This window comes from Chelon labrosus (assembly GCF_963514085.1).
Source record: "Chelon labrosus genome assembly, chromosome: 20".
NCBI lineage: Eukaryota > Metazoa > Chordata > Actinopteri > Mugiliformes > Mugilidae > Chelon > Chelon labrosus.
Window position 1 is genome coordinate 18503857 of NC_140353.1, and position 143776 is coordinate 18647632.

General features: G+C 41.2%; 9 protein-coding genes across 11 annotated transcripts in view; 3 read left to right on the forward strand and 6 right to left on the reverse strand.

The window, feature by feature from the left end:
* Nucleotides 1–14251: 14251 nt before the first annotated feature.
* eif4eb (eukaryotic translation initiation factor 4eb) lies at nucleotides 14252–22832 on the reverse strand. Its single transcript, XM_084569611.1, has 7 exons — nucleotides 22694–22832; nucleotides 21343–21446; nucleotides 18893–18988; nucleotides 18686–18749; nucleotides 17877–17990; nucleotides 15198–15337; nucleotides 14252–15106 (listed from the first exon to the last, which is right to left on the reverse strand). Exons 1-7 carry the CDS (start codon nucleotides 22709–22711, stop codon nucleotides 14992–14994), a joined length of 651 nt encoding a protein of 216 aa, XP_084425737.1. The 5' UTR covers nucleotides 22712–22832; the 3' UTR covers nucleotides 14252–14991.
* On the forward strand, nucleotides 22733–37142 carry metap1 (methionyl aminopeptidase 1). The gene is made up of 11 exons (XM_084569605.1): nucleotides 22733–22966; nucleotides 24327–24378; nucleotides 25635–25744; nucleotides 25933–25993; nucleotides 30970–31061; nucleotides 31154–31237; nucleotides 32833–32971; nucleotides 33669–33800; nucleotides 34547–34690; nucleotides 34776–34841; nucleotides 35580–37142. Exons 1-11 carry the CDS (start codon nucleotides 22850–22852, stop codon nucleotides 35744–35746), a joined length of 1164 nt encoding a protein of 387 aa, XP_084425731.1. The 5' UTR covers nucleotides 22733–22849; the 3' UTR covers nucleotides 35747–37142.
* A 2050-nt stretch (nucleotides 37143–39192) lies between these two features.
* On the reverse strand, nucleotides 39193–53364 carry LOC311505822 (alcohol dehydrogenase class-3 chain L). Of its 3 annotated transcripts, XM_084569606.1 has the most exons (10): nucleotides 53267–53364; nucleotides 52483–52556; nucleotides 51823–51924; nucleotides 51546–51687; nucleotides 51257–51344; nucleotides 50701–50920; nucleotides 49921–50181; nucleotides 49139–49271; nucleotides 48897–49035; nucleotides 48529–48790 (listed from the first exon to the last, which is right to left on the reverse strand). In XM_084569606.1, the coding sequence occupies exons 2-10, from the start codon at nucleotides 52498–52500 to the stop codon at nucleotides 48757–48759; spliced, it is 1137 nt and encodes a 378-aa protein (XP_084425732.1). In that variant the 5' UTR covers nucleotides 52501–52556; nucleotides 53267–53364; the 3' UTR covers nucleotides 48529–48756. The 3 variants fall into 3 exon arrangements, with proteins under 3 accessions (XP_084425733.1, XP_084425734.1, XP_084425732.1); XM_084569607.1 differs by lacking the exons at nucleotides 48529–48790; nucleotides 48897–49035; nucleotides 49139–49271; ... (5 more) ...; nucleotides 52483–52556; nucleotides 53267–53364 and adding exons at nucleotides 39193–39293; nucleotides 39551–39689; nucleotides 40702–40837; ... (4 more) ...; nucleotides 44617–44718; nucleotides 45253–45296; XM_084569608.1 differs by lacking the exons at nucleotides 48529–48790; nucleotides 48897–49035; nucleotides 49139–49271; ... (5 more) ...; nucleotides 52483–52556; nucleotides 53267–53364 and adding exons at nucleotides 39611–39689; nucleotides 40507–40588; nucleotides 40702–40837; ... (4 more) ...; nucleotides 44617–44718; nucleotides 45253–45296.
* Nucleotides 53365–55588: 2224 nt separating this feature from the next.
* LOC311505824 (alcohol dehydrogenase 1-like) lies at nucleotides 55589–58142 on the reverse strand. Its single transcript, XM_084569610.1, has 8 exons — nucleotides 58025–58142; nucleotides 57396–57497; nucleotides 57061–57202; nucleotides 56854–56941; nucleotides 56504–56723; nucleotides 56144–56404; nucleotides 55882–56014; nucleotides 55589–55791 (listed from the first exon to the last, which is right to left on the reverse strand). Exons 1-8 carry the CDS (start codon nucleotides 58040–58042, stop codon nucleotides 55649–55651), a joined length of 1107 nt encoding a protein of 368 aa, XP_084425736.1. The 5' UTR covers nucleotides 58043–58142; the 3' UTR covers nucleotides 55589–55648.
* An 8491-nt stretch (nucleotides 58143–66633) lies between these two features.
* On the reverse strand, nucleotides 66634–71520 carry LOC311505826 (alcohol dehydrogenase 1-like). Its single transcript, XM_084569612.1, has 9 exons — nucleotides 71500–71520; nucleotides 70571–70672; nucleotides 69330–69471; nucleotides 69100–69187; nucleotides 67948–68167; nucleotides 67513–67773; nucleotides 67281–67413; nucleotides 67037–67175; nucleotides 66634–66929 (listed from the first exon to the last, which is right to left on the reverse strand). The coding sequence occupies exons 1-9, from the start codon at nucleotides 71515–71517 to the stop codon at nucleotides 66899–66901; spliced, it is 1134 nt and encodes a 377-aa protein (XP_084425738.1). The 5' UTR covers nucleotides 71518–71520; the 3' UTR covers nucleotides 66634–66898.
* A 1300-nt stretch (nucleotides 71521–72820) lies between these two features.
* LOC311505823 (alcohol dehydrogenase 1-like) lies at nucleotides 72821–77293 on the reverse strand. Its single transcript, XM_084569609.1, has 9 exons — nucleotides 77064–77293; nucleotides 76136–76237; nucleotides 75175–75316; nucleotides 74982–75069; nucleotides 74582–74801; nucleotides 74202–74462; nucleotides 73987–74119; nucleotides 73435–73573; nucleotides 72821–73332 (listed from the first exon to the last, which is right to left on the reverse strand). The coding sequence occupies exons 1-9, from the start codon at nucleotides 77079–77081 to the stop codon at nucleotides 73299–73301; spliced, it is 1137 nt and encodes a 378-aa protein (XP_084425735.1). The 5' UTR covers nucleotides 77082–77293; the 3' UTR covers nucleotides 72821–73298.
* Nucleotides 77294–78635: 1342 nt separating this feature from the next.
* LOC311505412 (serine palmitoyltransferase 2-like) lies at nucleotides 78636–104396 on the reverse strand. The gene is made up of 12 exons (XM_084568967.1): nucleotides 103992–104396; nucleotides 99040–99234; nucleotides 97830–97984; nucleotides 95271–95419; nucleotides 93408–93532; nucleotides 92652–92745; nucleotides 91354–91459; nucleotides 90436–90655; nucleotides 89520–89646; nucleotides 87674–87809; nucleotides 87101–87230; nucleotides 78636–83044 (listed from the first exon to the last, which is right to left on the reverse strand). Exons 1-12 carry the CDS (start codon nucleotides 104145–104147, stop codon nucleotides 82925–82927), a joined length of 1713 nt encoding a protein of 570 aa, XP_084425093.1. The 5' UTR covers nucleotides 104148–104396; the 3' UTR covers nucleotides 78636–82924.
* A 2103-nt stretch (nucleotides 104397–106499) lies between these two features.
* On the forward strand, nucleotides 106500–115703 carry LOC311505294 (semaphorin-4E-like; the record flags this gene model as incomplete). The annotated part of the gene is made up of 14 exons (XM_084568775.1): nucleotides 106500–106593; nucleotides 109603–109748; nucleotides 109932–109994; nucleotides 110114–110209; nucleotides 111299–111398; nucleotides 111499–111609; nucleotides 111717–111865; nucleotides 111967–112142; nucleotides 113328–113478; nucleotides 113577–113799; nucleotides 113984–114102; nucleotides 114193–114359; nucleotides 114451–114500; nucleotides 114656–115703. 14 exons carry the CDS (start codon nucleotides 106500–106502, stop codon nucleotides 115048–115050), a joined length of 2040 nt encoding a protein of 679 aa, XP_084424901.1. The 3' UTR covers nucleotides 115051–115703.
* A 26656-nt stretch (nucleotides 115704–142359) lies between these two features.
* LOC311505131 (zinc finger BED domain-containing protein 4-like) overlaps nucleotides 142360–143776 on the forward strand; it is a gene marked incomplete at its 5' end in the record, with an annotated part of 3303 nt that continues 1886 nt past the window's right edge. The window contains 2 exons of the mRNA XM_084568537.1: nucleotides 142360–142957; nucleotides 143640–143776. The exon at nucleotides 143640–143776 is cut by the window's right edge and continues 828 nt beyond it. Of these exons, the coding sequence (XP_084424663.1) occupies nucleotides 142360–142957; nucleotides 143640–143776 (735 nt within the window). The remainder of the gene's footprint in view (nucleotides 142958–143639) is intronic.

The window sequence follows — 143776 nt, forward strand, 5'->3', positions numbered from 1 at the left end:
AGCCGAAAAACTATTTGTTTTCGAACGCTTTGGCACTGATAGTTTCTTCCCCACAACCTTTCAATACACAAACCAATGAAATATATGCACAACATTGTTACATTTAATAATAAGACAAAGTTTTCTATAATTTACTGTGCCCCTTTTGAACATCATACTGTATATCTGTATTTTGATTAATGATGGCAGCATCTGTATGTGTCCATCGAAGCCTAAAAGTATATTCACTGCATTGGCGTTTTCAGAAATATCCCCTACAGTAAACATCTGATGGCCTATATGCTTTCATGAAACAGTTTTCCTTTGGCATGTCTGCCCTCAATTTAGACAGGCTTGACAAACAAATTCTTCATATCTTCTTTTCAGCCACGATAAGACTCTCTAGGTATGCCTACATCAGATGGTAAGTCTAGTAACTTGTTCAGTTCAACACTTGAACCCCACAGGATACATTTAAACAACTGTTTTATGTCTTGCTCCTCCACGTTTTGTCCTGACATGGATGGTTCCCAGAGGATGAATCCTGCTGACTGATAAGGTCATCTCAGGACTTTTCATCTAGCGTCCACATGAGGTTAATGTCTGTGGTGAAATATCTCGACAATTATTGGATGGATTTACGCAACATTTGGAAGAGATGTGAAATTTTATTTCACAGAGCAAAAGAAGCGAGAGCAACCCGAACACTCCCACACAGTTGGTGTGCATGCTGCCAGCTACATAAATGATAAATTCTACGCAGTCTGTATTTGTTGGTTTGCAATCTGCAGTCAGATCTGCAACAATTGTTAAAAAAAAAAATTGGCTTCATTCTTTGTCAACACAGAATTTTGTGCTGACATTGATGGTTCCCAGAGGATGAATCCTGCTGGCTATCAGGTCAGTTCCTGACCTTTTTATCTAGTGTCATCATGATGTTGACGTCTGTGGTGAAATATCTCCACAATTATTACATGGATTTCCATGGAGTTTGGAAGAGATGTGAAATTTTATTTTGTAGAGCAAAAGAGGAAGAAGTACCCCGAAACGCTCCCACCTAGCTGGTGTGCATGCTGCTAGCTAGCCTACTGCCAAAGTTTGTGCAATCGGTATTTGTTGTTTCTGGCAAACTGCAGTCAAAACTGAATTAATGTCAAGAAAATTGGCTATACTTTTTGTCAACACACAATTTTGTGCTGACATTGATGGTTCCCAGAGGATGAATCCTACTGAGTATTAGGTCATCTCCTGAGTTGAGGTTGACATCTGTGATGAAAGATCTCCACAGAGACAACGAGTTTTGTCTGCACCAAGTGTTCACTGGTTATTAGCAGATGCTAACATGCTGATACCCTAGAATAGACCGCACATGCAAATCATCAATATGTTCCCACTATTTTTATTAGCACGTTAGCAGACATCAGCATTTTACCTCAAGCATAGCAGCTTCGGTAACGCCTCACGGAATTGCTAGCACATCCGTAGTATTATTCATAGTCAGTGGTTATTCCTTTTGTCGTCACATAAATAATTCATGTTTTACTCCTGCGTCACGTGTGGCGGTTCCCACATGGGAAAACACTGCTGTACTGTATATGAAACATTAAACTTGTAAACATTGTATATACAATCCTATATCCAGATAACATGTATTTATGTCATTTTAAATATGTTGTGCATGAAATGCCAGAGTAAAGACTTAAATTTTGTATGTGGAACCCATGTATCATGCGTAGACTGCGTAGAATGTGTTGTATTTTTTAACAGTACAAAGCAATTATCAACAATAAATCATTTAAATCACAACAAATCCCAAACCCGAAAGCTGAAATAGTGTGCCATCCCAGACTTTGAAAATGTAAGGAATATTTTCTTAACCAAGGTCAAATAATGACAGAAGCATGGCTATAAATACAAGCAACTTGCATCTTGACATTTTGGATGATAAACAGGAGATATTATTTCATTGTTTTAATATCCCCAGTAATTAAAACATAGGGTACATGACATTTCAATTTTCTTTTTTTTTTTTCTAATCCGATGGAGAAGGTCAGATGAGGAGGCTGTAAACTTAATTTGAGAGTGACGGCCCCTTTCATAAACGGGGAGCACACACTGCCAGATCTGGAAGACAGTAATTATGCCTTGTGAAGTAAAAGTCACTTTTGCAATCATCTAATTTGTCGGAATTAATACCAATTTGTTTGCTGCTCCTGCTCTCCCCAGAAGACTCATTAATGAAAAGTTAGAAAGTTAGACCAGGAGAAAGAATCTCATGAGCCAAGAAGTGTGTGGCAAACGAAAAAAAAAAACAACAACAACAAAAAAAAAACAGCCAAGATCCAATGTCATATTGAAAATTTAGCTAGAACGGTGTGAGAGGCAGAACTTGAGCACAAATAATGTGTTACTGTGTTATGTACACCATTGATTTTCATTATTGACCACATCATGTGTTACATTTAATTATTATTGGTAGGTAGTAGACGTGGATTTTCAATATAAGCCTCTAAATGGTGCCAATTATCTCTGAACCTACTGAACTTTGACAGGAATGGGTTAAGACCTGATATGTGGCTAGCTCAGTTGGTCACCTAAAAGCCTATACTACTCCAAAGGCTGTCTTGCATGGCTGCCCACTACTCCAAGTGTACTCACTCATCAATTCCCTGTACGTGTAAATTTAGACATGGTCAGTAAAGCTCATTTGATTTGTTATACAGGAGGAATTAAGAAAAAAAGCTTTGTACCGTTTGCGCAAAGGCAGTAATTAACGTAAAAGGTGCTGGTCGTCCCAGAGCCTGGTGGCCATGAAGCTTTATGGTCACAAACATCTGGCTTCCATCATAAATGTCACCTGCACCTACAAAGACGGTTGTGCAGCAAGGCAGAAACAAACGAGACAGAAGGAGAGCCATTTGGTCTCCCCTCCGAGGCCTTGAAGGAAACAATCATGCCGTCTTGTCTTCATCATGCCAAAGGTGTTCTGTGGCCGAGTCAGCTCTGGGACGAAGGAGGTTGTACAACGCTGGTGTCATGATGGGCTACTGCCTAGAGTGCATGAGTTTCCTCTGGTACAATGTGGGGTCATGCTTGATCACACCGGTGTTGTGGGCAGGTCTTAGCACACAGGAACTTGTGGGCATTTTGCAACTGTCAACACAAATCACAAACCGCAGGTATCGAGGCATAAAGTGGGACAGTTATATAAACCTTACACCTTCCACAGATCCATCTGCCCTCCACTGAGGTAGCTGATGCCTGACCAGTCTCCCGGTGATCCACAGTGGGGTTGCACGAGGCCTTAGATGTTAGGTTGTATGACAGCAAACAGCAGCACCTCCAGCTAATGTACTCAGTTGATGCCACTGCTGCTGCTGCTGCTGACCAGGGGTTGAGTCAGCTTGTGTTTTTTCCACTGCTTAAAGGTCACACTATGAAGTAAATACACAACACAGAGATGGTTTGGGTCTTGATAGGACTTTTTCTGGTAAAAACGTAGTGAGAGCTGAATATCGTTCAGTCATATGTAATCGTTTAAATGGGTCTCGAATAAGAAGTTTGACATTTTAGTTTTGACATTTTGCAAAGACTATTTTTTCCTCTCTTTTACGTATCTTGTTAAAGGTGAGAGCATTGATCCCACTTTTATTTCCATACAGTGTATATGAAGCGGGTTGCAAGTAGACAAGAGATAAATCAGGCCAGACATTCACCACACCCCTCAAACTGTTGTTTTTAAATGATGGTTTTTGTAGGGATTAAAGGGTAATTTAGTGAGTTTCATCTGTACTGTGCCTTTAGAGGGCCTGTGTCCTAATGTTTGGTGTATTTATGCTAAAATAATCCAGCTGTCTCCTGTCTTTAGATCAGATTAGATTCATCTTTATTGTCATTGCGTATAGTACAGGTACTTACACAACGAAATGCCATTTGACATCTAACCTGAAGTGGAAATAGCTGAAGTGCAAAATTAACCTAATGATTGGGAACAAGCTATGACTATTGTATTTTGTATATTGTATTGTGTTTTTTACCACCAGGACCTTATTTCTGGCATAAAATATGATAGTTTACTCACCCATATAACTTTGGTGTCATTTGGAGTCGTTCGGACGATATTTAGATCTGCGTATAGCCATATAGTGAGAGTGACTGGGGCACCGAAATGCAGCCTCTAAATAACGCATTATCTGCCGTGAAACTCGTTCATTTCATCAATATTTTGTTTTGATACCCTAGTGCTATTCCCCGTTGAATCCAGAGTTACCTGTTATCTATTTGTGGATGTGCAGCGGTTTGTTGCTCTTTGGCCAGCTGTTCCTCTCTCTGCCTCCTCATCCTCCTTTCAACAAGCTCCTCATCCATATACTCTGGCTCAAAACGGTAAGGACGTCCATCATAAACAAAGTCATCGTCCACAACCTCAGAATCGGAAAAATATTCAACCATGTTACAAAAAAATAGCAGTAGCAAATTACAGGTAAACAAGCCGTGCGGGGTGCGCGCGGCACTCAGAGATAACATCATCCAGGTCAGAGGTGAGTGGGTCAATTTACAGACCCCAGATGATGATAACAGGTAACTCTGGACTCAACGGGGAATAGCACTAGCGTATCATAACAAAATATTGGTGAAATGAACAAGTTTCGCGGCAGATAATGCGTTATTTAGAGGCTGCGTTTCGGTGCCCCAGTCACTCCCACTATATGGATATATGCCTATGTAAATATCTGACAAACGACTCCAAATAACACCAGAGTTAAATGGGTGAGTAAACGATTTTTGGCATTTTATGCCAGAAATAAGGTCCAGGTTGTAAAAAACGGTAATGATACAGTATGATATACACTGAGGATGTACTAGGTACAGTACACAGCAGTGACATCAATCTACTTACCTACTGTAACTCCCAGCAAGAACATAAACAAACATATCTCCCATGTTCCCCTAATGGAACTCCAATATTTTTATAATTTAGAAAGAATAAGCGAAAGCTGTGTAAGTGGACGTAAAACAAAGTGCTATGCAAGTTTTTTAAATGCCTAGCCTGTAGGGAAATATGTAGATGCAGGAGGTTTGAAGGCAGAGAGTGATGCTTGTGGCCAGCACAGGAGGCAGGAATATTAACCACTTTATCACTGGTCAAGCGCTCTGTGACTTAACAGCAACAAAAAAAAAACAAAAAAAAAAACACTGCAGCCTCCCTTTCTCTTTTACTGTCTTTTACTGACTTGTGGGAAGCAAATTGGTCAGGAGGGAGCAGCACAAACCCAGCAACCTACCGCAATAACAAATAACAAGCGACTGGGTGTTCGACATGTGTAATGAAATCATTTTGCCACCAGTATCTAGTAAACACCAACACAGAGACAGTGATCAGAGGATGAGGATTCATATCACAGAGATGACAACAGGTGGAATATTAAGGGAGCATTAAGCTTAATGTCTTAATTCTGTTTCATATGGCAAACTTAAAGCTCTCAAATGTTTTGTCCGTTCTGCCAGTAGTTTTAATTATTACGCAACCGTTCATTTTATTCCAAATTAGGCTGAGAATACTGCAGTTGTGTAACTCTAGTTTAATTCCGTGCTTTATACTCCTGAGAGGAGCAATTAAACAAAAAAAACAAAGCAAATTTATTGATCGCATTCAATTCACGCAACAAGAGCCGTTCCAGAGTCCTGCACAGCATTGTTGTTTGGGAATTACCAAGAGATAACAGCCATGGAAAAAAAAAAGTGACAAGTGGCTCCGAGGTGGGCGTTGAATAGTTGGAGACCGCGTCAGTCGATGAAGCCAAGTGTACAAGTGACTGCAAAGTGCTCCAAGCCCTGAAAGCAGGCAGCAAAGCCAAACACAACTTGCTGCCACTCGAAGAGCCCATATCTATCTCACCAGACTCAATTTTCAAGTGCTGACACACTTTATATTCATGCATTGTTGCACCAATTGTGCAAATAAGGGCCTGTCCTTTGAAATGCATATCAGAGGATCCCTTATTTAATTTGAAGCCTACTGAGATAGTAGCTGTGCTTCTCATTCCACAGCAGCACCACCACATGTGTGTTTTTGCAGGAAATACACAAAAACCCAAACCTCTGCATACATTAATTAAATATCACGTGAAGAAAGCAGATGTAAGAGTTTATTACTATAATTATGTTTTCCCACGCACACACACATACAGCCCACAATTAATTAATCTTTCTACAGGTGGGATTGTCTCGTTTATTTCCTTTCCTGTCCATTTAATGAAGAAGATTAGCATACATCTGAGCACTGAAAAAGAAGTATTGTTACGTATGCATATGTCATTCATTTCCCATGTGAACCCTCTACTACATATTCAAACATTAACTACTATTTCTGTATAGGGTATATATGGAACTAGAATATACGTAACTCTTTCACAACCACCAAGTGATTTTATTGAGTAGTAAGTGAAATCATCTTTTAAAGCTGCACTTTCAAGTACTATTTAAATTGACAACATTACATCAAATCATTACGTAATGTTATGAGCCCACAGAGAATTATTATTATCTTTTCATTTTAGCATCTTTCAGCTCGTTTTGGTTTTATGGCCAACAGCTTTACTAGCTTTTACTGGAAGCCAGCCCGAACTTGCCCCACCCACTTTTTTTTTTTTTATTGTGGGGGAAAGTCGGTCTGCAGTTGCTCCACTGGTAGTTGAGTGTGCCCTGGCAAATCGTTTGGACAGGATTTATGTGGTAAAGCACAGAAGAGTAACAGCAGTCATTCGTGTCAATGAAGCAGTGTTGAGTTCAATTTGTTTACAGCAAATTTAAACTGATTGGTTGAAAATAATGAAGTCCCAATGGATATCCCAACTGGTTAAAAGGCTCCCATTCTGATTTGAAGAACTGAGCGTAGCTAGGCCGGGCTACAACTTAACTTTTGTTGCTTTACTCTTGCAGCGCTCATAGAACGTTCCAGATGCAGCAGGTGGATGTTTTCAGAAGAAAACAATGTAGAAAAACATACCTCCTGTTAATTAAGTAGCCCTAAACCACAGGCAAAAATTAGCAACTAGCCAGTGAACATAGTGGTGCAACGAGCAGATATTTCCAGTAGGAGACCAAAACAAAGCTCCCATCAAATAAATAAATCATCAAATAAATAATTCAGCTTTAAGTCTTAAGTTGGCATAGAACCTTGCCTCTCCTCGGCTCATTTGTTGTTAATGTTCAGTATGTGTATCATCACAGCAAATGAATGTACCCCATATAGTCAGATTAAAAAATAAGATTTCCACATGGTGTCCTTCTCTTGTGGCTGGAAATGGCAATTAATCAACCAACAGCAGGAAGAGGAGCAATTCTGCTGTTATGCCTGTGGGTGGGGCATAACAAAGTTATTAAATTAAACCCTTTAAACAGAAAAATACTCACCTCAGTGAATCGGGACAAATGAAATATGAGTTCTGAATCTCTTAGGCTCATTTGTCACACATGGATGATTCAGGGAGTGCACAGGGGGTTATTATTACCAACCAATTTAATACATAACTGCTAGTGCAAACCCCATGAAACTTCACAAAAGTCTAATTATCTCCAGTTTGTGCGAACCCTGCCAGTCGCGACCTCGCCTTTCTTTGAAAGTTAGACGAATGCTCAAATTAATGAGAAATTGTATCGATTGCATATTTTCAAGCTGTTTGGAACGTCTTGTTTTAGGAGAAATAATCTTTTAAGTTGGGGTTTCTTTCATTTTCTTTTCAAAGCAATGGTTTTCCACCCTGTGGTTACACAGCCCTGCCGGTTTTTATTCCCACCATTTACAGAGGGGCTAATGTACACCGGGTGAATGTAATTATCTGCACTTAACCTCCTGGTAAGATAGATAACCAGAAGCACTGTGCTGAGGACAGGACAGAGAAACCCTATATTAAAGAAATACATCACTGTGTTAATCAACATGATTCAAACCAAATGTCAGTTTTTCAATCAGCAAGGGACCAAAGAAAAGGGCAAAGTGGTTTGTAGCAATGATTAAATGAGAACAACTTAGAAAAAGAATTACAAAATGACCACATGGCAAAGGAAAGCTAAAGCTATCAGCCAGCTAGCTTAATTTAGCACAACGACTGGAAGTGTCGTCTGGTAAAAACACTGGTTGTACGCAAAGATAGCTAAAGCCTCCATGACTTCATACCCACTGGACTCCTGAAGAGGGGTTTTTGAAGCTCAATGCGGTGGCCCTGACAGCCGCCATCTTGACAGTGTCTGACTCTGCCTCCAACTCCAAGCTAATTCAGAAATGATCAAAGGGGGGAGTGCTGCCAGGTTCTTTAAAAATGGAGGAAAGCTAGTATATTCACCCTGCCTCTTCTTTGTGCTAATGTCATTTATTTTTATAATGTCTTACGGCTTGAACTTCATATTTAACTTTGACTTTTCAAGCAATTCTCCAGAGGAAAGTAAATAATCAACTATTCCAAAGCAAGCTAATAATCGTCAGTGCTTCAGAACTCATTTTTCACAGGTTTTCAGAGGTTTTCAGAGGTTCAGAGTGAATATTACAGTAGATTACAAAGCCGGTGAGTGTGACCAGAAACCTCAATCAATCTCAACAGCTGGAATTTAAGAGAAGTGCCTCGGTTCTATTTTGAGATGTGTCTTAAAGGCAATCAATGAAATGTTGAAATCAATTCTACACCGTGTTGGGAAGCAGCAACATGAAGCCAGCATGAGGATGGTATGCTGTTTCTTAAACAGGCGCAGGTTACAGGGATTATGGATGAATACTAAAAGCCTGACAATGCGTGCAGTGACTGCTTCACGCTGCGTGAGTTGTATTCTGTCTGTTCGTGTGACGGTGCGTCTGGGGTCCTTCTACATATTTCAAGTGTATGTGCGTGGGCTTTAAATGTAAATCTGTGAGCCCTCGATCACACAAAATAGGCCAACTACTTCTTTGATTATCTCCTTCACTCCTTCAAACAGGGTTAACAAGTCCTGCCATTGATCTTTACACTACAGGGAGAAAAGTGAGCCCTGGATAGGAGCCTGGGGAAATTGATCACCCATCTATAGAATGGTAAGCTGATAAAGCATTGAGCTTCACAAATGGCCATGGCTTAGATCCTTTAGCTGGAAGGGTTTTACACAACGTTATGCCCTAATTATAGCTGCCGGCAATGTACATTGTGTGTAGTGTGCGCTGTTTATAGTGTGACGTTAATTGTGTAATCTCACACCTAGTATTCTGTTTCTCTGCGCAACTATTCACCACGACTGAGGATCAGGCCGTGAGAGCTTTCACAGCCACAGCAAAACACCACAAAGTCCCTTTCTTTATGCGTTTGCTGATTCTTTGAAATTCCCTCTTCACCTCTGCACAAACACAATACGTCTCTCCGCTTGTGTTGCTGCCGAACTTAATTTCTTTTTTCCCCCTGAATCCTGGGCTGCCACCACCACAGCTCGAGAAGGGAAATGCCCAGACAGACAGCCAGCGGTGTAATCCGCACAACACAGAGCTCCTAAATCACTGCCTTTTAAGATGAAAGCCTGCAGGATGTAGACTTAAGGCTGTAAACAAATCCATCCCTGTACTGCCTACTTTGGCCTTACAAACTCCAGTTTAAACTTAGATGGGTTTGCAGCTCCCTCCAGTGTAAAGTGATGGACAGCAGTGAAATAATTACCTATTAAAACCTGCCCGAAGCCTCGGCGTCAACAGGAACACCCAGCGCGGCCTTAAAACAAGTCAGCCGGATAAATATTCCACAGCAAACATATTTGGCGCTTTACCTCTTTGTGCTGTTCCGCTAGATCCCGAAAAATAGAGTTACGGCTTTAGAATAAATTGCCTTTCTTTGCGGAGTCCGCTATGATTCCAGCCTTCATTTTGTATTTCCCCAGCTGGACTTGTGTCCTTCCGTGCGATTGATGTGACCCACCGTCTCACACCGGAGGGTTTGGGACTTTGATAAGTGCCTCTGATCGGAGAACAAGAAGGCCCCCGCGGCTGCTGGGGGCGACTGGAGACCGCCAAATCCGTGCTCAATTCAATTTGCCACATTGATTGTATTCATTGCTGCCAAGGTTAGTCTGTAACCCCATTTAATAAAGTGACCATGTCGGTGGCCTTGTGTTTACCCCGGTGCACAGGCAGGGACATTTGTATTTATTACCATTCCAAACTGAAAAATTAAAAGCATTATATTCATCTGCGCTGGTGCACAGTTCGGACTGCGTAATGTAGGAAAAAGTGGCATTTAATTCTCAAGACGAAACAGACTTTACAAACAGCGATGCCTCACTGCACTGATGATGCCTATACTTTATGGAAGAGTATTTTGTGCACTCCATTGGTATCCCAGCACGGATTATTAACACAGTTAGTTCTCAGCATAAAACTGCTCACTCCAAAAGCAAAAGTCATCGTCCACATAACTATCAACACAGCGTTTTACTTTAGTCAAGTATCTGTGGGATGGTCCACAGAGGCCCCTCCCCTCAACCCATAGGACCCACAGGCCCCCACTAACAACATTCTGTTGCCAGACACCACAGGACCACCCTCAGAGGGCCCATGTCCATTCTCAACACAATTTAAGACAGGTGGTCATAATGTTATGCTTGATCTGTGTATATTTTCCCACCAATCCCTGCTTAATAACCCAAAATTAAAAAGTGAAGTCATGTGTTTAAATTCAAAAATGAAATCCTTCAATTACTAAAGTAGATCATACCCTCTTGTGACTCTCCAAAATGTGTTCAGGTGCATCCTGTTTGCTATAATCCTTCTTAAGATGTTTCTAGGACCTTAATGGACCTGTGGCCCACTGTAGGGACTGAACATAGCTTACAAATACACAGTCCTGTATATATAAGGTTCTGCAATTCTCACACTGCATGTCAGGACAAAAAAACAACAACAACAAAAAAAAAAAAAAAAAAAAAAGCTATGACGTCCAGGCGACTCTCCGTAGACCTCAGTGATAAAACTGTGGTGAAGCATGTATTAGAGCAAGGGTATGAAACCATTTCTAAAGCTTTGAGTGTTCCCAGGAGCACGGTGACCTCAATATTTGTGAAATGGAAGATGCTTGAAACCGCCGGGGCTGTGACCGGAGTTGGCAGCGAGGGCCGAATTGAGCAATTAAACAAGATGGGCCTTGGTCAGGAAGGTCGCTCTTGTAAGGCTTCAGAAGTCCTCTGTTGGGAGAGCCTGCTGGAAAGACGACCATCTCAGCAGCTCTTCATCAGTAAGGAATTTATGACAGAGCAGTTTGCTTTCAGTAGAAGACACATAACAGCCTGCTTGGAGTTTTGAATTTGTCAAATTGCATTTCAAGGAACGTGATTCTCTGGTCTGATAAGATAAAAACTAAGCTCTCTGGGCAGAACTCAGGGCGCTTTATCTGCTGAATGGCAGGCGCTGTTCATCAAAGGCTAATACCAGACTTAAGAGTGGAGCAAGGTGGTGGCAGCATTGTGCTACAGGGGTGCCCCTCAGCAACAAAGAGACTGGTCATAAGTGAAGGATGAATGCAGCCGAACACAGAGGGATCCTCAAAGAAAACCTGCTCCACAGTTCAGCCGCCTGAGACGGGGCCAGCGGTTCACCTTTGAGCGCTGAGATGACTTTAAGCACACAGCCAACACAAAGCTGGAGCAGCTCCATGATGAAGTCTCTGACCGTCCTTGAGTGGTGTCTGAGAAAAGCGTCTCCCAGGAACAACGGACTAGATTGCCCAAATCCAGATGTACAAAAACGCTAGAGCTGTAATTACTGTCAAAGAGACTTCTAAAATATTTTTTTTTTTTTACTGTTTATATGTCACTGAGTGTAAATTGAGGGGAACTGAAATAATGTGTAATGCAGTAGTACCAGTAATAGGAGCAGTAAATCACAATAAAGTGCAAAAGGGAAAGGAAGTAAAAGCCACTTCTCACCAATCACACCGAAGAGAGAAATGCATTATGTTATGTCTCCATCTGAAAGGGTCAGTGGAAGAGAAAGGAGCAAGAGAAGCAGGTCACTACATAGATCTGAGACAGGAAAGAAAAACTCCATTGATGGAATAACTTGGTCATTCAGTATATTCAGGTAGTCAGCTGACCTCATTCTTTGGACACATAATGTTGCTGAACCTAGACCTGACCAACTGCAGCAACCCCAGATCATAGCACTGCCCCCACAGGCTTGTAAAGTAGGCACTAGGCATGATGGGTGCATCACTTCATCTGCCTCTCTTCTTACCCTGATGCCCCCATCACTCTGGAACAGGGTAAATCTGGACTCATCAGACCACATGACCTTCTTCCATTGCTCCAGAGTCCAATCTTTATGCTCCCTAGCAAATTGAAGCATTTTTTCCCGGTTAGCCTCATTGATTAGTGGTTTTCTTAAGGCTACACAGCTGTTCAGTCCCAATCCCTTGAGTTCCCTTCACATTGTACGTGTGGAAATGCTCTTACCATTCACTATTAAACATAGCCCTGAGTTCTACTGTCGCTTTTCGATCGCCAATCACGATCAATCAGGATTGTTTTCCGACCACATTTCTTCCTCAAAGACGATGGTTCCCCGTTATCTTTCCAGTTTTTAATAATGTGTTGGACGGTTCTCAACCCAATTTTAGTAGTTTCTACAATCTCCTTAGATGTTTTCTCTGCTTGATGCATGCCAATGATTTGACCCTTCTCAAACAGACTAACATCTTTTCCACGACCACAGGATGTGTCTTTCAACATGGTTGTTTAAGAAATGAGAAGCTACTCATTGCATCAGTTGGGGTTAAATAACTTGTTGCCAGCTGAAAGATAATCACCCATGTAGTAATTATCCAATAGGAGGCTTGTACCTATTTGCTTAATTAAATCCAGGTGGTAACTTTTTGGCTAGACAGTTTATCTTCAGTGTGGTATTAAAGGGCCACACCAAACTGGTGTGTTTGTCAGGAATGGTAATTTGCCTTTTTTTCTCCAGATTTTAAGGCTCATATAAGGAGTGTTGCTCTGCTGGAGTTGAAACCCAGTAAATGCCAGAGGTGTGTTGATCATGGACCATCACAGGATTTAATTTATTTGTCATGAAGATCTCTTAATTTTTCTAATGGCTTGTTGCAACGTTTTCAACCTCTTGAGACATATATTTCCATCCATGGAAACTCAAACTGACATCCACACCTATGGACAATTTAGGAGCACCAATTAACCCTGATCAGGAACATTATGACCACTGACCGCAGTAAATGACCCCCACCCCATAGCAATGACACTCCTTTATAACAGCAGCCATCCCCAGCAGGATGCAGCATGACACAGACACACACATAAAAAGAGTTTAGGAACAACTAAAAAACACATGAAAAACAGCACAAGGTGTTGACCTGGCCTCCAAATTCACGAGATCCTAAACTGGTCAAGAATCTGTGGGATGATCCACAGAGACCCCTCCCCTCAACCCATAGGACCCAAAGGCCCCCACTAACTACATTCTGTTGCCAGACACCACAGGACACCCTCAGAAGGCCCATGTCCATTCTCTGATGAGACACAACTGTTTTGGAGGCACAAGGGAGACCTACACAATATTAGGAAGGTGGTCATAATGTTATGCCTGATCTATGTATTTCCTATTTTGTACCAGAACAAATCTCACGTTTAGCCTACACAAAGAATTAATCAATTTTCCCCTTTCATTTCATTTCACTTTATAGTACACCAAGGTGAAGTAGGAAATGGAAGTATTATTTAGTTCCACTACTGAACCGAGTTGGTGTGTGAGAATTTGAAGCATTAAAACTTGGAAGTGGAAACAAATGACACACTTACATAGTAGCACCCACCTGTTTAGTCGCTTTTATAGCTGGGTTTCTTACGCCAGCTCCGAGAATGTGCTATAAACCTACAATTTTCTTACTACCGTGTTCCTGCACTGCATGTTTATCATGTAAGTGGGTGCTTGTGAAGGATCTTCCATGACAAATCAGCTGGCCTTTAAAGGTTACTACTACAACTTCAGCGGGGACTTACTGAAACATCCACGGTCACTTAATGCATCATCACATCAAGAGGAATCTAGCTGTGGATGCCTGCTGGCCTCAAGAATGCCGATCCTTGAGAGTGTAATGACATTTGTCGAAGCGAAGTGGCATTTTTAAAGCCGCCCTGGTGGCAACGAGCTGAGATGGGAAGCCACGTTGCCCAAAGTAACCTTTCCTTTTGAAATTCTTTTGAATACTGACATTTTAAGGGATCTCCCGATGATGGGGGTGATTTGCCACTTTCATTTCAATTTCAGTTTTCCTGAATGAGTGTTCCCAGCCTGCCAATAACAAGTATTTAAAAGTTAGTTACTTCAGTCAGCATCCTACAATACAGCACCACTGCAGGTCAAACAGCAAATTATTTATAACAAGGAATGCACCAATTACATTAAAAAAAAAAAAAAAAACTTGTTCCACAATTTAACAGTTAATAATTGCAAAACCAACGTTTTAATTATATCAACACTCAAACGAATATGAGTCAATACTTTAAAAAGGTTGATTACGTGCAACGGCTCAAGGCAAAACAGAAGCATAAAACAAAAGTCTAACAATCTATTAATATGCAGGCAAATTAATATAATAAATTAAAAGGGTTTAATGACATTAAGGATTACAGCAAACCAACAGTGCTGTAGAAAATGGGAAAGAAATATACATTGTTTTTGCATTTCAAAATTCCCTGCCATTAAAAAAAAAAAAAAAAAAATTAGAAAATCAACACAAAATTTCTTTAGTAGAGTATGATTGACTCTAAATCTTATCCTCTATTAATACCTCTTATTGTTAGTGTTTTGGAAGATTTGTGTGTTTTCTTTTCCTGTGGCTGTACGTCCTGGGCAGGTTATGGAAACATTTGGCATGTGGTCTTGAATTATTTCTTCCAGATTGCATTCCGCAGAGTCTTTGCAGCGAAGTAAACATATGCACCAACAACAAATAAGACAAGATAATGAAATAAAGAGGCACGTGGGGGCATTTCTCAGACGACAAATTTGTTCTTGGTGGTTGAACCGCTTTTGGTGGCCGTGTCTGCGTGAGACTGGTAGCCGATAGTCATCTTCATGGGAAGCCCCAAGCGCTCCTTGTAAACTCTCCTGTTGAGAGGAAAACAAGCGTGAGAGGATGTAGAGGCTGCCGTCACATGTTATGTCTAAGTGCTTAACGGTCCATGAAGGTCTGCCTTACCCTATGTGCGTTACAGCTTCCCGGTTCTCGTAGTCTGATGTCCAGACGGCTATTTTATCCCCTTTTGTGCGGATGTTGACCACGGCGCCGCAGACGTCGTCGCTGTAGTCGTCAAAGGCCTCTCCGACTAAGCACAGGAGCTGTAAGGGAAGAAAAGAAAAGCCACCGTCATGATGTGAAGGTTCACATCACTGTTTTGGCTGGAGATCCTCTACATCTTCACAAAAGAGGAAAGTCACCTTTCTATAAATTTCTATATAAATACAGTCCACTTGGTCAGTATAGTACATTTAATCCATTGCATAATGAGCAACATCTTTCAATATACAGGCAAATATAGTACATGTATTCAGTGTTGGTCTGGACTATGAACAAGACCTTCACTAACCCAGACCCAAGTCTGAATTTTATATAAGAAGGTACTGCCTGGATATCTGCCAGGACTTCAATATTTTATTCACAGATTCCTCATCCTTAAAGTTCATCACGTGAAATACCAATTTACTGGATGGTAGGGAATGTTCTTAGTAAAATTCAGTAAGCTGTGCAAAAGCTTAATTTATTTAGGCAGAAACAGGCTTCTCTTTTTATCAGTCACTATAAATAAATGTTGACTTGATCCAGGGAGATTCCGTCTTACTTAGAACTAAGGGAGATGATGCTATTCATTGAAGTTTACAAAGGGAAATGGAAGCCCAACACCCTGGCTGCTGTAAAACTCCCGAGACTCTCCTGACACCACAAAACAGTATTTTGTCATCGGCTGTGATGTCTCATGATGTGAACTGGGCATCCGCCTGTGAGATCCAAGCGGAGGCTGAAGAGAACGCCAGCAGCTCGAGAGAAACTGATTTAGTTGTCATATTCTTGAAGAGCTGTCTTTGGAGACGTCCAGCATACAACCACCGAGGACACTAGTGTAGAAAATGCAGCAGAGCTGATGAGGGTGATTTCTCAGTTTTCTTTATTACGCTTGCTAACACCAAACTCTTAACCTCGCTAGTTTACCACAGCAAGAACCCTAAACCCTTAAAAGGACCACTGTCTGTTTTCATGTATAAGTATTAACTTTTTTGGTAGCTTTTTCTTGTGGTTAAATATGCTGTACGTTGTTTTGTTGGGGGGGGGGAAGTAAAAGATTTTTTTCTTGTTGACCAACTGTAGCACTCAGCGCTGCCAAAACCACACCCTCCATGGGTGAAAAATGACACCAAAACTCTGCAGTTCCTAAAATGTCCACTCGAGGCTGGATCTAAATTTTATAGAGAATAAATAAACAAAATAAATAATTTATCTATAGGTAAATTCACCATTCTGTACAGCAGTGAAATTTTATGTAACTCACCTGGTTAAATTATTTTGTGTGTCCACTTTGAGTGACAGGTAGGCGGTACATCCAAGATGGCGACAGCCAGTGACACTGATACTGAGCTTCAAAACTGCTCTTAAGTAATCCTATTGGTGACGTCACAGAGGGTTTGTCCATCTTTATATACAGCTAAGAATGTTGCCACAGGTGGCAACAAGTAATAATGCAGCCTTTCATCATATCCAAAAGAGGAGGCAGTAATGGGTAAAACTCCTTGGCAGTGCTCCAGCCACCATGTTTTTCACTGCTTGTAGGTCTCTAATAGTAGCAGACTATGAGATTTCAGCAGTTTGTTGCAAGCCACACTGTGCAATATGATCTGATAATGTTGGGAGTATGAATGTAAGATGTACCTGGGCAATGATGTAAACAGCACGACAATATACAAGCATTAAATGCAGTAAACGCAGCTAAGAAAGGATCAAGGTTTTGCAGAATAGGGTTTGTGTGGATGGAAAATATTCCACAGAGGAGGAGGAGCGTGCTGACTTGGCTGTGGATATGGAAGAGAGGCCAATTTGGGATTAAAATTTTGCAGCCATATGATAAGGTGAGTTATTCAGCTACATAAATACATACATCTACAGATATGATCTTTTTTCCCCTGTCACACAAACAAATTTTATATTGTGACAGTCATCCTGACATGATCCAAAACGACAAAACACAGACCTAAGTTTTAAGCTATCGAGAAAAAAAGATATCGCCACGGTAAAGGTTAGTACCTTCAGCGTGGTCCAAAATTTCAGTGTATGCCCGCCTACCGTCCTCTGAGTTTATATTTGTAACAATTTACTATTTGTACATATACAGTTCAGAATCACTCTCTGTGAAAATGTGATGAAACAATTAGTATGACTGTCACTGAGAGAGGAAGCGACCTCCTTGTTCAGCAGCTACAGTATTGACAGTACAGTAAGTGCTGTTTACTCAGTGGCAAGTCTGTATCACTGACAGCGACCTTTAGAGCAGCAAGAAAGAACATCACCACAACACTGTGTGGACTGCTGGCTTAGCAGCAAGCAAGACAGTTTTCAACTGCTCTCATTTGACTGGGTTGTTATATATGAAATATACCTCAAAAACACTAAACCCATCAGATCTGTGGCTCAGTTCAGGTTTGAAATGTATGAGGGCATGTAATCAAGCATTTCTGCAGGAAAAAAAGTGGACTGATAGAGTGGTGTAACTAATCATGGCTGCCAGCGAGTAATAAATGTACTACCTTGGGGGCATGCTAAAGAAATGATTAATGGTGTCACAGGTTTGAGTAACAGGATGCAAAACACAGCAGCCGCAGCCAAACCTACAGTTTCCAGCCAGAAGCGGTCCAGGTCTAATCTCCTCTGCTGCTTGTTGAGTGTGATGAGCCAGCGCCCGCCACGCTTGTTCCTCTCATCTTCCCACATGGGTTCAATGCCATCCTGCAGTGATGATTCAAATTGTCAATACCCGTCCCAAATCACTCCATCCGAGCACCGCAAACAGCCTTTAAACTGGAGGTTTCAGTACAAATCTAACACTTAAACAGAAATAAAATACTAAAAAGGCAGCTAGAACTCAACAGTAGTTGTTCAATATTTAATTAACATCTTTTCTCAAGACCGTCCTATCTTTAAATATGCAGTGTTTTATAAAAGGCCATCATTTTCTCGTGCATAAAATTCTCTATTTAGCTTGTGGGAAATTTTATGACTTCTTTTTTCAATTATTATCATCATGTTTCTCAGAAATAGTATTAGTGCCCGCTAGTTTCCTGCTGCCACTCAAATTACAGAAGTACAACAAGATAAGATGAATAAAGTTTTTACGCTGATGAGCAACACACTGCTGTTTTCACTGCAGTGCTTGTCTCAGCAATCCAGGAGCTTTATTTGATTTGGCTGTCGTACAAATCTTTCTATTCAGTTTAATGGTATGCTGGGGATAAAATGATTTTAATCAGATGACAGTTGGTCTTTGCTTACCTTGCAAAATGTAATGCTTCAACAAATATATTAAATTTATTAATTCAGTTGACTAGCAAAACTAACTAAAACCTTATTCTAACTATACTAATACTTATCTGATCTCTTCACTCGCTGCATATATTTACAGAAGGTAAAGAAATCAAACATACCTTAAAAAGGGAGTAATCACAGCCTGACATGAGGTTGCTTGACAACTGGATATGGTTGTAGAGACTGAAATAAAGAGGGCGCAGCATTAAGACACACACCTGCTCTCACTTCTAACAGTATATCAAATAACATTATACAGTCATGACATTTTACTGCTTCAGACGCTGCACCAAAGTACAGAAAACCAGAGATTTATTGCTCCTTACGCCCAGAAATCTTCAACGGTGTCGAATTTAGAGATGAGTCGCAGGTTGGCCTGCCATGTTTTGCTCTTGTCATTCTTGAAAAACCACAGAGACCATCTGTTGGAAACAGAGAAAAAAAAAACACATTAGCATAAACATAACAAGCCCCTAATTATATACACAATGTATACAACCAAAGCCACTGAACTCCAGAGCAAATGGGGGCGTACGGGTGCACCTGGATGCTGCTGACGCAAACTGTAAATCACGCCGCCGCTGTCTTGGTCCAATTAATAGTGATGCTATGTCTTACTTGCTCAATGTTAAGCCTTCTTATAGTTCAGCAAGTGCCTGAAACTCTTAAGGCTGAAAAATAATAAAGGAAATTGTGACAGCTGAAACTACTATAGAGCAATTAAAGCAGCCACTCTGTCAGTGGGAGGTTTTAAATGAGTGGACAGTCCAAGTTAATGCCAAAAAAGGACAGTCGAATGATGCAAATTAAACTGCCTTTAGTTGAGCCAAATATACACAGCGGTCTGTCTGATAAGGAAATATCCTGTATAACATAACCTGTAGGCCACTGTTTATAACAAGGCATGTCGATTGTTCAGGTTAACTTGTTAAATATTTGAATGTTTGAATATAGAGTGCCTCTGATGGATACAGACAGAGTGATTTTTGTCTTCTAGTGCTTTCTGGGATTAGATTGGAAGGGACTTCCACGCCTACACCTTTTTTGTGGCAGAAAGTTTGTCTGGAACCCCTCAGCTGAGAACCGAGTACGCTCTGACAAAAATTTGACGGGCCAATCAAATGCCTTGGGCGGGCTTCATATGGTGATGGTCAGAAGAGTAATAACAACATAGTCACATGTGTCATCTGAGACTGTGAAGTTGCATTTCTTTACAACAAAATAAAACACACCCCATTATGGAAACCAAATGGCATGTTACTGGACTCGATTCCTACCAGAATGTAAGTCTGGCTAAGCCAGGTAATCCTGGGATAGTTTTGTGCACAATGACCATAAAAGTAAATATGTGAGTCAAGAAAATTTAATGAATGCTGCTCTACTGTATTTTGCATACCAGTGCACCTGAGCTAATAAAGAAAACTAATTGCATTTTGTCATCATCTACATCATCTGTTTTGGGGCACGTGACAATTAGAATTTTACTTCTCAGCAAACTGAGATGTAAGACACCACTAAAGCTTTTACGGTATGTCTTCTAATTACGCTGACTGGCGTTCTGTTGGGTTTGGCTTTTCAATTTGACCCTTTTGGACATAAATATCCTTGTGGAATTTAAATATACATAAGATATTCTGTCATGGCTTATTTGTATTCAGCACAGAAGGGAATTGGAAGCTATCCGAGTATGGACAGCGAGAAAAAAACACTGAACCACTCTGGACAGGTCACCAGAACATCACAGTCTGTCTGTGGGGAAAATAAAATGTATCCAGTCCAGGAGACTGCATCCATTTAGGATCTACTTTAACACAAGAAGAACACGAATACACATGGATACATGTCACCGTAATCAGGATCTATAGGCACAATTTAATATCATTATAACTCTGTATTTAAATGTGTCATACTACTAAATTAGTTGCACAGCATTAAAGAAATTATCTAAATCAATCCTATTTGATATAATTTTACTTGCTAAAAAAGCTTTTCCTAACTCGTTCCTCTGCTCGAGCTTCCTGACATGTTTTTTGTCGTGCAGACAATTCTGAAAATGGCTCAGCTTCCCCTTGTGAACACAGCGCCCATTGTCTTCAGTGAATGGTCAGTTCACATCTCTCTTTCACTTCTACATGAGCCGCTCCATTCAGCTGTGTGTAGGAAGAGCTGTTTTGGTTCTTGAACTGCGCTCCAGAGATCAAACACGAGCGTGATGCACGGGTCGCCAGTCTTTCCATTGAAGTCCGACGCATTTGTTCATCTTGACATTTATGCAGTCGCACACACACTCACATCTGGGAGCAGTCCGTCTCACTGACGATGACACCTGAATGCCAATTGATTTTGCTTTGCCTCCAAATTCCAGCATTTGTTAAATTGAAGGACGATGTCAAGCACGTTATAGCAAATCAAAGCATGTTAATATAGACAACTGTGACTTTAAAATAAATGTAGCTAGCGATTACAGATTAAAAACATCTGAAAACAGACAAAAACAGTTATACAAAAGCAAAAGAATCACAGGTTACAGAATTTTCAGTCTAAAATTATCCTTTAACCACTGAAACTAATTGCTGATTCAGCCACTTCCTGTGAGAAAACTATGTTTGTCAGCTTTCTCATAAAAGTAGTTTCCATTAGAGTGCGTTCTAAAGCACTGGCATTGATTATTTGACGCCACAGTGATCTTTGGACACACTACATAATTTTTCATGCACAAGTGTGCTCTGACACTTGATCAAACTTGCAGACTCAAAACACATCTGAATTTGCAAACCTGTTCTGAAGGGGGTGTTTGATGTAGGCCTCTGGGCTCACAATCTCCTGTCCAGTCTCCTCAGATCCTTCTTCATCAGGCTGGGGTGGACTCGCGTTGATTTCCTAAAGAAAAACACAAACAAAAAAAGATTGATACTTATAAGAGGGAAGAAGGCATTTTCCCGTTCTCAGTTTAAATGTACAGGATTTCTGGTGCCCTGTAACATCTGCATCACGACTAATGGCTGCAGTTTCCACTTGTTGAATAAGTTAGCCACAGCTGCTAACTTGGAATGGTGAAACAAGTCAGAATAAAACGCCCGCCTTACTTAACAACAACGTTTTATTCTCAAATGAGGTTAATGATATCCGTATAAGAAACTTACCGTTAGTGTAAAAATGAATTCCGTGAGGACGCGTCCATTAATGAAACCAGATATGTGAACATCTGGAACAAATTCCACCGGGATGTGAAGCAAGACTATGGCTAGCTAGCTCGAGCTAACACTACTCACCAGAGACAGCTGTGTTTAACTAAAGTTAAGAAATTCGTTGTTACGCGTTTCTGTGGCATTCTCAATATGTGTTTTGCATTGTTTGTTAATTTGTTTATTTAATGTACGGAATGAACACCACGTAAATTGACTTCACAGCTAACTGTTTATTTACATTTTTTCCGTGCTTAATATAAACTGTCACGATAACGCGACCTTAAGAAATTAAAACAAATATCTGGAGGCAGTCTTAAATTCGGCGTGTGTCTTATCGTGTGTCATTAATAGGAAAAAAATAAAATAGCCTCTGTAGCCGTTTCTTCTAAGTTATCGCTAACTTTAGCTACGAAAATATATATAGTGTTGTAGAGGTTAGCATCGGCGGTGTTGACCAGTTCTGACAGTTGACATTTTATCTACAAAACAAAGTCCTCCTTGAATATAATACATTATTCCACATGCCGATTTTTCCATAAACTTCCATGAACCCCACTTTTTCTTGAAAATTCGTTTCTCGACTGAACTTATTTACTTAAGAGCCAAGCCAACCCAAAGTGACCACTTTTGTAATGGAGGTTTGTGTAGTTCTCTACCCAAAAGTGAACAGCACGTCGAGTTGCACTAACGTCAGCCTTAAAGTTGGGAGAGCTCCCCACACACACACACACACAAGCATTCCTCCTTTACGCCTGGGTCGTGGCACACAAGACAAACTAGAAACTACCTAAAACAGCCCGTGTAGTTGTAACAATAGTAAATTATCAAGTAGGGGCCGACGTTAAAAGTTGTACATAAACTTTAAATATGACAACGCCCTGTAATTAACCCGGGAGGCCCCCCATATGTTTTGATATGTTCTTTAGAGAAAGTGCTCACCGGTTCGGCGGTCGCCATCTTAGTAAATCTCTGTTAGGAAAGTTTCCGTTGATTGGACCGAGCCGTGCAACGTGACGGCCCCTCTGCGGACATGCGCTGTGTGCCGCCGCTGGCTGGCTGCTTGTCGGCGACTCCACCCCTCCTGCAGACGAAGGCATGGCGAGCACCGAGGCTAGAAGGGAGTGTGAGACGGAGGGCTGCAGCAAGGACGCTAAACTTCAGTGCCCCACCTGTATCAAGCTCGGCATTCAAGGCTCTTATTTCTGCTCACAGGTACCCGCTGCTTTCTCGGCTTGTCCTGTTAGAATGCCGGCTGTAGCCTCTCACCTGGGCCCTCTGTCTTATCACGAGGCTGCTAACTAACTGTCAAGCTAGGTGGACATGTGTATATTGGGCGGTTGCTAAACCGCTAATATCGTATTTCTTAAACGTGGAGGAACGTCTTTTTGGTTGTGTAACGGTATACAGACTGCCGAGGATAAATAATGTAATTAGTGATTGGAATCGATGTTATCTCTGTAACAGCAGGCCGAGAGAAAACGTTTAGCTAGCTAATGAACTGTTGGTTGGTAAGCTAAAGTGATACAACTTCCCTGATCATAATAAAAGCTGATAATATGAAGTTATTTATCTGACAGGCTAGAATTGCATATAGCACAATGTTTATTGTGCAGAAACAGTTTATTATAATAATAGACTGCAGTGAAAGATATTTGAGATGTGAAGTGCTGCAGAGAGAGAGAGCACTTGGTGCCACGATGTTTGACCCTCATCCTGGTACTTTCTTTGCCACTAGACCAAACCCCATTCAAAAACGGGTCAGTTTAAAGTTCACCTGTTTAAAAGCTCCCTTATTAAACTACAGATGATCATCTAAGCAGGACTTGATTGAGGAGTGGGTCATCATTTAGTGCTGACATTGACTAATATACTTAGCTGGGCTGTAACTAGACATGTGACTCACATCTGTCAGTGTACATTGTGTTGATTACATTTGTGCATTCTGTCTTATTGCATTTTTTTTTTTCTTGCAGCACACACTCTATTAGAAAAGGTCTCTGCCAATGAACATTAAACTGCTGCACTCTCTGCAGAAGGACTCTGTCAAGAGTAGCTCTAATGCAACATAGTTTGAAGTCAAAGCTTTATTAATAGTCAGGTTGGGTGACAATTTCAGTTCTCCTGCAGTGCCATGGTATTTGACCCCGGTGGCCTTTGCTGTGGTTGCAGTTTTGACTGTCAAGCGTGCCCCAGCTCTCTGTATTTCTTTTCTCTCTCTTCAGTTAACTGTCCACCACATTAAGATTCACCACAAATGGTGGAGTGATTGTGTTGAGGATACATGCAGAGACGTATGTGGGAAAAGTCTCCACCACCAGGACACCTCTAACGTATAGATTATAGCTGAAACGGGCACTCAGTTGATCGTTTAGTTATTCAGTGGAAACCAAGTAGTTGTAAAAGTTTATTATTTGAAGGAATGTGAAGGTGCCAGATTTGGCTTTGGGAGTTAAAACAAATGATAAATCACGATTGCTGAGTAGACTAAACCATTCTAATTATGTGATTGTCTTGCATTTGTGAAGTGTATCATAGCAATTTGCACTGTTTTCATAATGATTTTCCTTTCCAGGAATGTTTCAAAGGAAGCTGGGTCTCTCACAAGCTGCTGCACAAAAAAGCAAGTAGGTGTCACAGATAACTGTGTATGACTAAACTGCATGGTATTTATCCATATGTGTTGTTATAAAAGTCAAGAGCAGAAATGCCCCTTTGGCTGTGAGCTGACACTTCGGTGCCAGATGCTTTAAAGACCCTGGACTAATCTCAGTGTCCACGCTCAAAGACTCTTTGAGGCATGTTTCTGCTGAGAGATTGATTAAATTTCATTCATGTAGCACCAGTAACGATCAAAACGGTAAGACGTTTCACAGAACCCAGACACAGAAACCTCCACGGCAAGCACTAAGGCAGTCGTGGCAAGACCAACTCCATGTTTATAGGAAGAAACATTGAGCAGAACTTGGCTCACATGGGGGGAGCCATCTGCTTAAGACAGGCTGGGAAGAAAGAAGAAACAAAAGGGGGAGTTGTAAGAGAGGAAATGCATCAGGATAAAGCATTTATACAGATACAAACAAGACAACATGGCACTAGGTGACACATGATACATGGAAGATTGATGATGGATAGAAAGGGGCAGCATTTGCAGGATTAATCTAGAAACACTTAAATGGTTAAACGGTGTGCCCATAAACCTACTGTTTTAAGAAGAGCACAGAGGCAGAGAGCTACCTCTGTGATGATAGCTGTTTATACTGCAGGTGAGTAGGCTCGGGTAATGTATGGATGTATGAACAGAGTGGAAAATTATGCGTGGCAAATCTAGTAGGAATGGATAGCTGTGAGCAGTGAAGGAAAAAAATAGAGGCCTTAGAGCTGTTAAATCATCAAGTTCACAAGGACTGACATTTTTAGCCATATTATGCGCACTTTCTATAAGTCTGCTGTTATGCAGACTTTGCCTGAAGCGTTGCGGCATTACACACAGGATACAGGATTACCAGGTGACGCATGGAAACATAATAAAGGTAAAGTCGGACTAATGCAAGCGTATTGTGTATTAGACGCAGAGCTCAACTCATCAACCACTTCTTTAAATTTCTGACACAAATCCATCAGTCTCTAAGCATCTGGAAGATGCTCAAATCAGACACTTGGTTCCTTGAGTACTTAGAGTAAAAATCATCGAATAAAGAAAATTTTTTGCCGTCGTCAAGGTAACGCGATATGTCACAAAGTGCTGTCCCATTCCTATTTATACCATTTTTAACTCTTGCAGCTTCTCATGCTCTTAAGGTGGTGTCATTGAAATCTGTAGGTGTTTAATGGTTGGGTCTTGAAGTGGAGACTGGTTTATGTTGTTCGTCTTCTTTCTCAGAGGAAGACAAGAACCAGAATGAACCTAAGAACTGTGTGGAGAAGGAAATCAACACAGATCCATGGCCGGGCTACCGCTACACAGGGAAACTACGCCCTCACTACCCACTGGTGAGCTTTTAACTATTTATGCGCATTTTTGCCAGGAATTATTCATCACACTGCTACTTGTTGGTACATCTTTTTTTCTTGAGTGGCATGAAGCTTTAATATTTTGTCTTTGTCCAGGTATGTTCTTATGTAAATGCTGATGTGTGTGAGTACTTTGAATGAATCTGTATTCCTTGTCCTTTGTGTAGACTCCCATGAGGCCTGTACCAGGTGACATCCAAAGACCTGACTATGCTGATCATCCCAGAGGTAATAGGATCTCTTTTTCATGGAAATGTATTCATACTAAATGTATTCAGTTCATTAGATGGCCTCATTGTCCACTGGAAACAGGCTCCTTTTCCCCCCAAAGCAGTCATTATTCTAGTTGGGTTGGACAGCCAAATTAATTTAAATTATTATTATTATTTTTTTTTTTTTTCAAGTTTAACATCCAATCTGTGACTTACTCATTTTAAGTATTTACTGCACCTTATTACTGCCTAATTTAACTGGCAAATGTGTCATAAGATCAGTCTGTCAGCCCAGCATTGAGCTTCAGAACTATCATCCCTTTACAATTGCTCCTGAAGGAGGCTTCTTTAATAAATTCTGATTGCTTTTTGTGTAAAAATCAAAATCAAACACAGCCCTACAATGTTCATACTGTGGTATGTAACAGGCTCCTGTGAGACTATAAACAGGTTTATTAAATAAGGTGATGTTTGTGTGGTAGAGGTGGAAAAGCTGAAAAGCGTTTTGTCACTTGGTGACCACATTTTCAACAAGTCTTTCCTGTGTGGTTTCATAGCCACGTATGTGGCAGATGTATTATCGATCAATCCAACATTAAATTGTGAAAACTTGTGCAGGTTGAGACATCCCAAACCAGATTATTAGATCACAGTTGGACACATGAGTGCCCATCACGATCTGTTGAAGGCCTTTCCCTGTGTGTTATAGATGTCTGGACAATGCATTCATCCATGCGTGTCTTTTCTATAATTTTTGCATGAATACACAGACAAGCTCATGTGACTGTTGGCTAAAGAATTCTACACAGTCTGAGCAGCACCCGGGATGTGCGGATCATGTTTTTTGCCCCCGATTAGGGCTGCACGATATCAGAAAAACTTAATATGCGATGACGATATGACTCGCGATATATAAGCAAATGTTGAAGTTTACAGTTTCAATGTGTTTCTATGTTAGGTTTGCTCTGAGTGGTCAATGAACACTGAACCACTTTTATTGGGGGGGAATTACCTCAAAGCCACAAATCTGACAAGGAAATACCACCATTGTGAAGCTTGACAGTGTTGTTCATTTGGAGATCTTGGATACTAGGAGTTTATAGTTTGGTCTAAATGTTGTACTGACACCTCTGACTTTCATAGACAAAAAGAATATCAGTAAGTAGATGAACTATTTCTTGCATTGACATAGTGTCATTAAATGACCCTGTTTTGATGGCGTTGCAGAATCTTGTAGAGTTAGTACCTTTATCATTTTATTAACTGTCTAATTATGACACTGCATTTTAGATGGACTCACTTTACTGAAGCCTGACCCAGGGAGGCTTGGAGGTTTTCTCATAAGGAGTGATGCTTTTAAAACTGATGAATGGACGCCTGTGGGACTGATTTGTCCCGATGTTAACTTTTTTGCACTGGCTAACATTAGCTTTTTTGAACTCATCATGTAGTTCCTCGTGGTTGTGTTGCAGGTGGCTGTGAAGATTAGTTGTGTTCCCTCTCGTAGTTGCCACAATAGTTCGGCATGACTTGCATAGTTCTTGCGTTTGTAACACGTCATCTCTGTATTGAGAATATTGCCAAATACCAGATGTGCTGTTCCTTTTAGCCACAAACTCACCTCCATCATCCGCGCTGTTTCCGCGTTTTTCTTGCTTCCTTCTGCCATTACGTTGCTCTTGAACGTCAAAGTTAATCTAATATACACCTATATTTGTGACAGTTTGGTTTTGGTTTACGGCAGTCGTAAAAGAAATGCAAAAGATTGGCTTACATGCTCCGATACCGATATTGCAATACTGATCATGACATGGCAAAACCGTAGGCAACACTGAAGACAAAATCAAATGAAGAAACCACTTGTGCAACTTGTGCTATAATCAGTCACAAGTCACTTTCACTAATTCTTTCCTAATTTTGCCAAAGTGAACAAATGTATGCTACGGTACAACTGTCATTCACAACCGGCAATGTGCTGTTGAGCTCATGCAGTTAAACATTATCGTATTGTTTGAGGAAGAGGCTGAAAGCTGCCTACAGCTACAGAATTAGATGCTAGAAAACTAGTATTACTATAGTGATTACTACACTACAAAACTATTCCTTAATGGGGCTTTTGTAAAATGGGTTTTTAAAGATTCGTATGCACAAATTGAACACAAGAGAATCATTCAATATCTTGTAGGCACATTTCTCCTAATGACATTTCTTTCAAAGCTGATATTTTAAGCCTAAAACTGGAATTGCTTTTGTCGCCTAGCCCGGTAATATTTCACCGTGATCGTGGTCTACCATTGGTGTTTGATTTATTGCGGGGTAAGGGAGACCTGCTGTCAGTTCTGCTGTCACGTCGTGATTTTTTATGGCCAGTCTGCTCCTTTAATGTAAATCATCTCACGTTGAGATAACTCCAACCTGCCTTATTTTACATCTATTTCTCTGGGCAAGTCATTCATTGTGCAACCATGGCAACCTCTACATCCTTGTCAACTAACTACATAGATCCATGCTCAGGTAGTCATGGTTACTGTCTCCTTTCTTTCTCCTGTGATGTGTATTCAGGGAGCGAAGCACAATTGTTGCAGGCTAGTATTTCCTAACAGATCTGTTATTCTATTCAAATCAGTAATCTTCTTCTTTTTAAATGATGAATAAAATGATAATTAATACTAATTAAATTAAATCCTTCTGAAGAAGAACACTGCGGACCATTTATCTTTTTCACTGTGGTTTTCTCGTCCTGTGTTTTTTTTTTTTTTTTTTTTTTTTCTTGAGCAGGTGTATCAAAGTGTAAGTAAGTGTGATTGATTGCTGTGCTCACATTGTAGGCTCCTGGGTCAAAAGGAGGGCTGTATTTGACTTGTACACAAATCTGTCTCATGTCCGTGTTGCTAGGCAACTGTTCATGTTCATCCAGCGATCTTCTCGCCGAGTTAATAAATTATAGATCAGCGAATTGTTGATGACGCCAATGCTTTGACCGACACATCACCGTTCAGTCCAGTAACAATGTTGAGATCTTGTTGAAGCTGTAGCTGAATTACAGATTGCCTCACTATCTGCCAAGCTGACTGACTGCGCTGAGACCTGTGCTTCTGTGGTTCTCTCTATAGCAGTCCTCCTCTGTTCTTCTGAGTCGACAGCGTGAGTGTCATTAGAGCCTGCCTCAGCTCAGGAGCTGAAGCTGTAGTTTAGTTTCTGCAGGAGCCCCTAGTTACCCGTAGCCCCGCATGACGCTTTTATGTTTGTTAGATCTTTTAGATTTAAGCTTGAAAAATGTCAAAACAGAAAGGTGGTGCGATGTTTAATGCGCACTCTCCGAGCACTGCCATTCGGACCCAATATGTCTGCTCTCCCATTAGTTCTGCCTTTATACGTTTTCTGTTACCTTTTATGTGTTTTAACCACATTCAAATTCTGATTATACACTCCAGCTTAACTGTTTACATGTGCGCTGAATAAAATTATCCGATAAGATAACTGCATTTGCAGGTGGTATAACAATAATCAGAGTAAAGTTAGTTTGGAACCGCTTTGCCAGGAAGTGATTATGCTTTTAAGCACAACTTTTAAGGACCAACAAAGGTTTACACCTCCCCTCTCAACAATAGAAAATTCTTTCTGATTTGACCAGATCACAGGCGGTTTAGATGTAACTGACCTGCACCTCCCCAGGAATGTAACTGTGCGCCGTGGCAACAGCTTGGTTATTGCGTATTTCCACTTTAGTATTTCCGGCGTCTTCTCCATCCCCACAATTTTCAAATTGATTGTTTGGTATCAATGCAGATGGAACACATCGAGGAGAGGTTAACTGAGGAGGTTCGGAGATGCAAATATTTGTAAGACTCATGTTCGGACAAATTTTGGCGAAAGTTTCAGTCGCCATAGTTGAAAGTGAAGCAGCCTAAAAGAGCCTTCAGGCTAGCTTGTTCCAACTTATTATTAGTAGAATACTAGTGTCAGTGTAGACGTAGCCAGTGTCAGAACGGTCTTACTTCAATTTTTAAGATACTGCTCGTATCATGTCCAGCAAATAAAGGAGTCTGTACATGCAGTCTATACGGGTGGAACTTATACACATTCTAAGGACAAGTTTGTGTTATTGGTATTGGAGGACTCTTTTCAAACTTGTTCACTGCTTGGAAATCCGCATAAAACTGGAGCTCAAAAGAGAATCCATATCTGTGATCATCAGAGCGCACGAGCTGTCACTGACACGCAGTGTGAGTCGTATAAAATTAAACATGATAAGGTTTCCACATTACAAGCAGAGCCGGGTGACGCTAACAAAACCAAACGGCACAGCATTCCTGACGTAACCCTTCAACATCAACAGTCCTTTAAACTTTCACCATTCCTCTGGTACGTTCGTGTCACACAAACAAAGAGAATATGTAAGTAGCAATTAAACTTTTATTGTGACTGCTCACACCAGGCTCTGACTCTAGCCCTGGCTTTGTGAGAGTAGACTTGGTTTCTTCAGTAGTGAGCAGGGTTTTTTTTTTTTCCTGAGCATTTCTTCAAAAGGTGTCTCTGGTGCTGATTCTTTAGGGAAACTAAATCATCTGTACTCATGGTGTGAACTTGAATTAACTGTGTACTGTTTGACCTGTTGAAGCTGCGAGGAGTCTGACTCTACAGAAGGTAAAATTAATAGCAACCTGATGATTACCCTGATTGAAAGCCTCCACACTGGTAACGGTTAGATTTCCACCAGTCACTGTGTTAACTGTCAAATTATAATGTGAGTGATGATGCCCTCTGCTTTCTAAATAACGAAGGATCTATTCAACTGTCGTTTTGTGATGGGAGGGGGAAAAAAACAAAACAAGATCGATTAAGAGAATGTAAATCCAGCTGCGAGCGTCAGAAAATTGATAGACTGACGGCAGCTGCTTCAGCGACGTCCTATTTGAAAGAGCTCATCAGCATCACAGCGTATTGACGCGCGAGTGATGCCAGTTGTCTGTCCTTGTTTCCTCCCCACAGGGATGTCTGAGTCCGAGCAGTTCTTGAAGGGGACGTCGCAGATTAAGATCCTTTGCCCTGAAGACATTGAAGCAATGAGAGTAGTGAGCAAGGTAACGGAGTTATCTGTCGCTGCTTTGAATTTATTTGTGTACCAAGTCTTCCTTTTACTGCAGTTTGATTTTGACTCTTGCTCTGTTTGCAGCTGGCACGAGAAGTCCTGGACATTGCAGCTGTGATGGTGAAGCCTGGTGTTACAACAGAAGAAATTGACCACGCTGTGCATCTGGTATACATATACATATATATATATATATATATATATATATATATATATATATATATATACTCATGACATGTTGTGTAGCCCACACTTAAACAGCATGCTTCAATGTAGTTCTAAGTACTTTTAGAATGTAAAAGCAACATCACAAATCCAGACGTCCAATAGGCATCTTACAGAAGTATAAGATGTGCATGCTCATAGTGTCCTTTAGAGGGGACTTTATTGTTTTTGGAGCTGTTCAATTTTTAGAATGAATAACAGTGACATTATTTTCAATGAGAGAAGAAAACGTTAAATTTACATTTTTATTGAAAAAACCTTATGAAACGATTAATTATTCAAAGCATAGTCATTTTAAGTGACCGGAGGGGACTTCTGAATGATTTGTCACATTTAGTTTGACACTGTCTTGGACACGGTGGTCTCTAGATGATGTATCCTCCAGATGTTGGTAATTCAATCTTGACATTGGGTTTTTGAGTCAAATGTCTCAGCCGCTTTTGGATGGATTCCCTTGAGAGTTTTTGGAGACATTAATGTCCCCCTTAGGATCAAATGTTTTAATCAAGATGATCTTTTTTTAAATCGGGTTGGGTGCCCTTTTGGCTCAAGGGCCATACTGGGATTTAAAATTTGACTGAGGGGTCAGGCCAGTAGCAGATTGGCCCGGCCATGTATTACATGCTATGTAACTTATATACTCACATGTAATTTATATTACATGCGAGTAAAGACGATAGACTCTAGATAGACTTTAGAAAAGGTCGTTAGCATAGACTGTAAATAAAAATGGACCGTGGAAGCAAAACAAATAGAGCGCCCCCTTGTGGCTGGCTGTAGTATAGTTCTTATCCTTCCTTCTCAGTGTAAGTGGGTGGGACTTGGGCCAAACTAAAACACTTAAATACATGTCAATTTTTTTTTTTCAAAGATAGTTTCTCTCATTTTAGGTAGTTAATATAATACTGATGCATCGATAAAGCAGCTCCAACTGTATCCTCAGGTGCTATTGTCAGTTTCGCCAATGCAAGGCCAAATGTATACGTTTATGGTTGTTAGTGTTTGGAGTTCGCCATCTAGTGGATGGTATTGGTATTGCACTAAAAATACATGAATGCATTTTCTAGGCCAATTTTATAAATGCTCAATGGATTAAACAGCCCAAGTCCCACAGAGTTTGAATTGTAAGTAAGGGCATGTTTCTATCCTGTAGTCTTGTTGTCTATTAGGTAACTGTTGTGGAAGTGACACTGCTAATCTTAAGTTGCGAAACAGATCCTGTGCAGTGAGCCATTAGTTTAAATTGAGCTACTTTTTTTTTTAAATATTCTGACTTGAACACAGATCCTTAATCATATTTGACTTGTCCAACATATAGACAGCACACAGTTCACCTTCTAGGACAGCTGTATACAGACTTAAATATGTGATAAAGAGCTCACACAGTTTCCCTGCTGATCTCTATATGTCTATAGGGCAACTACAGGAGGAAAAAAGCGTCAGCGTTCTTTATAATATGTCATACATTTTTCTTAAATGTATTCTGTTTCCTTATATGCTGTGCTGCTCTCTACATTCAACATGATTTGTCTGTTCAGGCTTGTACAGCGAGGAACTGCTACCCCTCCCCTCTCAACTACTATAACTTCCCCAAATCCTGCTGCACGTCTGTCAATGAAGTCATCTGCCATGGGATCCCGGACAGAAGACCACTGCAAGAAGGAGATATCCTCAACGGTGTGCTCATTACACTACACTGCTCCTCTGTTAGTCAGTGACACTTTTCACAAAACCTAACATTGACCTTTCCTTAAAATGAGACCCTTTTTATTTAAATACGCTCATATTTCCAATGTCAAACCAGGTCCTAGGAATAGCAAAGCTAAGTTTGGATTTTGGGAGATGTTTTATTAACCAGACAGGGGAAAAAAGGTTTGTCTTCCATGACAAATGGCAGTAGCAGCATCCTGAAATGGTCTCGGCAGGTGTTTGGCCAATTTTAGCCTCTTTATGAATATTTCTGCTAAGGCGACGTCTTCCATCCGCCACTCCCCTCAGAGCATCTGATGGAGTACTTGCCAACAACTCATCTCTCGCTGCGTGGCCCGACAAGACAAATTGTTTCATTAACCTTTACCAGTGGGACTTTGCCAGTCAGATTTTCAGCTATCCATATTTCTCCCTAAGTGGGAACGGTCCCAGTTTGCACACTTTCAATTTCATCAGCAATTTCTTCTTTTTTATGTTTTTTAAAGGACACCGTGTTTGTCCTTGTAAACGGGTACGTGTTTTCTGTAAAGCTGCTACCCATCATTATTAAATGCTTTAGGCAGGTTATTCACAACAGCGGCTCCTTTGTGTGAAACATAATAGAATCTGGTTTGTGGTGTAATACAATGTTTCTGACACATTCATCTTCCCACGCTTTTGGCAGTGGACATCACCGTCTATCACAACGGTTTCCATGGCGACCTCAACGAAACCTTCTATGTCGGAGAGGTGGATGAGGCAGCGAAGAAGCTGGTTCAGACTACATTTGAATGCCTTATGCAAGCCATCGACTCTGGTAGGTACTCTCTTTCACTCTTCTGACCGGCTAATGTTTTTCTTATTCATCTACAGTCATGTTGAGTACAGTGACATGTTGTTTTGGAATAAAAACTTCTAGTATTGATCAGTCTCCTGACGCATGCAGTATTTATTTAAAAAAAAAAAACGCTTTATGTGACGTTGACTAGACCCAATATTATCTCATAATACTGATAAAACTGCTCTCATGGTATACTTTGGATCATGAGTTACCAAGAATGTGCTGTACATAAAAAACACGTTAGAAGCATTGTTGCCATTACATAATTTATCCACCAGAGAGCACTTAGATGTGAGAGCAAACTGAAACTGACAGTTTATTTTTGACCAGGGAAATGTTGTACTGTCCTTCCTGAACTATTTTTTATTTTTTTTTTCAGCTATCAAAAGTCCTCACATTTGAATTTGCAATATTTTACCATTTACACTTACATGATGAACCTACTGATGTAGATCCATGTAATCCTTGATAGTTTGTTTTTGTAAAATATTCAAAAAATAAATAATAAGTAAATAAGTTACAAAGTAATTTAAAATCACCCACTGCTCAAGAAGACATCTGCAAATGTCCTTTAATCCAACTTACATTACATCCACACATATACCTTATGGAGCTTGAGATTTTTTTATGTAACATGATCCCATTTTATGGAACTCTCAAATATTGATATCGGCATTGAAATAAAATGGACTAAGCCCTCTGTTCTCCTCACCTGTCCTCAGTAAAGCCCGGCATTCGCTACAGAGAGCTAGGTAACATCATTCAGAAGCACGCTCAGGCCAACGGCTTCTCCGTGGTGCGAAGCTACTGTGGCCACGGCATCCACAGACTTTTCCACACCGCTCCCAATGTGCCACACTACGCCAGTGAGTAGTCTCAGAGCTCCGGAAATGATCAGTTTGTCAGTATTCCTTTGCAAACGCATGATTCCTGTACTCCTGAATTTTGCAGAAAACAAAGCAGTTGGAGTTATGAAGCCCGGCCATGTGTTCACCATTGAGCCCATGATATGTGAAGGTGAGTGTCAGTTTTGAATGAATAATGATTTTAGAGGTACATGAAACAAATACCAGTCAAGACATGGTAAAACAAGAACGGAATCCTATCTCAAACTTTTTTTAAACTAAGAAAAACATTTTCAGCTTTGTCCCAGTCATTCCCTGGATCTAGCTGTCATCATCTTGGCAGTGCTAGACTCTACCAAACTCCCAGCTAATTCAAAAATGGTTAAAGAGGTGGAACATGAGTGGAGCTGAGGCAGGCGAGTGACGCCTTGGGAGACTGTCAGGAACCTGAGATGTCTGCCTAGGTGTCTTAACAGAGGTTGCCACTTGGTATTTCTCACATTTCTCCATTGCGGTTAAAGCCATTTATCTCACTTGAAGAGACACTTTTAGTCTTTCTTTTTTCATCTTTATGTGACCAAGATAACTGACCGGAGATGTGTGGATTTCTTGGGAAAGTAGCAAAGTGATAAATACCTGTTTTATAGTAGGTTTGTAAAATGGCCAAAAACTTCACCTTCACACTCAAGCCCAGACTTATGTGACATGTTGGGGCTATTACCAGACTCATGGGGGGGGGGGGGGGTAAGTGGTCTGTGAGACATAGTCCTGCTCTATAACTGCTCATTATAGGCTTAAAAGTCTTTTATACCTCGCAGGTACCCATTGAGTCATTGAGGCTTTCTTTCCGTTTTTTGTGTTTAATTGATGCCTTCTAAGCCAAAGAGTATTCTGGTGTGCGATGTCTCAGGTGGCTGGCAAGACGAGACGTGGCCTGACGGCTGGACGGCGGTGACCAGAGACGGGAAGCGTTCGGCTCAGTTCGAACACACCCTGCTAGTGACGGAGACCGGCTGCGAGATCCTCACCCGCCGCCTGGAGGACAACGGACGCGCTCATTTCCTAAATCAAATGTAGGCTGGACCGGAAAACACCAAGGACTGGACTTATAAACACACACACTCACACTTCACAATCAAGAGGCACCACTCTTAGAGCTCAGTGTCACTGCAGCTCTCATGGTTATCTGAATTAAATTGGTTCCTCAAACTAAATGGGAGTACTTGAATGTGTCTTATATCAAATGTGGATTGCTTTATTAGTGAAAACTGTATCCTCTGGAGGAATTATAAAAAGTATTTATGAGATTTGGTTTTGCTTAATGGCCAGGCTTGACATCAGGCCTGTTTTAAACTCCGGGTCATGTCACCCAGAGTTGTCACTGGCTGGCTAGTTGTTGTCTTTAAAGTGTGGAGCTCAGGACAACTAGTACGCCATGCTTTGCTTCTTTTCTTTCAGCCTCTGCTCTCTTAACCACATGTCGTATTAATTTACCAGAGATGGACTGAAAAGAATCAGCAATATCAGAGAAGGGTTCCAGAAAACGAGGGTCTACAAGACTCCAGTGCTGATGGAACAGAGGAAGTGTTGTGTTAATATCCATTAAGCCCACAGCAGCTGGTTAGCCTGGCTTAGCCGAGCTTATAATAAAGGAACCCTATGAAAACGGCTGTCTTGGCTCCAGCCAAAGCTCCAATGTTTGTTTACACCTCTAAATCTCAAGTAATTAACATGTATTTCAGTTGTTAAATCTGAACAAACGCAAAGTAAAATACAAACCAGTAGTTATGTGTGTCAGGAAATGTTTATGCTACAGATTTGGGGTTATTTGGTGAGCTTTAGAGGCGTGATTAGCCAAGAAAGCTGTTTTCCCCTGTTTCATGCTAAGCTAAGCTAACATCTTCTGGCTGTAGATTTATATTTAGCAAGCAGGCGTATAAATAAAAGGCAAAAAAAAAATCCACAATAATTAGATTTCCTGATAATAATACTGTATCATTAAACTGCTGAGGCGTCCCGTACATTCACCAAAACCCCAATTGTTCTATCTTGAATGTGGCTATTATTAGTTCCAGTTGAAGACATCAGCAATAGTTGCTAGGAGAATAGTGACGTTGGGCCAGAGCGTCTGTGTGTGTATAACCAGAATGAGACAACACTGAGCTCCAAAAAAATAAAAAATTGCCGGACCTCCTTTGGTGTCTCATATTTCCAATAGAGCCCTGGTGTAGCAAATTGAGCCTTAACAGCCTTGTGAATCTAGGAATTAAAGTATGCTGGATACTGGAAGGTACGTAAACTGGTGTGTGTCGCCCCCTCCCCTCTGTTCAGCAGTCACCATTTACCTTGATGTGGAGATTCTCCTGATGCGAGCAGCATTTGTTATTTCTACGTATTCAGAGGACTAACGTGATCACAGTTTATCTGCCGTCTTTGTATTTCTTCTAATGGAGTAATAAAAGACTCTTCTGTAGCTCTGTGTGGTTGAGTTTGAATCTATTCACTGGTGATCCCAATCCCGAAAGTGGTCTTAATTCACTGGCCTTCTATGAATGGAAAAGGACTGTCTGGGTTCATAACAGCTCTAATGTCTTTTTAGACTCTGAGGAGGACGGGGATTGTCTAGACGCATTATGATATTACATTTTGAGACTTTATTTATTCCCAGGTTAGAGCAGTATATATCAGTTTAACACTAAACTTCATTAAGTTGTGATGGAAGTAAACAATTTCATTTAAGACTCCCTGTTTAGTACTGAAGGTCTAGAAAGCTGGGATGCTGCTGATAAAAGTACTGGGTGGTATTTTTTGTAACTTTATTTACAGTTGATGTAAAAGGTCTATATACCTCTGCTAAATCAGCAGGTTTTTGTGAAAATCATCATGGCTACATGCTACTACAAGACCCATGAGCCACAAAGGGTGGTGCTGGCAGGTGTATGATGAGGGCCACAATACCAAATCCAAGTCATTAGACACATTATAGAACATGACGAAGACAGTCATCGATAGCAGATGTCCTAGATGTGATGACTTTAGTTGCTTGGGAGTTACCCTGGGTTCCTTTCTGACCTCTTGGACTATTGCGTGTCATGCTTTTGTAGCGATCTTTGTTGGCAATAGTCATCTTAAATCTCCATTTGTTCACGGTCTCTCTGACTGTGGATTTGTGGATTCCAAACGCTTAAGAGGTGGTTTTGGAACCTTTTCCAGCCTGATGGGCAACAGCCACTCTTTTTCTGAGCTCCTCAGAATTGTCCTTTATCAGTGCCGTCATCCGCTTCCACAAACGTGTGTTGTGAAGAAAGGGATGTGACAAATCCCCTGATTTTCTTTTTTAAAAACGAAATGGTGTACTGAGCAACACCTGAGTCTCTTTACGCTGACTGGAAACACTTCTGAACAGATGGACTCTAATTTGGCCTTGAAATGACTTTGTAATACTAGAGGTGCAGCTAGCAGATATGTAATATTGGGTCATTTTCTTGAATTAGCAAATACACAAGCATAATATTTCTGTTTCATCTTGTTTGATTGGATTCTCTTTATCTACTTTCAGGACAAAACTGATATTTTCGGTAATTTTTATGCAGAAATGTATAAAATTCTGAGGGTCCCAAATACTTAATAAGCGGAACTGTTGTTAGGAGAATTTTCCATTGGTGAGTCAAACAGTGCCAACTGAAGCAAGTCACACTAGGGTAAAGTTGAAAAAAAGTCAAGACAAACAAATGCAAAAACATAGCATAGAAAAGTGTTGAAAGATTTACTAAATGAGTAAGAAGTAAAAAGAAATGTGAGATATAAAAAAGGTCATAATGAGAAAGTAAAGATGTGAGGTTGTATGGTCAAATCTGACGAGTATCAATTTGTGGACAGAGTGTAGCAAACTGAACTATACAATACTTGAAAGACATTACTCATTGGCAAAGGTATCACTACTGTCATCAATTACACCTGTACTTGACGAGTCAAATGAAAAGTGAAAACAGGCCTGTTGTAATTCAGAAGCATTTTGTGATGTTAATTAGTCCATACAGCTAAAAATCCCTGCAATCTTTTCAGGATTTTATTCCCTTGTTGTCCTCGTATCAGAATGCTTCAACCAGGCAGACATCAGATCAGTCTTCATCACCACGGAAAGACAGAGAAGGACATAACTTTGTTCTTAGGAGTTCCCGCTATGGATCTTTTCTCTGCACTAAAGATTAAAAACACACACACACAGACCCTAATCCTACAGGGGAAAAGTAAACTACTTTTTAGTTTACAGTCTAAACTAAATCTGCACTTTGACAACTCTTCAACACACTTTTTCACAGCTTCATCAGGCTTCCAGTGTTCCAAAAAAAAAAAAAAAGATTCACTCAGCAGTTGTGGTTGTACCACCGTATTATTAATTCAGACTAGATCAAAGAATATTTCTGAATAATCTCTGTTTGTTCGCATGTGTTGCTTCAAGAGGGGAAACACCGATCAAAGAGCTGTCTGAGTGTGCTTTGTTGAAATAAAACAGACATGGACAAAAGAAAGATTATTTATTAAATTGAGGTCTGTAAACAGGGAGGAAGCTCACGCTTTTTCTGTGCTCCCCCGCGTCTACAGCTGAAGGACGACGCGAATGCTGAAAGAGGAAAATGGGATGAGAAGGCAGGCATCAGATTGTTTTAAAGATTACAGCACGTTACCGACACCCTCAGCGAAGTGCAAATTGTTGCGTAAGTCCTGTCTTCAACGTTCGTCTTATCTAAGGTTTGTCCTCAACAGAGGGCAGCAGTGACGCATGCATTTTTTAACAGGCTAAAGCCACAGGGACGCGAGAGCACTACACACTTTTACATAACAAACAGCTTCAAAATTGGGAGTGAAATCCAGGCTTACCATTTCCCAGCATGCATGAGATCAAAACCATCGATGATCTTCTCAAAGGGCAGAGTGTGGGTCACGAATTCATCCACTTTTAGCTTCTTGTTCATATACTCCTCCACCAGTTTGGGAACGCTCTCGACGCTCTTGTATCCTGGGAAAAGCACATGTAAACTCTCTCGATGGAGGAAAGAAGTGGCTTGTGTTTCCAGTGGTCGAGCAAAATTTTGAAGAAAAACTGATGCAAGTGTTACCAAAGGACAAATATGCACAAGGGAATGAGAGCAGAACTGTTTGTCATACTACACCAGAGCCTGATCGTGTGTTTGTACGAGAAAAAAAACCTCAAGATATCCAGTTTACTGCACAACTGAGCATCCATAAAAGTGCAAACAGATGAATAATTGTATTAATCTGGTGCTGTTTTGCATCTCTTTGAAGTTGCTTTACATCTCTTGTGTTACTGGCTCTGTTGTTTTGCACTTGGTAGAATTTTCTTTTGTCTAGTTGTAGTTCTTTCATGTGTCTTTGTAGTAACTTTGAATCTTGGTTTGTTTCTCTTTTCCACGGTTGTGTCCATTTTTATAGATTTATGTCTCTTTGTTGCTTTATGTCTTTGTGGTTGTGTTTTGTCTCTTTGTGACTCGTTCTAGCTTCTTTGGTGCCTTCGTTGTCGTTTTCTTTCTCTTTGTAGCTAGGATGCTGGGATCTCGTTCATTGACTGTATGTGAAGCTCAAGACTCCTGGGCCTGTGGACCTCTGGTAGCCCTTGTCCATTTTTAATCCACATTTTAGCATAGAATTAAATGGACCTTGCAACAACACCGATGCCTATACACACAAAGAAGCAGGCATGCTACCACGTTCACCATTGCAGTTTAGTATGTTAGCATGCTAACATTGCTAATTTGTCTTAGTTGTTTAGCAGTTGTCATCCACTAAAGCAGCGGTACTGAACAAAAAAATTTGACCTGATGATGGCACATGTTATCATGACAGTTCAATTCCATGTCTTGCCACCCAGTAGCCGTTGAGAGTTGTGAGGAATTACACCTGTCAGTGATGATGCAGACTGATTAACTGGTGCCAGTGAAATACAGTACTTAGCCTACGGTGTCTGTTGTATGAGAAGGTAATCAATGTGGTAAAACAAATGACCACGTTACCTCCAAAGGCTGTGCCTTTCCAGGTGCGTCCAGTCACCAGTTGGAAGGGCCGGGTGGAGATCTCTTGTCCGGCTGCTGCCACCCCGATAATGACACTAGTGCCCCATCCTTTATGACAGGCCTCCAGGGCTGCTCTCTGCCATCAGGAGACAATATGAGGTCAGTGTCACCTCAACCTCATCCTAACAGCACCTGAGCACACTCTGGGTTATTGCTGAATTGTATTGTGTGTCTTTGCTATACCAAAGACTATCTTTCCAAATGTTTATTAAGTTTATTATCCACGAAAAATTATGCTTAATTTTGTTATTCAGCTTCTGCAGATGAAGCGCTGAGTGTGGGACTCACCATGATCGCTACATTGCCCACACATTCAAAGGAGTAGTCCACGCCTCCATCTGTCATGTCTATCAGGACCTCCTGGACTGGCTTGCTGTGGTCCTTTGGGTTCAGCACATCAGTGGCCCCAAACTCTCGAGCAGTTTTGAACTTGTCAGGGTTGAGATCGATTCCAATAATCCTGGTGGCCCCGGCTACTTTGCAGCCCATGATTGCTGCAAGACCAAGAGCCCCGAGGCCGAACACTGCACAAGTCGACCCTGCCTCCACCTGTGGGGTTGGGATCAGCGAAATGAAGTATAAAGGAGCGGTGAATAAGAATGATGCTCTAAGTTAATGTTACAGAGTAAATGAGCCAGCATATTATGAATGTACTTGTATTTTTAGCCTGCTTGTGTATTTCACCGTCATCTACTGAAAGTAACTGCCACCTCATGATAAATGACCGCATTAAATCCATACTTAAAATATCACAGCAGCTCTGTGTAGCCTGCATTTAGGAGCAACAGTGCTTTACGGTGACAAGTCTAAAACCCAACAATGTGCCATGAGGTTTCCACCGTCTTTGTTAAGAGTGTTGACATTATGATGAATATTTATTAATTAGCACTAAACACAGCTGACATGGATGTACATGTATTGGTTTTTCACAGTGGTGGGCCGTCAAGGCCAGCAAAGCCTTCTCTGCTGGACCAAACATCAAAACCACACACTTACATTTTAGTATTTTCCCATTAATCTTATTATTCTTATTTAAATTATTCCCAATAGCCTATTCTTTTCATTTCATGGCTTGTCTGTCTCTCAGCTGCGGTGCTTGTGGCAGTGTAACTTTACATTAGAGCTTTTATCCAATCATATGTCAGCCATCATGTGTTGCTGGAGTCAAAGAAATCTGCCTGGGCCTTCACAATTAAAACTGCACGCTTAGATGACATTGTAATGACGCTGTTGTTGTGGTCCTGGGTTTCCAGTGCTGGTGCTGTTTGTGCTCTTTCCCTGCTCTCTCTCTCTCTCTCTCTCTCCCTCATTAGGCTCACCTGGGCAGGCATCTGGTGGGAGCACATGACACAGCTGCGACCACTTTTTAATCAACACTCTTTAAAAGGCCGGCCGTGGCGTCCCTCCAGTGCCAGATAATTCCGCATGTCATGGTTTGTGCTAGTTCTCCGGTTTTCGCCTTGCGCCTTAAAGGATTAATCTTTTGCTAATATTGGACTTATCTCTTATGTTTTCTTCCCTACCTTCCAGTGCCTCCCAGGGAGAGCCAGAGTCCTGCCCCGGCAGCCGCCGCTTTGAGTTTTTCCGTCTGTTTCTCCTGGAGCTTCCAGCGTCTTCTGTTTGCCTTTTGCGTTTTTGTTTTTTGTTCTGGGATATACGTCCCAGCTGAGTTTTTGTGAATAAACTCAACTTCATTGACTTCAATACGCGGTGTTGCCTCCTGCTTTGGGGTCCAGCCACCAACCCCAGACCTTCATAGCTGCTCCTTTAACCAACCACATTTCAAGTTTGTATTCTTAGGCCTACTCTGTGGCCTACGGTAGCGTCAGTGTTTTCAGGTCCTCTGCTGATTGGAGGGTCAGAGAGACGCTCTGTTTAAGTCAAGCCGGCGGTTCATGTTCATCTCTTGCGAGCTACACAACTAAATCGTCCCCGTTAGCGTTTTGATAGCTAATTTTTGAACCTGCGAAAACCACTATTGTTAATCATATGTTGATACTACAAGAAAAGTCAGGATATATTCAAAATCGGTTAGAATATATCTGAGGATCATAGATGACTCATTTAGCTATCTGTACTAACAAGCATGGCTTAAAAAAAAATCTCCAACCTAAAGTGAAAAAGCTTACAGTCCTACACATACAAACTATATTGCACTGATAAAGGTTTGAACTTTTCCATGTGTGTAGAGAATATCTGACCTTTGCTGTGTTCACAGCTGCTCCATAACCAGTGGTGATGCCACAGCCCAGGAGACACACCTTGTCCAGAGGGGCCCTTGGGTTCACTTTGGCCAGGGAGATCTCAGCCACGACAGTGTACTCTGAGAATGTGCTGCAGCCCATGAAGTGGAAGAGGCTCTTGCCTTTGCACGAGAATCGAGACGTCCCGTCTGGCATCAAGCCTTTGCCCTGAGTGAGCCTGGAGAAAAGAAACAGAACCAGCCGCTCAGAGGTGCCGCACAAGGTGTGACAGATCTTCATGTTAGAGCCTGATCTGCACACGTGTATAGAGGTGCTTCAGTCCAGGGCATTTACCTGATCTTTTGACACAAGTTGGTTTTGGGATTCTTACAGAACTTGCACTCTCCACACTGAGGAACATACAAGGGGATGACAGTGTCCCCTAAAATACAAGCATACCGTTACATATTCGTCATAGCATTTGCAGTAATCTTAGAACTACTGTCATCACAAATGAGAAAACTGAGGCTGCAGTGGGAACGCACTGACCAAAACTGGACAGATCAAGAATGTAAGAAGAAGCATAACTTGTTGTGGAGAGTCTTTTGGCACTGCTGGTGGCATGCTCAGAATTTGGTGTCAGCTGCTTAAATTCAAGGAACTATGCAGCGTTTTGTCAACAGTCCAACCTGCTGCTTCTGGTGTAATGGTGCAGGAATCAGTCATAGTTTGGATGCCACAGTTTACTGCCTGTTAATGCTGCCTGCATTCCTCATTTTATGGACACAATTAATCATCTTCTGATAATGGACATGGATAATACACCATGGCGTCCATGGCCTCCCCAGTCAGCAGATTAGGAGACTGAACCAGGAAATTATGCAGTCATATTAAAAAGGACCAGAATGTTTCTAACATCTTGTGGAATCCATGGCAGTAATAATTGAGAGTTTTCTGAGAGCAAAGGGAGGCCCTATACCTATTAACAGTATGGTGTTCCCAATGAAATGCTTGCTGAGTATAGAGGAGAGGAGAACCTGGTTGAAATTTGGTGACTCCCTTTCCGACACTCTCCACAATGCCGGCTCCCTCGTGGCCCAGGACCACAGGGAAAACTCCCTCAGGGTCAGAGCCGCTCAGCGTGTAGGAGTCGGTGTGGCAGATTCCCGTGGCCACAATCTGAAATCAAGGGCTGTGAGCTTATCCGTCGGTCCATGCCAAATCTGTTTAAAACTGATGTGGAGCTTGTTGCAGACCTGTCTTGCTAAGGGGAACTCAAATATACAGCAGCAGTATGGGGAACTTTGTTATTGCTACATAGGTGGCGTGCGAAGTCCACTATGGTGTTGGACTGCACATACACTGAGGAATGAGGAGAGCTCACAATAGATAGCCACTCCTTCCATAGGAGTGGTCATTATAGGTTACCAGTTGTCAAGACTATATGCAGTACAGTATATGTATAGTAGTAACAGTGTTATGAAAATGAGTTGCAGCGTTGCTTTAACGCTTTAATTCAGTTCAGTATGTCCCTGGGATGACTGGGTAGGATGTACAGTGCTTCTACAGGGTCCACTCCCCAGCAACTCCACAGGATAAGCATTGTACATAACTGATTGAACAAATATGCCGACTCACTACAAACCCATCAAACCCTTTGTAAATGCGTTACCTTGAGGCGAACCTCCCCAGCTTTAGGTGGTGCCACCTCCACCTCCTCCATCACCAGAGGTTCCCCGGCGCCCCATGCTACTGCAGCTCTGCAGCGGATGACCTATAACACAGATTGAAAGAGCTTCATGTGTGGCCTGGTGTTGCTCAACACCGACAGCTCGCAGGGAATTTAACCCTCTCAGTGCTGCGGTGGAAGCAGGAGACGGGAACGCGAGAATGTGCAAATAATGGACGAAAGAAAATGACGTCTTGCTTGTTTTACAGCAGATGACTGCGGGCAAAGGAAAAAAAAATAAACACAGAAGCAAAGTTTTTTCTGCGGCGTTCTCGAGAAATGAATACAACAGAACTCTAACCTTCTGTGACATTTTGCAACAATAGGAAGCCTGAAAAAGAAGCATCTTCTAAGACAAAAATAAACCTATCAGCATATTTTTTTTTCTTGCCCATTATAGATTATTAAATGCAGTTCAGCAGAGAGACTGTTGAACTTATGTTGCACTGAAGAAAGAGCTCAAACCACCCCTCCATGTCCTTCCTGTTCTACTGTAAACATGCCTTGTACTTCATAAATACTTAAGTGAGCAGAAGAATGCTAATATAACTGCATATGACAAGAAGCCGGTGTTCTTACCTTCTCAGCAGTTGCCATGCTGTTTCGCACTCTCCCTCATGAGGTTAGGTATGGGTGTGTGTTATCAGTGTTTAAGCCAGTCACAAGGAGAGGGCGTTGCCTCCGGGGGCTGTGTCTGAGCGCTCGCTGATCTGTCCACTGAAGTACTCATTTTCTCCCCAAGGTTAAATAGAAGACATACAATCATCGGATAAAATTAGTGCAGCCAATCAAAATTGGACTTTTTTAACTGAACAAGCAAGCATTTGCCTGCAGATAAAGGTGGTGTACAATGCAGCAAGGACAGTTGGATTGTGAATTATTTATTCCACAAAAATATCAATGGATGGAATACTCTACTCTTCTGTGGGAAAAATGAACCACGGCCATGGCCTTCGAAAGTAGTATTTCAAAATTTAGCCGAATAAATTCTTGTAGACATTTTGCATCATTTCCATTTGGTCTTTTAAACAGTCTTCCATATAATAAATTCCTTCAGCTGCAAGATGCTTGAGGGTTTTCTTGGCTTTACAGCCTGTTTCAAAACACCCCACAACATTTCAGTGGGTTTTGTGTCTGGCCTATTTGACCAGACCATTTCACAACCCTCTAATTCTTCTTTTGGAGCAATTCCTTGGAGGACTTGCTAGTGTACTTAGCATCACTACCCTGTTCTACTTTAATTCTACTTTAGTTTAAGCTTTCAGACAGATGGCCTTACATCGCTGTAATGTATATTGTACATTACTTGAATCAGTGACTGCAAGCTGCCCTGTCGCTGAAGCAGTGAATTTACCCCACACCCCTCCTGAAAAGCTGTGTGCACCAGACTTGCCTGCTATTACTGTGGCCTGACAACTGTATACTTACATTTGCTCAGATTACATCATTCCAGAGAGCCTGGTTCTTGCAAGTGGAAGCAACGTGAGATAACACCACAGCCGTGAAAAGCAGCAACCCATTAACAGTGTGGCCAGTGCTGTGAAACTCAAAATAATAACTTCACTGGCATGAGTCTGCACACATTGGATAATTAGTAACTTTAAGTGTAAAATTAGAAACCAAAGCACAGTATATCAGTATTCAGTTCCTTAACTCTCACACTGACGTGGTCCCTGGCCATATAAACCATATAAAACTACTGCATTTGATTTGTTAACAAAGGCATCTGGGGGCAGCCTTGATTTGAAAGTGATTACAGTTTGAAGTCATTAGGAATTTGGTTACAGAGCTCAGCAGCATTACAAGCTGGTAAAAGCTGCTTCGTGGCTTCACAATATTTAGCTCAGAAAGTAGGCACTACTGACAGATTTCTCTCCAGTGACCTGAGAGCAGGTGGGTACTGCCAAGACATATTTGAAAATTATTTTGAGCCTGGCTCAATTTAATTCAGATTTACCAGAAGCCAGTGTATTTCAAGCCAAGTCAATTCATTTAGGACGTACACAACACAACAAGTACACAACAAATTTTGCCCAAATTCTGGCACAGCCAGGAAAGCCAGGGAAAAAAACGTATGTTTCCAATTGAGATCTGAACAAATGTCTGTGAGACTGATGACCTCAACGGATGAATTTGGTTTCCATGGTGTTTTATGTTTGTGGGTGATGACTCAACTTGTTCAGTTGTAACCCAAGTCACTGTAACCTGAGAAGATAACAGAAAGCTCTTCTGTTACCAGAAATCAATTTCTGTTCATCTCACACTGACTGGGATACACCTGCCTACTTTCACCATGTTGTGCATTTTTCTTTTTTAGTATACCCTGATCAGACGCAACACTGAAACCACTGAGAGGAGATGTAAATAACATTGACAAATTTGTGACAATGCAATGTTCTGCTAGGAATCTTTTGGACCCCCGCATTCATTCATGTGGATGTTTCTTAGACATGTATCACCCACCTAGACCAGACCAGGCACCCCCACCCCATAGCAATGACACCCCTTTACGGCAGCAGCCATCCCCAGCAGGATGAAGCCTGACACAGACACACACACAAAAACGGTTTAGGAACAGCTCAAAAAACATGAAGAACAGCACAAGGTGTTGACCTGGCCTCCAAATTCACTAGATCCAAAACTGAACCCTCTGAAGACCCATGTCCATTCTCTAATGAGCCACAATAGTTTTGGAGGCACAAGGGAGACCTACACAATATTAGGAAGGTGGTCATAATACCTGATCGATGTATATTCCTGTGTTTTTCTGAAGGTTATCAACTGCTCCTATGAACCTAGACCCATTCGTGTTGAAAGTACCTGTTACAGACATTGCCCATGTGCAAAGATAGCTCCCTTTTGTACAGGCACAATCACATTAACAAACAGAAAGATAAGACCCAGTCCTTGATGACTGAAGAGACGTTCAGACCATTTGTGATGAGAAGGTCCAGGATATGACCAAGCAGATGAGTTCTCCTCTGTACATGTTGTGTTAACGTTTGACAAGGCTCACCTGTTTACTGAAAACATGTGAGCCTCTGGCAAGTGGTATACTGCTGATGACAGAGAGGTAATGACGGAATGAACAGCAGGTTGTGCAGATGAGCGAGTAGGTCAGGTGTTGCAGGTGACAGGAACACAGACGTTACTGCAGGACAAGTCCGGGTGGCATTGCTGGAGATGAATTGTGCAGATTAACTGGATTTTCCATGTTTCAGGACAAAGACAAACTAAAATGTGAGTTTGAAAGTGAATTAAATGTGTGCTTCACACAAAAACTGCTGTACTGCAGTCAGTATGTGCAATACAAAAAAACGTATCTCATTGTCAGCTAACTTGGCATAAGCTGCAAAGACAGTGCATGGGTTCAGGAGGATTACAACATGTGAATCCACTGTGACTGCTGGTGCAGAGACAAGAGTCTGGGAGTCCATATCAGCTCAGACGACATCTCTCCAAGAAAGTGCAGAGTTGCAGCTGGTACAAATGTAAAGCTACCAAACATTAATGAACCTGCCAAAGAAAGATCATGTACCCCCCTACCCACCCCCAAATTAAGATTGTGGTGCCAGACAAGTTAGCTGATTATGCAATACTGAATCTTGTGTGTTTGGAGCCAAATGAGAGGACACATCTGTTGTTTTCTAAATCTTGGAGGCCATCCTAGCAGGGAAATTCCCGCATCACCTGCCAAGATAAGCAAACACTGATGTAATTTAGCTAGTCTGTGAAAAGCTACAAGTAACTGACACTTTAAACATAGTTTACTTGAGTAGTCAGTGACATGGCAGACTGTGCTGCGGAGATACAACCCCACAAAACCAAAAACGTAAACAAGGAAGACGCAGACCCTTCTGTTTAGACCATTTATTTTGCTCTGTAAAACACTTAGACATATTTAGTCTTTGACTATATAAACGCTGCAGAGATTTATCACATTCACAATCTGCACACAGTTCACTGAATGGTGCATCCACTATTTTGTGCAATGTATAATTTGGATGTTTTTGCTGAAATCCCGTATTGTGTAGTGGTCAATTACTAAATTATCCAGGTGTCATGGAAAGCAGCATAGTGCTTTTATTGTGGAGAAACACTCAGGACTGTCCGGATACTGTGAAACAAAAATAGAAAAGATTTGCTCAGAGCTACACCAATTTATCATAATCACTGATTGTGATGCTCTTGATTTGTTAATAGTGGAGGAAGCGTAGGTTTACCACTGGCCGTGCTTCATCATTTCAATGGCGTCATTGACTTGGTCCAAAGTCAAGTTGTGAGTGATGAACTCATCCACCATGACCTTCTTGTCCAGGTAGGCTTTAACCATCTGAGGTACGCCATCCTTACTCTTAAACCCTGAGCCACAAATTGGACGCAATATTAGATCAGACGGTTTAATTTAGAAGCTGATGGAGTTAAAGAAGCTTAGGGTCAGCGGCAATGTTCATATTTGTCTCACCTCCAAACAGGGATCCCTTCCATGTACGTCCACTGATGAGCTGAATGGGCCGAGTAGCAGCATCAGCCATGTCTGTCCAGCCAACAATCACACCGACACCCCAACCTTTCACACAAGACTCCAAGGCACTGCGCTGAATGGAGTAACGGCACAAAGTCAATGTATTTGTACCCAGTAGGGTGTAACCAAATCTACTGTAGCTCAAAGACTTTTTGTAACTCCTACCAATGCTAGTTGGCTTGAGCAAATTGCTCCAGGTCTGTCAGGTTTGTTGGGTGCTTTGTTAATTTTATCGCTATCTGTACATTTTTAGTTAAGTCCCTGTTCATTAACTTAACACACATCGCCACATGTGTCCCGAGTGACCACTTGTGATCGTACGTCATTTGAGGTGCAGCACGGTATGGAAATTTGAAGTGACGCACTGAAAATTTCCACACTTTCAACGAAAGATCTGAAATAGTAGCACAAAACTGGGGAGGCGGGCCTTCATAGTGACCAGGGACGCCTTGTGATCACAGTGCCAAAATAATGTGGTCAAATTCGCCCCAGTACAACTCCAAATATTGAGAAATCAGATCTCAATCCTTCCTCAATACGTTTTGGGTGTGTTCACACTTGTACTTAGATCACTCATATTATAGCAGGTGTGAACAAGGCCTACTAAGAATTGTAGCAGGCCACGTCAGAATGGAATATTGTTTGAGTCAGGTGTAAGACCAACACGTTTAGCCACTGCTGTATGTTTCTGGACCAGATCAGAATAAATAAATCTGCCTCACCATGACTGCCACATTGCCGGTACATTCCACAGAGTAGTCCACTCCTCCATTGGTCATGTCAGACAGCACCTGGCTGATGGGTTTATCGTGATCCTTGGGGTTCACAAAGTCAGTTGCACCAAACACCTTGGCCTTCTCAAACTTCTCTGGATTGATGTCAACAGCTATAATCCTCTTTGCTCCTGCAGCCTTGCAGCCCATGACTGCAGCCAAACCCACAGCTCCCAGGCCAAACACAGCACATGTAGAGTCTGGTTCAACCTAGCAGGAGAGAGAGAAAATTGGATTACTTTAGGTTTTTAAGTTATTTATCCCATAAGTAGTCTTTCACGTTTGGAAACCATGACTGATGATCATAAACACTAATACCTCTTGTCATTCAGGCGTACATAGCAGATTGATTCATTTTTTTCCATGGGACAATTTTAAGTATTTTTATATGTCACCGTCCAACACACATATTCATTTGCAGTAGAAATGCAGAAAAAAATATATATATTAAAAATAAGTCTGATTGCTTTCACAAGCACGAAGGTTCATTTGCAACCATCTGGTGCTCTGCTGTGTGTAACTGTTGTTCGACAGTGTGCAACATCCCCTCCTGTTAGACTGCAGATGGAACAAAGACTTGCTGTGTTCAGACAAAAGAGAGTCACCAGAGTAAAAGAACGGCTTCCCAATTACTGTTGCGGATTACAAAACTAGCAGAAGTTCCATAATCCACAACTCATAGCTAGCATCCAGAGATACTGTTAATCCCCAACTGTCAAAGACGCACACCTTAGCAGTATTAACAGCTGCTCCATATCCAGTGCAGATCCCGCAGCCCAGAAGACAGACCTTGTCCAGAGGAGCTGAGGGATCAATTTTAGCCAGAGCAATCTCGTTTACCACAGTGTACTCAGAGAAGGTACTGGTTTTTGCGAACTGCTCGATCTTCTGTCCCTTGCAGGTGAACCTGGACTCTGGGATAGCCAATCCATCTTGAGGAACAAGGGACCTGAAAGAGGCACATTTAAACCACATTTGAGAGCCACTATGATGCTATTTGCTGAGTGACGCTTTGATATTTACATACACTCACTTTTACCTGTTCTGTTGGGAATCACTACTATTCCAATGCAGGATAATGCTGGTTTTTGATCTGAATATTTACTACTAGCATCAGGGTTCTGCTTTTCTCCAATATTCACTGGTGTACATTTTGCACAGATCCTCATCTGTTTCAAACCTCAGTAAACATTGTCTATACTTTGTGAGCCTGAGCATTGTGCTTTAAAAACTATGTCAAAGACAAAAAGAGCAAATCCAGCAGACAAACGCATATAAAACTCACACAGACTTCTCACACTGGTTGGTTTTAGGGCTTTTACAGAAGCGACATTGTCGACACTGGGAGAGGAACAGAGGGATAACCTTGTCTCCTGAAAGACAAAAATGCAATGCAAGTTAAGCCTATGTTTGCCCTAAACAGTCCTACTAATCCCCCAAACTGCTATAATAGTTTAAATGAATGAGGTGCTGTTCAGTGAGGTTCACATGTTTCGGTCACAGAAGATGTCAAAATATCATGTTGGTATCGTAGATTAAAAAGAGCGTCGGGCGTCATTTTGTTCCAAACTCACCTGGCTGAAATTCAGTGACTCCAGGCCCGACACTCTCCACGATGCCCGCTGCCTCGTGGCCGAGGACTAATGGAAAGCCATCTGCATTCTTGGCCTCCAAAAGGTAGTACAAGTCCGAATGGCACACTGAAGTCGCCACGATCTGCACCAGAAAGACCAGGAAAAACAATCAAATGGTGATTTGTTAAATGTCTATTTTATTTATGACGACTTCAGCTCCGTAACTGTTCAGATGAAGTATTTATGTATGTTAAATATGCACGGATGTGTCTCTCACCTTGATGCGGACCTCGTTGGCCTGAGGAGGCGCTACCTCGATCTCCTCAATAACCAAAGGCTTGTTGGGTTCCCAGGCCACTGCTGCCTTGCACTTGATGACCTCCAGGGCACAGCATAAAAATACTGAGGTATGACAAACATTACTCATGTAATGTAAAACTCATGCTTTACGGAAGGTAAATGTAAGGTATGCAAGTAAACGGCTGAATGAATAGAGAGTTTTGCCTTGAATTTAAATACTTGCACATCTGAATGGAAATTTGAGGATATCCTGGACTTTCAGCGTGTTTTTAGGTTTACAACCCTATAATCCTTTTCAGATTGAACAGTTACACTGTTGCATGGCTGAAAAAATTATAAGCTGTGATCAAGTCAAAATGGAGAATGAGATATTTAACTGAAACAGAGGAAAAGAGTCGTAGAGACAATCAGTTAGGACACCTTTCAACTTAGATATTACAGAACGGTAAAAAGATATTCAACCCCTTATGCTGTCATAAAGAGTAGTCAAGGTCACATGTGTTCAGCTTTTAACACTTTTAATAATCCCACACGAGGTTGAACATCTTCTGCCTTTTCCAGCAACCTAGATATTTCATACAAAGTCAACGATATGCATGCATATATTGTAGAACGCCTCAAGTTGAACTTTGCTTACCTTCCCAGCTGTTGCCATGGCTGTTGTGAAGATGGGCGCTTACAAGTTGGAGAGGAGTAAAGAGAGGACAGCAGCTGCAGGACAAGAGATCGGAAGGAGAAAACAAGGTCCCGAAATTCAAGTTTACTCTGTGTACTGGGCAGATGGGCAGGGACGTTGAATGGAAGTTGGAAGCAGCTATTGGTTATCTGTAGTGTTGTGCAATGCGAGTTTCGAAAGTTTTCAGCTGCCAACATCTGGACCACAAATGTGAGCCAGGGAGGAATGAACAAGCAGCAACCACAACTGAATGCAATTCTTTTCACACCAAATTCCCTTTTTAAAATAATATAGATCACTGCCAGATAATAAGCAGCTATTTAGTCTCACTGTTGCAATGAGACGGACACAGTGAAACACAAGAGTTACCGGATGTGATGATGCTGCAGCTGGTTACACATTTAGAGCAGAACAGCATTTCCTTTGAAACTGGAGAATGTATGAGAACAAAGATGTACCACGGACTAGTGATGCTCAAGCGGCTGAACATTTTTTAGATGATTTTCAGACTCTCAGAGAGACAGGTCAACAAATTGTGAAAGTATGGACGGATCTGTATGTCCCAGGCATGCAAAGGAAAAAGTGCTGCTGCCGTGCTGCCTTCAGGCACCTGCCAACTTCAACTACTCCTCCACTACCCAGCATCTGGACTCTGGAGGGTGCCGTTCCTACCTACCTACCTTCGATGTTTGTGATTCAGCTCTATGGCACAGTCGCTTTTTAAGTCTAACCGCTTAACCGTTACCTTGCCAATTTCACGTTTCCTCAGTTAGTGCACATTCTGCAACCACGTGGTCTCTCTGAACGGCCTGTGGGGCGGCATCACCAGTACATAAAAATAACCTGAATGAACAGAAGCAAGAGCTGCCTTGTGATTTCCCTTCTGCAACAAGCCAAAGCGTCATCTTTTAAAAAAAGGTTTATTCCAAAGGAAAGCAGCACGCATAATGTTATTAGACTACAGATGTGTCACAGATGATCCACACAAGACACCTTGGTAAGAGCAATTGCCTGCAATCAATGTTAATGAACATCAGGTTAAGCCAAGGCCCAAACAACACTCAGCCATGGTTTCTAAATCAGCAACACAGCAGCCACAATGAGGTGAAATCACCTTAGACATGCTGGTGAATACGATTCAGCAAAATGAAGAAATTCCTAAAAAAAATAAATAAGTGAAAATAAGCACTAAGCATGTCCACTAGAACTACAGTACTTGACTAGAAATACCCAACATTTCATATTCTTACATTTCTGTAAAACTCCCAGCAGTGATGAGCACTGGGTCTGCAGCCTCTGGAGAACAGAGCGTCCAGTCAAAAGGTTACATGGCCACTGATATAGACACTAATTCCAGCTTAAATTCTAACTACATACACAGCTGAAATGGATGATTTAGGCAAAAAGGAGACACCTGCTGGGTGCCAGGTACCTTCATTAACTGGGTCATCCAGATCACTCTTAATTAGTTTATTGCTGTCATAGCCGGAGGTTGATAACGTCTCCGGCTGCCAGAAATAACCAAACAGAACGAATGATTAGCTTGATTTTTACAGCGTCCGCTCAGGTCTTTTAATTTCCTCTTTCCATTTCCTGCTACTCAAGTTAGAAGTTTCTGCCGCTTCACGCATCGTGCTAATAAATTGTTAAAGCTGCATTTATGAGTTGATGTAGAGATCTGACATGATAACGCCAAGAACAGAGACCAGATTTAAAAGGGTGATCTTTGGTTCAAAGATATGGATCTCATAACTAGCTTTAGGGAAAATGTGTAAACTAATTACTGGGCACAATGTACTGTTGGGAAAAGGTAGTTTTTATTATTTTAGTTTTTTATTAGTGGTTTATCTGTAAATGTGAATGGGGTTTCTGACTATTAAAAGACATTAATGAGTGCTCATAAATCAGAATTTGCTGATTGCATTGTGCTCACTTGAATCGCTTCCATTATGTTAAAAATTAACTCCGTGCCTTTGTTTTTAGCTGCTCTTCCAGTGTCGTTAATGATTGATCAGTTTTTACACCTTGAAAATGTGTGCATGTGGTGAGTGGGTGGAACTGATTAAAGGTTTGACCTCAAATGCGTAGGGAATACTGAATGGGACGTGCAGATTTACACTTTAATTTAAGACAGGCGCAAGTTTCGTGATTTAAAATGCAGAGGGGAACAAGGGCTCTGGCAGGATTATTTGCCATGACTGTAATAGGGATTGGTCAGGGTCCAGTTGCAGCAAATCCCGTCTGCCTCTCTCGTTCTGTCAAAATGCTGCATGCCTCAGCCTCCAAGATGCACTGACAGTTTAATGAAGCCGAGAGCTGAGAGGAAATGAATTCTGATGAAGCACATGCAGAGTTGCTGGTGTATATATGTAAAGCAGCCATTTAAGCTGCCACAAATGGTAATGTCTATTTTTTCATTTAAGGTCGTGGTGCCAAAAGAGTTAAGCCACAGATGAGGATATGATGATAATGCGGCGGAAATCAGCTCATAATTCATGTAGTTATTCATATCTTTGTTTCATTGTCACATCCTCTCTTTCATCACAATTTAAACCATTTGAAAAACACATGACGCATTTGCTTATCCTCTCTTGATCAAAACAGGGCTGTCTGAGATGACTGCTTCTCGCAACAGAAGGAGCATTTTAAGGTAATGATCACAAAACTAGCAGGTCAGACTGACCTGTAAGTTGACCTTTCACACATTGAGTGAGATCAGAGTTGGTTCGCTCTGTTAAACAGAATGTAGTTAATGTTTACAGTCCATGTTACAGGTTAACATGGAGATAATATGAGAAGGAAAAATGCAAACTCTTTCACAACTGACACCATTTATTTTGCTCTATCAACACTTTTTTTAAAATAACACTGCGGAGGATTCTCATAATCACAATCTGCAAACAATTCAGTGCAAGGTGTCGACTGACTTCTTTGTATTCTTCGTGTTGTAGTCCTGTGAGAATTACGGAATGACTTTGATGTCACTGAAAGCAACATGCGTGCTCTTATTGTGGAGAAACACTCAGGACTGTCCGGATACTGCAAAAATTAAAAGAGAGAAAAGTATGGCTCTGTGTTGCTAGTGATTCATTAATAAACACTAATAGTGTAGTGTAGGAGTGTAAGTCTACCATTTGCCGTGCTTCATCATTTCAATGGCGTCATTGACTTGGTCCAAAGTCAAGTTGTGAGAAATGAACTCATCCACCATCACCTTCTTGTCCAGGTAGGCTTTAACCATCTGAGCTACGCCATCCTTACTCTTAAACCCTGAACAGAAGAGCAGCCAGTCTCATCCAGAAGGCGGAGAGAAGATTACCAGAGATGCATTGTCAGAGGTGACGGTCATATTTGTCTCACCTCCGAACACGGATCCCTTCCACGTACGTCCAGCGATGAGGTGACGGGGCTTGGTGGATATGTTGTGCATGTCTGTCCAGCCAACAATCACGCTGACACCCCAACCTGCCACACAAGACTCCAGGGCACTTACCTAGATGGAGAAATACCACAACATCATTGGACCTATACCCTAAAAGACACAAGGATACTTTACAGAAGAAGTTCTTTAAGAGCTATTGCTGGAAAATTACTAGTGAGCACATTTGAAAATCTGCCTCACCATGACTTCCACATTGCCGATGCATTCCAGGGAGTAGTCCACTCCTCCGTTGGTCATCTCGATCAACACCTGGCTGATGGGTTTATCGTGATCCTTGGGGTTCACAAAGTCAGTTGCACCAAACACCTTGGCCTTCTCAAACTTCTCTGGATTGATGTCAACAGCTATAATCCTCTTTGCTCCTGCAGCCTTGCAGCCCATGACTGCAGCCAAACCCACAGCTCCCAGGCCAAACACAGCACATGTAGAGTCTGGTTCCACCTAGAGTTAATGAAAATTCACTTAACGTGGTTGGCCTCCAGTGCTCCATACAGGCACTCGCAAACCTTCTCAATGTCAATTTTATTTAAACCTACACACCTTAGCGTTATTTACTGCTGCTCCATATCCAGTGCAGATCCCACAGCCGAGAAGGCAGACCTTGTCCAGAGGAGCAGCAGGGTCGATCTTAGCCACAGCTATCTGGTTTATCACGGTGTACTCAGAGAAGGTACTGGTTCCCATAAATTGCAGCACCTTCTTTCCCTTACAGGTAAACCTGGACTCCACTCCTGCCATTATGTCCTGACGAACTCTGGTCCTGGACAAGACAATTTTTTGATCCTCTTAGAGGACTCACTAATAATATGTTTTAAACATTAGGAAAACAACATGGAAGCATGTTCAGAATGAAAAGAAGATGGAGAGAATGGCAAGAGATGAGCACTAACCATGCTTCTACACACTGGTTGGTCTTAGGATTCTTGCAGAAGTGACATTCTCGACACTGGGAGATGAAAAGAGGAATCACCTTGTCTCCTGAAAGACAGAAACAATGAAGCTTATACAAACGTTAAAAATGGTGTACAAAAAGCTCTGAATTACTCTGATAAACCTCAGTCCCCCACACAGTCTGTCAACTGTCAGTTAAAACTTACCTGGCTGAAATTCTGTGACTCCGGGTCCGACACTTTCCACAATACCAGCTGCTTCGTGGCCAAGGACAGTTGGGAAGCCATCTTTATTCATACTTTCCAAAAGATGGTACAGGTCGGAGTGGCAGACCGACGTGGCCACAATCTGCACGATAAATAAACAGTGAAAACATGCACGACACAAGGTGAGGACAGTGCATTCAACGTGGGTTAGGGATACTGTAGAACGCATCACTGAATGGACCTTCCGGTCTGGAGTAAATAGTTTTGGAGAGAAAAGTGAAAGAAAGTAAATGCAATTAGACACCTGGCCATGGGTGTCCATGGACGTCTCTCACCTTGATGCGGACCTCGTTGGCCTGAGGTGGTGCTACCTCAATCTCCTCAATCACCACAGGTTTGTCGGGCTCCCAGGCCACCGCTGCCTTACACTTGATGACCTAAGAAGCAGTGACAAAAAGTGAAATTAGTTTGGACAATATTAGAACAATACAAGGATGTTTTTCCAAAAATGTTCCCCAACCACTCAACATATTTCTATCACAGCTACTGATCTGACATTGTAGCTAATTTGCAAAAAAGATAAGATAATGGTTTGAAGATAGGGTACTGACAGCTATAACCACTCATATAAAAAACATATTACACCGTGCAACAGTTTAAAGTCCACACATTATACAGGTCATCTGGCACAATTGTTACAATTGAACCACTGAGGAAGTCCGTTGCCTCAGATTAGTTTATGCTATCTTTGAAAATCCATTGAGTTCTGTCTTCACTGTTGATTTTGGCAAACTGTGTGGTATGTCAAAAAAGGACATGAGATATTGAGACCAAGAGGGAAAACACAAAGATTAGCAAAGAAGACGACTTAGCAAGTCACAAATTCAGGGCCACACGTATAATGTGACCTTGATTATATGTATGCAAATACTGCTGATAAGCTCATACGCTGAATTCTGCTTACCTTCCCAGCTGTGGACATTTTTGCTGCGAAGATGACAAGCGTTCACAAGCTAGAAAGGCACAGACGGGGCTGCAGCTGCAGTACAGCAAAGTGGGAGGAGAATACAGGTCCTGAACTGGAGGTTTATACTTGTAATTCGCTGTTATATAAAGCAGCTAGTCAAACATTCAAGGCAGAGACTTTAACCTCGACTGTTTATCAGTTCTTCGTGTTCAAAGGGTTTTGAACCCTTAGAACACAAAGAGTCAGGCACAACCCTTTGAACACAAAGTGACGACACCCAGGATTGGTTGCTCAGGAGGGCTTGAACATACTCCATAATACTCCATATCTCGAAGGCCAGGAGGATCGCGATTTGCCGGTTTCCTGTTTGAGGACTTCAGCTCTGCCTTCAACACGGTTGTTCCGTCTTTGCTACAGGACAAACTCTCCCAGCTGACCATGCCTGACTCCACCTACAGGTGGATCGCAGACTTTCTGTCTGACAGGAGGCAGCATGTGAGGCTGGGAAAACACCTCTCAGACCCCCGTACCATCAACACGGGTTCCCCTCAAGGCTGTGTCCTTTCACCTGTGCTCTTCTCCTTGTACGTGAACAGCTGCACCTCCAGTCATGAGTCTGTCAAGCTCCTGAAGTTTGCGGATGACACCGCCCTCATCGGGCTCATCTCGGATGGAGATGAGACCGTCTACAGACTGGAGATTGACCGCCTGGTGACTTGGTGAACCCATAACAACCTGGAGTTGGACGCTTCCAAGACAGTGGAGATAATCGTGGACTACAGGAAGAACACAGCCCCACTCCTCCCCATCATCTTCCAGGACTCTGAAGCATGCAGCTAAGATTGTGGCTGATCCCTCTCACCCTGGACACAGACTATTTAACTCCCCTCTGGCAGGTGGCTGCGATCCATCGAGTCCATTTTGTTGCATATCACGTTCCTTGTCCTTCTTTTATGTTCCTTCCTCGAACCCCTAGTCCGGGGCGTAACAACCTATATTATTTATTTTTTTAATCTCTCCTATATTGTTTACCTAAACCTGGCCAAAGAAAATGAGATCGGATCCCACGTTTGAAAGCGGGACGCTCAGGAGTGAATTATGAAGCCCTGCCTCACACCACTTATTATGTCTCAGCTTTGTTTTTCGACAGAGGGGAGCAGTGACACAAAAGGCCTCTGACAGACAAAACCCAGAGGGACACCGGAACTCTTTGCGCATTATCATATCAAACAACTTCAAAATGTATCTGAAATCAAGGCTTAACCGTTTCCCCTATGCACGGCATCAAATCGCGTCACAAACTCATCCGCTTCTTATTCAAATGCAGCACTCCTCCACCAGTATGGGAACAAAGTTGACACTATTGTGTCCTGGCAAAACTGTAAATGAGCTCATTAGTTCAGTAAGGGAAAGTGAAGATATTTGCATTGTGGGGCTGCATACAATTATCTATATACGCCGATCAGGCATAACATTATGACCACTGACAGGAGAAGTAAATAACACTGACCATGTTGTGACAGTTCAACTTTTGGACTTGGCATTCGTGTGGATGTTTCTTAGACACGTACCACCCACCCAGACCAGACCAGGCACCCCCACCCCATAGCAATGAAACTCCTTGATGGCAGCAGCCATCCCCAGCAGGATGCAGCCTGACACAGTCACAAAAACGCTTTAAGAACAACTCAAAATCATGAAGAACAGCACAAGGTGTTGACCTGGACTCCAAATTCAAGACACCCTCAGAAGGCCCATGTCCATTCTCTGATGAGTCACAACTGTTTTGGAGGTACAAGGGAGATCTACACAATATTAGACAGGTAGTTTTAATGGTATGCATGATCTGTATATATAGCTATATCTACATATGAGAGCAAAAATGTCACGGCACGGATGGGCAGACCAGTGCTCAAAGAGCCTCACTTTGTCTGCAAATGTTGAAAAAAGCGGTTTATGGACCGCGAACAATGGTCCATAAACTGCTACTGGAGTTAGCGAAATTAATTAATAATTAACGACATTATTTGCGTGTATTACTATGAACTTGACATAGTTTGTCTGTGTGGCAGCTTCCCTCGCCACCAGGTGGAGCTCAGGAGAGGAAAGGTGCCGCACAGACACACTGTGCCAAGTACAGTGTAATACACAGCCAGGGGAGATCACTGTCCAGAGTATTTGAGCAGCTGCAGAAATTTCTTTCAGAAAAAAGTTACCACTGGCTTCAGTGAGGAGAATTTGACACTAAGATTCTTTCTGTTTCTTTCTCGTGTTATCGATTCAGATAGTTTAAACAGCTGTGTTCAGGTTGGCAGACTGATTGTCTGCATTCAAAGCCAAACTAGACATCTGGGGACAGTGAAAGGACAGTAGCATATTTGACAACATTCCCGCCTTGAAAGAGTAAGGGAAGTCATCAATGTGAAATTGAAAAATCATCTCTTAACATTTGACACTAAAAGGTTCACCCTCGTTCGAGCCTTGAGCTTGGAGTCTCTGAACATTAATGGAGCACCATTCACTGGGAAAAGAAAACAGGATTTCTTCAATTACATGTGAGTATCTGGTTGTTACAGGCCAGAGTCATGTGAGTTTGTGGTAGGCAACACCAGCAAATGTCCCTATTAAAACCCCAGCTCCCCACAAGTCTTTTAGAACTGAAGAAGCTATACCCAGAACATGTAGGTGTATGTTAGTCAAAGTCGAGGCATAACATCCTGAGACAGCCACCAAGTCACTGAACATGTGAATTCAATTTTCCTCATGATGTCTGTGTGAAGTGAGGGTTTTCTGCAATAAAAGAAAACAAACTGAGGAAAAGACTGGACATGAGGGAAATATGCTTCGATCTTGCCATCTTCCATCACTGATTGAGCCATCTTGTTGCAGGAAAACAGACCCAGTGGTAATGGTGAATTGCAACGTCTTCATGGTCATGGAAGAAAAAATGCATATTTGTCTTTATCCAAACAAACTGGTATGGTGGTAGTCACACAGAGAGAAAAATCATATTTAGACCATCTATTTTGCTCCACAACATCCAAGTTTTTTCCTTATATGGACTTGCAGATAATTCTGACAGTCACAATCGCACAATCCACCAAATACTGCTGGCTGTTCAGTGTGTGTATGAATACTGTGCATAACTGGAAAGATTCTGATTTCTGAATGATTTTAACTTAGCTGAGAACAACACAGTGGTCTTTTTGTAGGGAAATCAGAACTGTATGGATGCTGTAAAAACAATGAACAAAAATTGGGGTTAAGGTTATTTTTACTTATTTATTTTTGACGTATACAGCAAATTAGGAACTGTGGATAAAGTGCTTCATCACTTCAATGGCGTCATTGACTTGGTCCAAAGTCATGTTGCGAGTGATGAACTCATCCAGATTCACCTTCTGGTCCAGGTAGCCTCTGACCATCTGAGGTACCCCATCATTACCCTTGAATCCTGAACCCCATAGAACACACACATGATAAAATAAAAGCAGACAGTATTATCACAGTGATTTTGGTTGAAGGATTAAAGCCGTTTTGGTTACAATAAGAGGAAATAAACATTCAGTGGCAATGGTCATAGTTGTCTCATGTCCAAACAGGGATCCCTTCATTGTACGCCCAGTAATGAGCTGAATGGGTCGGGCAGCAAAGTCCTGTGAGTCTGTCCATCTAACAGTCACACTGACACCCCAACCTTTCACACAAGACTCCAAGGCACTGCGCTGAATGGGGAAATGGCACAAAGTCAGTGGACTTATAATAAGCCTAAATCTGCCTCACCGTGGCTGCCACATTCCAGGGGGTAGTCCACTCCTCAGCTGGTCAGCTCCTTCAACACCTGGTTTATCGTGATCCTTGGGGTTCACAACGTCGGTTGCACCAAACACCTTGGCCTTCTCAAACCTCTCTGGATTGATGTCAACAGCTATAATCCTCTTTACTCCTGCAGCCTTGCAGCCCATGACTGCAGCCAAACCCACAGCTCCCAGGCCAAACACAGCACATGTGGAACCTGGTTACACCTGGCATGAAATAAAGTCTACTCCACACTTCTCCTTATACTCATAAACATTAGCGTTGATTACTGTGCAGCCAGTTTGCAACAGTATGTTACATCAAATATGTGTGATTTACAATGGCAGATGTTGCTGTTTGCACATCTAAGTCTTTGCCAGAAAATGATGGTTTGCTTCCTCCAAGTTGGGGTTAAATTGATGCCCCAGGGAAGTAGTTCTCGTATTCCAAGGGCTTGCTCAAGAGATATGGAAAAACCGATCAAGAGAGCGTGGGCAGATTGGTCTGGTGTCAGCAGCAATGTGAGCAACACGTCAGATCATTGCTGTGAAGGAGTATAGCCAGAAGGCAAAGCTTTGTATTTATCATCTAATTTATGTCCCAACCTTCACCTACTGTCATTACCTTCAGGTAACGGCCAAGAGAATGACGCCCATGCGTTGGCTAGCCCCCTACATGAAAGGATGAGGACCATGGCTATCTGGAGGCAGCCTGGACTACCACAACAAAAGATGCCAGCTAAGGTGATTCATGCTTGCAATCAGGATGCCTCCAGGGTGACTCTCATTTGAAGATTTCTTGGTACAATCAACTGGTAGGAGTCACTGCCGACTGGACATTGCTAAACCCACTTAGATTAGAGATCTCTTCTGATGTGGCAACGTCTCTGTATCCACCAGGAGAAACACTTTGCTGGGAGAGGAATGGAGGCATATCTGGACTATATTGTCTAGCCTGCTGACACCTGATTGGATAAGTGTCACATTCCGTGATATGCACATGTTCCTGCTAAAATTATAGCCTTTATTGTGTTTGATCAACCTTGTGGTTACATGCCTGAGGTGGCACAGCTCAACTATGTCAAAACCCCACAACATACACATATAAATAAAGCTTTTCTCACAAATACAGTGAAACAAACCCGTTTGTGTACATCTATGTGTCTGGACCGTGGACGTCTCTCACTTTGATACGGACCTCGTTGTCCTGAGAAGGTGCTACCTCAATCTCCTCAATTACCAAAGACTTTTTGGGCTCCCAGGCCACTGCTGCCTTGCACGTGATGACTTAAGAAGCAGTAACAAAGAGTGAAATTATCCCGTGTGAGATTCCCTTATTGAAGATGAACCCTTCTTCCACTCACTTCATCACCGAAGGTTCTTCTTGTGCTGGAAAAGTTGGTACAAAATGAGCCTGTACAACTATGATAGTTGTCAGTTCCTGCAGTCTGGTCCTTGTCAAACTTGTCTTCACCCTTGCCTATTTTTCCTGTTACTAACACATAAACAGAAGAACTGATTGTTCAGTTACAGCCAAGTATATCACACCCCTCAACAGATGCAAGCATAATGTGATTATTACTGAAAGACGCAGTGGTTTTAACACATAAGAAATGCAGAAGAATACATTTTATGGGTTTTCATTCCACTGTGCAACTACAGTGAACTTCCATCGTCCTCATTTTGGCTTGCTAGCCTCTCATGGTTGCCAGTATCAACAGTTATGCAATAGTCTGGAGAGTTTCAAACAAGGTAGAAAGTCAGAGCAGAACATTCTGTGTTGCAGAGGGGGCAGAAAGCAAGGACAGAAATTCTGTTGTTTTTTTGTTTTTTTATTAGAGTTGCATTAAAGCGCTGCACGTGAAAGCAATGAAACATTACTTTACAGGATGTTGAGCATTGCATTGTGTTCACGTTTTCTGCAAGTTATCTGCTAAACTATTTCAGATCTCACAGTTGCACATATGAATGCTCCCATATTAAATTAAATACCTACCTTACCCGTTTTTGCAACAGTAACAAGAAGGGACGAGCTGGAGAGGAGAAGGCGGAGCTTTAAATGCTGTTGTTACATCAAATGCCGGAATGGTCGGGGACTTATTTTTCTGACCACTGGACTTTAGATTAGCTTACGCAACTCCAATATCGTCTTTAGGGCTTTGACTTACTGTTTTTTATCTTTTAACAGTTTCAATACACATTCCCTTATCCTTCATACTGCAGAGTTCTGCCCAATATAAATCATCAAAAATCCTAAATTTCTATGCTGTTTTTTAATATCTTAATTGTAATATAATTTTTCTCTTAAGCCAACAGTCAATAAATGACAATCAAGTATACACTATGGTAACTATCATGTGAAGAGAAAGTGCTCTATGTTTTTATTCCAGTAACAATTATTTTCCTTTGTGCATTTATTTTTAACTAAATGGCGAGTCTGGCTTATTAGAATGTGGAGCTACTACACTGCAACTCTCCATAACCTATACACTGTGCCCATATATATATATTTTAAATTAATTTTCAAATTATCAAACACAATTAGATAGTGGAAGCCATCCAACAATGCACAAAAAAAAAAAAATCGTATTCAGAAATGAAAATGCTGCCCAGAGTACATGCACACTAAACAGGCCATACTTTAAATTAAAGTATCCTGTATCATTGAAACATATCAGGCATTTATAAGAAACTGAACAGATGGAAAGATTTATTTGACTTGAAAGTTGTTAGGATTTTAACTGTGGAGTCCTTCTGTCCTGACGAGCACTGGTAGGAGGTGTGTCTTCCCAACAGCAATAAGGCCTCAACCGTATGTAAAGATGGACCGTCCGGTTCATTATGTCATCCAGAGGATTCCTGAAGAGTGGTTTTAAAGTTGGGTGTGGTGGCTTGGTGCTCTGGTGGGCTAATTTGAATTGGCTCATTGGCTTGATTCAGATATTGTCCTAGTATTACTATATTGTGTTTGAATTTTGGACATTTTCTGTTATTTTATAAAAAAATTTTTGTTTTGATTTTTGTTATTTGGTTCCCATGTTACTTTAAAAAAGATTATTTAACCCTGTGTTAGTTTTACTTCTTTCCACCCTTGTGTTTTTTCCACCCTTGAGTTTTGTGACTGTTTTCACCTGTCTTTTTTTACCTTTGCCTTGCTTGTGTATTCAGTTTTTGTGTTCTTCTGTCACAAGGCAAATGGTCCCTCCTCCGAATGCCAATCACCCACCAAACTTTTGGTTTGGACTTTTCAGAGAGACATCTAGGAGCTGTCCCTTGGTAAGGGTTGGAGAGTGGTGTCACTTCCTTACGCTTTTACCGTACTCTCACTCCTTGCCTGCAACCACTCTTTCTCCTCGTCTTTGTGTGCCTGGATGTGTTGTGTATGTACTGGATTGTAGAAGTAGAGACAGGTGTGTTGGAGCCAGAGCAGGGCCTCACCAGCTGCACGGCATCACGGTCATCAAACCAGCTACAAAAACCTCAGCTCATGGATACTCTACCTGAGTGGATAAAGGACTCCCTATGCACCACCACTTCTTTCCATCCTTTGTCCCAGTTAGCCAGCCGGTAGCATAGTCTCCAAACTGCTAGTCTCTTGTCAACTTCAGTCCCTGGGTCTCTTAGCTACCTGCTTGTCCCAGTTTGAGGACTGCCTATCTTAAACTAAGGTTGTCAACTACCCGTCCCAGTTACTGAGTTGGCAGTCACCGGCTGGCTGCTTAAGCCTTTGAGCCAAACACGCTCCCACCTACACCATAGCTTTTACAGAGGGCTTGGTGTTTCTTCAGCCTGCTAGCCTACTAGCCATGATTCTTCCTGTCAGCACATTCCTGCTCTTGAATCGTGGAGCCACCATCCCTGAGTTTGCCACTTCCCTGCCTGAATCTACCTCAAACTAGTAGGGGACACCTTTCTAGGGAATTTGACTAGCTTTTAGGACAGCCCCTATTAATTTCATCCCTATTATACTTAACCTCAAAGCCAGACAGCCCCCAGACTGCAGGCCTTCAACTACTGGAGCAGCCAGCTAGCTCAGTACCAGCCAGTTTCCTGACAGATTGTATGCCATATAATCCCTGGCAGTCACAATTCTGGAGGACTTTTCTAGCCATAAAGGCCCCCACCAGATGGAAGCCTGGCACTCACTGACAGCAGAGCCATCAGCTGCCCAGCCACTCAGCCTATAGAAGTCCCTCTAACTACTGTTTGTGAGTTGAATAATGTGTCATGGACCTTATTTGATCTATGCCCAGGGTTAGACTACATTTTGTAATTAGCACCACTCCTTTTTACCAGATTTTACATTGCTCGGCCATGAAGGACCCCTAAAATGAAGACTTTGGGAGACTTCACGTTCCCCATTTAAGATTGAAACATCATAGCTGTATTTTAGTCTGGACAGGCCAAAACATAGATCCCCACCTTCATTTCTTTAAATGGTCTTCAGTCAGAATTTCCATAATTTGTACCACATGACCATTTTCTGGAAGATCAATCTTGACTACCAGTGATTAATCCAACACAGACCATAAATTATACTTGATGCTGATCTTGTTTGTGCCAGAAGCTGCTGAGCAGTTAGAATCTGTATGTTATCATGACAAACGAGTGTGACTACTGCCTACATGACGCAGGTGCCAAGTTAAAGTCACCTGTACCAATTCCCATATCCAGTGGCTTTATCTGTGCTACATGTATTTGCAGGAGTATAGTATGAAAGGAAGATATTTTCTTAAATGCTGCTAAATCATCTGGATGGAGATTAGCGTGGATATAGCCTTACAGTAAACTCTAGAGTGAACTGTTCATATGACACCCAATAACAACACAAAACCAGAACACAAACAAGGAGCTCTCCAGTCCCACTTGTTTAAGCCATTTATTTCCATCCACAGACACTCTAGCTTATCTTTTTTGAACAAATATGAGCCTGGTTCATAAACACTGTCCACACATAATCTCCTCAACAGTATTAACTGGTCATGAACATACAGTATTTTGTGCACAGTTTGTAAAATCTTGCTGCAGGCTTCTGAGGGATTTTAGCAACACTGTGACGAACACAACGGCCTTATCATGGAGAAACACTCAGAACCACCCGAATGCTGTGGAACAAGTACAGAACATAAGTTAGAAGACTTGTACTTAATTAATTCGTGATCTGTGCATGTAATTTGCAAATCATAGTGGATGAAGTAGGAATATTTAGTACCATTTGCCGTGCCTCATCAGTTCAATAGCATCATTGACCTGGGCCAAAGTCAAGTTGTGGGAAATGAACTCATCCACCAACACCTTCTTGTCCAGGTAGGCTTTAACCATCTGAGGTACACCATCCCTGCTCTTAAACCCTGAACCGCACACATAATAAAATAGATCAGATAGTGTTAGCATAAAAATATAGGCTGACGGATTAAAGTTTCAGTAGGAGGAGAAGTCAGTCATATTTGTCTCACCTCCAAACAGGGATCCCTTCCATGTACGTCCAGTAATCAGCTGAACAGGTCGGGCAGCAAAGTCATGCATGTCTGTCCATCCAACAATCACGCTGACGCCCCAGCCTTTCACACAAGACTCCAAGGCACTGCGCTGAATGGAGAAACAGCACTTGTAAACACAGGGAGTCATTTCCTAAATGTTTATTATAAGCTATCCAGTTTCTTTTGCAAATTTCTCAATCTGCCTCACCATGACTTCCACATTGCCGGTGCATTCCAGTGAGAAGTCCACTCCTCCGTCGGTCATCTCCATCAACACCTGGCTGATGGGTTTATCGTAATCCTTGGGGTTCACAAAGTCGGTTGCACCAAACACCTTGGCCTTCTCAGATTTCTTTGGATTGATGTCAATAGCTATAATCTTCTTTGCTCCTGCAGCCTTGCAGCCCATGACTGCAGCCAAACCCACAGCTCCCAGGCCAAACACAGCACACGTGGAGCCTGGTTCAACCTAGCAAGAAAGAAAGTGGACTCCTTACTTTCTTCACACACACTCACACTGACTACCAGGCAACTACAAGATGTCACTGATGTAACAGATGATTGGCAGTGTGGGAAGAGTTTGCAACAGCATTTACACTTCGGCAAAACATTTGGGCTATCTCCAACTATCAAACGTACGTACCTTAGCAGTATTAACTGCTGCTCCATATCCAGTGCATATGCTACAGCCAAAGAGACAGACCTTGTCCAGAGGAGCAGCAGGGTCGATCTTAGCCACAGCTACCTGGTTTATCACGGTGTACTCAGAGAAGGTACTGGTTCCCAAAAACTGCAGCAACTTCTTCCCCTTGCAGGTAAACCTGGAGTCGGGCTCTGCCATCACATCAAAACCACGAGCGGACCTGAACAGTAAACTTATGTAAGACTACAACCTGAGACTAAATGTCCGTATTGACATTTTGTCACACAGGGATGCAACGAATGTTTGTGTGTTGTTATGTGTGGCACAGGGCTCTCAACTGTCACGCATTGAGCGTGACAGTCACTCATTTCGGTCTTTTGTCACGCACTCCCGCCACACATTGAATTTCTCACGCAGAAAAAATATTTATAATATATTTAATATACCGCAGCTCCCAAAATTTCTCTGGTCGTGCCTCTCTCACTATGGAACCGGCAGAAATCAAGCGTGTCTCCCTAGGGTTGAGCCTGCCACTGATCTGCCAATCAAAAAAAAAAAGGGGCTACACAATAGCTAATCAGAAAATAGCATTATTGTATCTGGGTAAGATTTAATGCAACAACCAATGAAAAAAAAGCATATCCTGGAATTGTTCACGTGATTCTGCTACGACGTCTTCCGATCAGGGCTCTCAAGTGTCTCTCTCTCTCTCACTCTCTCACACACTCACTCTCTCACACACTCACTCTCTCACACACACACATGCAGAAATTGAATAAATACTTTGTATTTGGTTGAATTGTCAGTGCTATGTGTCATCTTTCTGCAAGTCTGATCAATTATTATTAACAACAAAAACACTAATAGCCTAATAATAATATTATTATATTATTAATATATCACCCCCATTCCCACAACCATCCAACCCGGCCGCCTTTTGGGGGTTGGTGCGACGACGGGGGGGGGATGTCACTCTTGCCTGTCTTCAAAACTTGAGAGCCCTGGTGGCATCATCAGACTAATGTTGCTCCACTTGGTAGAGGGTTGTAGCATCAACTTATCCTCAAACATTAGAAATACATCCTGGAAAAATTAGTATAAATTGGTTCTAGAAGACAGGATTGGTGGGAGATGAACACTGACTGAACTCACCATCCTTTTACGCACTCGTTTGTCTTCGGATTCTTACAGAAGCGACATTCTCGACACTGGGAGATGGGCAGAGGGATAACCTTGTCTCCTGAAAGACAGAAACATCAAATTACTTTTAGGCCTACATTCAGCATATTAGGGCAAATCAACTATTTAACTGCTTTGCTTTCAAGAGCACAAATGGCACAAATCATCCAAATACATTTCCATGGTAAAAAGCTAAAATGTACCTGGCTGCAATTCGGTGACGCCAGGCCCGACACTCTCTACGATTCCAGCGCCTTCATGGCCAAGGACTATTGGGAAGCTTTCTGTATTGGTATTCTCAAAAAGGGGATACAGATCCGTGTGGCACAACCCGGTGGATATAATCTGTACCCAAGACAGTAACACAGTAGTTAGTTGCTTCAACAGGTAGATATTGTGCTTTCTTTTAATCTTCACTAGCAAATTTGAAAAATCTTAAATAATTTGATTGACCAGTTGGCCTATTGGCAAAGATGTTCGAATTATGCAAGAATCGCGAGATCATTTCGAGGCGCACACCCAAAATGGACTCAAGCCTCTGATACGTGGTTGGCCTTGTGATGTCCTGGTCACTGCACCAGAACAGCAGAACGTAGTGGCCCTGTGCCCTCTGAGAAAGTACAACGAACTGGCTCCTTGCATGCTATGTATGCTGGCGTCAGCAGCCAAGCATCATCAGACATTAAGATCCATCAGACGCAGGAGACAGGACAGCAAGAGCTGCTGTAGCCTAAGCACATGTCTACACGAGGCAATGAAGTGAATAAAATAACTTCTATAAGGTTTATATTGTACATGTGTCTTATCCTAAAGAAGATGTCTGACACATTCTTTCTTTTAAGTAATGGAGGTCAGCCACAGATAGCTCCTCAGTTGCACATACCATGGATGGTGCTTGTGTTCCAAACCAGTGAGTTTCATAATAGTTGGACGACAAAATGTAATGTGTCTGCCTTTGCAATTCATCTGATGGAGCGCAGTCGAAGGGGCCAAATTGATGAAGGCCATGCATTTGATTGGGGTTTTCTGGGTATACCCAATTGGCAGCAGACCCTCCAACCTGGCATAGGTCTCTTCTGACTTGGAACATCTTGGGTTCCAACAGTTGAAACACTGCTTGGATCAGTGTCTTACAATGGATGGACGCGTGTATGGATGCACAGTTTAATGGTGACAAGGTAAATACAACACTTGATAAGCAGCTGATTATAATCTTCAGTTATATTAACGTTGTGTCCACCATTATCAGTCTCCATTGTCATCATCAAAGTTCTACAGTTCTATGTAGCCTCAATGGTGTGGCTCCATGTCTGAGGAGTCCAAGCTCAACCACAGTATGCCAAAACCCCTCAACATGCAAATATAAATCAAGCTTTTCTCACACATGCAGCGAAACAAACCTGTCTATGTACATAGATGTGTCTTGACTGCGGACATCTCTCACCTTGATGCGGACCTCGTTGGCCTGAGGAGGTGCTACCTCAATCTCCTCCATCACCAAAGGCTTGATGGGCTCCCAGGCCACCGCTGCCTTGCACTTGATGACCTAAGAAGCAGTGACAAAGAGTGAAATTACCCAGAATATGATCTCAGGATGTTCAGGGAACTTGGTGTAGGCAAATTATACTAGTTACAGTTCCATAGAGGTACTACGGTGACACACAGTGTCTTCCAATGGGGCTCTCACACTTTCATCAGTTTTCCCTATCTCCAGCACATCAACATCAGTAACTTAGTGATAATAAGTGTATGCTGATAAGTAGCTCTGAGATTTTAGTGTGCTCATAGAAGTAGTGGTTGCCCCACTTAATAAAGGAGCAGGTTGTTGTCATTTTTATGTTTTTTTTTCTACCGTGCAGCTGCACTGAACTTCCACTGGTATCTTTTTGGCTTACTAGTCACTCATGGCTGCCAAGATCAACATTCATGCAAAAGCATCTGGAGAGTTTCAAACAGCATGAGAAGTCAAAGCAACAAATTCTGTTTTTTTTTGTTTTTTTTATTTTCTGTGGCAGAGGGCACAGACAGCAAGAAGAGACTGCAATAAAAACCAAGTTGATTTTAGTGAAATAATTAGGCTTGTGCAAAGATAGTTGCATGTGAAAGCAATGAAACATGACATTATAAAACGTTCTTTATTGTGTTCATCGTGAACTGTCAGCTTCATATGCTACATGCAACCACGCAATTAAAATCACACACACAAATATAAAATGCACCTGAATCTGACAACATTTATAGTCTTTCTTATATTCTAATTTCACAATAGTCAGCTTAATAATGCAAAATGCTTTCTTATATGTTGTTATATCGCATGTTTCCTTCAAAATACCACAGTTGCACATATGAATACATAGTAAATGCAATACTTACCTTACCAACTGTGGCCATTTCTGCAACAGAAACAAGAAGGAAAGTGCTGACAAAGAGAAGCAAGGGCTTTAAATACTGGTTTTAGATCAAACGCTGAAAGGGGCTGGGTCTCGTTTCTCTGAATTTAGCTGAGTCACTGATGAGATAAAAAAAATCACAGCTTCCACCTTTGGACTTTAGATTAGCTTTTGTAACGCAAAAATGATTTAGGACACGACTTACCAGTCTGCTCTTCTCTCCGCCCTGTCCAATGTGTCCCTGATGTCTGATGCTAACATGCGCGTCGTTGTTCTTGCCAGTATAAATAGCAGAAAAAGCCAGGTGTTTTGAAAGTGCCAATAGAAAAAAAAAAAAAGAAAAAAGTCTAATGTAAGTAATTCTCCTCTGAAGCAAGATGAATGAATTACTATCAATACTACACTAAGTTACCGGATGTTATTTTTTATCACATTATTAATATTTCATTTCATTTTTGCTTTTATTTTAGGAAAATGAGCTGATCTCAATGTTTCACTGCACAACACTGCTGATACACTGTACAAAAAAAATACAAAAAATAAATATCTATACATTATTTGGGTTTTAGATTAAATAATTACTCCTTAAATACTGATATAACCTACCTGCCTATACCCCATCATTAATATTATCATCATTATTATTAATTATTATTATTAAGAAGAAGAAGGACTGTACTTGATCAGTTTGGGATCTAGTGAATTTGGAGGCCAGGTCAACACCTTGTGCTGTTTTTCACGTTTTTTTTTTTTAGTTGTTCCTAAAGCATTTTTGTGTGTGTGCCTGTGTCAGGCTGCATCCTGCTGGGGATGGCTGCTGAAATCAAGGAGTGTCATTGCTATGGGGTGGGGGTACCTGGTCTGGTCTAGGTGGGTGCTACTTGTCTAAGTAACATCTACATGATACATGAATGCCAGGTCCAAATGTTTCCCAGCAGAACACTGTATTGTCAACAGATGGTCAATGTTATTTACTTCACCTCTCAGTGGTTTTCATGTTGTGGCTGATCGGTGTATTCACAAATCACATTTTCAAAACCAGAGACCTCAGTGCACTGCAATATACACACATTTCGTTTTCAAGCACATCACTGTTGCTGCGTTTGTGCCTTGTTTCTGCAGTGGTTCAGAACCCATTAAACAGAGGTTAGATATTAGTCTGGACGGGCAGAGATAGAGACGTTTCAAAAAGATTATGCAGTGTCCCACATTTCCCGGGTCACTACTTGTCCTTTCCTGATGTGCTCTATCACATGATTCCTTTTTCTTCTGGAAGAAAAGAAGGGCATCGGCCTTGACTGCCAGAGGTTAATTCAAAATGAAAACCTACAGCTGCTGCTGACCTTGTGGTGTATGTCGACTGCTGTCGTACCAGTAAATTCACTTCTTCTGAATCATGCAACTACTGACTACATGTACAGGAGGTCAGCTATTATGTGAGTGATGTGCAACAATTCCCGTGTTCAGCCTTTCAGAAACTCTGCTAAAACCTTCATGTGGATAAACATTAGTTAGGAAGTTGTTTTAAACACTGTTCCTGTTCCGACACAAATGAAGAAGCCGCAGACTTATCTGTTTAAGCAATTTATTTTTCTCCACAAGTGCTCTTGATGTTTATTATGTGGACACTGATAATGATTTTTACAACCACAATCTGCACACGACCCGTTGTCAGCAGATCAAGGTCACACACATACGTTGTGCGTGAGCTGAAAGATCTTGGTACAATGCCGCTGCAGATCTCTGAATGATTTTATTAACACTGAAGACGACACAATGGTCTCATTGTGGAGAAATGCTCAGAACTGTCCGGATGCTGCAGAACAAGAACAAAACATGGATCAGAAGACTTGCATTTACTGTTAATCTATTCAGCTAATTGTCTAATCATGGTGGAGGATGCAGGGATATACAGTACCACTGGCCGTGCTTCATCAGTTCAATTGCGTTGTTGACCTGAGCCAAGGTCATGTTGTGAGTGATGAACTCATCCAGCTTCACCTTTTTGTCCAGGTAGGCTCTGACCATCTGAGGCACGCCATCCTTACTCTTGAATCCTGAACCCCAGAGAACACACACAATAAAATAAGAGCATTAGTATTATCAAAAAAATATATAGGTTGAATGATTGCAGAGAAAAAGCTTAAAGCCCTTTGGTAACTGTCACAAAGACATTTGTTTTCCACAAAGGTGTATGGCTGAGTGAAATGTTTGGCTGTAATCCTGCTGAGTAATCATTTTAACAACCGATCACTGTGCTTTGTTAATTTCTGCTGACTGTACCTGGACGACATATCACTTGATAAGGGACTCATAAACATGACATTGCACCCTTTTAATGACTCGCAGGTTTTTTTATTTGTGTCAAAGAACGGGTAGTGCTGATGTAACGATTGCAGATTGACCACAAATGACAGTGACTGATAGTCGCAGCTAGACTAGTCAGTGGTATTGTTCATATTTGTCTCACCTCCGAACAGGGATCCCTTCCACGTACGTCCAGCGATGAGCTGAATGGGTCGGGCGGCAAAATCATTCATGTCTGTCCATCCAACAATCACGCTGACACCCCAACCTTTCACACAAGACTCCAAAGCACTGCGCTGAATGGAGAAACAGCACAAAGTCAATGGACTTGATTATTTTCTAACTAACCATCCAGTCTTTGTGTGTAATCTGCCTCACCATGACTGCCACATTGCCGGTACATTCCAGGGAGTAGTCCACTCCTCCATTGGTCATGTCAGACAGCACCTGGTCGATGGGCTTATTGTGATCTTTGGGGTTCACAAAGTCAGTTGCACCAAACACCTTGCCCTTCTCAAACTTCTCTGGATTGATGTCAACAGCTATAATCCTCTTTGCTCCTGCAGCCTTGCAGCCCATGACTGCAGCCAAACCCACAGCTCCCAGGCCGAACACAGCACACGTGGAGCCTGGTTCCACCTAGCAGGAAAGAAAGTGGACTCCTTACTTTCTTCAGACACTAATAAACCCCAACCCTGACTACTGTGTATGTTACATTTAAGATGTCTGACTTCTAATAGTACATGTTGGACTATCACCTTAGCGGTATTAACTGCTGCTCCATATCCAGTGCAGATCCCACAGCCGAGGAGGCAGACTTTGTCCAGAGGAGCTGCAGGGTCGATCTTAGCCACAGCTATCTGGTTCATCACGGTGTACTCAGAGAAGGTACTGGTTCCCATAAACTGCAGCACCTTCTTCCCCTTGCAGGTAAACCTGGAGTCTGCTAATGCCATCTCACCTATATGGGCAGCAGCCCTGAAAGAACACGTATTACAATGAGATGTTCTACTAGAGGGTGAAGCAATCAGTTGCAAATGAAAAAAAGGTCCAATCCATGAGCACTGTGATGTATACGTCTGAATTGAACAAGTCTCCAACCTTATGGACACTTCTTGTATGAACGATCATAAGATGAGAAGAAAAAGATGAGCTCACCATCCTTTTTCACACTGGTTGGTCTTGGGACTCTGACAGAAGCGACATTCTCCACACTGGGAGATAAACAGAGGAATGACCTTGTCTCCTGCATTTCAAAGACGATATACAGTAAATGACTTACAAAACAACAGTATGAAAGAGGACATTTCAAGCCGTCGGACAGATTAAATGGCCGTGAGCCTTGACTGACCTGGCTGAAATTCGGTGACGCCAGGGCCGACGCTCTCTACTATGCCAGCTCCCTCATGGCCGAGGACTGCGGGGAAGCCGTCTTTATGCATACTCTCAAACAGGTGGTACAGATCTGTGTGGCATACCCCGGTGGCCACGACCTTCCCGGTAGACAAAATGAAAACATTGTGGAGGCAAGCTGTAAGTGTGCATTCTCACGAATTCTTTTACATTGAGCCGTAGGGTCTGCATTAACAATAAATAGCTTGCCAACCCTTTCCCTGAGCGCCATGCATTTGGATGATAGCACAGCAGTCTGTCCAAAAACACAAGATCAGATATTTGAGGAATGGATACAGCTACACCTTTAGCTGCTGTGATGTAGGATGCCATCATTAGTGCAGCATGTCTGATGCATTTTGTTGCCAAGCTACTTGTTTTTCATCAGAGAATATTGGAAAATGAATGTAGGGGTGACGCCTGGGCCAAACCTTAACTTAACTTGTGACCAGTGTGCATGCAGGCACTCTGTCGGCTTTTGGTCGATGGGCAGACTAGCTTTGTGAGCAGTTTAAGCCACGTTTTAAAAACGAAGCAGCATTTGGATGCACAGAAATATGAAATGAGGGGATAGGATCCCGCTTATGACACTGAGCGAGTGTTAGCCTCATTAGCGAGCTAGCTACGGTCGGTAAAACTTGCGATGGTTATTATGTCTCCTCAGAAAATCAATGGAGGCTGGCAGGAAATTAGAATGAAGGCCTTTATGCGTCACTAAGATCAAGCCTTGGATCATTTGCTAGGACGGACGTTTAGCTTTGGTTCGGTCCACAAAATCTGATGCTTTCAAGTCTCTAGATTAGTCATCACAGAGTTTCTTGAAGCAGTTCGCCACTCATTCAAGAAGCTGCCTCAGAACTTCAGATATACCATGACCTGGATGACTGAGATCCTTCACAGATGCTGTGGACGCCTCTCACCTTGATGCGGACCTCATTGGCCTGAGGAGGTGCCACCTCGATCTCCTCAATCACCAAAGGCTTGCTGGGCTCCCAGGCCACTGCTGCCTTGCACTTGATGACCTGAAGAGGCAGCATGAAATGTCACATTTTTGGGTGCTAGTGCATTTTAACAATACTCCAGTGGGTTTCCAGAAAGGTGCTGTAACAATTTCCTGAAACACTCCAATCACCCATTCAAGCGAATTGTGTAATCTGAAGTATCCTTCATTCAAATAGGCACGAAGCAAAAAAAAATTAAAAAAAATTTAAAATCTTGTTATGCTGGTGCTGTATTCTCAAGTCAAGCAGTCATATAAAAGAGTCCAATTGACTAATACATCATTTTTAAATCATGTGCAAAGTGTTGAGTAAAACTTATTTAGTGTTTCAGATACAGCTGCTCCTGGTCTGATAACTTTTTTTCATTGTTTGCTTTGAGTGCTTGGGTCTGTACCGTTATCTTTTTTGGCCAACTGCTCCTTTGCATTTGCCAAGATCCACAGTTGCGCAAAACTCTCTGGATAGTTTAAAGTCATGTGTCAAGTCATAAGAGGACATGTGGTATTTTGCAGAGTCATTTTATTGTTGTAGTTTTATTGCAGCAGAAGTAAAAACACCAAGTTGATGAGTGGAATAAACGCGCATGTGCAAAGCCTGCTTTAAAACCTGCACAAAAGGACACTGAAACACATACATATGACATTTGACTAACCCCACACTTCAGTTATTTAACTTAAATGAGTACAGAATCATCACTTCCAAATCTTATATCCAAGTAGAACATGTTATCTATGGTTCGGTGCATAGTTTTCTGATATTTGAATACACAATAATCGAGAAAATACATTGAAACTTCCCACTGTGCATAAGACACATGGTTTATAAATGGGAACTCCCATATACCTACCTTACCGGCTGTTGCCATATCTGTCGCAAAGACGAGACTCAAAAAATTGGGAGAGGAGTCGAGAAGGAGAAGAAGCGCAGGATCGGAGAGAGAGCGAGAAGGAGAAAATGTGGATTTGAGGTTTATATAGGCCCACCGCTGCTGGGAGAGCAGTTATGCAAACATTCAGATGGGCAGGGACTTGGAATGTGTAGCGTAGTTTGCCATGGGTTAAAGAAAGAAAGAAAAAAATTGTTTCAGATTTTTATTTATTGCTTTCTCACACAGGTTCTCCATACTCTGTGATACTCAGTAATGTGGACCAGATGTGGAGGCTGCGTTGAGCCGAGTTGGCACAAACAACCGGCACAGACGCCGACTGTAAATCGTTCAAATATGTCGCGTTTTCTGTGTCGAAGTAATGTTTTGTTTTCAAACCGACCGCATCCTTTCGGGCCTCAAGTCAATCCTGAGCACACATGATTGAGTCTTAGCTCACACATGCACAATATTCTCACTATGGAAGACAATGAAGGACTAAATTATAAGCAAGCAAATCCACACATAAATAAAGAAACCATGAATCAAAATGACATAACTGAACTAATCTCTTGAATTGATTCGTATTTGGGGTCAAAGCACTGACAGTGACGGAACGCTGTTGTTTTTATTCAGATTATTTTTATTCTTATAGTTCGTCTAAACTTTCTGGTGGGGGGGATCAAACTCTTGGCCGTGCAAAGGCGAGACTTTAACGTGGGATAAACAGCTCAGCCACAAGGTGGTGCTGTAGTGATGGTAAACGCATTTTCTTAAGCGTGGTGGTTAGCACTGATGCCTCACAGCAAGAAGGTTCCGGGTTCGAATCCATGGGCCGACTGGACCTTTCTGTGTGGAGTACTCTCCGGGTACACCATCCAAAGACATGCTCATTGGGTTCATTGGTGATAAAATTGGCCGTAGGTGTGAGTGTGAATGGTTGTCTGTCTCTCTGTGTTAGCCCTGCGATGGACTGGTGACCTGTCCTGGGTGTACCCTGCCTCTCGCCCAATGACACCTGGGATAGGCACCAGCCCCCACCCCGGCAAGTATAAACGAATCTTAACAAGGAAATATAAAAGGCAGATGAAAGAACAAGGATGGTTATTGGGACTATCAACATTTTCCACTAGATCGCAATATACACTGATCAGGCGGAACATTATGATCCAATATTGTGTAGGTCTCCCTTGTGTCTCCAAAACAGTTGTGACTCATCAGAGAATGGACATGGTCCTTCTGAGGGTGTCCTGTGGTGTCTGGCAACAGAATGTTCTTAGTGGGGGCCTTTGATACTTGATCAGTTTGGGATCTAGTGAATTTGGAGGTAGGGTGGGGTTGCCTAGTCTGGTCTAGGTGGGTACCAGGTCCAAAAGTTTCCCAGCAGAACATTGGATTGTCACCAGATTGTTAGTGTTGTTTATTTCTCCCGTCAGTGGTTTAAATGTATAATGTTTAATGTTAACCAGTACTGACTATCCTCTTCAAGACCTTCAAACTTTTTAACACCAATAAAGCAAACCTCCCAACCCTCAAATGAACTTGACTGTCCGTAGTGGAGGCTGACAATAAAAATGAGGTGCTTGAGTGGTCCAAACTTTCATAATTGCCGCTACTGGCTTAAACCCAGATAATGATCAAAGTTGGTGCTGCTATAGCGAAAGATATGGCCTTAATCTCAAGGGTATTATGATGGTGGCGGAGCTGATAAGAGACACAATCATCTCGGATCAGAGAGATCAACCCTTTTCTTGGATCCTTGAAAAACGCAGTCATGCAGCAATGATGAGCTTGGAATATGTCTGTCTTTCAGAATTATTTACCAAACCAAATCACACTATTCAGATTTAAATTCACTCAATGAGATATTATGTGAACTGCACTCAATTCCAGCTGGTTTCATATAAAGAGGAAGTTCATTCAGCAAGCATGACATTATGCAAAGCAAACAGGTTCAACTGGCTAAATAAAGAAAATGTGATAGCGTGAGGCGTCATTGGAGAGCCAACACCGAATTTGGGAATCCCTAGAAGACTGAATTGGCCATGAAGACAACACACATCCTTATCACCTGTGAAAAGAAAAATGTCAAGTGATGAAGGTGAGGTGAGATACAGAATACTGGATATGTAATCTGAACAGCTGGCAGAGAGAAAGGATAGAAGACGATAATGGAAATTAAATCACACTCAGTTATGCAAGTATATTAAAGGAGTCTTAACAAAACTGGAGGCAATTCCAAATAAGGCTGTTTTCATCGTTTTAATGATCTACTGATAAAACCGACATGGGTGACACTTTACACATTGATATTTTGCCGATATGTTGCAAATAGTGCATTTTCTATAATCAAATGCAGTCAACGTACATAACACACCCAGTGATAATTAAGTATTTGAGTATCGTTGAAGACAAAGTAGTATAAGAGGTCAAATAAGACTCTGAAAGATGAACAACCCAAGTTAGGACACTGACTATTATTAAGAATTCTTAGAAAATCATTTTCTTCAAAGGCACTACTGTATATTAGAAAATAATTGTCTCTGATGTGGGGCAACTTGCACTCCCTCCTGGGTTATAATTCAGCTCATTTTCAATGATACAATATAATCTTTGTAAAAAATAGTCGGGCCATCGTCCACAGTAGCCAATTCCGCTTTTGTGCATTTCTTTCTCAATAACAAAATGAAACAGAAGACACTGTAATTTTCAGACTATTGTTTAGGGTACCGTAGCGATCTGATTTAATATTCCAAACTGCAGCATTTGCATATTGAGCCATAAGGTCTTGGGATTTTACATAATTACATTTGGTATTAAAATGTGTTTTAAATGCCTGCTTTGAGCATCATGTGACGATTTTTTTTTTCTCCCTGTGAAAAAGAAAATACATTCTACATCTGTGAGGAATATAGTTAACTAAACCATGAGCTCATGGACAATCATCTGTGATCCAAGTTTCAGGTTTTTCGCGTTAGACACGTTATACAAGCATCTCCCATTTACAGTAACAAATAAACATTCAGATAATAATAATAAAAAAAAGCTCTTTAGACCCCAGACAGACATGTTAACTCAAACGTTCTCTTCAGTAAAGTGGATATTTTAAGTCACATCAAGCAGAACAGTGTAAATCCTTGAGCACCACTAGCTGAGGTGCGGAGCAGCGTCGATGATGAATTCTTACCGTGCATGCATTAGTGTGAGTTGCGAGTGGTTGCGCAGTACTTGTCAGCATACATGCAAGTGTTAATGTATGCATGTGGGATTTCTGTACATGTTTTTTTTTAGCTGCCTTCATTGAGGAGCGCTGTGTCCCAAAGCTCAGTAGCACGATGTGAAGATAAACTCAAGAGTTTAAAAGACAGGTGTGTACGAGGAAGGAAAGCAACATGCACACACACATTCACACTGGTTAAAGTCGTGAATGACTTGTGAGTCACAACACAGACATAGCACATGGTATTAAAATAATGCCATCAGAAACAAAGCAATCAGATTCTTGCTGATATCAACAAAGACATATGAAGGAACCAACTGGACGAGTTTAGCTGGAATTGTTTAGATGTTCTGTCCCGTCTGCCCTGAAGACGCCACTATCTAAAAATGGACTTCTTGAATTGACAAAGCTGACATTAGAAAAGAAGAGCTCGCACTATATCAGACAGACACTGGCCTTTCAGTTAAAAAGAAAGTAAGACTAGTCCGATTGGGAGAGTTCTGGTCAACTTTGAGGTCATGCATAAGACATTAAGTGGTACATGTACGCACAAAATAATCAATTAAAAAACATACAATCCCGCTGATAGCAACATGTAACATAGTAGTGGGAAGAAGAGTGTAATGTGTAATAAGTGTTTAGGGATAGAATGTCCCCTTCAAGTTTAAATGAACGTTTTTTTTGAAGTTACTATTTTTCAAGTAATTAGTTATTTATGAAAAGTAGTATTGTAATTGGTGAATAAAATGTTTTTTTAATCACCGACAGCTCATAATATTGCAGGAATGTAGTGAGATCAAATGAATCTAGAGTGTGGTAATAAGCCGTGCTGTCATCACATGGATCATTGTATTCCTGTACAAAAGAAGCAAATACATTTTCGGAATTGGATTTGTGTTAAACTTCAAACAAAGGTTTCATTCATCCAGTTGGAATGGACACAGATGTGTATGATTTTGCCAATTCCACGTGCATTTGGTTCAGAAGATATCAACTCTGCTTGCTGGAGCTATGTGGCTTCTATAGGTGTGATGCTCAGCTCTGCTCATTTCCATTTTGGCACTGTTGTACTGACCCAGAGCTGGTGTCAGCTGAGGCAAATTTTAAAAGGTTAAAATATTTTAAGTAATTTATGCTCATACGGCGGGCATTAGACATTTAATTCATCACTTAACTGATGCGAAACTCGAGCAAAATGTGACATTTTGGAAAGTGTATTGAAAAGTAAATTTTGTTATGAAGACTACTCCTATGTCTGAAGGGCTACACTAAATTTGAAGCTAATAGTTAGCATTGCTTCAAAACTGTATGTCAGAGGAAATCAGTAGCTTGGTTTCTCTACATTTTTATAACTGACTTGATGATTTGTGTGAAGTTGTTGAAATTTTAAAGAAGACTACTCTTATATGTATGCGAAATTTGAAGCTAGCAGTTAGCTTAGCTTAGAAACTGGAAGTTAGAAAAACCCGGGTGCCTGGCTTTCCTGTATTTTTATTATTAACTTGTTCTGTGTGGAGTTGTTGATTAAACTGTGTTGAGAAGACCACTCTGTTGTCTATATGCTTAAATTAAAGCTAGCAGTTAGCTTAGCTTAAAAACTGGAAGTTAGAGGAAACCGGTGGCTTGGTTCCTCTGTGTTTTATCCGTTATTTTGTTGATTTGTGTGGTGAATCCAAAAACAGAAATGTAAATACAACAATTTGTGGTTCCACAGGAAGTTACTGACTTTAACTTCCATGTGAAGCTAACCGACTAGCTTCATATTTCACATTTATACATTAAAGTGGCATTGGTCTTCTCATATAACTCTCTGCAAGAAAGTGAATGCGGTTATTTCCCAAAATATAAGTTATTTCTTCTAAAATATTGTCTACTCTGAAAGGGCCGGTCTAATTAGCCCTGAAGTAATTGGTCTGTCTGGACTAAACCTAATTTGTTCAGAAATGCTGAGTCTGGTTGAAAGGTGCATGTTTGATTTCTACATGTTATAAGCAGGACATTTTAGAGTGGTCCTAAAAAAGACTGTTCCAATGGGTAAATTACCTTGAATTAAACCTTTGCACAACAGCTGAACCGTTCAAGGCCTGTGCAAACAGTGCAACACCTAGTGCTTTTAGCTAATAGCAAAGATGGTTGATCTGGAGTACTGGATGAAAGAACTTGGTCATTGATTGATGGTTAAAAGTCTGACTTTAGCCCACTTTCACTTTAGATCCATGTTATGAAAAAAATCTCAGCAGCTCACAGTATGAGCACATTTGACGTCAGCTTGACATGCATGACTCCGAGGCTTACAAAAGCACTACATACAACCCAACATACACACAAACAGAAAATTCTTGGACACAAAATGATATAAACCAAATAAAAAGTACACAGGAAAAAGCAGAGGTGCTATTTTCAGTGTGTTCACCATAAGTTCTGCGTGTTTAGGTAAGGCAAAGTAGAATCATGAGAGTTTTAAGTGTTTTCCTTTTGTTGAGTGGTTACATTATGGCAAACTAGTGACGATGGGCACGTACGCACGTCTCGGTCCTTGTGGAAGACTAGTGATCCATCTTGACCCGTTCTGTGTTTTCTGGGGTTGTTCTGGTTTACACCACTTCAGCCGAGGAGCGGTTCATCAGTCGTCAATGTCCTCATACACATTATCGTCAAAGGGCCGCGCCAACGACGGCTGTATTCTGTGACGGGAGTACTTGAGCTGAAGAAGGTCTCCTACCTCGCTGATGATACTCAAGGCCTGCGGAGACATTTATACAATAAAAAAAGCTGTCAACGTGAAGGGCAATATGTGGCTGAAGGAAATTTAAAGGTGCACCAAGCGAGATTTTTATATATAAAAGAAAAGCTGTCTTGTAAGATGAAATCACAAACTTGGGCAGAGATACAGAAAACCAGTGGCCTGATCTTTCCCATTTTTTTTCATATTACTTGGCAGTTAAATGAAGTCACCAATGTGACACCTTGTTAGTGCAAGGGGGGTTATGAGTTCATACAGATATATCATCCAAACATCAGCCATTTCTGACTGAAACTTCATTCAAGACATATTCAGCCTTAGGCTTCGACATGATTTCTGGGCTATGTGATTAAACTACATTTCAAGCTGGTAGCCAATAATAATAATACATAACTGGAATGATTAGATAAATAAGTAAGAACAATGTTTCATTGATTTATTTTTACTTTGTTGCATCATGCTTGTTTGAGGTTTCACTTAAAGCTGCATTAGTAGATTTTTTGGCCACTTGGGGGGCAGAGGCAGAGCTAGCTTGTCGTAGCCATACTCAGTGTGAGTATGAGTCCAACAATGCCATTTGGATTTCATTAAGAGGCGTGTTTCAACCAATACAGAAACAAAAGAAAAAATACCTCAACACGCAACTAGACAGCCCTAAAATCAATCAGAGCCATTTTGTTGTAAACAAATTCAACTCCATGGCGCTCAGATGACGTGTCCATCACTGTATGCAAAGTGGCCAAACGATTGGATTGACATGGCACTTTTTGAAGTTAATACTACCATTTAATATATCACAGGAAAAGTCTTAACATTAGCACTAATCTGTAATCATTTTAAATGCACATAAGCCAAGTGCTTTTTGTTTAGCTCTGTTTTGGTTACCAACAAATATCTCACTCTTCTGTTGCTAAATGCAACATTCTGCTCACCAGCTAGCTGTTAAACCTGTGTCCGCCCTGGTTTTATTCCAGTAATAGTATAGATATGGGTCCATAAACCCATATCTTTATGGGTTTATGAGATATTTGTTGGTAACCAAAACAGAGCGAAACAAAAAGCATAAACCCATATCTTTATGGGTTTATCTACCCATGAGGGAAAGTGCAGTGTAAGGTCAGGATTGTCTGTCGGTTTGTACCTTCAGATAAGCGAATATTTACTCATTGGATTCACTGTCAATGTAAAAAAGAAAAAGAAAAGTTAAGCTTTAAGATGATGTTCCTTACGTTCATGGAAGATCTCCATATATTCTTCTCTCACGCTGACTCCCATTGACTTCGTTTGCATTCTGTCACGTCTAACATTCACCGACTTTTACCTCAATGCACTATTGAAGCTGCTGGTTCCATTTTTTATTTTATTTTTTCACATTCTGTATTCCCGTGTCAAAGTTTTATTTCATTATTTATCATTCTTACTAAACACATGTCTAGGGTGATTAAACAACACCATAGCTTCATGTTATGATCGCCATTTTAAATCATCCCAATGTGTGTAAGACAAATCATGTTTTGTCCTTCATGCTGGATTAGTGGATGGGTCGATACACAGCATCTCTCGACCACTGTTACCATGGCGACGAATCCGCGTGGTAGTGAATTCAAAATGCCTCATTGTTCGAAGAAGAGGTAAACAAAACACGAGCCAAAGCTGCATATTTTACCTCAAATTAAAAATCAGAGTGTGTCTGCAGTTGTCTCAACACTCGCCGTTAGCAGCTCATGGAAGAGAAGCTTGGCGACTGGTTATTTTCAGAGGTGGGTGGAATAGCTAAAGCTGTACTCAAGTGTGTGGGGTTACAATAGGATCACAGAGCATCTGCTGACCAATCTCTTAAAATATGCATAAATGAATAATAGAATAAGTAGGGATAAATGCAATGTGTTGCAATGCACTGGTCCAAATGTAAGGGAGTAAAAATAATCACTACAGCTAAGAATAAAAATGGGCTGCAATAAAACTACTTCAAGAAGTACAAATGTAGCTCATTACGACACACCTGTTTCTTGCTGAAATGCACCTTGGGAGTCATCTGTCTCGATGTTTTTAAGTTCACGGGTAGGTATTAAAATTTTTATAGAAGCATATTTTATAAACAAGGAGCAGCCTCTGGGACAGAAAAAGGAAGACACTATTAAAGTATCTTCCCTTTTCAGTCCCACAAATGGCCACTTGACGCTCCTGTGGCTGCTTGACATGCTCACACGTACAACCTAGATCAACACGATTGCAGCCACGTACAAAAAGCGGTTTTGGCCTCTATAGCCAATTACTTCAGAGTCACAAGTTCCTAGTTGTCTTTGATCAATTGTGAATTATCTGGGAGTCCACCACACTGGACTTTTGCCCCTGTTTATATACAGTTTTTTCATATTTAGTAGATTGAAAAAAGCTCCTCTGACATCATATATCCGTGTGGACCTATCAGTGGCTGTTTCAAGCCTTAGTGCAGATTATGTAAGACCTGGCATTTGTTTAAGGCTGAGATTAATGTGGTCAGTGGAAGGCAATATGGATAATAATAAAAGGACTTTCATTTATGGGTACACGTGTGGGTGTCCATGAATGAGAAGACAAAACCGCGAAAGCTCACCAGTGGATAAAAGAATCACACAAATCAACATGACACATCAAAGTCTGAGAGAATGATACAGAGAGGAAGGCTAACAGAGGGAGAGTTTAACATCATGACAGATGAAAGCGCCACAGCACTACAATACTCCCACTCGTTGTCTTCAGCTTGTTTTGTTTTGGGTTTTTTTTTATTTTTTTTGACGTGCAAAAGGAAGGATAGGAGCATATAACCTGGATATAGCCGCATTTCCTACGGACACGGCCGCCGCCTGAGCCAGCTGAGCCATCCAAATTAGACAGGAAATAAAGGCGAAAGTTCAGCCTCTGTGCAGGATGATTTACATTACTGTTAAAATAAGAAAAGGGCTGTAGAGGATCTAAGACTGGAAGTTTAAGAGAGGGCAGGTCTGTAGCAGGCTCATTTCAGTAGAGCAGGAAAGCCTTGTGGAGAGGAGTGGGCGGCTTTTGGATGTGTTGCCAAGAACAATCAAAGCTCAACAGTATGCACTTACACAGACTCAACACAGAGAGTAAAGAGGGTGGTTAGAATGGAGGTCTCAACTCAAAACACTGGGAATATAGTATACATTAACCTGCAGATACTGCTGACCCTGTACTGTAGCTTCCAATCTGTTCATTAAACTTTTCCTGATACTCCCACAGTGGCAAACTCGTCCTTTGGTGAACCTGTCGTAGAGGCTGGGAGGGATTCAGCGTGTCTGAAGTGACTCAAAGAAATCTCCAAAAGCAGACGTTTGAGGTCGGGACAGATCATACCTGCGTCCTTCCAATTACAGACACTTTTTCCACCCTGCTACCCTTTAATGTTACCGTGATCTCTCAGGCTTAGTTTCAAACAACCTGAAGGTCATTACAGTGCTTTGGAACAGGAGGGCTATAGCTTTGAAGACTCTGAACAGAAATCTGCCCCAGCTAGCTACCAGTCAGTACCACTCAGATAAGCCTGACAGTGGTGGCACGATGGCCTCCACACCCTTCCCTTCCATCTGGACTCCTGCTGGCAAATCCAGCTGCACGCTGGAAAACTTCGACAAAAACTTGCAGAGTGCACAAGTCTAGTAATTACTCATAGCCCCCTGTAACTATACTTAGCAAAAACACCACTGAGCTTTGTGCAATGAGTCTTGGGACCAACAATTCCGACTAATTAGAAGAATTCTAACAACCCAGGCAGTGCTTTTCACTGAATAGTAATGGCTTTGGCTGGACCTCTCTCCTGTGTGAGCAGAACACAGTGAGATGTGACTACGCAAGACTAGGCAGCATCAATACATGTGCAGCTATTGGTGTTGCAGTCAAAAAGTCAGTTTCAAAGGATAGTGTTGCAGGTTTTACGCACTAAAATACAGTGGTAAGAGTGTATTAGCTGGAGAATAGAAGGATATTCTCTTAAAAAGTAATTTTAAGTGACTCTCTGACCAAAGGTCCGTTGCTCAAGCAGTGAAAGTGATCATTTACCCGGTCGAGCATGTGTTTGGAGTGGGCGGCAGAGATGCAGAATCGCGCTCTTGACTCGATGATGGGCGTAGCTGGGAAGCCCACGACCACCACCCCAATGTTCCTCTTCAGCATCTCCCTGCCAAACGCTCTGGAAGGAGAAACGCGAGGAGACACGACATGAGGACACAGTGCCGGTTCTATTAGGGCCCATCCAAGAAGACCTTTATGCAGGTCCTGGATCACAAGAGGAAACTATTTAGAGCTAGTAAGATCTTTTTCAGGCTGTTTTTCAATACCAAATGATAGTTTGAAGTCTCACATTGGGTATACAAAATATGAAGTTCTTTAAACCACGATAATCTGATAGAGGTGAATGAATTATGAGAAGAAAACAAATACAATGTAAGGAATACACATTTCATTTAACTAGTGTGTCCAATGTAAAGCAACTTAATATTTTTTAAAGGCTGACGCTTAATACTTAATATAAAGTAAAGCAATATCAATATTTGATTTCCATTTATGTTCCTTACAGTGGATATTGATTAAATATTCCATTTAGAGTCAGTGATTAAAGTCTACTTTCCTCACCCTATCTTGGCCGGCATGTAGAGCATCATGGGTACGACAGGAGAGTCGTTGTTGCCGTAGATGATGAAGCCCATTTCTCGAAGCCTCTTGCGGAAATAGACTGTGTTCTCGGCCAGCTGCTGCACACGATCACGGCCTGATGAAGAGAATTAGAATCATGAGGGCTGACGGCAAACTTAGCGCAAGTTAACCTCACCATGTATCCCGTGTTCTGGAACAATGTATATTTAATGATCCAGCAGCGTGCTACGTCCTATTTACTGGGCCATTTAACCACACATTTTATCACACGCAGATGTGTTATTAATAGACATGTGGATACACAGAGTTGCATGTTATAGCCTACATCTCTAGTTAGTGCAGCGTGCTACTGAAAGTTAAAAAGAAATACAGATGAAATATTTGAAGACCAATTCATGAAGCCTGTAAGAGCAAAACAAAGACAGCTCTACTTCCCAGGTGTGTTTATCCTTCCCCAAAACGGATCTTTCCAGAAAAGAAACAAAATTATTCAGAGCTCGGCTTATGATGCTTTGAAAAGATGATAAAAGGTTGACGAGCAGCGGCGCACGATCACGTTCATGAGATGAGTGTGAGAAAACGTCGGAGAGTTTCAGCATCCAGGCACCATGGGGAGATCAAGTTTTCGGTTTCTCTGTAATGCCTTTCTTCTGTCTCCCGCAGGAGATCAGGAGATTCACTCGGCTGTTTGAAATGCTACGTTCGCATCAAACACAAGACTAAAAACTCTGTCGGTGCGCTCGCAAATTTAGGTTCGCCCCCTCAGAAAGAGCTAACACATGCAGAACGAGATTTATCAGGACTGGCCTGGTACTACTAGAACCAAATGGCAGACTATGATTTCACAGCTGTCCTTTCACAGATAAATAAATAAGTTGCAGAGCATTCATCATGTCTGCACGTAATAATAACTTCAATTAACTACCTGAACTGACCCCAGCGCCCATAATGAGCTTCAGTCTATTTGTTATGAAGGACGTGGAACTGTGAACAGCCTGGGAGGTTCAACTCAGGGTGATGGGTGCAAGGCAAATTCAGAACTCCCCATGGACCAACATCAACATTCAGTCATTCAAACATGTTTTTAAATGACAATACTGATTCACAACTGGTGCATCCTCCACTCTCCTTTTTGCATAATATTAGTTCTAATGACTGTGTGGTTTAGTCTGGTTTAGATTTTACTAGTACGCACTGACACCTGGTGGCTAAGGAAGAGAATTACAGCAGCCAGTTCTGGCAAATACTTCAAATACTGTATGTCACACACTTATGACAAAACTGATTTTAAATATAATGGATGAAAACACACACACACACACACACACACACACACACACACACACACACACACACAGTTCTGTACTGTAATTACAATGCAGAAAGGCTTCAATCAAATGTTTTGATTCACGCATTCTTAGTCCAAGAATCTTTTGAAGTGTGATGAGGTCTTTTGTGTTGTTGATTCTCTGATGTTTAAATCGACAGTTATTTCTTCTACATGCAGAGGAAAATGTCTGACCTTGTCAAAAACTGCTCCTCTAGATCTTTTATTGCATTATAAATAGAGTATTTGATGGATAGGTATTTTATTTGTGGTCAGGATGTAAAGAACTGTGAGTCTACATAGGTAACCATAGACTTCTGTTGTAAAACTGTATCCTTTGGAAGCCATCTAAATAAATAGCATGGAATATGCAACGTGGAAACTATTAGGGCCAAGTTAATGATGCTACAGAGAGAAAACATTATTTATTTTTTTATTTTTTTAAATGTAGTTTTCTATCACATTCAGAAAAGAGCCAATATTAAAATCTGGACTCACCTATCGTCGTGCCATCCCAGCCCATAATACACTTCATAGAAGTGATGATTTGCTCCACCACAGGAGGAGACATGGAGGTGGCGTAAACCGCACTATGGGAATGGGAGCGCAGGTACTCGATGAGATCCTGAACGCAGCAGAAACACAGGAGATTTGACAATTAATAATTAATGCAGCTCTACAATCTCAAAAATGGAGGGTTTGGCTTGTTTTGGAACGGCCGCTTGCTTCACACATTCAATTTGTGTTAGAAATGTAAACAGTTGATTAGAATGGTTAAAAACTACTTTAGCACATCTTTTAAGAATATAATTGGAAATGAAATGACTGCATTTTATGCCAGTAAAGTTGTGAATGACTGTTATGTTGCAAACTTCAGAATTCAGTCCTCAGGCTTTGTGCTTTAAAACTACGATCATTCATTATACTTCATTATGTCACATCATCTGACAGACATCCAGGTCATTAACGCTCTGTGAGCTACATTCTGTAACTCCATGACACATTTTTAGACTGGGGATTCATGCCTGACGTTCTCAAAGTCATTTTTGTTTTATTTAGGAACTTTAGCAGTTCTAGAATGTCACAGTCTCACAGAGAACTGATGGACATGAAAGCTGTCTCGTTTTGACGTCGGGAATTCTGTGTAGCAAGACTTGTTAAGTTTTGATGGTGTGTCCAGGAGCAAGACTAATACTGCGCAGTATATGTCAGGAATCCACATTGCTGGAAGGACAGGCATTTTTGTCACATTTAAAACTCTCTCCTGTCACTGCAACTCCTGATCTTGACAGTTTACACTACGTTGCTAAACTGGGAAACTATCTATTGGAGCCTGAATTTAGCTATATGTCTTTTTTTTCTAAATACAAATATAAAGCTGATAAAATTATACCCACAGTCCTCCAATCCTCACCCTTTTCCCTGCAATGTATCCCCCTGCAGCACCAAAACTCTTGGTGAAGGTGCCCATCATGACGTCCACATCACATGGGTCGAGGCCAAAGTAATCCACCACACCTCGTCCCCTTGGACCCAGGGCCCCTATACTGTGGGCCTCGTCTAGGTAAAGGTAGGCCCGGTAACGCTTCTTCAGGGCAATCACCTCAGGCAGGCGCACTATACTGCCCTCCATGCTGCAGGGAGGAAAGAAGTGAAAGCGGAAGGCGTTAAACGTAAACAACTAAATTCATCCACTTCCTCAAATATAGATAGAAAGCTAAGAAGATAAGGAAGTGGCGCAACAATGTTATAGGCACCACAAAGTTTGCTTGTACCTTACAGCTGTCTATTATTACACAGCGCAGCTTTAGGCAGCACCCCATCCGGTTGCATAAGGTTAACTAAACAAGCACAGAATCGGCTCTGATAAAATACAGTGTTGATAGTGCTGATGGAAGCATTAAGTGAAGTTAAGTAACACTTCTTGAGGCCTGTTTTCGCATATGTGCTTTCAATGTCTGTAAAATAAAGAACTTAAATAATTCAACACTTAGATTGGCAGTTACATTTAACATAGCTTAACATGTTTTTGCTCAGGACAGAACTTCTCTCAGAGATCGCTGATGTGGGGCATTGGTCAGAACATACGATCTATGAAACTGCAGCTTGTGCAGTGATTTGAAGCCCCGTTCATTTTGAAAGTAGGAAGGAAAACGTGTGACACTTTGAGTGTTAGTGTAAACGCTGCAAACACAGATTTTCCTTAGAATGGGAGGAATTGTGCTTAGAAGGTCTAAACACAAAAGTAAAGAGACACCGTGACAAAATCCAAATTACAGTGTTTGAAAAGGTTTGATGATTAGGATTCTCACGCAGCAAGTGAAAAGGGTACCTGTAAATGCCCTCGACCACTATAAGAATCTTCTTCCATGGTCTGTGAGTCCTGGGCTGGCCGTGAACTATGGCTTCCCTCAGCAGTTTTTCAAGGCTCTGCATGTCTGACAAAACAAAAGTTGGGGTTTTAGCAGCGATAGCATGAAACCGCTTGCAGTTTGTCGAGACACCAACCTACACAGTTTCACCACACCCTCAAACAAAGTGCGGACAAGCCCACAATGCTGAATAGCTACTGTGTGAAAATCAAGTCTGTCTTGCACTTAGCTTGTTAGCTACAGTTCAACTGTTAATTGACTTAACTTATTTTTTATCAACTGCTGCAATATGTCCTTGTGGATCAACTTGCAAATTGCTTTATGGCAATAACAAAAAAGACAAGCTACATTTAACAAGTTACTGAGAAATTGGCAGAGGATAAAAAAAGTTATCTAAGTATTTTGGCTCATTAGCTGGCAGCTAGCGGCTAAGTGTGAAAAAGTTGCTAACATTAGCTGCTAATTAACTAATTAGCATTAAGCACCAAACTACTTTAACACAATCTCTGCTGTATCACAGAAGCTGACCCAGATGTATTACTCACTATACACGGCACAAATTAATCCAGCCAGAATAATGTAGCGTGTGGATGTAACCGAGCTAAGCTACACCTATTTAAGCTTAGCTGATTAGCTTTTATGTCTAGTTACACATATGAATAATTCCACATTATAATTTATGTTTTAAATTTAATAAGACAAGAGCTATTAAACATGTGCTACCATAAAAATGCACTCAAAATGTCTGTTTTATCTGTTTGAGGTAACATTAGCGAGTAGTTAGCATCTCACTTTACATTTGGCATTTAACCACAGATATTTTGTATTTTGTGACACCAGCAACAGCAACTGGAATAACAACAATAATTCAAAAGAAGACATTTTGTCTTACATATTTAGAGAAACACAGCTAATAAACAAAAGTGTAACAAAGACTATAACTTCATTTTAAGTTAACTAGCATGATAAATACAAGTACCGTAAAACTGAACATTTTATATAAAATGTTTAGTTTGGTGGCTTATAGTTATCTTTGATAGGTAAAAGTTATAGAAACTACACAATAAGAGACATTGAGAAACACACAAAGGACACAAACACACTAAGGACATTGCTGACTGTATTACAATACATTCAGATAAAGGTGAACCACTGAAAGTGGGGGACAGGCAAACTGAAAGACACAAGGATGCATGTGGACAGAAATAGTAAATGAAACCATAAATGCAGGTAGGAGACACACTGATTTATGACTCACTGTTGTGTTTGAAGACTCTGATGGTGGACCCAGAGAGTCTGGCTCCCAGGACCAGAGAGGCATGGTTGAGCTCATCACTCAGGATCAGGCAACCCTGCAGGACACCAGACCAATGTTAATTAGCATAAATAATTCAAAGCCATAAGATTTGTTTTTATGCATCTGAAAGAGCAATGCACATATTAAAATCGTTTAGTGCATTTTTGTTTACTGGCTGGTGAGCAGGAGGAGTATCATTACATGTAATGATCTGTGCTGAGGGAATTGCATTGAGGACATTTTGCATTGATTGCACTGTTTGCTGCTGCAATGAAAACCTCCTTTAACCAGCGAGTTTCACAAGAACAAAAGCAATGAGCAGACTCACACTCTCCATTGTTGGTTTGCACTTCACTGTGGAAACAAACTATGTGGTGAAGTATCTACCTGCCAAACAACTTCAGCAGCAACGTGACAAAACAGACTGTTATTTTTCAACCTGACACACAGTGGCATCACCACTTGCGTGACAGGAAATGTTTCCTCCTAATATGTGGTCAGTGTCTCTATTTGGTGCTACTGGTGACTGGCTGTGATGTTTTGGAACTCTTATCTTTTGCAAATAGTGTGGGACACAGTGAGAAAGCAAAAAACCAAAAGGACATCTACCTGGGAAATAAAAAAAACAGGAAGCTAAACACCAGAGATAAGAAATATATTTGACACAACAATAAATCACAGCTCTGCCCGGGATCCATCTGTTTCTCGTGATTTTACCTTTCCAGCCAGTGCTGGTATGTTCATAGAGTTGGTTGCGAAGCCCATCCCGAATGCCATGGCTGACTCCACACCGAGGAACTTCGCCACCAGTTTCTCCATCTCCTCATGTCTGTCCAGGTTACCTGCCGTGCACACAAACACCAGAAACCACAGTAAATGAATACCAACGAGCACCTCAACAGTATGCTAACACAAAAATCTTGGAATAACACATATTCGCTTTTGTGCCAGAAAGTTAGTTAAAAAGCTGAACCCCACTCTCACACTTGTTCATTAACTAAGAAGCTACAGTCAGAGACGGTTAGCTTAGATTAGCATAGTTACTAAAAACAAGAGAAAACTGCTAGCCTGAATCTGTTTAAACTTTTAAAAAAATAAGCATATACCAGCACAAAACTCATTAACTTTATGTACCTTGTTTGTTTAGTCTGTACAAGTCAAGTGTAAATACATCATGTTGCAGATTTGCAGACAATATATGATGTGCCATGCCATGAGTCCTGAAGTACAGTTGACACAACATTTTTACACTTTGGATTTCTGTCTGGGTTAAACAAACACGATATGACATGTTAAATATAAAGTTTATGCTGTCATGTTTTCACGTCTTTCTGCTTTCAGTCTTTGAGCTAAGCTAAGCTAAGCTAACTTCTTTTTTTTTTTTTGTAGTAGTAGCTTCAAATTTAATGCACATATATGAGCGTGGTATCAATCGGCTCTTCTAACTCTGGGTAACAAGGCAAATTTCCCCAAATGTTGAACTTCTCTTGCTGCAGCTAAATAAAGCCAGACAACTCTCTTTGAGTGTTTCATGGAAGTTTTATGATGTGGTTGCTTTCAAAGTCAGTCAGTCTCTCTATGCTACATTAAGTGGGCCCATATTGTACATGCGTGCATCAATTAATTAGATTTACAACTGGCAGTTCATGAAATATGCAGCACACGCTACAGCCCTCTTTATCACACTGTGGCCTGCCTTTTTCGCTGTCTAAGAGGAAAAGCATCACTGGTTCCGCCCTATCAGTAAAAATCTGCTAGCCAGATGATCTATTTCTCTTCCTCCAGGGTGATCTGGATCTTATCAGACTTGCTCAGCAGACCGATTTCAGTGACACATTAGACACACTGCTTTTAGAAATTACTCCATCATACAGAAATGATTTTCAATAGATATTTAAGCTTGACACTCCAGTAAATCTTGGTTATTCCAGTTATTCCTGCAAAAACATTGTTTTAGTATATTTTGCCCAGTAAGCTGCAGTAATTGTGAATCTTTTTTGAATTTTTAAATCTAGCCCATTTAAAAATAGGACAACAGACACTCTTCTTCTTTTTAGAGTGTTAAGTTTTAAAGGTAGCACCATAGAGCAAAGTTTTTCCAAGAGGTTCCCATCTTATTTGTATCGCACACATACAAGGTATTAAGGACACTTATGCAAACAAACATGTAAACAATGCACAGTTTAAAATAATAACAAAGTAAGGAAATGCCCTTAACACCTTTGTTTTACTAATGTATTTAAATTGACAGAAAACAATTCACCAACAATTTTGACTATTTATTAAAGTTTAAATCCTCCATTAAGCAAATCTACCAAGCATGTTCTGGTTACAGCAACTTAAATGTAAGGATCTGCTGCTTTTATCTGTGGTATATCACTCTAAATGGAAATAAGCAGGAATAATAAATCTAGAGTAGATAAGGAGTTTGTGTACAGATGCTAATCATCTTCATCTCCTCATCACTCTACAATCTGGTTGTTCACGCTTTGTTTACCATGCTAAATTCCTCCCTGCACATTCCTATTGTTAGCCTCCAGCTGTGACAGCAGGTGAGCCTGTATTGCCGTGTGCTTGTACCAATCTCCTGCCTGGTGCTGGCAACTCCCACACCGTACTTCATGGTGACCTCGGCTGCAGCATCAGCGCATGAACCTGTATTCTCAGCGAAGCCGAGGTAATTATACGAGCCCAAGTTAATCACATCCTCCACCACCCGACCTGTGTAACTGGAAGAAAGACAGAGAGAGGAGAAGATAAACACAAACAGGAAACAATCAATGAGAGGAGGGTAATGACATAGGAAGGGTACTAGCACAATTAATAGTAATGATTGGATAAGATAATTAAAAGCTAGACTGAAGTTTCCCATTTCCGCCCGTCACGCCTCCCACTCCATTCTCTCTCCACTATTCTCTAGTTTAGTTTTGTTGTGGAGTGGGATGTTCAACTTCATGAACACCTCCAACTACAGCTTCTCTCCTCAGTGAGGAGCCAAGATGGACGAACTCATGTTAACGCCAGATGATCTCTGATTATCACTGTCATAAAAGACAGGATATAATACATTCATTCATTCATTCATCTTCTGTAAACGCTCGTCCTCTGGAGGCGGGGTACATCCTGGACAAGTCGCCAGTCTATCGCAGAGCTAACACAGAGAGACAGACAACCATTTACACTCACACGCACACCTACGGCCAATTTAGAATCACCAATGAACCTAACAAGCATGTCTTTGGACGGTGGGAGGAAGCTGGATCTCAATACACTGTTAGTTGTGTGTATGAGGGAAGTATATTTGAGTCATTTGGGTTCATTTGCAGTTGAAATGTAACCTTATTTGCATTTCAAACTACCTGCAAAGCTGCACAGATGAGATTAGGGTTCTCTGTAGTCTTTGCTGTTGAGACATTAGAAAACGTATTCTAGTCTTGAATTAACTGGTTTAAGTGTGAGGTGTCTCCTTGAATACTTAAAACCTGATATTCAAAGCAAAATTAGAAACGCTTTAGTGCAAAGTTTGCTAGTGCGAGGTTCTTAAATGACAGTATTTTGGTATTTCTCTGTTGTACGACAACAGAATTTGAATAGATTCCAGGTTTTAGAGAACTGGTGGCACAAAACACAAGCTCTGAAGAGGGGACAGTAATTTTCTTTTATCCATTTAAAAAGTAAATGATGATGGAAATGGATATGAATGGAAACTAACATTATTTTGTATAGGGTTAGGGCTTTACATGAACACATTAACACAGAAAGTGTCTGTAGATCCCAAAGATTTGTACGATTTGATCAAAATCTACAAAATCCAGATGGAAACACTCAGTGACCACTTTATTAGGAACACATGCACACCTGCTCGTCTATGGAATTGTCCAATCAGACGGCCACGTGTCAGCAGTGCAGATACAGGCCAGGATCAAAGATGTCAGTGACAGATGAACCGGTTAAAATATTTCTGAAACTGCTGATCTCCTGAGATTTTCACCAGCGTCTCCATAGAAAAACAAAATTCACTCAGTGAGCAGCAGCAGCCCTGCAGATGGAAATGCCTTGTTGATCAGAGACAGAGTGGTTGAAGCTGACAGAAAGCTTGCATTAGCACAGACAACCACACTGTACAACTGCGGTGAGCAGAAATGCATCCCAGAATGAACAACAAGTTCAACCATAAGGCGGAAGGGCCTCATCTGGTGGTGGCTTAATGGTGTAGGAAATGTGCTCTTGGAACACGATGCTCTTAATACCAATCAGTTGTGGTTTGAATGCCACAGCTTATCCGAGAATTGTTGCTGATTACACGCGTCCCTGTATGGTTTAAGTACACCATCATCACAAGCAAAAGATGTCTCAGACTAGTTTTATAAACATGACAATGACCTCAGAGGACTTCAGTGTCCTCCGTACATCTGAATCCATTGGAGCACCTGTGGGATGTGGTGCAGCAGAACAGAAATTCCCAACATGAACGTGTGACGCAGTCATGTAAGTGCAGAGCGAAATCTGAAATGAATGTTTCTAACATCTTGTGGAATCCAAGACATCAAGACCTGGGGCTGGCGGAGGCGCAGCATTAGTAGGGTGTTCCTGATAAAGTTCAAATTCCAGAAGTAACCTACATCTGGAATTTGCAACAATTAACACTTGTACACTGCACCCACAGGCATGGATCATTGGGACAGCTGGGGCCACGTTTAGCACAAAAAGCCTAACATAAGGTCTAAACTTACATCTGAATATTATTCCAAAGTCATGACTCTCGTTCATTTTGACCAACAGAAAAGCATTTTGTAGAGAGCTGCACAATCATTGGAACCGGTTCCCTCTTTTGGTACAAACCAACAACAAAAAGCTGTGTTTCATGTTGTTGCAGCTTATGGGCAGCTCTGGCCTGCAAGAAGGGTGTGCCACCTGCTCGGGTTATTTGCAGACTTGTATCATTACCCAGTCCTCTCAGTGAAGTGTAACATGTTGGTATTTGTTGGAGGTACAACTGTTAGCTCAACTGGATCTAATCCTTGACCTTGCTCGAAAGCATTCTTCCACTTTCTATTGTGCGTCTGAATACCTCGCGTTTAACTCACTGTACGGATAACAGTATTTACACTCTTGTATAAAAAGCTATGTGTCTCTCACTCAAATGTCCAGTTGTAGTCGTGGGAGGCTCGCTCCATCAGGTCCATCTTGGCTCCTGGGACGCTGCATATGGGCCGGTTCCAGTTGTCCCTTATCCGCATGTAAAGGTTTCTGGTGTAAAAGTTCTCAAAATCCTGGTAGAGTGGCACAAAGTCCTACACATGGAAGGATGACAGAGAGAATCATTACTGGGGGCTGCGTGGAAAAGCGTGAAGAAATTTCATCTAAATCATTGGCATCTGTCTTTATAACTTCTAGCATTAGCTTTCAAGGAACTACCCACCACTCGTGCTTTTGCGGAGCTCAGCTGGCAAGAATGTCCCCTCCTGAATTATAACCTTTAAAACGACATTAAAACGCACGAGCGAGGGAGCTCATTTTCCTTGGTTCTTGGAGGGAACATCCGTGCCACATCCTCAGGGTGATTTAATGACTTCCGCACGAGCTTCCTTTCCTTAAATACCAAATACTTAAAACAATGGGTTTCACTATCAGATATTATATAACACGCTGAAAACAGTCTTGAGTGGACAAAGAGGTGTTCTGACCACTGACAAAAATACAATCTTGAGCACGCACATTGCACTCTGTTGAGAAGAAAAGCAAATGATTTCATTACAACCTTTTTTCCGGTTGGGGTATTGGTATCCCAGGCAGGGTATGGAATGTACGCTTCCTTTGGAAACGCTAAGCGTGAAGCAATACTGCTTAAAATGTTTCAGATAGGAGAGCCTGCATTTCAGCTTCTAGTGCTGGGAATGCTTTTCGGTGAGTAACCTTTGCTTAACCAAACAACAAAGGCCATTGTGCCATTTGTTATCAACGCTGGTTGTACATGATGACGGCAGCCATCCAGTCACCAGGCGACGGGTAATTAGAGCTCAGTATCGCCAAACCTATCCTTTCAACACCTGAAACGCAACATGCCTCCTCCCTGCCAAAAACAATCATAACACTGCAGGGGTTATGTAAAGACAAAGTGTGCTCACTGCAAGATGCATGTAACTACTGCCTTAATCTGGAAACAAGACTATAAGAATATAGGGTGCATTTCTGAGTGTGAACAACACACCACCAGATGCAGCAGCTGATAATAACATTAAGCAAATGTTGCTTAATTGTTTACTTGTTGACTTGTTGAATGACTTGTCATTCTGGCATTTGATGTTTTGGTATTGTTTCTCAGTCAGCGTCTTCCTCCCCCCGTTACCTTTTGTTCCTCCTTCTCTCTGGCAATGTGGCACCTCTCGATCTTCCAGTGGCGGAGGAAGTCGCGGAGGTAGCCGAAGATGGTGAGGATGCCGTAGCCCATGTAGGTGAGCACTGCCACCAGCATGGGCGTCTCTTCGAAAGACTCGACGAAGGGCCGGCTGTAAAGTCCGCCATGATTCGACGCAGCATGGACCTGAAGAAAATGCACAGAAACGCCATGAATGGTTTGCCTGTTCAAAACAAACGCGTTAAACAAAATCCGCCATGCAAATGTAGGGAAGCGCATCGTATAGACGTCAGTCTATGACAAGAGACCTTATATTGAAATTATGATGAGAATCACAGAGTTTTTCTTCAGTATCGAAGTAATTTCTCTTGTAAATGCATCCACTTGCACATAGCAAAGAGGAAATGTTTCTTGCTAATAAGATCGACTGGGTTTTCCAAAACGTAAGAGAATACTGGCTGAAAGCAGCTCACGTTGCAGAACACGGTGCTGCTATATTACCGTCTGGTGTTGTACATACTGTACGCATGCAACATCATACTTCTTGTTTCTTGAAAACGGGGCCATCCGCTCACACAAATAATACTTTAAAAGCACTTATATTGATATTGGAGCTGAAGTTTAATAAACTGAGCAAAGTAGTCCCAACGCCCTGTTCTCTCAGGCACTGTGAAGAATGATGGAGACTTTAACCTTAACAAAAAGCACATCTCAGCGTATATTAATATCCCATTCTTGTATGGTCCACTGAGAAATTGTGCTTATACTGTGTGAAGGCACATGCCTACTCTTAACATTTTCAAAAACTGAAATATTCCACCGGGACCTGAAACTACACTAGGCCACTGTGTAATGTAAAGACAGGGATGAGAAATAAAAGCACCTGATCAGTCTTGCACACTGATGATTACTTGAAGCATTACCCACTCAAAGAACAGATGCCTTTTATACTACATGTAACTGTAAACCCAGACCGGGGGAAAAAAGCTTTAGACGTGCATCAGTAAAAACACTGTGGAGCAAGGCATTAAAACAATTCCGTGAAACTATTCAGACTGAGCTTCCCCTCAGACGCAAGCAGCGTTACAACCAGCCTGACGGACTGGAACACACCAACACCAGTCTGTCTGCAGTGATATCTGAACTTAAAACTGCGCTCAGTTTAAATGAAGCTGATGAAGCATATTTGACTCATTGCTGTAGACTCCCTTTTTTAATAAATGTTCTCATTCTAAATGTTACTGAATGATATTAAAGAACCATACGTTCAGCAAAATGCAGAAAGCGGCAGACAGCCTGTCTGGAGACGAGTCTATTTTAAACATATGAACCAGCAATTGATAAAAGTAGAAATGCTTTGTTACTGGCAGTAATTTATGGGTTATTATCTTGCACTTTATATTACATGTTTAATATGTGTTGGTATTTGTCTCAACAGGTCTGCTTTCTTCAATGTGACACTTTGATGTGGCTTCACCAACATAAATAAGTCCTGGTTTCGTTTGTTTGGTTTGTTCAAGACAGTTTTATCACAGTAAGTCCTGCTTTTCTCAACTCTCTTGATCTATTGTTGAGAAGACAGATAAGAATTCTTCTTGTTTTCACCCCTATAATATTGTTCGCTGTTTTGGTTAATTGCTTGAAACTGTTTTTTTCTCATATGGTTGTGTCTCTTTGACTCACCCCTGCATATGTAGGCATTATTTCACATGGTTTGCATCTAGTTAGCTTATATTTCGTTTTTTTTGTAAATGCCCTGTTATGGTGGAGATCCTTTATTTATAGGGACGCTGGACATTTACAGGTTTACATTTACAGTCGACCTAAACTATTTGGAAAAAAAATGCCTCGCCGCAACTTTTCTGACAGATTGTGTAGCTGCGATTTGATCTGCCGTCCGACTTTGGAACAGATTCAAAACACGGGATGGGGCATAAACACACGAGATAGCATTATCCTGACACTAATGGATGAGCTGTTCCCAGCTTGTGTTCCTTACACATCCTGCCATCGTGTATAATACAGCAACACGAGAAAAAAGTTAATAAAGTCCAGCCCAGATGTGCTGCATAAATTACATACATTGTAAACTTTGCCAGTTGCGTAGTTTCAATTTGTGAAGTGAGTTTTGATAATTCAATAATAATTTTAGCCACTTTTAATATTTCTAACATTTGATTTGATGGATTTCATCTCCGAGAAAGTGGTACTTGTTGGCATCCTATAGCACAAGGTTTCAGTGGAGAAAATTAAAGGCAGAAAATAGATAATGTAAACAGTTATTAGTTGCAGGAGTCATGTGTTGGACAGACCACTTTCTCTATGTATACAAGTCTCGCCTATAACCATATTCATTCCATGTAAACAATATCCCCTGCCAAGACATTAACTTAAATATAGCTCCATATACTAACTGCGCATGTAGTTTCCCTCTCCTTAAATGCAGTTTGTCTTGGGCCCCGATTAAACCCGGTTATCTGAATGCGACCTGAGCGATCAGATTGCAAGTAACCATCGGGAATTAGGTGCGTTCACGCCTGACATTTTAAATGCGCCTTCAAATTCGTCTCAAGATCACAACTCGGCCTTTACGCTCTGCATTTCAATCAACACTGACGTCATCTGGGGCACAGTAGAATACTGTAAGTGCTATTTGTTGTGTTTGATTGACAACATGAGGACTTGGGGAGCTCACTGAAAAGCACGCACACTTTAAGTTATATATTTATTTATCTCTGCCCTGACGTTAGTTATTTTAGAGACTGGCTCTGATTATAATTTGAGCCAGAAGCTTCCATACACAGAGTAATCTCAACGCTGCAATCTATGAAGCATTGAAGGAAGAATCTCTGGTAGTAAAGGAAAATAATGACACAAGTGATTACTGTGAAACTTAACTCCACATGGCTGCTTTGCATGTACAACAACATGAACACATTGCCAGTAAACCACATACAGATAAGCTTTTTAAAGGCCGAATCACTCATGGCTTATTTGTATTTCATTACTTCATTTGTTAATTTTAGCACATGAATAGCTGCCACAAAAACACTGATTCTGAATAATGACTCCTTGTGAAAGAGCACTCCTGTTGAGTAGGCGGTCTTTAACGTGACCCGGGATGCATTGTGTGATCACGCCGCTGAAAGGATGTGGTCGCAATCGGCCCAAACCCCCTCAAAATGCGGTCTGAGCGATCAGATCTCAAATGCATCCTGTGTGTGTTTACACCTGTGCTCAAAGCTTGTCATTTGCCATCAAATGAGTCAGGTCACACGCTAAAGCGAGGTCTGAACGGGCCCTTATGTGCAGCTTAACGATAAGCGGGAAGCAGATAAGACCACAGTATGAAGTTGTGGTTCGGCCATTACAGGAGAGAGAACAGTGAGAGGGAAGATTTGACTGCCAAATAAGAGAAGAGCAGGTTGTGGTGATGTAAATCTTGAGCACATAAAATTAGCTTTGTTTATTTTCTCCCTCTTGATAAGTCAATAGACTGAAAGAGAAATTTGGGGAGTGTATAACTTCCCAGGCATTGCGGAATTCACTTTCCAATCATGCCTGTCTTGGCACTCGTGGCTACATGTGACCAGTCATGCCTCTCCCGCTCTCTCAAATACCTTACAGAGTAGGAAAGCTGACATCCGCATGAACTCTAATCAGCTGAGTTTCAGTCACCAGGCGCTCAGTTTGTTAGTGTGGCAGAAGAAACTGCTAATGGGATAATGAACAACACTGCTCCTCATCTTATTTTACTCAAGAGTGGAGATGATTACTTTGCTAAAATGAAGAAAAAAAAAACTTTAATCTACAGTAGAGAATGTAGAAAATACATATCACAAGATAGCTGTTAGTCTAAGCGCTCGTGTGTGACAGCATCTAATCGGGCAGTCAGAGGGGACCCGTTAATTGGGACAGTTACAGCGGGTGCACCCAAGGGTGGAAATTTCATTAGCCTCTTTGGAAAAAGCTGTCTCCCAGCATGCATGCAGTCTCAGCGGACGGCTCGGAGCAAACAGGTGCACCGGCTAAGTACCTCCCTTATCACCAACTCATCTGAGCCTCAGTCTCTTTGTTAAGGGAGTTGCCCACTTTGGGAAAATGGAAATTTTTTCCAAACTTTTACAGCACAAACATTTGCAAGTCAGAGTAGAATGTTGTCGGTGCACAAGCTTAAATGTGCTGGAACAATGAGAATTTTTTTTTTTTTTATCATTTGTTTTGAAAAAGAAAGGAGCGGCCTCTTAATTGATGAGATTCAGGATGTAGCCTGCAGGCAGAGTAATGTAAACTATCTCACGCTGCTTGACTGACTCTGAAGATAGGTGCATTTGAAGTACTTTAAAGGGTGTCTAACCAATAACCAAAACCATAAACTTGGCATTGCCATCTTCTTAAATAAGGTACATTAACCATTCATAAACACGTTTGACATTTAATGCTGTACCAGTCAACCCCGCCTTTTTTTTTGAAAAAATAAAAAAATAAAAACTCTTTCCATTATACAAGTAAATCAGCTGCTGGGGGGAGACTAGCACAAACTCATTCATAAAGTTGAGGTTTTAATTTATTCACTTGCTGCTTCGTGCCAATATCACTACGCCGAATTAAAGAGTGGTTCGTACTGATTGAGAAATTGAACTGATACATTGGTTCATTAAGTGTGTAACATAAAGAAAGCCCGAAAACTCTTTAAAATAGAGTATTTTTCAATGGAGTTTGGCGCTCACTCCACCAGAGTAGGGAGACATCAGAGCTCGATGACAGCGAACTGTCAGATTAACAGCAGCAGGGCTCGGTCACCTTCCGCCGTGTAATAATCCGAATAACGATTAGCTGATACGGCAGCAGGGACAGCACCGTCCGGCCAATCCCCTGGTCCAAATAGAAGATGCTACCCGGCTTCACCAACCCTCTCCGCCCCGTCCCATCCCGGGCCTCACCTCCTCCTCCTCGTCGGGGTGGCAGCGGTGCTTGGGCGGCCGCTCATGGCAGCGGCGGAGGCTCTTGGCCAAGCCGTTTCTCTCCGCCTTCAGTCCGTTCTTCACGCGCTGACACACTTCCCCGTTGGCTGGTTTGGTCGCGGGGCTTTCGGTCATTGCTGGGCAACGATTGTGGAGCCGCAACGGTAACTTGCATGTAGGAACACGGAGCCTGCCCGCGGTGCAAAGCGGTGACAGTATCCGAGCACACGCTGCAAACTATCTCACATACACGTACAATACACACTCTCTCTGTCACACACACACGCGCGCATACACACACGGACACAACTCACACTCTGTGGAACCTGAAAATCCAGACTCAAAATACCGGAAACAAACGCCTCGTTAACCATCATATCGGTGTGGGAGGGGGCGTGGTTAACTTGTGTATGGAGGGCGGGGCTTAATGATTGTAATTTTTGTGGAATTTCCAAGTGACAGGAAGTAGACCAAAATTAAATAAAACACTCAACTTAATACCCTTGTGTAAAAATGCCGGATTTAAAACAGAAGCCAAATGTTTCAGCACACTGGAAAAAATAAATAAATGTGTGAATTATTAAGGTTCCACAAGGTCAAGATAACTTGACATTAAAGGGTAAAAATGTGTCTATAAATTATCAATGTTTGAAAAAAAACATATAAAAAAATAAATAGATGATTTCAAATCCAGGTGAATTTGAAATATACAACATGTTATATATTTTTCCAACTCCATCAACATATCATTAAATTTAAAACAGGTAAACATATGTACAAAAGGTGCTCAGAGGCCTAAAAAGATTCAAAAGATTTAAAACACTGAGACAGGTATCTGTCTACCAGATTCCTTTCTAGGCTCCCCTCTTTGCTCTGCCTGCCAGAATAAATACATAGAAAAGTGTCAAGTTAAACATCAAACCACCTTTCTGTACAGAAAAACATTGTTTCTGTTGTGAGTTTGACCTTGTAGTTACAGTTAACTGCCTGTCTGTTGTGGTAAAACACTGTTTAATTGCTCCCTCTGGTGGCGAAGGCTCATAATAGCATCAAAAAATGGAGATAACGCTCACTTGCCAGTTCATTAGGTACACTAGTGAGAACAAATGCATTCTAATATAACTGCCCTGCACTCAATTTTAGCTTCATGAAGGTTATGGCATTCAGCATTTGTTTAAAATAGCCGAAAGAGCTGTTGATTCAGCTGTGTTTTCATTTTGGAGGCTGTGGTTTGTAGCACTGTTGCCTTGTATTGTGAGAGATGTTCCCGTTATTGTTTTTGACAACCCCGTTTTAGTCAGGGGCCTGGGCTGAATAACAGAGACACATTTGTTTTTATTCAGTCTAACAGCACTAACTACATCCTCCAAAATGATTGTGCGGTTGAATTGCCACCGTTGTGGAGCTGTTTCAGCATAAACTGAACAATATAACAGCCATGAAGGGAGATTTATGTTGAAGCTAAAAACACTGTAGGGGCCTATAAAGGAAAGCTGCTGCAGTCTTTAGTTGGACATGCAGACTATTTGTCTCAATACCACATGGTAAAGACAAGCATCTGTCTCCCCTTGATCGGTGCCATTTGCAAAAAAAAAAAAAAAAAAAAACATCGAGCCACCCACCTGACACATTTGTTGACGTCATTACTGTACGTCTGTGACGCCAAAGTCAGTAATGGAATCAGATGATGACCTTACTTAATTAAAATTTTAAATTGACTGAACAAAAAATAAATAAAGTCATTTTTTCCCCTCCGTTTAACTTTTATTAACACAATCGACGTATTGTCAACAGACTGGTGTGCTGCAGTTTTCACGGTAAATGTTCCAAACGGAGCAATTTGACTTTCAGATGTCACCGGCAACTCATCACCTGTCTGCAAGTAAGCTCCCTCCCCTCGTTATTTTTTTCTCCATTTTTGAAATGTATGTTTGTTTCAGATGTTTCATTTAGTAAAAAAGAGACCTTAAGTTTGGAAGGCAGTTGACGCGATGAGATGAGAAAAACGTAGAGTCGGTTGCTAGGTAACAGCAAGAAAAGTTGATAAGCGATTTTGTGACATTAAAACGCGCAGGACTGGTTGTTTAGGGTTTCCTAACCCCACAAAGGGCTGGATGCAAGCAGGATTCACAAAGTAAGGTAGGATTTGACTATGTGAAACTCAATTGGTGGGAAAAATCTATCTCAATTCTATTTTAAGACCCAATACAGGACGTTTCTGTAAAATTATTCAGCTTGTAGTAATATGAAGATCCAACACTGCATTTTATTTTAAAATTCTAAATCAGACAACAATTTTCTAAGACCAAGAGTGATGCCACAGGTTACAATTCAATTAAACAAGAAAAGCATTGATACCATTACAACAACTATAGCTACTACTACTGCCACTGCATGCATGATGCTAAACATTTGTCCTCATCTCTACCAAACTAACTGAAAAAACTAAAACCAGTACGGTTTGTTTCCCCTGCATTACAGGACACGATGAGACCTCCTGTCCTGCTCTTTTATTTCCTCCTCGTCATGAGTGAAGGCCTTGCAGCAAGCCCCAAACCACGCAGGAGTGTGTTTTTCCAAGGTAAGGCGCCTATTGTCCAGGAGATTTAGGGATAGGACTTTGGAGGAGAGTAATAGGGAGCAATAATGTGGTCTGCATCAATAGTAAACATTCCCTAATCTCTACTGCAGACCATATAGGGATATCTGTTTTAAAATAATGTTATTGTACACATTAATCTACACATCAATAATGACTAGTATACTGTGCTTATAATACTCAGCTAGATTAGATTAAACTTTTATTAGCACTGCATATAGTACAGGTACATACACAACGAAAAGCTGCACAGATCAATCATAACATTATGACTCCCTTCCTAATATTGTGTAAGTCTCCCTTGTGCCTCCAAAACAGTTGTGACTCATCAGAGAATGGACATGGGCCTTCTGAGGGTGTCCTGTGGTGTCTGGCAACAGAATGTTGTTAAGGGGGCCTTTGGGTCCTGTGGGTTGAGGGGAGGGGTCTCTGTAGAGCATCCCACAGATACTTGATCAGTTTGGGATCTAGTGAATTTGGAGGCCAGGTCAACACCTTGTGCTGTTTTTCATGTTTTTTTAGTTGTTCCCAAACCATTTTTGTGTGTGTGTCTGTGTCAGGCTGCATCCTGCTGGGGATGGCTGCTGCCATCAAGGAGTGTCATTGCTATGGGGTGGGGGTGCCTGGTCTGGTCTAGGTGGGTGCTACATGTCTAAGTAACATCCACATGAATGCCAGGTCCAAAAGTTTCCCAGTAGAATATTGGATTGTCACAAGATGGTCAATGTTATTCACTTCTCCTGTTAGTGGTGCTAATGTTGTGGCTGATCGGTGTAAGTGTCAATATTTATTTGGGCCTACTTTTACAGTAAAAATAAATAAAATATACTTACAGTTTTTTTTGAGTATTTAGTTAGTGCCAGTATCCTTGACATGTGGACATGGCTCAACCAGTTTCTGTAATAAGTATAGTGGACATATAGCCAGCAAAGCTTTCACACTAGAAGAGCACTGAGTTGATTATTTTTCTCAGTAGAGCTCTCTGGGGTTTACACTAGGCTAGGGCTCTTGAAGGGCCACTGTAATTCTTTGATTATTTCCCAGATAAAATATTCTGAAAGGTACACTTTAGTTGACCGATGTTTTGGCTGATTTCTTTAGGTTTCCACCCAGACGTCCTCGGCACAGTTTAGTGATTCCACTAAATACAAGTTCACCTACACCAGTGTACCAAGTACCTCCATTATTTCCTATGGTCTTAGTTCAGTCTGTTTGGAGTCCATCCTTTGGTTTTCTTCACACAATATCATCCACAATATCATGAACCTCAGGATTGAATTTGGAATAAGACAAAAATTCTCCAGTTCCTGAAGCGATCCAAGCCATTCCTACCATGTTTTTTTAACGATTATTTTACTCACAGTTACGCCACCCAGTTAGCCACTTTTATTGCAGACCCTTGGACTTGTCAGAGTTACTGAAAGCCCAAGTGTGTTAATGATGACCTCAGTTCCACTACGTATCCCAGAAAGCCATGGCAGTAACCGTAATGGACAAAAGCTAGAGCTCCCCTGTGTGGAACAAAACCACCAACCTCCAGTGACAAGTCAAAATGTTAGCACTTCTCTGTGCTTTTGGATATATCCTACTGTGAATGGAAGAAGAAACGGAGAAGCCTTCTGCGTGCACATCAACAACACTTGACCTTTTCTTTGAGCTCTCTTAATTTGTCTTTACGCCTTTTTTTTTTACACTTGCCTTTTACTCACTAGTTCAAAGCTTTACTAGATTTGTCTTATTCTATGGATGAAATATTATAATATCTAACACTGTATGAAAAACAAATCCTCATGGACTGGTTCTGTAACAGTCTGACCACATATATTAGTGAAAACAAATAATGACAATATAGCTATATGGACACCCATCGCAATTTTTCTATATTTCAGTATAAAATGAATCAAAACACCTGCAGAAGTCCTCAAAGTAGACAAAGAGAACCCAATCAAACAAATTAAACAAAAATATTATGCGTGTGTATTTGTCTATGCCGGAAAATGATCCAATATTACACTGTGAGTTGCAAAAGTAAGTCTACCTCTGGGATTACAAGATAAATTCAAGGCCAAATTAAAGTCCATCTGTTCAGAATGAATCCGGGAGGGATCAGGTGTCGCTCAGTGCCTTGTTTTGTTTGAAATAATCAGGGAATTGTCACAGTCTGATCTTCACAACACATGATTGTGAAAGCGTATGACTTCACGGCGGAAGAAAAAAAAGAGCTTTCTGAGGAGCTCAGAAAAAGACTTGTTGGCGCATGTTTTGCTGCGTCTGGGCCAGGGCGGCTTGCCGTCATGGATGGCCCAGTGAATTCTGATTCATACAGGCAAATTGTAAAAGAAAATGTCAGGACAACTCTGTGAGAGCTGAATCTTAAGAGAAACTGGTTCATACAGCAAGAAAATGACCCCAAGAACACAAGTTGTTCTACAAAACAATGATTAAAGAAGAATTTAGAATTGCCAAGTCAAAGTCCTGACCTTAATCCAGTAGAAATGTTGTGGAAGGTCCTGAAGCAAACAGTTCATGTGAGGAAACCCACCAACATCTCAGAACTGAAGCGGTTCTGTTCTGAGGAATGGACTAAAATTCCTCCAAGACACTAGAGACGACTGGTCAGCAGTTACTGGAAACGTTTAGTTTCTGTTATTGCTGCACAAGAGGGTCAGCGGATACCGAAAACAAGGGTTCACATACTTAAGCAACTCACAGATATGCAAAAACAATTAATGTTCCAAAATACATAAAGTATATATTTTTGTGTAAATTTGATTAATCTCTTTGTCTACTTTCAGGACTTGTGTGAAAACCTGCCGATGTGTTGAGTCATTTTTGTGGAGAAATGTAGAAAAAAACCTTTCTGCATATGCAACATACCATGAAAGATAAATAGTGAATTGGCTATGGATAGAAGCACATGGAAGTGAACAATATTAAGATGCATGGGTTTGAAGAGTAGCCTCCAGCTCCTTGTCTCTTTCTCTGCCCTAGACATGAACTTAAAACAGTTCCAGGTGTCCAAGTTTGGCGGTTTGAGCTCTTTGATGGTAAGAGACGACATTGGTCAGCTCGTCCTTGGAGCCAGAGGGAAAGTCCTCACCCTTAGCTTGGACGACATCACCAGAAATACCAGTGAGGTGAGAGAAGGGCCTGTCTGTTTCAGGACGACTTTAACTGCAACGTACTATGAATGTGAATGAACTTATCTTATCAGTTTTCACATATTGAAAAACAGCACCATCAACACCCTCCACATTTTCCCCTGCAGTATATGCGCGAGTGCTTCTTTTGGTCATTATTATTATTATTTAATCTTCCAGGACAAGTGGGCAGTCAGCACAGTGGACAAAGCCCTCTGTAAGATGAAAGGCAAGGGCACTGAGGTATAGCAGAAATTGAATAATTAGGGAATGTCTTCAGCTATTAGTGCAGGGTTTTAAACTCGAACACAGCTTACAATTTGAGACTTTATTTCATTTATTTGCTTTTGTTCTTCCAACAGGAATGTGACAACTTCATCAGGACTCTGCACACAATGGCAGACGGTAAAATGCTGGTGTGTGGGACCAACGCTTTCAACCCTGCATGTGACTACATGGTATGGTACCTTTTAAGTTTTCCCCACTACTTTATTTCCAAAGACAGCTCTTGCTTGGTGTTTGAGAACAAGTACTAGAATAAGCTGATGTGCATTTTGCATGGATGCAGTGAATATTCTGTGACTTTAATGAATACCTTTTAGCTATTAAGATGCAGGAGCTTAAAGGAATGGTTTAACACTGTGTAACATACATATTGAAAAAAATGAAAAAAATTGAAAAACTGAATTTAGGATGGAGCTGGGTTATTGTAACATTATTATTATTATTGTTGTAGAACATTTAGGGGTGGTGTGCACATTTACAGTAAACGCACGATCCAAGAATCAGAATTGCAGAAGGATGAATGGTGATGATCGTTTGGGTGGACAGTTTGATGTTTGGATGATTTAAATACATAAAGGCAAATTAAATATGATTTAAGGCAACTCAAAGGTCAGCATTTTAAATGGGACACTAAAGGTAAATCTGACAGCTCACGTCACTAATGCATCTGTTTTCTTTCAAACTTTCACATTAAACTTTGCGCAATACAGGAATCTAAATAAAATTTTTAAATAAAGTCAGCAGCCGACAAACACCATCAAACCAAATGAGCTTAATTAAAACACGCATTTCACTCACAGGTTGCATACAGGTTCTTTGTTCTCTTGAGGTGAAGGGCTTTGCAGATCGCAGGAGGTGTGGTTTTATAAAATTATGGGTGTGGCCGTATGCTCGGGGGGTGGTGTTTTCGGAGGCTGCCGTGTTGTTAGCTTAGCTTAGCATAAGACTGGTAACAGATACCACACTCTGGCATTTGTCGTGGCTTTAAAAAAATAAGAAATGATAATCGGTTAGCTGTGGAGGGTGAATTTTATTGCTGTTGGATAGAGCCGGTTTAACTGTTTCTACACTTTATGCTAAGCTAAGTCAGCCATACGGATCATACAGACGTGAGAGTGGTATGATATTTTCTTATCTAATTCTCTTCATGAATGTGAATAAGATAATATAAAAATGTCATAAACAATAAAACTATGGTTTGTAAGATCAAAACATGAGACTTGATGAACTGAGCTCCAGATCTTGAATCTCTCCTTCAACAGACCTTCACAGGTGGTAAAGTCTCTTTGGCAAGAAAGCCGGTTGTAGGTAGAGGGAAAGTTCCTTTTGACCCCTCCCAACGCTTTGCCACCCTCATTGACGGTGAGTACATAACTGGTTCAGTGTTTCTTCTTGGATAAATATCTGCCCGACATAAGATGAGATTTGGTGGAATTAAAGTTGTTTCCTCTCCGCTAAACAGGAAACACTTTGTACTCAGCCACTTCCTCAAACTTTCTGGGCACAGAAATAGTTTTCCAGAGACACGGCCTGAACCCTGTCAAGACTGAGATGAAACGTTCCTGGTTCAACGGTGAGCTGATCTCACACGGGGAATGAAATTATCCAACATAAGGTGTCAATTTCATACCTAGACTTTGGAAAAGTCTTGATAAGTTTTCTCACTTGATTGGTTCTCAGAGCCTACGATGATCTCCATAAGCCTAGTTGAAGCGAGCAAAAACAGTCCTACCGGTGAGGACGACAAAGTATTCTTGTTCTTCACCGAGAATGCTGTGGAGGAGCGTCGTGGTAACATCCAGGTGTCAAGGATTGCCCGTGTCTGTAAGGTACATTGCGTCTCTCACATCATCTGATTCAGAAGCTAAAACTTCATACAGCTGTCAGTTTAAATATATATTTCAATTAAAATGTGGATCTGGTGTTTTAGAGCGACCTAGGGAGTAAGAGAACCCTGCAGAAGAAGTGGACTTCCTTCTTGAAAGCCCGATTGGACTGTCCATTTGGAGATGTCGGTTCACCCTCTCTGGTCCAGGACGTTTTTCTGCACCAAGACCCAAATAATTGGAGGGACAGCGTCTTCTATGCCATATTCACCTCCAACTCGTAAGCTGCGTGGTTCTGACATGTAAATTAAGACAAAATATTTCAGGTTCTACAGTATTTCTAGATGAACAGTTTCATTTAAGTACATCTGTGTCTCTGACAGTGTTATATGTTTTGTACCAGAGGTCAGACTTTCTCGAGTCGTGTCCTTCCAGGCACAGTTCAGATGACATTTGTTACAAATGCTGTTATAAATATGGCTTTTCCTCAAGTTCCCAGCAGAGTATTCTTATTACATAAGCTGTGACAGTAGGAAACAATGGAATATATTAGCACTAAGTATAAGAACAAATGTGTGCTGCAACAGTTAATCTGAGCAACGAGGATCTTTCTCAGCATCAAGTCATGACCAGACTGAAGGTTTCTGAGGGGGCAGTGTGAAACAGTCTAAAACACTTTCTGGAAACTGTCAGTCAGAACAAAAGTGACCACAGACGATCAATATATAAAGCTGTGTTCACTGACAGATTGAAAAGAAATAGAATTTAAGGAGAAGAACGCAAGTCCTGTCAAAAAAAAAAGGCCTATCACTCATGTTCAGTCAAAATGAGAAGCATCTCTAAAACACAGGAGGAAAAACAAGACTGAATACTTGGGAGAGACAAAGACTAACCAGCTTTTCCACAGTGGATGATGGGAAAAGCATTTAGTGATGAATCGCAGATAGACTTGCAGAACAGAAGGGGGCATGTATGGAGGCAAACAGAGCAGAGAATGTATCCAACCCACTGTGAAACCTGGTTTTAGAAATATCAAAGTCTGCTGGTGTTTTGTTCCTCTGGAGTCCTGACCTAGGAGAAGCAGCACTCCATCCTCCAGAGACATGCTCCACCCTCTGGTTTGCAGCCCCACTGAACATTCATGAAGCCCTTGAACACAGAGAAAGACAAACATTCCTGACATCAAGAAGCTCTTTGGAAGATTGCCGCATCATGCTGGGATAAAATGATCTATCAGATCTGACCTAGCTCGTGGAGTCCATGCAATTCCCAATTCCATGTACATTTTTCAAAGATTAAACTTTTTAATTGTTAAACTGATATTATAATTTGTCTTGAAACGTCAAGCAAAAGGCAGTACTACTGGTCTGAACAGGTTCTACTGACTGCTGAGTCTCTCTGTTATATGTACAACTGCGATGTAGGAGAGGAAAATAACAGGAAATAGTATGTGTATCTTTGGCAGGGAGTCCCCCAGTGCTTGCAGCCAGTCTGCTGTCTGTGCATACAAATTGTCAGATATCAGCCAAGTGTTTAGCGGGAGGTTTCTGACTGAGAGGGATACTGGGAGCTGGGACACATACACAGAAGAGGAGCCATTCCCTCATCCTGGCTCAGTAAGTATCAGTCACATAAGGACTGAAATCTATTCACCGATAGAATTATTCTTGCTTTAGATAAAAATAACATCCGTGTGATCTGTTTCTTGTACTAGTGCATTGATGACGAAATGAGGGCCAGAGGTGTGTTGACCTCTCTGAACCTCTCAGACTCATCCCTGCTGTTTGTGAAGAACCACCCTCTGATGGAGGGGGTGGTTACTCCGATAAGTGGCAAGCCTCTGCTGGTCCAGGCGTCGACACAGTTTTCCAAAATTCTAGTGGACCAGGTCACGTCGCTGGACGGACAGCAGCGCCAGATTATGTTCATTGGCACAGGTATGCAACTGCAGACGTACATCCATACCAATGACACCAGGCAGTTGCTGTGTTCGATTTGTGCCATGTGAACACAGAGGGATTTAATCAGAGATATTTCACTGGCATTGAAGAAATATTATCCATGTAAATGTAGTCACTGAGAGATGAGCTGCATGTTGGATTCACACTTCTCCTCTTTCAGACTCTGGTTGGCTGCAGAAGGCCGTGAGGTTTGATGGCGAGGACGGTCGCGTGATCGAGGAGCTGCAGCTGTTTCAGTATGGCCAGCCAGTGAAATTCCTCCAACTGTCCACCAAAACAGTAAGGCTCGGTTAGTTTGTTTGAATCCAAATCTAAGAGCACTTCTTCTCTGATCTCAAGACTGCTTTAAATTGGGTGGTGTTTCTGCAGGGCCAGCTGTACGGTGGCACCAACAACGCTGCTGTTCAGGTTGATGTGAGGGACTGTAGCCGCTACACATCGTGCCATGACTGCCTTCTCGCCAGAGACCCATACTGTGGCTGGGACCGGACTACAGCCCGATGTACATCTGTTGTTGGGGTATCAACCTTGTCTGTGTAAGCCAAATTACCTACCAGAACAGGGTTTTAACAGGAGTGTCAGTCTGTGTTGAGCTTCAGAATGAACTAGGTATTTCTCTTCCTGCAGGATTCAGAGTCTCAGTGATGGAAGTATCAGGATGTGCCCAATCTCTGACTGTAAGTCAAACATTATCCATCTTACAGTGCAAACCAGTAAAGCCTGACAAAATAGGTCACGCATATCAATCATTTATGTTCATTGTGGACCAGATTTCACAAAGAAATGTTGGCTTCATTGATTTTATTAATTACATGTTTGATCCCTTCTCCAGTGAATAAGGAACCTGATGTTGTTCGCCTCACCGTCGGCCTTGCACAGTTCCTCCAATGTTCCCCGAAGACCAACCACCCAGTCAGGTGGCGCTGCTCTGGAAAAGTCCTTCACCCTGGCCCCCGGCACACTCCTGTCAGCCAAGGTCTCATTATCAAACCCACGTTTTCTGATGCCGGCCTTTACACCTGTGAGACAGTGGAAGCAGTGAAGGGCAGGGTGTACAGGAAGACTGTGATCCAGTACCTCGTCCACGTTCAGGACACTGATGCCGCTCTCAGGAGCTTGGAGAGAGCTGTTATCTTCTTGGCTGCTTTTGCCAGTATGCTGATACTGCTCACATTGGGGTTCCACCTAAAGGCGAAAAAGCAAAACCACATTAGTTGTGGCAACTAAAACTGTGCCAAGCCAACAGCCAAGTGAGCAAATGTGGAATAAGAGGATGCGGAGGCAGACTGTGACAACAGCTGCACAGTTTTGATAATAGTGTGATCAATCTCCCTTCACAGTTTATTTCCTTGTATTATAATGCTTTACTTAAATCGAAAAAAAAAATACCTAAGGTGTGATTACTAAGACTACAGCTGAAGTATACATAATCAGTGTTTATGCGTCCTCCTTGACAGTATGCTAAGGAACAAATACGTTTTCACACATTTCACACATGCCAAAAAAGCCACTTTATCAGTATTCACTGTTCAAAAAAAATATCAGACTGTGACTGTTTTTCATGATTTAATATGGCGTTTAATCAGTGAGCATGCGCAGTAGCAAATCAAGAGCATTACCATTACTCGATGCTTTACACCTGCGTTTTCCCAGATGTGACGCCCATTGGTTTTAAAATGGTACATCCCAAAATGTAGGGGTGTGTATTTCAGGAAAACCTCTGGCAAACAAGTAATAACTACACCACAATGTCACTAGTGCAATTTTACAATATTTATTACAACATTCATTTTATTCATGTAAGTAAACAGGCACTATTTATTTTGCTGTCATACTTTTTTTTGATGAGTGAAACAGCTCCACCCCTATGGCTTTCACGAGTGTGTGTGCCCACCATACAAAATCCAGGTGAAGCGGGATTTATGTGCGAAAAAATTAGAAAAAAATCAAACTGTTTCTGTACTTTCAGTGATAACAAAATTGTGTAAATGAAAACAGCTCCGCAAAAGAAACTCGGAAATTACTCATGAAGACATATTAAATATTAAAAGCCACGCATTAGTTAGCATGATTGAATGAATACGTGTTAATAAGTATTTGTGGAGTGTCGCTTAAGATGTTAGCTTACATTACCTAGCATTAGCATAAGTTGTTAGCCAACAACTGCGAAGAAATAAGGAGTTCAGCCAGCAAACACAAACCAGCGCAGTAGGCCATGAAGTGCAGGAGAACGGTCTCCAGCGTTGAAAAAGTGAGTAATAACCTATATTTCTGTCTGTGCATATGACTGGTTTCTCTGACTGTTGGTTTAATGGCCCGCCGTGGCTGTTTGTATGTATTTAACTCTAGGGCATGTTGATGTATCGGGCGTCATAACATGTACTGTTTGTTGCCATAGACTGTAGGGTTTATAAATATCCAGCTAATATTTAGGGGTTGTTTACGAGATGAGGACTAGACTCTGTGACTGTTGGAACAGAGAGAGGCAATCACAGAGCCTGGAAATTGTCGAATACAAGTAGAGAAAGTTGTTTATAAATAAAGAGTGCTCACCTATACCTAACCCAAGTAAACAGGTGTCAGTAAGCGGACATCGCCTTTCAAACTAACTTAAAATGTGGTTTGGATTTATTACTGCAAAAATCACATTAAATACTATATATTTATTTATTTATACTCTCCAGAAATTGTGAGGTAAATCTGGATGGATTAGTGTGAATTTGGGAAGGTCGTCCAAATAGTAACTCAGGTAACAGATGTGTGGAGCAGCAGAAATCCAATGTCTCTGGTGGACAGGTGGGGTTACTGGATCTTTAGTTGTGTATCTTACAAGCCACATGATTAATTGTTCATTGTTTTCGAGCCTAAGGGCTACAATATGCAGTCAAATTCAGGGTTTAAAAGGTAAACATCTAATAATAATAATAATAATAACAGTAATAATAAAACAAATCTGAAACAGTTTTCAAAGCTTGCATAATGCTTTAAGGGTCTGAAAAAAACCCTCTGTAAATAAACACTGAAGAAATGTGGTTGGAAAAAAATCGTGATCAGCGAATGCACGCTGTAATCAAAGCTAAAGGCTTTGGCTCCAACGAAATATTCAAGTGTGTGACCTTTTTTTTTGGTGGCGACTTTTTTTTGGCCAGGCAGTGTATAATGCATATTAGTTTTCCTTCTACACAACCGCAATACTCTTTTTAAAGTGTTTTTACTATAGTAACACTCCCACATAAATATTTAGCAAATATTTAGACATTCATATTTCAGAATAATGTACCAGCAATTGTAGATTTACCATGTGAATGTCAGTCAAATCTGTAATTCTTCACATTCATGCACCTTACTAGATGGCAGCATGGGATTTGTGTGGAGAAAGCTGTGTGTTTTTAAAAGCAGTCTGAGTAAATGTGGGAGGAGAAAGACTAAACATTATTATTATTTTTTTTTTTAAAGTGGCCTTGAACTGAGCTCTGTGGTAATGGTGTAATGAGTTCTCAGGGGAATAGATCTGCTCTCCAACTGTCTGCTGGTTCTCCCTTTGCTGTCTCTCCTTTCACTCTCCTCCATGTGCTTCTGTCTTTATTTTTCCCATGTTTCCCTCAGTACTCTTTTCCCTCCTCTTGTTTCCTATGCCCCTTGTAGTGTTTTTACCACCATCTCAAAGGCATAGCTGTGACTGGAATAGCTTTTCTTTCCTTTGGGAGCATTTTGTGGAAAGTCTACTGACTTGTCTTTGAATGACAACATGTTGGAAACTGAAGAATAAAAGGAATTTGTCTGACATTAGACTGAACTGAGTAATTATATGAATTGATTTAATGAAGAATCAAAACAAAAATGTGTACACAGTACATACACTGCACATGTGTATGTACTGTGTACATCAGCAGGTACATACTGCCTCCTCCAGGGTCTGCTAGCGCATGCGAGGAAACAGGATTCAATCAATACAGGCAGTGAATTTGGATACCTAAGCAAACACATTACTAGGCAACCTGATGCTAATCACCATCTTTTAAATATGTCCAGTTTTGTGCCTTAAAGTCACAAGAGGTTTCCTCCTGGCAACCAGTGTAATATTGATTAAATATTAATTATGTATATCCCTAAGACATGAGTGAAAGCAGGTGAGAAGGTGCACAACTTTACATATTAACACGTTTACATACGATTTTGTATGAAATTGACAAATGTCGAAATGATGCCATTCCTACAGTCACGTCTTTGGCCTGTAAAATGCTATTTTTTATTTTCTTTTGAGTCTATTTAGTTCTTTAAGGGGTATTTGACACAGGAAAGAAAGGATATCACATATTAATGCTATCACAAAAACACTGAGGTCACAGTCAGTGTTGTTAAGTGGTCATGTCATATGCTGCCACTAGATGGCAGTCACGGATAACAGTTGAGATGGAAACCTGCTCACCAAATGAAAAGGTGTGTCAGCTGACTGGAGACTGTATCATTATGTTATCAAAGATCCTCAGTTGGCTGGCTCAGTTTTTCCTCCCTTTTCTTTGCTTAAGGGAGAAATAGTTACGAAATGGGATGATCTCTTGGGTAATAAAGTGTTTAGACACTGGCATTTGGTTATATTTTACATTTACATTCTATGCTTTACTGTATTTAAACAAGTCTAAGACAAACACTTTAAACTACCCCGTGCACAGCTGAAGCAAATCTCCTGATCTTTAATGAACTTTGATTTGGGACAGCAAAATGAAATAGAAATGCATCATGTATGTATTTAACTGGTGGATAACGCCATGTTATTCTGTAAATGCTGGAGAAGCTGAACAGCATTAATGTTGTCTCTGTGTCCCAGTGAGACATAAGAAAAAGACAATGAAAATAAAGATATTGTTCTTTTAAAATTTACACTGGTGCTTGTATAATTGGATATTTGCTGAAGAGACGCCATTGGACAGCCAGGTATCCAGGTCATCTAATTTACACAGGAGGAAAGATATCCTCATTTTGCAGGAGACGAGTGACTGTTTAATATCTATCTATCTAGCTGTCAGATGAATGTAGAGAGAGAAGCACACAAACAAAATAACTTTGACCAAGCATACTAAGCTCTAAATAGATTCTGCTTGTGAATATGCAAAATCTTTAGGTTAGGGTCAAGATTCTTGTACCTGAAGTTTTGTGGTTTCTGTTTTGTAATCCAAGTAGCACTGATTAATCATGTTTGTAAGAAAACTAACCCACTAAGTCTTTCAAGGAAATGCTTTATGGGTTTGGATGGAGTATAAGTTGTCTAGTCGTAGGTCTTGCCTCCTAACTTCAACAACGACCTTCTCATCAGGCAGCCTTGGCCTAGATATCTGTTATTTGGATGTCCGCTAGCAACACCAGAAGCCCTCTAACTTTGGTTGTTGCCCCCAGGGGAAGACGATAGCCGATGGTTACTTAAACTGACAGCACACTGCCCGTCATCCTTTCTGTTCATTTGGTGACTTTCTACAACTCCACTCCTTTCTCTGTGACCCTGCCCTCATCTTCTACCTTTCACTCTTCTTCCCTGCCTGCCTCTCTAAAAACCCTGAATGAGCTAATGAGGGCAGGTTTGTAATGTCCCTCTTCTATCAATGATAGATTACAGTGATAACTTTAATCAATTTAAATAGTCAGAATTTTACTGATATTAAAAAGCTGATCTCTGCACCTACAGTCCCCCTGATACCAGACCAAGAGAGGAAAAAAATATGTAATGTGTAAAGATCTTTTACTAGCCCGAGCTTTCTCTTACTTCAATGGGCCCTATATGAGGAATATTACATTAATCATAAACGAGTAGGCCCCAGGCAGTAGGCAGCTCAACACAGTAAAACTCCCAGAATGACCCTTCATATGGGTATAACCCTAAATCTATGCAGCCATGTCCTTGGATGATAAAGACTCCAGTTCTCCTCCAAATGGCCCCTTCTCTGTTTTTTTTTTTTGTTTTTTTTTTTCAGGCATGTTATAGAACAGCCTCCATATGACCCCTTGAGTTATTCATGTTACAGTTTCTAATTACAGTCTGGCAAGACCCAGGGGCACCTGTTATTTGCTTCTCCAGCCCCTGGGATCACCACTGTGGATTTTAACAAATTCTAATCAGGCATGCCCAAGGCCAGCTTTTTTTATGATCATATCATGATATAAATGAAAGTGAATGAATTTTACTCAGGCTTGACCTGACCATGTGTGGAGGTGCCTACTGCTGCCAAAATAGCACATTAAATACATGCAGGTCCCATGACGGCTTTGTTATGGTCATATACACTGTATATTAATCAAATCAAATCAAATCAAATCAAGTTTATTTATATGGCACTTTTCATACCTATTAAAAGCAATACAAAGTGCCTCACAGAGGCTAAAAACAGCAAAAACAGAACAAAAAATCCAACCCTCCCACCCCATAAGAACACAGAGACATGAGACACACACATACCCCCCCCCCCCCCCCACACACATACCCCCCCCCCCCCACACACACACACCCCACCCCCACCCCCCACCCCCAACACACATACACACACACACCCACACACACACCCCACACACACCCCGCACAAGAGAGACATGGCTAGACACCGAGACCTGGAGCAAGGAAAGAGCCACCTTTGGGGCCCAACCACACAAAGAGGGCCTCCAGCCCACGACTACAGGGAGCACTGCCATAGAGAGACAGCCCCGACCCGGGTCGACAGGAGGCCCCACACCAAGGTGCAAAGCCCTCCAGCCACCAGGGCCAGAGCCGCCCATAGGACAGCACCCCCGTGAGTAGACCAGCAGCAACTCCCAGTGTGGTCGGCCCCCATGAGGAAACACTGGGGCTAAAAGCCAAGGACTAAAACTGTAAAATAGGACAAAATGACCAATGTAGATAAAATGCTTTTCAGCTCATAAAATTAAAACATGTATTTGTAACATATAATTAAAAATTTAAAATGGAAAAGAAAATGACAAAAAAAAAAGTCTGATAAAAACTACTAAAAGCTAAAAATTGCTAAAAACTGAGGGACTAAAACTAAAACTGTAAAATGGGATAAAAACGTACAATATAGATAAAAACATGTAGCTAAAGCATATAGTTAAAATGTAAAAGTCTGATTAAAAGGAGGAAGATAATAATTTAGAAAGTCAATTAAAAGCCTGATTGAAAAGGTGGGTCTTGAGCCTCTTTTTAAAAACATCAACAGTCTCTGAGGCCCTGAGGTTCTCCGGCAGGCTGTTCCACAATCGGGGACCATAATAACTAAAAGCCGCCTTAATAACAGGGCAGGGAATTTATGCAGTAGTATAGGATTGTATGGAACTCAGTGACATCTTTTCTAGGTCTTATGCATGCACCAGTGTTTCCCATTAATTAACGAGACTGTGGCGGCCCGCCACAGTCTCGTTTGGGCCCGCCACAGTCTCATTTGACCATAAAAAAATAATAATAATAATAATAATAACAATAATAATAAATAAATAAATAAATGATGATGATGATGATGATGATGATAATAATAAACAGTATTTCACCATCTCTAATCACTGTCAGTCAGCCCATCCCGGTGTACTCGGTCTCTCCAGCCCGCGAGTGAGCGCACTCGCACTCACACACACACACACACACACATACACACGTATATGTCTCGCTGCATTGTCTGGAGCTTTCCTGGCTGCACCTGGCGCTATCCACTCATACATCTGAGGACAGCAGGACGGCATTTGAACAGAATTTGAGAATTTTTTGAGAAGAGAAACGACGAGATGATCTATGGCAGGGGTGCTCATTACGTCGATCGCGATCGACCGGTAGATCGCGAAGGTAGTGCGGGTAGATCGCGTGCCGCCGAATTTTTTTTTTTAGATGTTAGTCTAAAACATTTATCTGTTGCAACTCCAAAACAAACAGCAAGACAAACGTTCATCTTTATTTATTTTTACTTTATATTTGCAACATGCCCCCAGTTCAGCGGCACACATCCACAGCCACGCACAACTTCAACAACTCAAGACTACCGTCTTTCTTAAAGAGACAGCGCTATTTTTCTAAAGGTGCACTGCACCAATTTTTCTTGATAAAAATAAAAACAAAGATGGATAGGGCTTTTAACACTGTAGCGCCAAGTAATATGACAATTAATATGACTATTGACTAATATATATAATGAATGAACCAACTGCCCCCCCCGGGACCCTGCCACCACAGTCTCCTAAAATCCTGTGGGAAACACTGATGCACACACATCTTTGTGTTTTTTTTTAAGAACACTACACCAGACTATGCATTTTGGTGAGGTGAGGTACATTATGTACATGTTTTTTTCTTTTTCCCTGAGTATCACTTGAGACATGTTCAGGTTAAACTTACTTTGCAGAACTACTTGACACCGTTGACTGTACAGACAAGTGTTGTGCAACCATGATGCAGCATGGTAACTACTGGAGCTTGGCAATTCGCATGGAAATATTGATGTGGTAACTGTACAGTAAATTTACTATTCCAGGCAAGATAATCTCAATCCATGATGATTTTATACATATTTAACATTTGCTGTCATATGAGATTTAGCATTAATTCCTCACAAATGTATCACCATTTAAGGATGAAAATCCCAACAATGACTGTCACAACAATAAACTGATTTAAAGTTCAAAGCTTTTAACGTACTGTTTAATGAACCAAAGCATATTTTATACATTGCTTTATGAATCCAAAAAAAGTTACTGAAATGAAAGTAGATGAAATCAGAACAGTAACAAACTACCAAACACTAGGGAAGTTCCACCCATAAGAGACATGTCAGCCGGCTCAGTAACTTGTGTCTGTACTATGAACGTAAGCGTCACTAGTCTGAGGAATATATTCCTGTTCTTTTGTCAACTGAGAACTGGTCAAAAAGCCCATCTGAATCCAAATGGCGAGGTGGTTAGCACCGATGCCTCACAGCGAGAAGGTCCCGGGTTCAAATCCATGGGCTGGCCTTTCTGTGTGGCGTTTGCATGTTCTCCCTGTGTCTGCGTGGGTTCTCTCCGGGTACTCCGGCTTCCTCCCACCGTCCAAAGACATGCTCATTAGGTTCATTGGTGATTCTAAATTGGCCGTAGGTATATGTGAGTGTGAATGGTTGTCTGTCTCTCTGTGTTAGCCCTGTGATGGACTGGCGACCGGTCCAGGGTGTACCTCGCCTCTCGCCCGATGACAGCTGGGATAGGCTCCAGCAGACCCCGCGACCCTTCACAGGAATAAGCGGGTACAGAAGATGAATGAATGAATGAATGAAATATTATTTAATATAATGTTATCGAGAAAATACCAATGGATGTCGGAGTCAGAATTTGGATATCAAGACGCTTTGGACACTTTACTCTTGTAAGGGTACAGTGTTCAAAGCCTTTAAGGGTCATACCTCCTCCTCATTAGAAGGCTACTCCTGGAATTAACATGAGGCTAGAAGTTGCCTGAAATCTTTTCCAAGTGACACAAAGACATTGGTTGCTGGCTGTCTAAGTGAGGAGTTTGTTTTTGGCTCTATTATGGCTGCTAGGCCAGTACATTTTTACATTCTTACAGCTGCCCACTTAATGTCATTTGGGGCACCGTAGAATACTGTGAAAACAGCTGCTCTAACCAGAAACCAGGCGGATCCTATAACATAAGACAGGGGTTCGACAAATGTTTGCTTTGTACTGTAATGGAAAAACACTGTAATTCACCATCTACATCTGAACTACCAACGTCACCGTAGGGCTGAAATTACTTTTTGGGGGAGAAGAGATCGGAACCTGTATGTGAAAAACAAGAACAAAGTGATGCAGCATCCTCTGCAATTCCGGCTTTCAAAATATCAAATGAAACTAAATGAAATAATATTGTCAACCCAATGGACATATTGCAGACAGGAAAAGAAAACCCAGAGCAGTTTTAAGTAACTTATTCTTGGCTCTCACTCCCGTGGTCAGCAACAGACAAGCATTTGAACCTGTTAGTGAAATCTCATTTATGTTACTCCTATAACTCCATGTGTATGGGAAATTACTAAGCATTCCTCCTATTTTTAAACTTTAGCTCATCCCCCTCCTTGAATTGTTTCTTTGATATTTGTAGGAAATTCACCAACATCAAAGACTGTTGTCTATTTGAAGACAACAGTCAAATATTCAGAAGTCCTATCCTACAAGGCCTACTTGGTGCTTAAATAAGCCCAAACACTAAAGCAGGATGAATACCAATTTTGATATACCCCTCCATTTTTCCCAGAAACATGCCCAGGTCCTTCTTCACTCATGGAAGCATGTACTTTTATGCAACTAGTTTCCAGTTGAAAACATTTTTAATGAAATCCTACTCCATATAGTAATACGAAATATGAGTGCATTCATGAAGGCAGTGACCGAATGATTCATTTTTCTGTTAACGCTGGTTAATTGTTATTGTACAGACAAATATAGTGGCCTTTCCCTTGGAAATCACTTTAGTTGCTAAGCCCCTAAGTAGTTGTATGATTACTGAAGGACCCGCTGCCTTAATCTATTGCAAACAGAAGCACAAGACCCATAAACCTTTTCACTTGCTCCTGCTCTGGTTCACTAAGATCCAAGTTCTGGCAGAGTAGCAACTGTTTCTTTGTTTTTTTTATTTCGTTGACCTTAAAGGTTTGGGGTGTTCTGCATGTCTTTGCTTTCGTCTGCATATTGTTGCAAAGAATATTGTTTCATAAATGTCCTCATTAAGGGGACCTATGCTTACTTTGCATAGGTCTCAAAAGTCAAGTGTTTTGCTTGTTGAATATAATGACCTATACCTGAACAATCTGGTGTGATTTCTTGTATGCTGCAAAACTCAGCTCTTACTTCAGTTTTACCTCTTGCTTCGTCTGCAACCATCTGGAAATGCTCTCTAATATCACACATTTTTGTTGAGGGGGATGCCGTCTTATTTATTCCATGTCTTTTGTGTGGTTTGGGGAGCACCGACAAACACTCAAAGCTCAAAGAATCTACCTTCTTCTCTGCCACTTCACCGTCATTCGTAACCGTGTGTTGGATCGGGGCTTACACCGCTACTTTTAAGATGGATTGCAGTTCTGTTTGTCGAAGGATTTTCATTTGTAACCTGGATGAAACTTTGTAGTATTTCTCATCTGTTTTTTATGTCCGTTACACTTGATTCTTAGTTTTTACACCAGGATTGCTGCCTCAATCCTTAACATTGTAAAACAGTAAGGTCAAAGCAAATACTCCTTAACAGAAGCTTTGTCATAGCTCCTCTGCTTGTATTGTCTGGAAACTCCAATTGAACAGCCTTTCTAAAAGAACTTTTGACCCTAAAGGAAAGCTAAAGGCACGTGCTACATCTTTGATATTCAAAAGCCTTCTTTTGGCTTCCACTGTGGCCAATAGAAGCAGAAATGCAGGCATGGGACAGACATGCTTCTGTTCCCATGGTCATTTGTGTTTATTATATCTTTAAACACAGCCAGTGTAACTGTCTAAGCCTGGTCTGCACCTATTCAGAGTTACCTGACCTATTCCTGTATTTATTTGCATGTCAGCCTCTTAGTTTGTAGCCCCACCACTTGCAAAATGTAACGTCTGCACTTAAGTCCATCTAAATGCACCTGGCCAAACACCTTTGCAACTGCTCTCAGTACCTGTGTTGACATTCTTGCCACCACCTCCTGGCCCTAAGGCAGGGGAGAGGTCTTGAAGCTGATATATGATTATATATCATTATAAACTACAATTAAATCCATACTTATCCTGTTCCTAAAGAAGACAAGTCTAGGCTGCAAGAAAAGTGAATTCATCTCTCATACAGACTGTGAAACAGAGATTTTATTGTATGCCAGCCTTATAAGATCAAAACTCTAACAGTAGAACTGCTGCTTTCCCTTCAGCGGTGTTCACTTAAATGACAGCCACAGAGTGATAAAGTATGAATGGTACAAAATTACCTTAACAGTAGCAGATATGAAGCTATGAAAGCAGCAGTACTTCCTTTCAGGTAAACATTTCTGAATCTCTTTTATTAACTTTGCTGTTTAGTGTTACTCATCTCTGCAGAGCTAAAGATGTCTTAAAACTCAAATAGAACTAATGCATTTTGTTCATACAAATATTACAGAATTGAGTACAAAGCTAAGTGTTCAACCAAAAACTGAAGGTCACTGCAAAACCTTGCAACTGTTTTGTCTCGTAAAGCCCTAAAAACTATTTAATCTTTGAAAACTCTCAGAATGCCTAACATTTGAGAAACTCTATGCGAAGCTGCTTTAATTTACTTGCCAGTTTTGTTTTGCAGTAAAGGCTTCCTGAGAGGCTTTTCATCAAGCAAAAATAATGTTACAATATTGCAGTCTCAGCTAGCAGTGCTTCAGTCTTCTCTGAAATCCTTTGGGGTTGCTGCTCCACGCTGCCTGAGTGTAGTGCCGTCAGTCTGACCTGATCACACCTGTATGGAAGGCCAAACAGTTCAAATACACCTGACTTTCACAACCCGCCAACAGTGTTTAACACATTGGCAAAAAGTGAAACATTGTTTATTTGTCACACGTTAACTATGTGGGACAAATATTATTTCTGCATCATAGATTAATACTGAAGACATCAAAACTATGAAGGAACACACTCATTACCTGGCTGCTGAAGAGATGCAGTCAAGACATGAACGTCGACAGTGGTCATGTGAGTGATTTCTGCATTTACCTGAAACATACCGACAGGAAAGTATAACATATGAAGTAACCAACTGTGAATGTACCACTTAACTGTAAAGATGTAATCTTGCACCGATTTCAGAAGATCTCACATGATGGGGAGGGAAACAGCCTGTCTGAATGTCTTTTAGGTGGATCAGTGTATGGTCAGTTGTTTTCTATGTGTACTGTTTTTGGACTCCCACGTCTAGCCTACATCCCTACAGACCAGTATGTCCTGGATTAAAACACAAACTGATGATGTAATTCATACATTACTCCAACTCCAAGGTAGATGTTTTTTGAGACCCTATGAAAGCCAGTGATTGTGACTCTGCTAGAAATAAAACAGTAGTAGATTACATTATGAACACACACTCTGATCAGGGAGCCACAGTTGGACCATAATAATGGGGCCATATTTTTATGTCCCGTGAAGCCGTGTTCTCCATTGTTTCAAAGTGACGGTGTCTGTGTACCAATAAAAACAGCAATGGTTTTTACAAGGTTTCATGTTGAAAACTTTGACGTTGTCTGTCCAAAATTGGACTTCAGCTTTATTCAGAACCTTTGAAATGAACTGAAACACCAACTGCAAGTCAGACTTATTGTCCAACTTCAATCAGCCCGACGTCTCGTGGTTCAACTTCACATAGGCCAAGTCTGCAGGTTAAAGTGCATTACTTTGGGGTGAGATGTAATGTCCACAAACTTATGGCCATCTCTTGTTTATGAAGGCAGTCTTAAACTTCAAAAGTGCTCCACTAATTATTGCGAAGCCTGCACCCAATCCACTGTTGCAATTTCACATTGGGTGCCCTAGGTTTTATTTTTTCATTCTTCTTCCTCTCTCCTTGATTGCATGGCTCTCTGCCCCACATTCTTTCTTTCTTTCTTTCTTTCTTTTTGAACACAGACAACTCCGGGACTTAGGTCCTGCATTTGCAGCCTCTATGTTCTCCTATTAAAATCGAGGTTGCTCTGAAACCTGTCTATTTTTAAGTGATACTTTTAATTTCCCAGAGAAAAATGTGTGGTTTTGGGTCAGTCGCAGAAACAGACAGCACCCCAAGAAACGGTAGCCAAGGGCACTACATCAGTTTAGATTTGGGACGAGACTCGCCTATTTAAGGAAGGTCTCTCTTTGCATCTCCCTACTGGCTGCATTCATAAAGGAAGTGAAACTAAATAGATTTCAGGCGAATAGGTTATCACTAGTTTTTTGTCAAACATCTATATCTGTTATGTTGCCGATTCCCAGTGAGACATTCTGGACAGTCTGGACTGTATGTAGCCTGCATGACTGTAGTGAAGAAAGTACACACAAAACAATAATATTGCTTCCTTCCTTGTTTCATTCGTTGTTTACATGTGTTATCTATGCTCACTGATTAACTGTGAATCAGGCCAGGTCCGCAGGTTAAAGTTAATTTGGGGTGAGCTGTAATGTCCACATACCTATGGCCATCTACAGTTTATGAAGGCAGTCTTAAACTTAAAAGTGCTCCACTAATTATTGCGAAGGCTGCACCCAATCCATTGTTGGAATCTCACGTTGGGTGCCCTAGGTTTCATTTTTGTGTAGAAGCAACGGAGTCTCTTTGATCAAAGGGTTAAGTATGTGTACAACAGAGTCATAGCAGACAGTAGCAGTGGCACAGCGTTGTGCTGGGGGAAATGATGCAATGGTATGATATAAAGCACAATACGCTTTTTCCCATGTAGATTAAAATGAATCCATCTAACAGTCCTGACTGAATACCGCAGACTTAATGTGCGCTTATGATAATGATGACAATGATGACAATGATGTTCGCTGCATCCTAAGATATAAATATGGTTTAAATATTTAAAAACTGTAAAAATACAGGTGCTACAAACAGCTCAATACAATAGATCCACATGATATCCTGTGGATTAAACTTTAATGGGTGTGAGTTTAAGAGAAAGAGATGTACTGGGTCTGCTCGTGGCTCAGTGTGGGTGTGTGAATCTGTTGGACACCCAGTGTATTAAACTTTCATGTCTGTTTGGTTTGAGTTGGCTCTTTCTCCCCCAGCATGTGAATGACTGCAGCTTTGTATGTATATGTGTTTGAGGGTGAATTCATGTGCATAAGAAGGAATGGTCCAGCGTGTGTGCAGTTGGTTTGTTAGTCCCAATACAAACTCTGTGTGTATCCCAGTGCATGGGTGATTGTGTGTCCTATGAATATTTAATGTGCTACTCAGTATTCATGAGGGGAAAAGATAAAGAGAAGCAAAGAAAGAGGATGAGATAGAGAGGGAGGGGAAACGGGGGCTGAGGGGAGATTTACATCAGCTGACAACATATGGTTACTATGGCCATAACACTGTTGTCTTTTAATCTTATGGTCATTCAACATGATGCTAAAAGGCAAGAGCGTTTTTCAAAAATGGAATTATTCACTTGTGTTGTTGAATTAGCATGTGACTCCAATGGTTGGATTTCAGCTCAGTTATTTTTAAAGTTATTTTTGGGCCTTTAATGCCTTCATTTGTAGTAGTTCTATATCTGTTTACCTCTGTTTACTGTGCTCCCCCTCAGCCAAGTGAATTATCTGGACGCCAACAAGTTGATTTTATGAGCATTTTGACTAATGAGTTTGAAAAGGTCACGATTGAACAGGGCACTGTAATTAAATCACAGCAGAAGCCTGTTCAATAAATGATGACTCAGCATAATCTGCCTAATGAATCTTTCAGTCTCATTACACATCACCTCCAGTGATTGCCTGGAATGCATCTGAGTCATCTATTCTTCCTTCTTCTGGACATTATATTAGTTTGAACTAGCTGTAGTGATAATAATAATAATAATATATTAATAGAAACAGTACACTGATCAGAGTTTGGAAAAGAATGATGATTGTTACTTAGGGACTTGGCATTATTAACTACAAAGGAGGAACATTTAGGGCACAACAGATATACAGTAAGTTATACTGTAGCCACCTTCAATAAGCACATATGCAATTCAAATTAGAAAAGGACAGTAGATGCTCATTTTCTTCCTGCAGGTTCCTCCAGCCTGTTCTTCCTGACTTTTTAATGTTTCACATCAAGTCCAGACCAGTGTGCTCTGACTGTCAGTTATGATTAGTAAGTAGGCTGTGGTATCTTTTTGCAGAAATAAAACATTATCGGGAGTTTGAAATGTTTTACCAGGGATCTGTTTTTTCATACTTCATTCATGGACTGATCATTTATTTTGCGCTGACAACACTTGGCTTTTAATATTTCATCACACGGAGCCTTCCTCATGGAATGAATACATACTTTCACATCCAAATAGTCTTTTTTTGTATCAACAAACAATTCAAAGTCTGGTAGCAGAAACCACTGTCTTTTGCTCTGGGATACGTTCCATGTATCATGAACATCAAAGCAGTTTACTTAAGTTAGCATTTCAGTTTTTCCCAAATATATTTCTACACAACTGTGCCTCAATTTTTTCTAACTAAAGACAAACTGAAAGGAGCCAACTGCTTTGTCAAAACGCCAGAAATGTCTTGGAAAATGAAAACCATATTTCCTCTTCTTAAAATGGATTCCTTCCGCAAAAATGATACACGCAGCTGACATGATGCATTCAAAACACTGCTGTCAAAAACAGTACAAAATGCAATAGAAATAGGTTCCTACACACTACAGAAACAAAACTTTTGTTCTTTTGTCCTTTTAATAGCATTTACGGTTTTGCAGTAATGAGTAAAGTGTTCTTCCAATTCAGTTTACACTGGTGCAACATAATTGAGACTAACTGGTAATCGTCGTGCTGCATTTTGAAGGCCAGTGTTTCTAAGTGAACAAAGAGAGCTAAATTATGTGTTGTGTTCAGAGACTTCCACAACTGTGATTTAGGATTATATTTGAGATCAGCTGAATTGTGCTTGGAGTTTAGCAGTTGACTCGTGTTGCTGATGCGTGAGATGCAAGTTTTTAAAAACTGTGTTCCTTATTTTGTTTGTACAAAAATGGAGAAAAACTATTAAATAGTTAAACACTCTAAAAGCTTACTGCGGTGTTGGTAAATTGCACCTATGGGCAGAGACACACCAAGACAACATCTGGCCATTATCCAGTATGTTTTTTGGTGTGTCCCACACCATTGGCACGACTCTGACCCATTTTACAGACTTTTCAGACAATTCCTATTTTCCTACTCTTCCACCTAATTGTCGGTGTTCTGGTTGTCTAGTTTGCTCTCATGCAGGTGCACAACCTATATGGCAGCTAAGCATTGGCTGTAGTCTTTTTATTTTCTTCAAGTGAGACGTTTTGGTCCACACATAGTCAATTTGCGTTGATGTCACAGTCAACTTTTGTGGCTCATAGTTCCTCGTTGATGGTTTGGTGTGTGTGTACCTTGGGAGCCCTACCTTAGGTGTGGTTGTATAAAATGTTAACATGCATATCCAAAAAACACTGAAGCAAGGGCAACTGGACTTGTAGCGTTTCTCTAAGACGTTTCACCACTCAAGTAGCTTCTTCAGTTCTAAAGGACTGGTGGGGAGTTGGGGTTTAAATTGGCAGATCTGTGGGTGTTGCCTATCAGAAACTCACATGTCTTCTTTGTTAACGTCTAGAAACCTACCTGTAAGTAGGCACGCCCACAGATGTACCTATTTAAACCCCAACTCCCCTCCAGTCCTTCAGAACTGAAAGAGCAACTTGGATGCGTGGAGAAACATCTTCAAGAAACTCTACGTGTCCAGTTGCCCTAGTTTCAGCTTTGGTTTTTGGATATTCTATGACCTGGATGACTGAGAACCTTCACAGACAACTTAGGCTGAATATTAATTCACAAGTTTTGAGGGTATTGAGTCATAGACCAAGTAAATACTGGAAAAAATGGAAAAAATCTGTGATTATACTGTTGGATCACTAAATCTATTGCAGTTCATTCTGGGGGTGACACCCAAGACTACCTCAGGAGGGCATTAGAGGGAAAGTCACAACACCAAAGTCAATAGGCTCCTTCCTCTGGGGATCAATGTTTGTACTAAATTTAATGTCACATGTGATGGTTGTTAAGCTATATATTCTATCTACACTGACTGGCTATCATCATACCTAGAGCCATCTGGAAAAGAATTCATACAGTGTATATGAAATACACGAACATGTTGATTTCTTTTCTCCTGTTTAAAAAAATCTGATGACTCGTGTAATAGTGTGTGTGGTGTTATAGAAGCTGAAATGAACACACTGACAGTGACGCCACATGCCCACTGAGACTGGTAGTACTGGAGTTTGCCTCACTCGACCACTGAAGAAGCTCTTAAGAGTTTCACTTTAATGTAGCTGCAGTAACTGTCGCACGCCCATTAGTGCTGCTGTCTGCTTTCATTATGCAAACAGGGGAGAAGAGCCTCACTATCACTACAGCGAGCTGTTCACAAACTTTGAGAATTAACAAGCCTTGTTACTTTAGACTGTTTGAAATCCAGCCAGTGTTATCTGGAACCAAAGGAAGAATTACATCCCAGCTTTGTAGAATTAACAAACAGTTCACCTCTTTTTCTACTCAGATTGACTTCAGCATGTCTGCCAATTTATGTTTCATTTATTGCTAATTTTGCCTAAATGTAATCAGCTGCATACAACGGTTATCTCCTTTGTGCTGTGTACTGTGTGATTTGAGTTCTAGCTCAAATGTGTCTTATATCTTTCCATTTTTTTCCTGAAGAGGCTTGAATAATGCTTAGAAAATCACATGTGATTCGCAATGAAAGTTTTTACTTCAGAAACAGTAGAAAAAAAGTTACAAGAGCTACTCAAGCGTTGATGCTTTGTATCTTTAACTCCTGCTGCATAACTGTCAGCAAATGCATGAGGAATAAAAAAGGAACAAATGACATTTTAATGTTCCCGCAGGAGTGAATATGTTAGCAGGGCTAAGAAAATGAAGGCTTATAGAATATAAACAAAGGGAGAGCAAGCAGAGCATCGCATTGAGTGAACATACAGTATGTGCACACTGAGTATGTAGGGATATCTATTTTACAAACATAAAGGGGGATATAGAAAAATAACAGTACAATGAAATAATGATAAATGTTTTAATTTCAGTGAGTAGGCCATATTTTACAGAAGTTTAGTGGATTATTATCACAAAATTAAATCCAACTGTAGTGTTTCCCACGATATTTTGAGACTGCGTTTTCATCAGTCTGTCATTGCCGTAATGACATGAATATTGCATTTAGTGACAAATGCAAACAATAGTGAGCGACTGGTGTGTGTGGTGGAGGTGGCTTTGGAGAGGAGAGAACAATAGGAAAAACACAAGGCATGCACAACGTTGTTTGAGACGTGCAAAAATATTTCTGATTCGTTAGAAGACCCTGGTGGGCTGCCATAGTATTAACATTGTATGGGAAACCCTGCAACTGGGTGAATACATTGAGCCCTCATCGGCTTGAGCAGTACAGCCTGTAAATCTTGCTGCTCATTACATTGTTACTTACCAAAAACATTTATCTTCTGGCACAAAGATATTGACTTGGAATAATGTCTTTACAAGCCAAGTCATTTGCAAGCTTTTGCCAACAGGCTAATTTAACAGGCCTGGAAGTATTTATGGTTAAGATGCATTACTTTACTGTGGAAGATACCCACGTTCTGCAGTGTCAACTGATGCTATGAGGGAGAGGTGTTTTGTTTTAGGATAGATACACTTCACTCAAGTTGGTCCCAACACAACTTAAATGGATTATTTGCCTCTTTTAACTGTCTTTGTGCACGCACTTGTCTGTCTCTTTTCTCCTGGGTTAGTGAGTCACACTCAAACAGAAACAGGCCTGAGTGGTGGAGACTCCCAAAGTATTAAGACTCATACAGGAAAAGGCTCTCAGTAGACCTTAAAGAACTAGTTTCATCTTTTATAACTGCTTTGTGCACTTTAACTCCCACTCTGTGCATTTTAAACAACTCTGTTGAAGGAAATTCATGCACGAGATATACTCGGAACCATGTAATTTATTTAAGCTAAACTTAACGTAAAACACAAGAGGATATGGAGATCAGCAATGTGTGAGGTATAGTGGGAGGGTTGAAAGTTGCAGAGTAAAACAAAGCAGATTCTCTACAAAAAGCTGGCTCACATCCCATGTGAGGGTGAGCTTCGCCGGCTGACCAACCAACCAACAAACCACACTCAGTAGGAGGGAGGTCAGTTTGCCACAGGAATGCTGCTACTGTACTTTTGGTGATGTAAAGGCTTTGAGGACTGCTCCTACCACTTTACACATTTCAGCACTAGAGATTAAGATTTAAAATATTTTAAATGATATGACAGAAGACAGCTGTCAAGAATGTTTGTAGATTTACTGTAGTTTCATGTTTCACCACCAGATGGAGCCTCTTCCTGTTTAATGAGATGGATTACAGGTGTGTTTGCTGACTGCACATAAGGATTGCACAAATCTGAGCGCGCCTTCATTTAAACCAAGTAAGAAAAATTTACTGACCTACAGCTTTATGCTGTGAGAAAGGTTTCTGGTGGCCTTTCGGTTTAGCTAGCTATACAAGACTCCACTAATGCTAAACTAGTATCAGTTCCTAACACAGGTCAGACAGCAGGGAGCTGGTATTACTGGTAATGCTGCTAATGTTCAGGTTCAGTAGGACTATAATTACATGCATTAAACAACATTAAAACTACAGTAATGATGTATATTAGGTATCATTGCATGTTAGCAGTGGCAGTAAACACTGACAGATTTCCTGAACTGATGAAGCTAGTGCAACATGATTTGTGGACATCTGTTATAGGTGAGCAGCTGTTTCCAGAAGTTGGACTAAATACGATAAACAAGTCCATCCATCATGTACATCAAATATGAGGATATTTTCATAATAATCCTAATCATCAATATGACTCAGGTGAAGAGATTGATTGTGGAAGAGTGCAGCTGGTTCGCTGTGTTCAATACTTCATCTGTCCTTCAGATTACAAATGTAACCCAGACAGTTTTGCACCAAACATTAAGGGTCAGAGGATAAAAACGATTTCAGCTGCACTTGGACAAATCTTCTCTTTATTTAATTACTTTCAGCCATTAATGGATTATTGATTAACATCACCAACTATCAGTTACATTCTTTTTAATTTGCATCTCACGTCAGCACAGACCCTGCCAAATATTATCCATTTTTCTCCAGCACAGTGTCTTGATGAAATACTGCGTGTAAACTTTCCTGTGATTTATTTCTCCCCCCGTCGCACACAAATATTGTTGAACAGCTCTCCTCCATGTGAACTTCCATTGTAAATGCACTATGATTACAGACACTGGGCTTTGGACTCTGGAGTTGTTTAGGTCTTTATTTAATTAACTGATTTTGACCTGAAATCAATTTGGAAGGCTACTGGAACTTGGCACTCTGACATGCAAGTGTGAGTGCCTAGCGGCTCCACTCCAACTCAACAACTAATGGCTGGCTTTTACACCCGGGCAGGCCCCCTCCCACACATACACACACGTACAGAGTAAACCAACTGCTGAAGTGAAGTTGCCAACCTTGTCTATGTAGGCAAAGAAAATGGACATTTAATTGTAGAGCAATCAAGGCTGAGAGCTTAATGGGACTTTTATAGCTTTGTTTTGCTCAACCACTCTCCCTGACTCTCTCTCTCCCTTTCCACGTATTTCTTCCTCCTCTGTACTTTTTTCTGTATCTTTTATTTATTTATCCAGCAGCTATAGATGTAAGCTCTTTCTTTTCCTGCTGCTGTAATTCACTTTTTCCAACTTCTTCTCTCCCCTTCTGGACCTCCATATTTCTGTTTCTTTGCTCAGATCCAATCAGCTAAAATCAAGGGCCACATATGGCGATAATAGCATCGTTTTCATCTCTTTGCTTGCTGACTTTAGTTTCACGTTTCTCTGGTCTGTTCTCCGGAGCGTCTTGATGTTGTTCTGCCTGGGAACTCAAACAGCTCATTTCAAATACAGCCTATAGAACAAAGCTGATCTGTGCAGATATTAACAGGTAAAAGTCTGAACTTCCAAGCAGGAAAAAAAGAGAAAGGGAAATGGCGCGTTTTTGATGGTTTGCTGATATATTGACCTTAAACACAGACTCTACATGTGATTCAGAACCCCACAGCTTTCATTTTAGATCTTCTGAAGGCAGATAAAGGGTAGATAAAGATAGAACAATATGGATGTAGTCTAGTGCAGTATTTCTGTATGTCAACAGATGATCAAATGACTGTGTTATCATTGTAGTGTTCAATATATAGATAATTTTTACCCTACTGTTCAGTTCAATCTGAGCATTATGACTTTTTTTTCCTGTATTTTTATATTATCTGCAACCGTTTCTGTTTTGATTTAATTTACAGTCATCCCTATTTCCAGATGCTGGCAGACAGCTGTTCAGGCAAAAAAAAATGATAGCATGTGGTGGTGAATATAATAAAATATTTCGAAGCTCAAAAACCAGTTTTTTTGTTCTAGCCTGGAAGCCAGACAAACTTCCCTGCCCATGAATTTCTTTCTGGTGTGAGGCTCTCCGATGGAAAATAATTATGATACAGCAAATATCTGCTGGCCAATCAAATCGTTTGGGTGGGCGGCTTAATTTGGTGATGAACAAAGAGCAACAGTGACTTTCTCATACACATCATCTTGAACATAACATGACCACCTTCCTAATATTGTGTAGGTTTCCCTTGTGTCTCCAAAACAGTTGTGACTCATCAGAGAATGGACATCTGCCTTCTGAGGGTGTCCTGTGGTATCTGACAATAGAATGATTTTAGTGACTTTGATACTTGATCAGTTTGGTATCTAGTTAATTTGGAGGCCAGGTCAACACCTTGTGCTGTTTTTCATGTTTTTTGAGTTGTTCTTGAGATGTTTTTGTGTGTGTATTTGAGGAACTACATTAAGAGGTTGAGGACTAAGCTGGATTGTCATAAAAGGGGAACAGAAAACCAATTTTAGCTAAAATATGCCAACCACTGATCCAAACCACTTCATACTTGACACTGAATGTGCTTGGTTCCCCAGCCCCACCAAGTGTAGTGTAGATCAGCTGAATTAGAGAAGAACAGCCAGACACACAAACAGTCTTCTTGTATAGATGGATTAATGTAAGCTAGTTCCATGGTTTCTTTAGCAGTTAATTAAGTTCTCAGTTCCTCCGGTGCTTCACTCAACGATATATAACATCAGCCTAACTGCACCTGTGAGTGAAGAACCAGCAGGTTGCCGTTGCCACAGAAAGGAGTCGGTCATTAGCGATGGACACGTTACATTAATCAGCCATGAGATGTGTAGATGAGCTTAGGTAGCAGTATAGCAGCTGAAAGGCTGTTACTGGAAGGAAAGAGAGCCATGAAAACGGTTAAAGAGAAAGAGGGATTTATCATCCTATGACCGATTTTTGATTCTTCTATCTCTGCTGGATGTTGCCATGGAAATTTTGGCACTCATGCACCAAGGAGGGACACAATAAACTTACCACACAATGCATTATCAAAATATAATGACGCTGTGTACAGCTTTCTATGGGCGGGTAAAAAACCATACATAAATAGGATAAAACTATGGAGGACGAAGGCCTGGGCCTCCCCCACGTAACCTGTTATTATTATGCTTTCTGTCTCAAACAATTGTCAAGACTAAACATGTCAGCTGACCAAGCTCCAGTGTGGGTGTCCATAGAGAAGGACCTTGCATACCCCTACCCTGTCCAGGCCTTCATTACTCAAACTAGGGATAAGATCCCCTGTGATAACCCAGTCCTCACCTTCTCACAGGAGACATGGCAGGCCTTGCATAAAATTATGGGCGTAAATCCTAATTTTACAAATAAACCATCATTATGGCATAATAAGAGCTTCAGGATAGGGGAAAAAATGTTCTTGTGGGCTGACTGGGTCAAGTTGGGAATTTTTTATATTGGGGATTTATTTGATAGAGACCAGCTTCTTTCTTTGATCAATTAAGGGGAAAGTATAAACTCAGTTACGGAGCTGTATCCTGGCACACCTTAAACAAGTACCGCTTATATCCAGAACGAAAATACAGACCAGACTGGAACAGGATGGGCACCTCAAAAGGAAAACATCATGCTTCTACAGCCTTCTGAGGGGGTCTCAGCCACTCAGTTTTGAAGGCCTTAAGAGATGCTGGGAGAGGGATGTAGGGAAAGAGGTACCTGTTGAAATATGGGGGCACATTATTGGATCATGGTTTTAAAGTATCAAAGGAAATGCAGACACGCTTGATCAGTTATAAAATTATTAATAGGACTTATTGGACTCCATGAAAAATGGCACGGTTAGGACTGAGAAACTCCGGCTTATGTTAGCGATGTGATGCTTTGTGTGGCACTTTCTTACCTACGCTGTATTCATACCCCATGATAGATTTGCTATGGTCTATGATTATCTCCTTTATTAATACTGTGATGTCCTCTGCACTGGTACAACAACCACTGCTTTGTCTATTGGGTGTGCTACCGAAGGGAAGTGGGCTACATGTCCCCCAGATCGCGTGGTGCAGAACAGCACTTATTACTGGATGCAGGATAATGCGGCGACACTGGAAAATGAAAGGAGATATATCAGTGAAGGAGTGGTTTGACAGAATTACCAAGATTTTTCCATGAAAGGCTGTGTTACAGGCTGATGGATAAGGAAGAGTTATATATGAAAATATGGGGCCCTTATACGGCGGTATCTGGATACACCGGTGGGTTGCACCCTTTCCGTTATTTCCTCTCAGCAGTCAGCATTTGTATGCATACATTTTTGTAGGTGTGTATACTGCTCTGTTAGACTCTGTTTTTTTTTTGTTCCGCTTTGGCTATGTTTTGTATGTTTGTTTCTTTGTTTTCTGCTGAAAACCAATAAAAAGGTGAATTGCAAGGAGGGACACAATAGTAGTTGGTTGATCTGTGACGACTCTGCCTTTCTTTACCATCTGAAAATAAGGAAATGTCATTTGGCTGACCGTGCGAAAAAAAGACTGATTCAGTCAGTCGTACTTTCAAATGTTAGCCATGTGCCGTGTTTACAGAATGCTTTGCAGTACCTTCAGACTTATTCAATATCTGTTGATGTTACAACAAACTATATGGTCTCAGTTTCCCTCTATAAATGGACCATATCAATATCTAGATGTATCATGGAAGTCTTCGCATTTGCAGCATGTTTTTACTGCCAAAAAGTAACCATAAAGTTAATGGCTTTATGAAAGAAAGAAACATGTAGAAAGAGGCTATACAAAGTAGTTGAATCTGCTAGTGAGTGGAAGGGTGACTAAGTGGTAAAGATGTGAGTATAATGTGAGAAATTTACATTAAACATGTGCTTAATTTCCAGTTACTGGAAACACTCGGCTGATTGTCGACTTTGCAGATAGGCACTCTGGAGTTTTCAGCCTCTCTACCTCTGCTCTGCCTCATTTGCATCCAATCATAACATCAGCTCAAACACCGGTTACTCGACAGAAAATACAAAGAACAAAAAGACTCGTAGTTGTTTGCTCGTGGGTGAAAATCGCATCAAAAATGCCGGCATTGTTTTTCAATTCGTGTTGTAATAATCTAATTCTTCAGGTGCGATGCAAGTATAAACAGGAATTCAAGAAAGGCCCTTTCAGTTCCAGGGTTTAGTATTTCTGTTTCTATAATTCCTGAACTGTTGGATTTTCATTTTCATTGTTGACTCCAGGAGCCAGCCGTTGTTGGCAGGGGTTAAAACAAGTCTTTTTTGAAGCCTCGACACAGTTCTCACAGGACCAAATGACTTGTCCCTTTCACACACAGACACACACACACACGTGAACACAAACAAGCACACACATGCTCAGAAGTGGACTCTCCAAGTGGCAGAATTAAAAAGCTCCCCTGTGGGAAGTCTCATCCCCTGGAGCGCATTTTCTATCTCATATATAATGGACAGTACTACATGCCACCTCCCCTCTCTCTCTCTCGCTCTCTCTCTCTCTCTGTCTCACTCTCTCCATCCTTCTGAGATTAGAGGTGACTGAAATGAGATTCCCCTGGAAATCCAATCTAGCCACCCTCATTCCATTCCAACAAATCTCGACTGTCCATTAATGTGCACCTGTGTGGCTGCCTGTGTGTGGGTGAAAGAGAAATCAAGTGAATCAATCACAGCGAAGACCACCCCCTCGTAACTCCAGCCGATTTACGCCGAGACCTCTTGAGACATAAACGCCACTATGATATGTGTGATTGGTTAAAAAAATAAATAAATCAACGTTTTTCCAAAGCCAATTGTTGAACTTTTAAACACAAACCAACATAAATCTCACTGAAGAGCACACTGATTGGCAGTGAAAGATGTTTCAATGGGTTTTTGTTGATTTGATATATAATACTAGATGTGGGGCTTGATGTGGCAAGTCTCTGTTATAGAATAGAGGCTTTATATTGTGTGTTGTCGGATTAAAAAGCTACAAAGGAGCAGAATTTATCCCACCTAGAGAAAATATACTGTAACCTGAAACACTTTACATTTTCCTTGATCTCATCAATTCCTTATTCACATTTTTTCATTAGATGGAAACTCGTATACCAGTTTTGACAAAGTCCAGTTATGTCTTTATTACCTACCTGAAGAGAGAGAATGTGTGCCAAAAATAAAAAAACAAAAAAACAAGATGGAAACCAAGAAAGAAGGATGTTCAGGTGTGAAAGTCACTCCTGAGCCCTTTCTGTCTTGGAAGACTCAAAGTCTTTTCCCTGTATCCCACAGTCAGTGGATTTCCAGTCAACGTAAAGGTATAGGAATTACTCTTATTTTTTATTTTTTTTGCTTGTTAAATCATTTTGCTCCCAGTAGCGGTCAGTCCATTTTCATTCTCTCCTCATCCTTCTAATATTTCATGCAATTTAAAGTTTCTCCCTGGTCACTTTCTGCTAAAAACTGCAGAGCACTGTAAAAATAATGTTGAGCACATTTCTAAATGTAATTAGCGATTTTGCCATTTGTGCAAATCAAATTTCTTCCCAGAAAAACATTGAAAGAAAAGCATATTAACAGCATTTAAGTACAGATTTTTTTCTACCATCCAGTTTATTGATGCACTCTTTGATTGACTAGTGAAAATTTAACATTTGTCTGCAAATTTGATATCAAAATGCTGAATGAATGCTGTCTTTTGATCATTGTATGTACTGAGAGATGGAACAAAAAGACACATCAGCAACAGAATATCAAAAGCTGCTCCTTTAGATTCATGAAGTGGTTCCAACAGTAGACTTCAAAGGTCTGAAAAGGACTCAGTGGCAACATGGTTATGAATGATATCCCCGAAAACAACCGCTTAATTTAATACTTTTCACTGTATTAGTACACTACCACATATCTCCAAAAACTTTAAGAAAAGATTGTATAGGAATGTATTAAAACTTAAGTTAATCCTTCATTTGGACTCCCCCTTGTCACTTTCATTGAGTCAGTTTGTGACAAATGGGGTCATTGTCCAGATAATGAAACCCGTTTGGAAAGGTTAATGCTTGGTTTATAGCCGTGCGTGGCTTCCAAGCTGTAGCCAGTACCTACGGCATAATCTGACGTGCACCTTCTCGGAAAAGGAACTAAGTCTCATGGCAACACAGACCAACACAACGGTTGTCATCAGTCCGAAAAACATTTCCTTATTCGCGTGCTGGAAGTTCCGAGTTTTGTGGCATGCAGATGTAAAATGAAGTACATTTGCTTTTCAGGAATGCAACTTGAAGAGGGTCTGGTATTTAGCATTGTAAGAAGTACCACGCATGGTTTTGAGTTCTGATATTTCAAATGGATATAGTGGAATTTATTTTGGTTGATGTTGAAAGATAGCAAAGTAGTCCCCATTGTGTTTGCTTGGTAAACCCATTAGTTTGAGAGTTATCCTCCAGAATGTTTGGGTGGGTAAAGCCACAGTTCACTTTGTAAGGATCCCTTTTACAGGCTGAAGTGGCTGATGTCAATAGGAGATCAACCAGTTTCTGTACTGCCAGTATCCGTCTGAAGATTAGGATTAGGGTTGAGAATAGATTGGTTAGCTAGGGTTGAGGAGCTTGTGCTCTGTGGCTTCAACCTTGCACTTGTTGTGATACATGAAATGTTTCTTTGTGCAGCTTTGCAATGACACAATTTCTGCTATTTTAACTTCTATCAAAACATGTTCAAATCCCAGATATATAATAACATGGTATTTATGTACATACGGCTGATAGCAGTAAGGGAAACAATCACAAACCACCATTGTGAAAAGAGTCGATATGCTTTCTTTAATGTGCCATAGATTGGAAACTGGTATTTATTTCTAAATGCAGAACTGTCAAGCATACAGGCCTACATTGGACTAATTGACATGTCAGGACTTGTATTGGCTGATGAACAATATTAGACTGTTTGCAGTTGAAGCAGGAGGAAAAGTGTGACATCCCTAGATAAGACTCAGACCATTTACAGAAAATTGCACAGTACTGTAACTTCCATTTGCAGGAACATGTAATCTATGTTGGGTAGTGATGCACGATATATCGGCCGCCGATATAATATCGGCCGATATGGTCATTTTTTTACACATCGGTATCGGCCAGGTGTAAAAATAGAGCCGATGTGAACAGGCCGATAATTATTCCTGTGTATTTGATGTGTGTGCAGGCTTAGATGTGAGTGTGGGGGCGGGGGTGTTTGTTTTTGCACAAGCGCATAAATGTACACGTCACATGAAGCAGGTGCTGAAGGCGGCAAAAAAGACAAAAAAATAATAAATTCAGTGGAGCAGAGATGTCGTCTGTTTGGTCATTTTTCAAAGTATCTGAAGAGGATCCTCGCTATGCTGTCTAATGACTGTGAAGGCCGGGTGATGCGAGGGGGAGCTCGTGTCAAATCATTCAACACAACAAATTTGATCAGCCACTTAAAAAACAAGCATCCCGAAGCCTATAAAGAATACGAAAAACTAGCTAATGCTAAGCAGCGGAAGAAAGCTACTGCTACGGCGGCAGCTGCACCAGTCGGGAGCCTAATAGAACAGGCGCTGGAAAAGACCAAGAAATTCCACAAGGACCACCGAAAGCAGAAGGCGTTAACCGTAGCAATAACGAAGATGATTGCTGTTGATGACCAACCGTTCTCAGTAGTGGAAGACGAAGGATTCAGCGAGGTGCTTGAGGTCGCTGAGCCCCACTATAACAAGCCAAGTCGTCGTTACTTTGCGGATGTTGCCCTGCCTGCCTTACATGATATCGTTGCCACCCACGTCCACAAGTTACTCGACAGCAATGTCAATGACATCAGTTTCACAACGGATATCTGGAGTTCCGACCTCAACCAAACCAGCATGTTGAGCCTCACGGCTCAGTGGATTGACGAAAACTTCGACATGAGGAGAGCCGTGTTACATGCCCAAGAATTCCCTGGCTCGCATACAGGTAAGCCTGGCTATTTTTTGGACAGATGCAAAATTATTAGAATTATTAGAACCATTTCGGCGGGTCAGGGTTTCGGCGGCACGGTGTGGGAGGATCCCCTCAGCGGGACCTCTCCCCGGCGTCGGCCGGCCCCCGCCGGGCGCATTTCCTCCGTGGCGGTGCGCGGTCTGTAAGTGCTCGGGGCGAAGGTGGCTCGTCGGCTCCGGCCGCGAGCTTTACAGCGCATCTCACCTCACCGCTTCCCTGGGGTCGTGGAATCAGAGCTCACTGCGCCCTCTCTCCCTGCGGGGAGGGACGGGTCCCCCTCGCTCCCGGCGCGACTGCCGACCGGCAGCGGACTCACTGTCCTCAGTGCGCTCCGACCGCGTTGCGCCGCTAATTTGTTGTTAATGTTCTGTATGCATACCATGTTATGGTAACTGTACGTTTTCAATAAATGAACCTAGTATTTTATAGGTTCAAATAGACACAAAATCTTGTTTTTATTAATTCTACTGGTAGTTCGTTTTGTGCTAGTGAATTAGCTGCAGGATTGTTTTGGGGTTTCTGTCTAGGCTAGCATCGCGTAGCATAATACAGAATGGCAGAAGTTGGTTGGGGAAAAAGACGCATTATATCATGTGCCAGCTAGCTAACGTGTCTTTCATTAAACGTGTTTTTTATTATTATTATTTTGTTCTAGGTACCGCCATGGCCAGTGCATTTGACTGCATGTTTAGAGAATGGAGAATCCGGAAAGAAAATGTGCACGTCGTGCTTCGAGACAACACACGAAATATGGTGAAGGCGATGGAGGAGTGTGGTGTTAAAAGCCTGGGC

Bases quoted from the DNA above. Each gene is read 5' to 3' on its own strand.
- eif4eb (XM_084569611.1), bottom strand. The intron at 18,750-18,892 runs GTAAGGAGCAAT...TCTTTATTTCAG, and splicing joins ACCGTTGAAGATTTCTGGGC to TCTCTACAACCATATCCAGT. The intron at 15,338-17,876 runs GTAGGTTTGGCT...CTTCCCTTACAG, and splicing joins ACCGCTTCTGGCTGGAAACT to CTCCTGTGCTTAGTCGGAGA.
- metap1 (XM_084569605.1), top strand. From the start codon at position 22,850: ATGGCGAGCACCGAGGCTAGAAGGGAGTGTGAGACGGAGGGCTGCAGC. The intron at 31,062-31,153 runs GTAACGGAGTTA...CTCTGTTTGCAG, and splicing joins CAATGAGAGTAGTGAGCAAG to CTGGCACGAGAAGTCCTGGA. The intron at 33,801-34,546 runs GTAGGTACTCTC...ACCTGTCCTCAG, and splicing joins TATGCAAGCCATCGACTCTG to TAAAGCCCGGCATTCGCTAC.
- LOC311505822 (XM_084569606.1), bottom strand. The intron at 51,345-51,545 runs GTGAGTTTGGAA...TTTGTCTTTCAG, and splicing joins AGTCACTGAATTTCAGCCAG to GAGACAAGGTTATCCCTCTG. The intron at 49,036-49,138 runs GTGAGACAAATA...TTTGTGGCTCAG, and splicing joins GAAGGGATCCCTGTTTGGAG to GGTTTAAGAGTAAGGATGGC.
- LOC311505824 (XM_084569610.1), bottom strand. The intron at 56,405-56,503 runs GTGTGTAGGTTT...CATTAACTCTAG, and splicing joins CAGCAGTAAATAACGCTAAG to GTGGAACCAGACTCTACATG. The intron at 56,015-56,143 runs GTGAGGCAGATT...TTCTCCATCTAG, and splicing joins TCGGCAATGTGGAAGTCATG to GTAAGTGCCCTGGAGTCTTG.
- LOC311505826 (XM_084569612.1), bottom strand. The intron at 68,168-69,099 runs GTGAGTTCAGTC...TTTACTGTTCAG, and splicing joins AACGAGTGCGTAAAAGGATG to GTCCGCTCGTGGTTTTGATG. The intron at 67,176-67,280 runs GTGAGACAAATA...TGTGCGGTTCAG, and splicing joins GAAGGGATCCCTGTTTGGAG to GGTTTAAGAGCAGGGATGGT.
- LOC311505823 (XM_084569609.1), bottom strand. The intron at 74,463-74,581 runs GTGATAGTCCAA...CTTTCCTGCTAG, and splicing joins CAGCAGTTAATACCGCTAAG to GTGGAACCAGGCTCCACGTG. The intron at 73,333-73,434 runs GTACTGTATATC...CTTGTTCTGCAG, and splicing joins CTGATGAAGCACGGCCAGTG to CATCCGGACAGTTCTGAGCA.
- LOC311505412 (XM_084568967.1), bottom strand. From the start codon at position 104,147: ATGACCGAAAGCCCCGCGACCAAACCAGCCAACGGGGAAGTGTGTCAG. The intron at 99,235-103,991 runs GTGAGGCCCGGG...CATTTTCTTCAG, and splicing joins ACCCCGACGAGGAGGAGGAG to GTCCATGCTGCGTCGAATCA. The intron at 91,460-92,651 runs GTGAGTCATAAA...TTGTTTTGTCAG, and splicing joins CAGAGTCTTCAAACACAACA to ACATGCAGAGCCTTGAAAAA.